Here is a 134906-nt window from a genome sequence, read left to right as displayed (position 1 = left end):
TGCTGGGCAGAGATGCTGTAGTTTCAGTTCCCAGGCTGGCTATGTGTGACAGTGTCCATGAAGGTGCTGGACTTTGGGTGACACTCAAGAGAAGCTGCTCAAAAATCAAACTGCAGGAATTGCTGAAGTCTCTCAGCCTCTCCCTCACCAAAATGCAAAGGAAAAACCTGGTACAAGTCAGGGGAAGAAGGTGAAGAAAAGCACTTCAAAGGTGCACAGGAGTTAAAATTTCATTTTCTTTATGCCTTCCTCCCCTCTATACAGTAGCAAAGAGGAGACAAAGGAAAAGGAGCAGCAGGGTTCAGTGGAAGGCAGAAGGTTCCCAATGGGCTCACCGATGGCTCAGTGCTGCTGGGTGGGGGACTTGGTGCTTCACTGCTGCTTGGTTTTAAGGGATAATCTCTGTATCAACTTGTAAAGGAGACCAAAGTGCTGGAAACAGAAGGGAAGAAAAGTAACCATGACAGTTCTAAACACACAGCTTAGCAGAAGACTTAAAACAACACCAGTAAATGCAATGCCTTGTTTGCATCAACCTCTCATCCTGAAGATGGAGTGGGACTTGATGGATGAGGAATTATGACAAGGAAGCCAAGTTATACAGAAAATGATGGCTTACAGAAGTGTTTGTGCAGGTCTGTACCACCTCATTGTGAAGATGTGTTAAAGATTTTTTAAATTTTTATTTTTAATGCAATTCTGTTCCCTCTGAAGGCGAGGAGAAAGCTTCAGATTTCAACACATGGAGTTCCTGGTCTCTATAGAAACACTGCTGCCAGCAGATCCAGGAAGGTAAAAATGAACCAGGCAAACAGAGATTCCCAGCAATTCACAATTCTTTAACTGGATCCACTCTTTTACCATTTCCCCAGTGACTTAGAAATTCACTTAATTCCTCTTTTGATTTTGGTGGGATTGATTGTATTTTGACTTGATATTTGACAGATGTAACAAGACCCAGGCTTCAAATAATTTCAAATTCAAATAACAGAACTAATAAAGATTGCTAATAGGGATCAAAGTATGTTTTCCCCTTTGTTTATATTCTTACACATTTTAAATGCTTGTGGTTTCCCTAAACAAATAATAGACACAAATAACACAAAGTGATCAAAATTGAGAGTGATGTAAAAATCTTCCCTTTCATGAACCCAGGCAGGAACAAAGCCTTGCTCACACTGTCCTGGTTAACACTGACACAAAAATTACATTTAATTTGGCTGGCCAAGGCATGGAGTATCCCATTCCCAGAGGTATGGACACAGGATGTATTTCTGGTTTCCTTGAAAAAAGAAAGCAGAACTCTGAAGATGCATTTCTAAGCTGCATCCCAAGTTCAGATATTTCCTAGTAGTACAAGCTACAAACCAAGGTAACTAAAATTTGTTGTAAAGTTTCAGTTTGGAGCCAAAATAGGTTAGCAAGTGAGTTATGCATGTCCTTGAGTACAAGAAACAGCTCTATAAACCAGGTTTGCATTAGAATGGCAAGAGACTGCCTACAGCACAGATAAGTGGCATTATTATTCCAGCTTTAGTGCTGGCACTGTGTGAATTTCTGTATCTAACTTGTTTTATAAGGAAAATAATCCATCTGTGTCTCTCACCTGCACTGCAACATAGGCAACACCAAGGTACGCTGCAATACAGACAGCCAGGAGCAGGTCAAAGATTGCTGGCTTGACCCTGGAAGAAGGGAAAGGGAACATGAAATTGCTGCAGCAGCTCTTGCCAGGGGGTGAGACAACAGCCCAGCATGCCCAGAGGAATTCCATACCTGTATGCATTCATCACCTGCTTCAGCTGGTCATAGAAAACAAACTCGGGGTCCCTGCGCAAAGGAGAAAATTGTTCAGGTTTTGCTGCACTTCTTGACCCTGCAGTCAGGACAGCCCAGAGCTGCTCCCAAGTTCACCCAACCAGGCAAGCATGAGCACCCCCCACACTGGTTTTGAGCTGGTTTTAGTCATCAGGACTTTGTTTTCCTACTCTCAGAAGCCCAAGGACACAATTCAGAACTCATGCTGGTGTTCAGCTGTCTCCAAAGAGGCTGAACATGAAAGATTCCTCCCTCTGTTCACTAAAACAGCTTCAGCCCGAGCAGGTTCAACAGGATGGAAGCTGTCTTTTTGTAATTAACCAAAAATTAGCCTTCTCCTGCTCTGAGAGTGAGAACAGTGGAACCAAAACAGTTTAAAACCAAGCTTTTCAGACAGAGGGAGCTGCTGTGCCTTGTTCCTGTGCTGTGAGGAATCACAAGCAGCTTTCTCTGGGAGAACACCAAGCATGAACCAAAACTGACAGGAGAGCAGGAAAGAACAAAGCTGCATGTCAAGAAACCAGAAAACTGCAGCTCAGAGACAAAATTCTGTCTGGGGGAAGCCAGTTTGCATGGCCTGGCTGGTTTTTTCATGTCTTTTCTCACCGTTTGTCTGCCTTCACATGATGCTGCTTGACATCCTTCAGGTAACGTCCCATGTAATATTCCAAGGTGTTGAGGAAGGTGCTGTCCTTATCAATCAGCTGGGCAGCCCTGGGCTGGCTGCTCAGCCAGTCCATCACTGACTCCAGTTGTTCCTGCTGGATTTCCTGCAAAAAAATACCACCAGAGAAAGGGAGTCAACCACACATCAGAGCTCTCTCCCACACTCTGGGTTCCACAGGTTACAAAAATAATGCACTGTGCTTACCATCTGATCTGTGAAGATCTGCATGTCTGCAGGTGCTCCCTGCAAGGGAAAATGGAAAAAAAAAATCAACCCAGGTTATTATTGAGCTTGGCTGGGGAGGACAAGTCTGGCCAGCACTGCCACAGTGGGCACCTCTTACCTTTTCTGTTAGATTGTAGATGACCCTTGTCAAAGCCTCAGCAATGATCTGAGTATTCCTGGTCAGTGCTTTAGTGTCTATTCGTGCCCTAAAGCAGAAGAGGGAATCATGAACTTGCCACAAACACCCACTTTTCACTGAGCCTGAACCCAGAGCCCAGCTCCAACATTTGCCAGCTATACCCTGACCACCAGAAGAGCACAAACAGTTGTGAGGCCGAGTTTCTGGGCTGGATTTGGAGGCCTCACCTCCTGTCCATGATGCTGTTGCGCAGGCTGTCCCTGTGGCTCTCCAGGTGGGAGATGGTGAAGGCGGGCAGGCGCCGGATGGCGAAGCGCTCGTGCTCCCACGCCAGCATGTCCTCTGCCAGGTTGATCTTCTTGTGCACCATGGAGAACTTCACCTCTGGGAACTGGTTGGCAACAACCTGAGGACAAGGGGAACACCATTCAGGGGTGCTGCCTGCTGCAGAGTCCCACCCTGCACTGCCCTGCCTGCCTACACCCACTTCTGTGTGCTCCAGCACGTAAGGTGCAGTTATTGATATTATTAAAGCTGGTTTTTTATTATTATTTTCAGGTCAAAAAGAGCTGTTTTAATGTCTGTACAGGGTAGCATTTGCAGATCTAGTTTGCTTCACTTGGGATGTGGCATGAGGATTTGTCTGCACTTCAAATCAAGTGATTCTAAATAATACATGAGTTATTTCAATAGCACACTCTTTCTTCATATCTTCACCTCTCATGGAGAGCTGCATAGTAAGTCCCAAATTCCCATGAACTTTTCCTTACCATCTCCAGTTCTCTCAGAAATGCATGCTGCAAGGTGCCCTCCTTGGGAGGCTTTGAGACATGAAGATGAAGGCTATTGCCTCTGCCCAGGGTGTCAAGGCAGAGAACAAATGCTACATTGTCCTGCAGCAGGCTGGAATCTGGAACAGAAAAACCCAAACCTTTATTGCTATGTCTTGTGCTGGGATTTCCACCCCTCCTAAAAAAGCAAGGATTCTCACAGGAGAGCTGATTAATTATAGATTTTTAACACAACCAGCCCCTTACTCACCAGTGTGGTCCAAATTATCCTCCAGCCACCTCTTAGTTCCTTGATAATTAAACTTGCCACCTCCAGATGCAAAGAACAGCAAGTTATACCTGCCCATCAAAGAAACCAGAAAAGGGTGAGCATGCTGCACTCCAAGAATTCCTGCACTCAGGAATTGGAATTGCACTCAGGAATTCCTGCACTTGGAGGTGTGGTGAAATCACAACCACCTGCACCTGACATCCTGCCCATCACTGTCACAGACATCTTTTATGAAAAATCCTTTCCTTAGGATTTTTCCTCCTGAGAAGCTGAGGAAAAAAATGTAAACAATGGTTATCTGCTGCTGTGGAATGCAACAGGTGCATCTGGGATTGGCCTCATGTGGTTGTTTCTAATTAATGGCCAATCACAGCCCAGCTGGCTTGGACAGAGAGCCAAGACACAAACCTTTGTTATTATTCTTTCCTATTCTATTCTTAGCCAGCCTTCTGATGAAACCTTTTCTTCTATTCTTTTAGTATAGTTTTAATGTAATATATATCATAAAATAATAAATCAAGCCTTCCGAAACATGGAGTCAGATCTTCATCTCTCCCCTCAACCTGAGACCCCTGTGAACACCATCACACATCACCACTTCCCACATACTCAGGAGAAATTAAAATTGAGGAGCTCCCAGTGCTTGAGGACGGAATCTGCTTCCCACAAAATCCCCTGCACGTGTCAGCTACACACATTTAACCCCAAACAGAGCAGTTCCTCACCCAGCATGGGTCCTCCTGTAGGTGTAGAGCCGAGAGAACAGCCTGGCCAGTTCCAGCAGCACTGAGATCCCACTGCCATTGGAGTCAGCCCCGTGGGACAGCCACTGCAGGATGAGGGGGGACAGACACAAGGTGACAAAGCTACACTGGCTCTCAGCTACCACAGCAGCTGCAGGACAGCACAGCACAGCACTGGGCTCCACTTGTAGCTGCCCCACAGCCCTAAGGCCAAGAAAAGACACAGAAGCTGCCCCACAGACTTAAGGCAGAGGGAAAAAGGACAGGAAGAGAGAGCTGCAGGAAAAAAAAATACTCACTGGAGCCACTCCAAAGGAATCATAGTGGGCAACTATCACAACAGTGGGCAGGTCTTCTCCACCTAGCCCTGTCAGCCTTCCCTGCAGAGGAAAGAAAAAGAGCAGTGTCACTCCCCATCAGCTCTTGTGTGCCTGTACAAGGACAGCCTGACTTCTGCATTCCTGCTGAGTCTGCTGTGGCCTCAGTTCAGATACCTGGCTGAGACTCCCCTGACCAAATGTCTGATAAAATCCCAATAAAAGAAGTCACCTCATCCATCCACAACTCACCTCCACACTGGGGATGAGCCAGTCATTGATAGCTTTGCTTTGAGCCCCACTGGTCACCATCTGGAAGCCATTGGCAGTTGCTGTGTGCAGCAGAACTGAAACAAAAACACCAAAAAAACCCCACAATGTACACCTGGGGAAGTTTCATCCCTTCCTTTCCCCTGCTAACTGAGCTTTGGAAAGACCAGCTTTAAACCATTTAAGCCCTCTCAGCTGTCACTGGTGTTTATGCAATGACACAGAATCTTGGTGCTTTTTCATTCTGTCCTAAAATCCCAGTATTTTGGTGGGTCAAAAACTTCTCCTCAGCAGTACTGAAATTAGTCATAAGCAGCAGGTCAATAACACAGTCACACTATTTACATGGAAGCATCAAACTGACTTGTGGTCAGAAAAAAAGCTTCAGTTTCTACCAACACACCATCATCACTTAACATTTTCAATGTTGATTTAACCTAGTTTTGATTTCTACCTTAGCAGTGTGAGACTGAGAACTTCCTGCAACTGTATGTCCAAATATAGTCAAGTAATGTTTTCTCATACTGTGCTTTTCTTCCACTGAATCTCTAAACACTTTGACAAAGACAGGATAATCACAAAGGTGGCAGAACACTGGTTCATGGTGCACAGCAGACTCCTCCCAGAGGTGGGAACAGCCCTGTCTTCCTCAGAACTTTTTCCTCCTTGCTAGAACTCACCTTCTGCAGCTGAGGCAGAACCCTGTGATGCAGAAGCAGCCCGTGTTTGCTCATAGATAGACAGCAGCTCCTCATCTTCCACTGCAAAGTAGACTGGCACAATGGTTTCCATAGCAAGCATTTCTGGCTCTATCTCCATGAATTGCTGAAGATTTAAGCAAGACACAAACTTAACATCTGCTAAACACGAGAGGAGTCACTATGATATTTTATGAAAAATCTTTTTGTTAAGATTTTTTCTCCTAAGAAGCTGAGAAGCCTCAGAAATGAAATGTAAACAATAATTATCTGCTGCTATGGAATGCACCAGGTGCATCTTTGATTGGCCTCATGTGGTTGTTTCTAATTAATGGCCAATCACAGTCCAGCTGTCTCGGACTCTCTGGTCAGTCACAAGATTTTATTATCATTCCTTTCTATTCCTTTCATGCCTTCTGATGAAATCCTTTCTTCTATTCTTTTAGTATAGTTTTAATATAATATATATCATAAAATAATAAATCAGCCTTCTGAAACATAAAGTCAAAATTCTCGTCTCTTCCCTTGTCCTGGGACCCCTGTGAACACCCCCACAGAGAGGTGTCAAGAAAAAATCAACAACCAAAGCAGAGAGAGTTGTTTTAAAATTAGAATACAATTTGTTGTGCGTTCCAACAAAATCTTCCAGCCTTGCAGCGACCAATTTCTCCGATACCCAATTACTCCAATTCCCTCCCATGGGAAGGGGAAGAAAACTTTTTTGCTTACCCTCACGACATCCTGGGGCACAGAGGAGATGGATCGTGGCAGGATGATGACCACAGCCCCTGCTGACTGGCGCAGAGCCTTCTGGTACTGCTCGTAGGAGAAGTCCACCAGCCTCATCATGACGCAGCGGCGGCTCAGCACGTCCGCTTCCACAGTGCGCGCCTCCGTGTTCAGCACGGCGCTCCTGGTGCCTGCCAGCAGGGAAAGCAGGAGGGCTGCTGAGGAACTGCACCTCATCCCCCTTGCTCCAGCCTGCCTCCTGCTCAGAAGGCTCCTGGGGACAGTCTGAGGGGCTGCAGAGAGGCCAGAAGCTGCACAAAGCTGACTTCGCTTCCTTGTCTTCGTCAGAGATGGAGCAGAGGTCTGTGGGTTTTCCTGGGCAGCCACAATCTGCCAGACCCCCAGCCTAAATCCTGCCAGATCCCTTGTTCCACACACCACAGCCTCACTTTCCACCTAAATCCTGCCAAACACCCCTTGTTCTACACCCTACAACTTCAACTTTCAGGCTAAATCCTGCCAGACCCTTTGTTCCACACCCCATAACTTCACCTCCAGTCTAAATCCTGCCAGATCTCCTTTGTTGCACACCACAGCCTCACCTTCCAGCCTAAATCCTGCCAAACACCCCTTGTTCTACACCCTACAACTTCACCTTTTAGGCTAAATCCTGCCAGACCCCTTGTTCCACACCCCACAACTTCACCTTCCAGTCTACACCCTGCCAGACCCCTTGTTCCACATCCCACAGCCTCACCTTCCAGTCTAAATCCTGCCAGATCTCCTTTGTTGCACACCACAGCCTCACCTTCCAACCTAAGTCCTGCCAAACACCCCTTGTTCCACACCCCACAACTTCACCTTCCAACCTAAATCCTGTCAGACCTCTTGTTCCACAACCTACACCTTCACCTTCCAGTCTACACCCTGCCAGACCCCCTGTTCCACACCCCACAGCTTCACATTCTAATTCTACATCCTGCCAGACCCCCTGTTCCACACCCCACAGCCTCACTTTCCAGCCTAAATCCTGCCAAACACCCCTTGTTCTACACCCTACAACTTCACCTTTTAGGCTGAATCCTGCCAGATCCCCCTTGTTCCACACCCCACAGCTTCACCTTCCAGTCTAAATCCTCAACACAACACTCAGGTGACCTGTCTGCTCACCTGCACCTGACAACCAACACACCTGCACACAGCCTGGCCTCTCCAGAGCCTCCCCCAGCTGGAGGATTGAGCTGCAGAAGCCCCTGATGAAAGGACACCAGACTGGCCCATGTCACCCCAGGGACACCAGACTGGCCCATGTCACCCCAGGGACACCACACTGACCCATGTCACCCCAAGGAAGGTTCTGGAGGATCAGGCTGCTCCTCAGGGCTCACCCTCTCCTGCTCTCAGTTCCAGCAGATCAAATCCCCCACTGGAAATGCAATCCCCTGGGAGCACACAGCAGGCTTGCCAGAAGCTCCTGCATTCCCCAAGGGAGGGCCAAAAGGACATCTTGTGCAAATAGAGAGGGTCAAAGCACCCTATAATTTATAATTCAATTTATTCTTCGATAACTTTGGCACCTCCGTTGGAGATCTCATCATTCTGGGTCCTCACACAGGGACAGACAAGGTGCTCCAGCCTCTGTCAAACAGGAGCATTGCTAAGAACTACATTTAAACCTGGCTTAGCTTAATTCTAACATTAGTTTGGTCACAGAAACATCTAAACAAGAAAAATCTGCATTTCCCCTGCACAGTATCAGTGAGGGCCACACACCCAGAAAGAGAGGCCAGGCACAATGTGAATTCTCCCCACAGACCTCTGACACTAAACAAACAAATATTAACAGCACCACCACTCCAACCAGAGAAAAACAATTCAAAGTGAGGATAATCCCTCCACCATTCCCAAAAGAATGATGTGTAAACACAGCAATGTGTGCACCTGAAGTTCTGCTCTCTCTGCCATCTAAGCAGAGCAGACACAACAGTATTTTCCTGACAGCTTCATTTTCTGTAGTTTCTCCACAAAGAGCTGGTTAATAATCACTCATTTACAAACTAAAGAATTCTCATTCTATCAGCATTAGAGGAAGTCCAAGCTTGTTCTTAAATTGCTCCATGAGCGGTGCTGACAAAAATCTCTTCCCTCTGCAAGAGGAGGTTGAGCAGCAACCTGTTACTTGGTATTTTTGGAAAAAAAAAACAAGAATCTGGAACAACAAATCAGCTCAGTTGGTCAGAGCATGGTGCTAATAACACCAAGGTTATGGGTTTGATCCCTTTTGAGAGTTGGACTCTGCACTTCTTGTGGGTCCCTTCCAACTCAGACTGCTCTGAAATGCAGCTTTTATCCTGAAGGACATCTCAGAACACACAGGAACAGGAACAGCAGCTACCCAAAGGGAGCAGGAAGGAACAAAGGAAACAGCCCACCAAGCTAAAAGGCTCCAGGAAAAGAAACAGCAGAAAAAGTAAACTGGAAGCATCTTAAAAAAATAACAGCTGGCTTTTCAAGAGGTCACAAAATTGTGAGCACTTGGGTAGAGGGGACATTCAGGCAAGCAAAGTGAAAGCCAGCTGAATCAGATCCCTGCTAAGCCTGTCAGCAAACAGCTCTCAGCACCTGAGCAAAAAGACAGAGCCCTAACCCCATGCAGGGCCTGCCCTGGAGCTCCTGAGGCTGTCAGCAAAGGAGCCCTCAAGGTGTGGACACCTTCTGAGAAACTGTCATGCAAGAACCCAGAAAGAATTTCATTTATTTAGAAGCCAGCAGAAGCATGAAGTGTTTAAGAAGTACACAGGCACAGCTGCAATTAATATCTTATGTATTTGAACTTATTAAGATCTGAAAGAATGAGAGGTGGTGTCTCATGGACAGCACAAATGAAAAGTGAGGCTGTTCATTGTTAAATCTACAGGAAGAGTCACTCACAGACAGAACACATGCCCTGGCCTGGAATAAAATCTCTACAGAAGACCCAGAAACAACCTTTGATTCTGGGTTTGTGGGCACACAGGGGAGGAGGCTGAGGGCTGCAGCACCTCAAGGACTCCAGCACAGGGCGTGTCTCTGACCCAGAGAAAGGTGTTGCACAAGCAGCAGGCTGCAAGCGAGAGAACAGAGGAAGTAAAGGTCAGTTGTAACACAGGGGGAGGACTGGCTCTGAAATGGAGCCACTGGAGCAACACAGAGCTGAGGATGAGGAGGATGAAGAGCAAAGAGGAATCAACCCGTCAATAAAGGAGTCAAAGGCAAAAGGACAAAGCTGAGCTCACACCCGAGTTTAGCACAATGCAGGACCCCAAAACACAGAGCCCTGAGCCCACAGACCGGGCTCCTCGGCCACCTCCGGGTAACCCCCATGGATCTCCAGCCCCTCTCCCGCTCGTGCCGGGCCCGGGCAGTGACACCCGGCCGGACCCGGGGCCCTCCTGCGGCCTCCCCCGCGCCTGGGCCCGGCCGCTGCCGCCTCTCAGAGCCCCCCGAGCCCTCCCCTAGGCCGGGCCGCCCTACCCTGGGTTCTCCCCGGGCTCGGGGCTCCCTTCCCACGGCCCCACCAGCCCTGAGGGAGCCGCTGCCGGCAGCACCGGGCCCGGCCGGGCCGTGCCGTTCCTCACCGTAGGGCTGCCCGCCCAGCTCATACTGCTGCATGCGGTAGACCGTGAACTCGTGCGCCGCCTCGGCGGCGGGCGGCGGCCCCAGCAGCAGGAGCACGGCGGGAACGAAGAGCAGGACACTGAGCGGGAGGCACGAGGCCTTAAGCACCGACTCCAGCACCTCGCCCGCCTCCTCCAGCATCGCCGCGGCCCCGGTCCGCACTGCGGCCTGCTCGGCACGCACGGCGCGCCCCGCGCCGCACTACGGGACCCGTAGTTCGCTCGCCGCCGCGAGGGGCGCTGGGAGTTGTAGTCGCAGCAGCGCCGTGCGGGCCGCGGTGCCGCCGCCACGCCTTGGCCTGCAGGGGGCGCCCTCATCCCGGCCGGGAGCTCCCGAGCGCTCCCCAGCGGATGGGATGGAATGGGATAATGGGATGGGATGGGATGGGATGGGATAATGGGATGGGATGGGATGGGATGGGATGGGATGGGATGGGATGGGATGGGATGGGATGGGATGGGATGGGATGGGATGGGATGGGATGAAATGGGATCCATGGGATGGGATGGGATAATGGGATGAAATGGGATCCATGGGATGGGAACCATGGGATGGGATGGGATCCATGGGATGGGAAAGGACAGGATGGGATGAACAGGATGGAGCAGGATGGGATGAATGGGACAGGACAGGACAGGATGGGATGAACAGGACCTGCTGCCCCCTGAGCAGGGCAATCCCCCCATCCTGAGAACAGGAGGGCAGCTCCAGCTGTCCCCAGACTACAAAAACATCCCCCAGGCAGTACCTGGCCTCCAGAGGAAAAAAAATCGAAGCAAATCACCCCAAGGCTTTCTGAACACCCTGATTTATTGCAAAACAAACGGGCTGCACGCTCAGCTCCTGCAGAGGGGCTGGGCCAGCACTGTGAGTCCCCAGTGCTTCTGTGTCCTTCTGGCACGGTGAGAGGAGGCATTTGGGTGCTGCTCTGGTTGTTCCCTGCATGGGAGAACAGAAGAGCAGGGATCTGAGGCACAAACTGGTTGTGTCTTCAGGCTCAGGATGGCACCAGGCTTCCCAGTCTCTCTGGGCACCTCCTTGTGCCCGTGCCAGTGCCAGCCCAGTCACTGCAGCTCGGTCACAGCATTTGTCCTGGCTCAGTGCCCAGCCTCTGCACCCTGGGGAGAGTCTGGGCTGTGGCTGCAGCCCTCTGCCATCTTCAGGCTGGGCATCAAGCTTGCATTCCTTCCCAGCAGCTGTGCCCATCACAGAAGGTCCAAAAGGATTCCAAAGCCTTGGAAGGGCCAGCTGGTTGGGGAAATCCACCCTATTTGCCACTGTGCCCTGGGGCAAAACACCCTCAGATGGGCAGCTACAGCACCTCTGCACATCCAAAGCACACACACAAAACCTGAGAACTGCAGCTGTCCCAGCAGAGCATCCATCCCAAAATGTCCCTGTGTCTTTCACTCAATTCTAGGAGCTTTCACTCAATTCTAGGAGCAGTTCCTGTCCCTGTGCTGCACCAGTCTGATGGGACTGCAAAGCCCAGTTCACAACTGCTCAGCCTTGCTACAGCCCTGCCAGGCCAGGAGCAGCCCCATGAGGTGCTGGGGGCTGTCTGGCACCTCTTTTCCCCTCACAGACTGGGCAGATTGCTCATCATGCTGGAGTTGCTGGACAGAGGCGCCCTGGGCCGAGCGCTGTGGGCCACGGCGCTGCGGAAGCTGTCCCGGCAGCGCAGGGAGCTCTCTGTGGAGGAGCCAGAGTTGATGTCCGAGATGACCACGCAGCTGCCAGGCCTGCAGAGCCCAGCCCTGACACAGCAGCAGCACAGCAGGCTGCCCACAGCCCGGCGAACCTCCACGCTCCGCAGCGAGTAAATGACGGGGTTGACCCCTGAGTTGAGCAGCGCCAGAGCCAGGGTCCAGTCCAGGCTGTGCAGGTGGTTGCAGGCCCCGGTGTCACAGAACACATCCAAGAGCAGCAGCACAAAGAGAGGACTCCAGCAGACGATGAAAGCCCCCAGGATCATCAGCACCGTCTTCAGCAAGCGCAGGGAGCGCCGGCGGCCATGCCGGGAGCAGCTTTGCTTGGAGCTGGCCTGCACCAGGAGGAAGATGGAGATGTAGAGCCCGATGATCCCCAGGAGGATAACACTGAACATCACCACGGAGAAGAGGATATAATTCTTGGAGTAGAGCGGCAGGAGCACGGAGCAGGCCTGGAAATCGCAGAGGCAGTTCCAGCCCAGCATGGGGAGCAGGCCGATGGCGAGGGCCAGCAGCCAGCAGGCCGCGATGAGGCCGCGCAGCCGCAGCGTCTTGCTGGCCTCGCTCTCGGCGATGGGCCTCACCATGGCGCCGTAACGCTCCACCGCCGTCACCAGCAGGCTGAAGGTGGAGGCGGCCAAGGCCACGAAGAGGATGCCCTCCCTGAGGAACCAGAGCTGAGGGGACAGCTGGAAGGTCTTGCTGCCCGACAGGCAGAGGTTGCAGAGATAGGCGATCCCTGCCAGGAGGTCGCTGAGGGTGATGCTGGCGATGCAGGAGTAGACCCAGCGGCGGCCCCGCAGGCAGCGCAGCACGGCCAGCAGCACCAGCAGGTTCTCCACGATGATGAGGCAGCTGATGATGGCGAAGGCCGTGCGGAGAGGCCCCATGCCCTCGTCGGCCGAGTGCCGCCTGCTGAGCTTGCCCGAGAAGTTGTAGTGCTGCAGGATGATGTTGATGTTCCCGGCGGCGACCAGCTGCAGGCAGGAGGCTTTGGGGGTGAGCAGGTGAGCAGAGTCCAGGGGAAGGAGGAGGGAGCGATTCACCAGCCAGCTCAGCACTGGAGCAGCCATCTTCTGAGCCTGGGTCTGCACTCAGGGGGTGCTCGATGGAGGAAGGGGCAGCTGGGGCTTGGAGCAGAGCAGATCCTCTGTTTGAGGGCTGGAGCCAGCCCTGCTCAGCAGAGGTGAGAGTCAGAGCCCCGTCTGCCAGCCCTGCAGCGCTGAAAGAGCAAGGGGAGAGGAGGGTGAGGTGTTTTGTAAGTCCACCCATGAGCATGGGCTTCCTGTTGTTTAATAAAGTTTCCTGTTGAGTGCCAGTATTGACATCTTTTCTAACAGCTGTCATCATTTCTTGATAAGGGTCTGGTTATTCTCAGCTTTGCTGTGGTTCTAAAGGTGTGACATGAGGGAAGAAACGTGCCAGGGTGGAGCAGGCTGTGTCAAACAGGGACAACACCTCGATGGGTGGGGTCTGGGGGCCTGAACTGATCCAAGTGCTGGTAAGAGCACCCAGACAGCTCAAGACACAAAGTGCTTTTCCTGCTGTGCTACTCAGCTCACCCCTGAGCCTGGCAGAGAGCCACTGCCTCTTCCTCAGCTGCCCTGTGCTCAGATCATCCCTCTTCCCTCTTGAGGAGGAAGATCCATGCTGTCACTCCATGGGCCCAGCTCCTGCCAGTCTCTCAGAACACACCCAGGCACATCCAGCCCTGTCTGTGCAGCAGCTCCTGGCACCTGTGGGGCTGCAGCAGAGCCTCAGCCCCTCCACTCCAAAGGGAACCAGCTGCTCCAAGCTGAGCACGTGCCCTGACACTGCAGCTACACCTTCAACTCACCAAGCACCTGCTAGAGATGGGTCAGGATCCTCCCACAGGCAGGGAAGGAGGCAAAAAGCTGCTGCTTCTCACCTTGGGGGAGGCACAAGGTGCTGAGACCGGAACCAAGGAACCAGAGCATGGCTGAAATGTTCATTTCCAGCATTGGCCTAATTCCTTATTGTTTGCAAAACTCAACAGGAGAGCCTTGGAACGTGCTATTCCCAACTGTGGCTGGGAATTTGCCTTTGCACTCACCTGTCATGGCTTGTGGGAGGCCCTTGCTGCCCCAGGGAGGTTCAGCAAATGCTCTCCAGCTCCTTGTGCAGGTAGTGGGGACAGCTTCTCGTGCAAAATAAATGAGGTTTCTACCTACTAAAGTGAAAAAAGGGGAAGTTACAACATCAACCACATTTCTTTGTGGGGTGGACCCCACCCAAATCAGCTGCAGAGTGGCAGAGATGAAAGGAAAGCAGAGCACCTTTTAACTCAGGGTCTCAGCAGAAGCTGAGCCCTGCTGTCCCTGGGCTCTCACTCCAGACTGCCAGGAAGCCATGGAGATGTTCCCAGGCTGAGAGAAAAGAGCAGGGAGCTGTCCAGGGAGCCCATCCATCCCTGGATGGACTGATCCCAGCCTGGATGGCAGCACAGAAAAGTGGAAAATGCAAAGGAGGCTCCTGCAGGAAGCCACGTGCAAGCAAGGGTGGTTCTCATCAAAAGCTGAGGGCTCCATCCTCCACTCTCACCCTTTCAGCTGAGGTTTTGGCCTTTTCTATCAGCAGAGTGGAAAGAAACTCACAGTGATAAGGTCAGCAGATGACCCTAAGATTAAAGGAGTGGAAATCAGCAGGAAGGCTGAGCCACGAGTGCAGGGCTGCACGTTCAGCACCAGGAGATCACCCCCAAATTCCCCCCAAATCTGGAATCCAAAGGGTCAGGGACATCACCCCTGTGAGCTTTGCTCTTGCCTCAGGGGGAGCCTCCAGCTCATGTGTCTGTTCAGGACAGAGCTGGTGGAATGTGGGAAAATGGAATGGATTTGTAGAGAGTTTTTAGGGTTTGATTTTGGGAAATGGATTTGTAGAGTTTTTAGGGCTTGATTTTGGAAAATGGATTTGTAGAGAGTTTTTAGGGCTTGATAGAAAGTTCTGGGACTCTGGGTCTGGGTCAGGAAAAGGGTATTGTCCAAGAGTGGAATGTCCCTGGAAGATCAGAGGATGGAGAAACTTTGCTTGTCAGGGGCTCTAAGCTTCTTCCCCAAGAGCTGGCAATGTGTGAGGAGTCTCAGGGATTCCTGAGAGATCTGTGGAGAGGATGGGACTGGGGCAGGCAAACCCTTCTGCTCGAGGCAAATGAGCTGCTGGGACAGCTCGACCCCCTCACCCTTGGTGTTCAGGTTCTCTGGACCAGCAAAACATGGAAAAGATAAAAAATGTCCCTTCCACAAACACATCCAAGGCAAGGAGTGCCCAGCTCATGACTGGGGGCTGATGGGGTCTGAGCCCCCACATGAAGAAGAATTCCTGCTCTGCCTCGTCCCCATTGCTCTCTGCAGCCACAGCCTGAGCTGGATCTTGGCCCTTCTCCTCTGCTGCCGTCCCAGTTCAGATGTTCTTTCTTTGAAGCCAAGTGGGGCAGGGAAGGGACACCCCCTCCTGCAACATTTCTCATCTTTTCCCTTCAGATCAGAGCCAGAATCTGCCTGAAACTGCCAGAAACTGCCTGAAACTGCCTGGTGGCTCTGAGTGCTGGGCTGGGAAGGGCCATGGGGAGCACAGGGGGCACCTGAAGCCCTGTGGACCTGCTCCAGTTCCATGCCTGAAGCAGTTACTGATGGATGCTGGGATGAGGCACCTCAGCAGCCCTGGCAACCTCCAGAGGTCACCAGGAAGGCCAAAACACCTTGGCCTCAGAGAGGGGAACTCGTCTGGAGTCAGAGAGGAGCAGGAGAGCAGCTCAGCTCCCTGTGCCCACGGCCTGTCCCTCCTGTCCTGGGGCTGCTGCCTCCAGGAGGGTTTCCAGCCACAGATTTGGGGTGGGAGCACAAGTGACTGCAGGGCAAAGACAGCAAATTACAAACACAAGATAAAACATCGATGATTCCTCTTGAGGTTTTCCTGCTGTGCTGCTGCACAGTCCTGATTAAAGCTCGTGCTTTCCGATATTAAGATTTAAAATACCAAACCATGGGTTCAGCTCTGTGGAGAGCTCAGTGTCAGGCAGCCCCCAGGCTGCAAGGCCCCAGCACAGCCCAAGGCATTCACTTGCAGGTGTTTTTCTGCTCCAGGAAGGGTGGAGCAGATTTGGTTTAAAAATGACTGATCGCTCCTGGCAGTTGGGTGGTTGCACTTCCCCGCTTTGGTCTCTTGTGCTGCAGAGCAGCATTTCCCACATCCCTGTCCCCAACTGGCAGGATGCTTCTGCCCCCAGAGGAGCCAAGAAGAGCCAGGAAGGCCCCTCTGACCTGGGCTGACCCAAACCCTGCAGATCTGACTTTTCACAGCGCTCCAAAACCATCCCAGGCACAGCTGTTGTGCCCTTTCATTTAAATTGGGTGGTGGTGATGGTGAATCTCTGCAGGAAAAGAGGCTCTGCAGTGCATCTCTCAAAGGAAAACAAGAATGTGAAAGAGCAACTTTCAGGATTGTCTGCTCTCGACCACATTCACGACTTTAAATGGCCAAGATTTTCTGATGATTTTTTCAAGTGGTTTTTTTAAAGAACCTTGCATTTCCTCAGGGCAAAAAACATTAAAGAGAAAGTGTGGGAGAAATATGAAATCACACCTCAAAACCACCTCTATCTTGCTTCCAGCACCCCCTGAGGCTGTGACTGTGCTGTGCCAGACTCTATCTGCCCTGGCATTTCCACCCTGGGCTATATCACCCATCAGTGCCAGTCAGGGGCATGTGGGCACTGAGCTGGCCAGGCCAGAGATGCCCTGATTAACCCAATCATCCCTTTGCACATGGTTTCCTGGCTGCTGGGCACAGCTGCCTGCAGGCTATAAAAGCAGCTCCTGGCCAAGGGCAAAGTCAGGATTGCACCCAAGTGGGTGAAGATGTGCCAGCTTTGGACAGTGCCAGCCCTGCTGCTGCTGCTCTGCTGCCCCTGGGCCAGTGCCAGTGAGTCAGGGCTGTGCTGGGGGGCTGGGGGCTGCTTTGGGGGGTCTCAGCAGCCCCTGGCTCATGCTGGGCTGGGTTTTTTTGCAGGTGCTCTGCGGGATGGGATTGTGGGGGGCCACGAGGCACGGCCCCACTCGCACCCCTACATGGCATTCCTGAAGATAGTAAAGCTGGGGTCCTGTGGGGGCTTCCTGGTGGCTCCTGACTGGGTGATGTCAGCTGCACACTGCCTGGGGTGAGTATTGATACAGGGGTTTTATCCCTTTTTTCCTCCCCTAGCCTGGGAGCTCTTTCCCTGGAGTGATTTTGGAGCAGGTCCCTTAATAAAGCCTCTGATTTGGCCTTATCATAAAGCAGAGCACTAGGGCTCAGGAGCTCAGTCCCTGGGTAGGGACCGGGTGCCCGAGGCTCGCTCATGCCAAGGCCTCAGGGCTGCCATCTAGCAAGCATGGTGATTATCAGCTCTATAGTGATTGCAAGCTCTCAGGATTTCAGCTCTGCTTGCTAGGTAGTGGTGCCCTGGGCTGGAGGCTGCAGCAGACGGAGAGAGAGGAGAAGGAGAAGGCGCAGGCTGTTCCACGGAGATGGCTTTATTTGGGGAGGTCCGTGAAGGGTCTCTGCTCTTCTTCTTTCTCCCCTAATGGGGTACAGTATGCTTCTTTTATAGGGTTGGAAAGGATCCAAGCTTGACCAATGGGTAAAGGGTTAACATGACATTGCCTTATAGGGTTACAGAGGTAGGTTAAGGGGAGGGAATTTTCTTTTGCTGTTTCAGCATTCCTATTGTTCATATCCTCCATGGTGCTTTTCCTAAATCTATGGGGTTTACTACAGTCCCTCCTGTGCTGGGCAGCTCTCTACACCTGCCTGTAAAATGAGTTCCATAAAATCAGGGAGGGAGGGGGTGACACCCAGCCTGATTTCCCCTTTCCCCCTCTTTCTGCCACGGCCAGGAACACCACAGTCATCCTGGGGGCTCACGACCTCGCGGAACCAGAAAAATCCCAGCAGGTCCGGGGAGTGCTCAAGTACTACAAGCACCCCGAATACAACCCCACCACCTATGAAAACGACATCATGCTGCTGCAGGCAAGGGCTTCTGAGGGGACAGAGGGGCTGGGGGGCCGCCAGAGGCTGGGTAGAGCTCGTCCTGGCTGCCAGCTCCTTCTCCAAAGCTGCTCCTGCCCCAGGTGCTGCAGGCTGGGAGGGATCTGGGAAGGAGCCATGGGCAGGGGTTGGAGCCTCGTGTGGCTCTCACAGCAGCTTGCAGAGCCTGCTGGACCCTCCCTGCCTCTGCAGAGCCAATGTCCTGCTCACAGCCCTCTCTGAACCCCCCGTTTTCCCCCAGCTGACATCAAAGGCCACTCTCAATGAGTACGTGCAGCCCATCCCTCTGCCCAGGACTGGCAGTGACCTCCCCACAGGCACCAAGTGCATGATTGCAGGCTGGGGCCTGATCGACGAGGACAGGGCCACCCACAAGCTCTTTGAGACCCAGGTGTCCATCTACAGCCGCAGGAAATGCAGCCTCTTCTACCCACACCTGGATTCTGGCATGGTCTGTGCAGGCAGCTTCCACCAGCTGAAGGATTCCAGCCAGGTATGGGCGGGCACAGGGGATGCTCTGGGAGCAGGAGCAGCTCCCAGGGCAGGTGACAAGGGTTTGAGGACAGTCCCCACCAGGATTTGGCTCTCTGGATGTCCTGGCACCAGCCACAGGGGTAGAGCTCAGCACAGCTCCTCCAAATCGGGCAGGAATGGAGCCCCAGGGCAGGGAGGGAGCAAATCTGTTACCACAGGCAAGGAAAAAAATCTGTTACCTCTAAAATCAACTTCATCTCTCCCCAGGGAGATTCTGGTGGGCCCCTGGTGTGCAATAAAGTGGCACAAGGAATTGTTTCCTTTGGCTACGACTCCCCACCCGGCGTCTACGCCCGCATCTCCAACTACCTGCCCTGGATCAGAAAAGTCATGAAGAAGTAATGGCAGTGGCAGTGGGAGCATTTCTCCAGCTCTGCTGTGGCCCTGGACACTGCAAAACTTCCTTCCTGCCCCTGCTGAAGGCTCAAATCCCTGCTGTCTCCTCAGGAACCCAAGTGACTTGGGCAGGGCACCTGAGTGCCCTTCACTGGGCTCTGGAGCTGCTGTCTGTCTGTCTGTCCCTGCCTGCCTGTCTGTCCCCCCTGGCAGGAGCAGAGATGGCCCCAGATGGCACAAAAAGAGGCTGTGCCACAAGAAACCCCACTTCCTTCAGAGATAACCCTGTTCCTGTTTGAACCCTGCTGCACTTCGAGTAAACTCAAAGCTGCCCCTCCCAGCGTGTGTTGAGTGTTTTTTGTGGCCTTGCCACAGAGAGAAATGTTTAAATCACATGTTTAATGTTTAAATGTTTAAATCACATGTTTAATGTTTAAATGTTTAAATGGCATTTAACAGGAGGGAGGCTCTGGCTGCTGCACCTGAGAGGCTGCAGGGAGAGCAGCAATCACAGCTCTGCATCCTCAGTCTGTGGCAGAATCAGAAATGGCAGGTGGGCCTGCCCTTCCTGGGGTCACAGGGGTGATGAGTATGGCAATGTGCCTCTCATTGATGCAGTGACAAAATTATCTTTTGTCTCCTCAAAAAGGAAAGAAGCCCAGAAGTTTCCCTCTTCCATTAGGTGAAAAAGCCATCCCATAGGCCTGGGGGACTTCACCTCAAACTTAAAGATAGCTAATTAGACAGAAACCAAAAAATCCCATCTAGGCAATTTACTAGAAAAAGAAGTGAACAAAGAAACTAATGGCTTTTGTGAAGTGTTTTACCAGGAACAAGAACCTCTTGCACCTAGCTCAGTTTTTCCCTGTTTTTTATTTTGCCTTTTATTAAACCTTTTTGTTTCCAACACTGCCACAGCAGCCATCCTGCTGATTTTATGCCCCTAAAAGTAGCAGAGCTATCTAAGTGAGTAACAGACCTCCAAGAAACTTATGAGACCTGACTCCAAGAAGCTGCAATCACTGATGAGGAGTAAAACTGCCCAGGTAGGAATGGGCAGAATGATGGGCACCCATCCCTTCACCAAACTCAGTTCCCCCCTCCTGGGAGCACTGGGCTGTGGGGCACCAGCAGTGCCCAGGGCTCTGAGGGTTCCATCTCTGCAGAGTGAAGCTGCTCCCTCTGAGGGGCTGCACCCCAGGGCACAGAGCAGCCTGGACACCAAGCTCACAGGGCACTCTTGGGTTTCTGTGGTTGAGATGACCCCTGAGGTATTAAAAAGTCTTTTTTCCCAGCCCTGCAACCAAAGAAGTCAGTTCTGCTTTTCAAGGTTGTTTTCTCTTATCTCTTCCATTCTTTCTCTGACCTGCTGAGATCTGTCCAGCAGGTTGGGCTGTGGCACAGTGCCTGCCCTTGGGGTGGTGTTAGCTTTGTATACTAAGAACTATGTGTATTTTTTTCCAATAATTTTCCATAATTTTCCAATACCTATCACCTCTGTTAGACAGTCTGTCTCTGCTCTAAACCAATCCAGAAGTGTCACCATCACAGCAGGAGATGGAGGACAAGAAGAAGGAGAAGAAGGACAGGACACACCCAGATTCCTCCATCTTGCCTCTTGAACCCTCACTCTAAATCCCTAAAATTCTACTTTTTCACCCTGTGACAAATTCACTATCATTCTACTCAAAATTCTACTTTTTCACCCTGTGACAAATTCACTTTCATTCTACTCAAAACTCTACTTTTTCACCCTGTGACAAATTCACTATCATTCTACTCAAAACTCTACTTTTTCACCCTGTGACAAATTCACTTTCATTCTACTCAAACCCTTGTGGCTTGTAACTCTCCACACCAAGTTGGTGATTTTTTTTCCATGGGCTAAAATGGAAGGCACGGGTGTTTTTGACTCTGTGCCATGGTCTCAAATCACCCAGGGCAGCCAGAGGAATGTCCTGGTTCTGGCAGGGCACAGCAGGCTGATCTCTCTGGGCTGAAGAGGAGCTGGATTTTCTGTGTTCTGAGCCCTTGGGTGCAGGCAGTGGCTGGTAAAACACCAGGTCAGGGCTTTAGGAGGCACACCCCAAATCCCAGCTCTCACACACCCCCTACTCCCAGGCTCTGCAGCCACAACCCATCCCCATTCCTGGGGGTAGAAGCACAGAAAGGTTTGAACTGAAAGGGTTTTGAAGGACCTGGGTTCACAGAAGTGCCTGACCCCAAAGCTGCTTCCTCCTCTCCTCCCTGCAGGGCCCAGGAGGGGCAGGGACCATTCCTGGCTGTGCTTTGGGCACATCCTTGTCCCCTACTCCAGTGGCACCCCAAACCTCTCCCCTCAGCTGGGGGATGCCCAAAGGTGAGTTCTCCCCTCAAAGGATGCTCAAGGGCTCTTTCCAGACAGCTCCTGCTTTGGAGTCTGAATTTCCTCCCATCTCCTTCCCTCCAGCTCCTTTCTGGTGGCTTCTCTTGAGCACAGAAAGAAAGAGCCAGAAGAGTTCAGGAAGAGAGAGCCAGGAGTTCCCAGGGGAAGGTGATGGGGACAGGGATTAAATAAAGTTGTTTTATCTAAAATTAATCACCAATCTTTATTCAATATATTACTAAAATTATAAAATGCAGTTCAACAACACACTGAATAATAGTTTATAATACATATTCACCATCACCACCATCACACTTCTCTTCCAAAATTTTTCACCAAAAAGAATGCTGATACTCTCATTGCAAACATTACCTTAACAATTCCTAAAAACAAACAACAATCTCATCAATTTTACCATTAAAATATTCAAACTTTACAACAATTTAACCATTAAAATATTCAAACTTTACAAGAACAATTTAACCTTAATAACAATAATACTAATTTGATTATTACTACATACCCATAAAAAAAAGTTCCACAATTAGAATTGTTCACCCAAAAATACTATAACTAATGCTCTCATTGCCAACATTACCTTAACAATTCCTCACCACAAACAACAACCTCATCAATTGTACCATCAAAATATTCAAACTTTACCACAGCAATTTAACCTTAATAACAATAATGCTTGTTCAATTGTACTACATACCCTAAAAAAAAGGTTCCACAATTAGAACGTTCCATGATTAGAAGATTCCATGTTATAGCATTTTCTTCACCAAAAAACAAATGCTATAACTAATACTCTCATTGCAAACATTACCTTAACAATGCCTAAAAACAAACAACAATCTCATCAATTTTACCATTAAAATATTCAAACTTTACAAGAACAATTTAACCTTAATAACAATAATATTCAATTATTATTACTACATACCCTAAAAAATTTCCACAATTAGAATTTTTCACCAAAAAAAAGAGCTATAACTAATATTCTTATTATCAACATTACCTTAACAATTCCTCACCACAAACAACAACCTCATCAATTTTACCATTAAAATATTCAAACTTTACACCAACAATTTAACCTTAATAACAATAATGCTTGTTCAATTGTACTAAAAAAAAAAAAAAAATCCACAATTAGCGTTCCACTAATTATCTCTGGTGAATGAGTGAGTGCAGATGTCCCTGGCAGGGGTGAGGATGTCTGTGATGTCAGCAGGAGACTTTGTGACTTGGTTTGCGGTGGGAAAAACCAGTGGGGAATTTTAAATGTACGAAAAACATTCTGCAGTCCAGGGGCAGGGGTGCCTGCCCTGCTCTCGGGGCCTTTCCCACTGCTCAGGAGGAGGTTTCCACAGCCCAGCCTGGATTTCTGCTCACAAATCCTCCAAATTCTTGCCTGGGATGAAGGGAAACTGAGTCAGCTCTGCCTCCAGCAGAAGGGTCCATGTTTGGGCTTCTGCTCAGAGCTGCTATCGGCTCAGAAATCTGCAAGTGAACAGGCTGCAGCTGCTTATCTGTGCTTCATGAATCTCTGTCACGTCAGGCTTTTCCTTGAAGCTCCAGCTGCTGCAGGCTTTGCACGAGAATGGCAGCTTGTAGCCTCAAATTGGGGTTTGCCCACTTGGCACGGGAGGCAGAGGGGAAAACTGATTTACTGGCAGTGAGGGCAGCGAGGAAACACCAGCCCTGTTTCATCACAGGTGAGCTGTGGATGCTCAAGGTTTGCCCTTGCTGGAAAATCCCAGAATGGGTTGGGCTGGAAGGGTCCTTAGGGATCATCTCATTCCACCCCTGGGCACTTTCACCATCCCAGGCTGCTCCAAGCCCTGTCCAGCCTGGCCTTGGACACTCCAGGGATCCAGGGGCAGCCCCAGCTGCTCTGGGCATTCTGAATTCCATCCCAACCCCTCCCAGGGAAGGATTTCTTCCCAGTATCACCAGGGCCATGTTACAAACACATTCATGGCAATTTTGCTCCATTAGCCAAGAGTGCAGCTCCTGAGGGACAGCAGGAGGGTCCTCACCTGCCACTGCACAGCCTTAGTGATGCCTCAGGTGTGAGCTTTTCTATTTTTCACATTCTGTGCTGCTTTAGTGTGTACTTTATTTACACTGGGTAAATAAAATACACATTAAAGTGCACTTTAGTTAGTGTGTGGGTCTGTGTTTCACATGAGGGGATGGTGAGCTCTGTGCACAGAGCAGGGAGAAAAAACAATTCCTGCTCCAGCTGGGGACCAAGGACAAATGATCCAAATCTCAGCCCCAAGAGCACAAACAACAGAGAAAAACAAGAAGGATGGGACTGCATGGGCCAAAGCTGGAATTGGACAATGAACTGCAATATGTAAATGGAGCAGAACTTATAAAAGTGAGAGACCCCATGACCTGATGTCCATTTTTGTGGCCATTTTGGGTTTTATCTTGGGTGCAGCCCTGGCTGGGCTGGGGCTGTAATTGGACAATTAACTGCAAGATGCAAATGGGGCAGAACTTGGGGACAACAGACCCCATGACCTCTTGTCCATTTTTGTGACCATTTTGGTTCATCTTGGGTGCAGCCCTGGCTGGGCTCTTGTGCTGCCCAAGGTGGATCCATTGAGGCCTCCTAATAAATAAATAAATACATTAATTAACTCTGTCTGGTCTCTGTTCTAGGTCAGCCTCCACAAGGCATCGCTAGAACTGATGGAACTGATGCATCAGGTGAAAGAATCTTGTTCATGTGGGGCTCCTGATAAAAATCAAGAGGCTTTCCTAGAAGAGAAGCTGCAAAGGAAGAACTCACTAGGAGTCAAAGAGGTGAGGGTGGGTGCATTGCCCACAGCTTCCAGAACAAACACAGAGTTCTAAAATTGGCTTTTGAAGGACGTCAGATCCCTCAGATCAGCCCCATGATGGAGGTGGGTTGGTGCCCAGAGCCAGACCTGACTGAATTCCCCTCTCACTGTGCTGAGACATGCAACTTGTGGAGAGATTCTTCAGATGAGTCTGACTTCCGTGGTTTCCTGGAGTCTGGTGTCGGGCTATAAAACCCTGCTGGGAGCAGGATGAGACCCCAGAAGCTGCCCCAGCTCGAAGGGACCCACAGAAGGCTGTGATGGAGCACCTGCAGAGCCTCCTGCTGCTCCTCGTGCTGGTGATGTGCCCCCCAGTCAGCAGCAGTAAGTAGAACGGGTTGGGGAAGGATAAATCTCACTCTATGCCCTCCAAAAACCTCATTCCCAGCCCCATCCATTGCAGGTGATCCCTGGAGGTGGAGGGAGAGAGGAGAAGCCAGGACACAGCCTGCTCCCTACGTGGCCTTTCTGCAGGGGAAGGACAACCACAGCTGTGGGGGCTTCCTGGTGGCTCCAGGCTGGGTGATGACAGCAGCTCAGTGCCTCCAGTGAGTCCCTGCTGTGTTCTGCAGAGAGGTGCCTGCCCCTCCAGGGCCTGGGGACAGCAGCTCCTCTGGGGAGGGCTCACAGATGGAGTCACCTCAGCCACCAGCTGGGTCTGAACTGGCTGGGGGACAGCTTGGGGACAGCCTGGGGACAGCCTGGGGACGGCTTGGGGACAGCCCTGGGGACAGGTTTGGGGACAGCCCTGGGACAGCCTGGGGACAGCTTGGGGACAGCCTGGGGACAGCCCTGGGGACAGCCCTGGGACAGCCTGGGGACAGCCTTGGGGACAGCTTGGGGACAGCCCTGGGGACAGCCCTGGGACAGCCTGGGGACAGCCTTGGGGACAGCCTGGGGACAGCTTGGGGACAGCCTGGGGACAGCTTGGGGACAGCTTGGGGACAGCTTGGGGACAGACTGGGGACAGCCCTGAGCCCCATCTCCCTCCCCATCCCTGGGGACAGCCCTGGGCACAGCTTGGGGGCAACCCTGAGCCTCATATCCATCCCCACCCTGAGCTTGGGGACAGCCCTGAGCCTCATCTCCCTCCCCAGCCCTGGGGACAGCTTGGGGACAGCCCTGGGGACAGGTTTGGGGACAGCTTGGGGACAGCCCTGGGAACGGCTTGGGGACGGACCTGGGGACAGCCTGGGGACAGCCCTGAGCTCCATCTCCCTCCCCATCCCTGGGGACAGCTTGAGCACAGCCCTGGGGACAGCCCTGAGCCCCATCTCCCTCCCCAGCCCTGGGGACAGTTTGGGGACAGCCCCAAGCCCCATTTCCCTCCCCACCCTGAGCTCAGGGACAGCCCTGAGCCCCATCTCCCTCCCCAGCCCACCCTCAGGTATTTACTCTGATTTTTTCCCCCTCCATGATTGGCTTTGTTTTCCCCAGGTGCCAGCAATGGGAGGTCAGGGTGGCTCCTCCTTCCCTTGCTGTCAGGCTTTGTCCTTTCTGCCACCAACGTGTTTGCTGGCAGAATTATTTCCTATGAAATATATTCCTATATTCCTATGAATATTCCAGCTGCTTGCCCAGCCCTTTTCCACCCCTCTAGCTGGGGTATGGATGGGCAGGGGGACTTTTCCAGGTGTGGCTCCCACACAGCTCAGGGCTGGTTTAGAAATAAATATCCTGATTTAGAAAGCCCCGGACTTGCAAGGGCTTGTGGAGCCCAGAACAAGGAGAGTATTGGAACAAATGTGCCCAGCTTGAGGTCTGGGCACTGAAATAAAGGAGATAAAGGAGAGATAAAAGAGATAAAGGACTCTGTCAGGTGGGAGCTTGCTCTGCCTCTTGGCTGGGCAGATTCACTGGCAGAGCTCCTTGGTTCCACCATTCTTCCTTTAAAATGCTGGATAATAGATTTTGTGCCTAGGGAATATCTATTTACACTGTATTGTGTAGTGGGGCTGTCCTGGCCATGCCCTGGGGGATGAAGCTCAGTGTCCCCAGGTGGGACAGGGACAGGCTGGTGACACCGCTGTGCTCGATGCCACCAGGCACAAACCTCTGAGTGTCATCCTGGGAGCCCAAAGCCTGCAGAGGAGAGAGGAAAGCTGGCAAACCTTCCAGGTGAAGGAGTACCACAGCTACCCAGGCTTCACCAGCCCCAAGGAGGGCAAGGACATCCTCCTGCTGAAGGTAACCTGGTGGAACACCCGGCTGGAAACCCCGAGCTGGGGCATGAGGGGATCCCAGGGCAAACATTCATCTCTGTGCTTTCTTCTCTCTTTCTCTCTCTTTATCTCTATTTTTTCTGTGCCCTTGCCCAGCTGAGTGGCAATGCCAGCAGCAATGGCCACGTCAGGCCCATTTCCTTGGAGAAATCCAAAATTCGGGGAGGCGCCGAGTGCAGCCTGGCTGGCTGGGGTGACAGGACGGCCACTGTCACCATCATCAGGCAGAGGGACTGCCTCAACCACTACCCAGGCCTTGCTGACAACTTGATCTGTGGCCAGAGCAGATCCTCCAAGGTACCTGGAAAGGTCAGTGTGCCCAGGGAGGGCGAGGTTTGGGCTGGGGCAAGGCACTGAGGACAGGATCCTTGTGGATCCTTCTCTTCTCCCACGGCACAGGAGTCCCAGCAATGCCTTGGCCAGAGGGGCTCACCCTGAATCTCACTGTTGGTCCGAGTGTGTTTTGTGTCTGGAGCCAGCAGAAGGGCAGAAATGAAGTTTTATTGTTCCCAAACAAAGCTGTCACCACCAGCCCCTTGTGGAGGCAGAGCTGTGGGGAGATGAGGAGGCTCAGAGGGGCCTTGTTGCTCTCTACACCTTCCTGAAGGGAGGTTGGACACAGGTGGGGTTGGTCTCTTCCACTGGGCAGCACTGACAGAAGCAGAGGACACAGTGGATGTTGGATATTAGGAAGGATATTGGATATTATTGGTGCTATAGTCTGGTTGAGGTGTTAGGGCATAGGCTGGACTTGATGATCTTACAGCTCTCTTCCAACCTCATTGTTCTGGGATTCTGGGATTCTGAACCCCAGAGAAAGGAAAAGCAATTCTTATCATTTGCTGTGCCCGTGTTGTGCCAAAGCAGAATGCTTGGGACACAAACCCTGTGAGGAATATTTGAAGGAGCTGGGGCTGTTTAGCCTGGAGAAAAGGAGGCTCAGGGGTGACCTTATTGCTCTCTACACCTTCCTGAAGGGAGGCTGGAGACAGGTGGGGTTGGTCTCTTCCACTGGGCAGCACTGACAGAAACAGAGGACACAGTGGATGTTGGATATTAAGGAAGAAAATTTTCACCAAAAGAATAATAAAGCACTGGAATGCTCTCTCCAGGGAGGTGGTGGAATCACCATCTCTGGATGTGTTTAAAAAAACACTGGACAAGGCACTGGGTGCTATAGTCTGGTTGAGGTGTTGGTTGATGGTCTTAGAGGTCTCTTCCAACCTCATTATTCTGGGATTTTGGGATTCTGGGATTCTCAGTAATTCTGGGATTCTGGGATTCTGATTCTCAGTGATTCTGGGATTCCCAGTGATTCTGTGATTCTGATTCTCAGTGATTCTGGAATTCTCAGTGATTCTGGGATTCTGTGATTCTCAGTAATTCTGGGGTTCTGGGATTCTGATTCTCTGTGATTCTGGGATTCTGTGATTCTGGGATTCCCAGCGATTCTGTGATTCTGGGATTCTCTGTGATTCTGGGATTCTCGGATTCTCAGTGATTCTGTGATTCTGGGATTCTCAGTGATTCTGGGATTCTGGGATTCCCAGGGATTCTGAGATTCTGGGATTCTGATTCCCAGGGATTCTGTGATTCTGTGATTCTGGGATTCTCAGTGATTCTGGGATTCTCAGTGATTCTGGGATTCTGATTCTCAGTGATTCTGGGATTCCCAGCGATTCTGTGATTCTGGGATTCTGTGATTCTGGGATTCTCAGTGATTCTGAGATTCTGTGATTCTGTTACCCCCACCCACTGCAAGTCCCCGCTCTTGCTGGGGAAATCCTGCCCTGAATTTGCAGCCTCCCTCCTTGCCTGCAGTTCCCACCACCCAGCACTGATCTCTCTCCTCCTCTTCACAGGCTGATGCTGGGGATCCTCTGGTCTGCAACAACAAAGCCTTTGGCATCTTCTCCTACAGGCACAACAACTGGCCTGGCTTCTACACACACATTGCTCCTTACCTGCCCTGGGCCCACAGCGTCATGAAACCCTTGTGACCCTGCTGCCCCTGCAGAGCTCACCCTCCAGAGCCCCATCCTCACCAGCTTTCCTTTCCTTTTGCCCTGCTCCTGGTGGATGTGGCAGGGGTTCCTCGTGGCCAGGCTGAGCTCTGCCCGTGCTGGGGCTGGCACAGAGGAGCTGCCCTGGCTGGGGTTGTGCCCTGGGCTCCTTCCCTGCTGTGCCCTTTGTGGCCCCAGCCCTGGAGAGGAGCAGCAGCTCAGGGGGTGCCTGGAGCCCTCAGGGGAAGGGAGGAGGAGATCAGAGGCATCAGAGAGCAGCTGTGATCTGTGGCAGGTCTGGCTTGCCCAGGCTCCAAGGACACTTCCAGTGCTCCACTACTGCTCTCCCTACCTCTGAATCCTGCTGCCTCCTTTCTCCCCTCCTCTGTAGCCCCAGTGTTGGAAGAACACATAAAAACAATAAATCCCAGCAGCATTTCAAAGCCTTTTTCCTGGTGCTATTTGGATTTCTCTGGGGCCCTGGCTCCAGTGCTGAGCAGCTCAGGAGAAAGCCACAGCTCCAAGAGCTGAATCCCAGACTGGGGCTTTCTACCCAAACCTCCATTTTCCTCCATTTTCTGCCCTCTAAGCCTCCAGAGGAGAGTTCCAGTCTGGATTCCAGGGCAGGGACTCTCCTCACTCCCTCCAGGGACCTCCAGGCTGGTCCTTGGGGGGATTTCCTCTCTCCCATCCTCTCCCCGCTCTCAGTTCTACCCCATCCCACCTCTGGCTGCCAAACCAGCATCTTCCTTCCCCCCAGGGCACCTCTGGCACTGCCAGTGCTCATTGTGGCACCCTGAGTCATCTTTTAGTGAAGCTGGCAGCAAAGAGAGGAACCTCACAGTCCCACCACGGCCTGACAGTCAGGAAATATTTTATTTCTGGTTGTGGTTTTAAGACAAAAATATAAACCCCTGCCTTTTCTACAATAGAGCTTAAAAATATTGCAACCTGAGGAAATTAATCTGGAGAATTTGGAAAGATACCAAGCAAGAGGAGCTCAAACACTTCCGTCAGATGTTTGGGATTTCATTTACAAAAACATTTCTGGGGAGTGTTTGCCTTTCCTTGTGCTCACCTCTGCCCAAAGGTGACTTGTCAGGGGCCATTCCAACATCTGTGGCAGCACTGGATACAAAACACAAGGACAAAGATGTGAAGACTCCAAATATTTTCCAAACCTTATAATTCAAAATGTCCAAAAGTCCCCAGTTCACTCACCTGACTAAGAAAAGCTGCAGCTGAGCAGAGTTATCAGTGGTTTCTGCTGTGGGTGGTGTTGCACAAGGAAAGCACCTCTAGCAAATTTCTGCTGAGTTTTCCATGCCCAGAGTGCCCTCTTTGGGTTGGCAGCAGGGTGTGTTCTTCAGGGTTCTGTCTCAAACAACTTCCAAAGTGATCCAATAAAATTCACTTCTTCCACTTTGGAAGTAAATTCATGGCTGAGCTGAGGAAAGGCTCCTCTCATCCCCAGGGTTCTTTACATCATTTAATCTGCTCTGAATCAAGGGTTGCAAAAGTGATATTGAGATTTCTTTTTTTTTTTTTCTGAGGCTGCCAAATCCTGCCCAGAAGAATTCTGTTCTATTCTATTCTATTCTATTCTATTCTATTCTATCCTCAGTGCTCCTCCTGTGTCACCTCTTGGGGAGCTGAAGACCAAATTCCTGAGTCACTGGGAGGGAGGATGGGAACCAGCAGAGCAGGAGAGACCTGTCCTTGGTGAGCTCCATCATTTCTTTCCATGGCCAGGAGCTACAGATCCTCACCTGAGATGAAGGGAGGAGCAGCTCCAGGACAAAGAACAGCCCTGGGCAGAGCTGAGGCCCCTGAGAAGATGCATCCCCACCCAGCTCAGCAGCTGGGGTTCCCCAGAAGCTCCACACAGCCCAAGTGTGGAGTCCTTGTCACACATTTCAGCCACAAAAACTCCTCAAAAGCCATGAGTTCTCCACCCACAGTGGTGGAGATGGTACAAAAATTAAATTAAGCTTGTGGAGGGTTAACTTCCTGGTCAGGCTGCATGGCAGGAGATAAAGCAGCTCCAGGACAATTATACCCAACTGGTATCACTGGGAGAGCACACAGGAAACAGCTTGGGCTGGGACAAGCCCTGGCTGAGCCCAGGGCTCAAGAAACTCTTGACAGAAATGTTGTTCCAACAGCAGCTGCCATTCCACAGGCCAGGCTGCTCCTGAGCTGCTCATCAGCTCCAGAGCCCTGTGTGGGATCAGGAAAACACAGGGGACAAACCTGGGGTACAGGAGGGAGGCTTGATATTGCTGCTTTATAAATTCCACACGGCATTTTACTCTTATGCTGGACAGATATTTCCCTCTCTTCCCCAGAGGGCAAAGGGAATGCTCAAAGGAAAGAGGAGGATGATGGTTGTCCAAGGACAAGGCAAATCCCAAGTTCTTTCTTCCCCTTTTTCTTGCACATGGGATTTTTTTTTTTAATATGAAAAAATACAAAAATTTATTTCCTTCGTGTTTTACCCATGAGCACAACCCCAAGCACCTCCTTTGGTAGGGCAGGGACATCCAGTGGCCAGGTTTGAAGTGATTTGCAGCAGTCCCTGGGCCAGCTCACCTTATCAGGACACTCCCTGGCCCTCAGCCCAGCCCTGGCAGCTTTCTTTACTGAGTCCCTCCCTCTGGAGCAGGCTGGAGGCCAAAGGAATTATCCAGGCACTGGAGGTGCCTCAGGACACAGCCTCCCATGTTCCCAGACCTCTCCCTGCAGGATGGGCACAGGAGGAGCTGAGAGCTCCAGCCCCAGCTGCAGAGCTGGAGGTGAGGAGGAGCTCTCTGTGCTGCTGGGGAAGCTTTTTCCAGCCTGGGCTGATGCCTCAGGTTTCAGTTTTTATAGTTTTCAGATTCTATTTCTATTCTATTCTATTCTATTCTATTCTATTCTATTCTATTCTATTCTATTCTATTCCTATTCTGCTCCCAGCCCTGTCCAACCTGGCCTTGGACACTCCAGGGATCCAGGGGCAGCCCCAGCTGCTCTGGGCATTCTGAATTCCATCCCAGCCCTCCCAGGGAAGGATTTCTTCCCAGTATCACCAGGGCCATGTTACAAACACATTCATGGCAATTTTGCTCCACTAGCCAAGAGTGCAGCTCCTGGGGGACAGCAGGAGGGTCCTCACCTGCCACTGCACAGCCTTAGTGATGCCTCAGGTTTGAGCTTTTCTATTTTTCAGGCTTTTGGTGCCTCAGGTTTGAGCTTTTCTATTTTTCAGGCTCTGTGCTGCTTTAGTGGGTGGGTCTGGGTTCACATGAGGGGATGGGGAGCTCTGTGCACAGAGCAGGGAGACAAAACAATTCCTGCTCCAGCTGGGGACCAAGGACAAATGATCCAAATCTCAGCCCCAAGAGCACAAACACCGTGGGCTGGAGAGAGAAAAACAAGGATGGGACTGCATAACCTAAAGCTGGAATTGGACAATTAACTCCAATATGCAAATGGAGCAGAATTTATAAAAGTGACAGACCCCATGACCTGTTGTCCATTTTGTAGCCATTTTGGGTTGTGCTGCCCAAGGTGGATCCATTGAGGCCTCTTAATAAATCCCAATTTTATTGTTTAGCTCTGTCTGGGGTCTGTTCAGGTCAGCTTTCACAAGGCACCAGGGCTGGAGTGGTCCTTGGGAAAGCAGCAAGTGTGAGCCTGCTGTTCATGGGCTGTTCATGGGCTGTTCCCTCAGCTGCCTCCTTCCCTGGGCTGCTCCAGAACAGCCCCACTCACACCTGGAGGCTGCAAAAGGCCTTTGCCACCCAGGATTTCCACCCAGCTGGAAATACTGGGTGTTAAAACTTCATTTTTTTCCCCCCCTCAACTTGTTGCTTTGCTTTATTTAAACAGAGCAGATTTGGCTCTTTGCAGAGAACAGCACAACACGTGACTGAGGACACGAGCGCTGACTCTGCTGCTGAGGGGACAGAGCCTCTGAGAAAAGCAACAAAAACTCACCCAAAGCTGGAAAAGTGACAATTTAAATCCTTGCCAGTGCTCTGGCCACCACACCACTGCTCCCTTCCTGGTGGGAGCCAACAAAATGTCTCAGGCTGCCCAGGAGCTGCAGTTTCACCTGGGCTAAGTGACCTTGGAGGGAGCAGAACATCCTCAGTTGCAGCTTCCTGAAAACACAGGAAACCTTTACAAAGAGGAAATTGGCCATCTCTACCCACTCCCAGCTGATTTAGTGCAACATTCCTGGAGAATGAGCCCAGAGAAAAGGAATTAAGCTCTATAAACTCCATCTCAGGAAATCTCTTTGTGGACGTTTTAGTTTTCACAGTCATGCAGCCCCGGACTCCTTCAGGGATGATTTTAAACCACATTTCATATTTCTGTTTCTAACAGACACCACTGAAAGCAGTTCTGGTCCCACCAACATTCCTGCTATTGGCAACAAGATCTCCTGCTTGGAATTGTGCCTGCAAGGGGCTGACAGCACAGCAAGAGGCAGCAGCAAACACCAACTTCCCTCAGTAATCCTACTCCAAAATCCTGGAAAACTTCAAATCCAGATGCCACCATTGCATCCCTGCACCTTAAACCCCCAGGCAGACACTGCTCACATTTCAGAGTCAATGGGACAGTGCATTATATAGAATTATGGCCTATTATAGCTTTTATTTACCAAAACATGCTTTGTTTCTATGCCTGAGAATCCTGATTTTCTGACAGGAGGCAGAGCTGCAGGTCCCACAGGGTACCAGGGAGGAAGAGGAGAGAAGAAACACACACACAACCACCACGGCTTTTAGGAACAAAATTTATTCCAATTTCAAACAGAGAGTTTATTTCAGGAGAAAGATATGAAAATCAATTTCCATCAGATATTTCTGTAATAAGCGTGTTGCCCAGCAGTCAGAGTGGGATCATTCCAAGAAACAATCACACTCCTGGACTGGAATGAGACAGTTTGGAGTCTGAATAGATCCTGACACTGGGCATCTTATTCAGAAACTCCTTTACCCTACCCTCTTCCCTCCCCGCCCCCCAACACGCACAACAATACATGCATTGCAAATGACAAGGTTTAAAAACAGCATTTTATATAGTATTCTTTTTAAATAGGATAATGTTTAAATTGTCTTAAATCAGGATCCTATAATATACAAGTATAACCAAATAATTTCCACCACATTGGCACTTGTAAAGAGTCTCTGGCACTACTAAAAGAAGGGGCATTGGCACAAACCATACTCTTAAAAAACTGGGTGCTGCATAACACACTTTATCTCTGCTGGACTCTAACGACCTGGGCTCTGTACAGGACAATACAATGGTCAGCACACTCCGGAAGTACTTTTTTTTTTTGTCTTTTTTTTTTTCCATTTGTTTGTTTTTTTAAGTATTTTTTTGTCTTCTTTTTTTTTTTTTTTTTTTTTTTTAAACCAATAAAACACATGAAGAAAAACCCATAGTTGAACGCAAGGCCAACATTGCTAGGAAGCAACAACGAGAGACCAAAGAATCCAACTGGAGGAGAAGGGGGAGGGAGGAAGGGCAGGAGCTGACACGCTGCAGCTGGAAGGGGCTTTTGCTCACCAGGTTGCCAATCCACATGGAATGGTGAAGGAAAAGGGATGGTCCTCTGCTCACTGACTTCAAGTTTCAAACTAGTTCCAAGTATGTTGGTTTCTTCACCAGAACAAAGATTAAAAGTGCACAAGGAGCAGAGGTTAGCAAGGAGAGCCAACTCCTCAGGCTCTGGATTCCCTACAACAACCCAATTTTAACCTTTCTTCTGAAAGTCACGCTCAGCCTGCACAGAATTCTGACAGGCCTCGCTTTCAGAAAGGTCGATACAGGCAAATTTGGTTTTTAAGGTTTGGCACTTTTGCATTTGCCAGCCAACAGAGACAGGAGCCAGTTCTGCAGGAACACTTCACTGGCCAAGCTGGAGGCACACGAGCAGCTGCTCACTAAGGAAAGCACACGTGCTAACACTGCAATCTTCTCACACGTGATACAGTCACAGACAGCTCCAGGTGACGTGGACAGGTCTGACCCATTCCTACCCCAGTCCAGGAGGAGGTTTTAGAACTCAGCAAGAGCCACTGAGCAAAGCTCAGCCCTTCCCTCCCCTCCCCTGAGCCACTTCTCAGGCCAACAGCCACCCCAAGCAGGTGCCCCACAAGGTACAGCACATTTCCTAAATCCCTGTGCCCACAGCTTCCCACGATGCAGAGTCACTCTGCAAAGAGACAGATGCCAAGATCCCTCCTCCTGTGCCAGGGCAGCAGCTCTTAAAGAAAGGGGAAGGTACAAAACAAGACAAAAAAAAAAAAGTTTCTGATTCAAGTGGAAGTACCACCATCATTCAGCTTGGAAAAGAGAAACTTCTGGGAAGTTATTTTCCAAGAACCTGTGTATGTCAGTGCCAGGCTCATTGCTGGCAACAGCTGTAGTGTGAACCATTTACAAAAGGATCACAGAAGCAGAAGAGGTTGGTGCTGCTGTCTGCTTCAGAGGAACAGCACTTAGAATACATGAAGATGATTATAAATTCCTCTTTATAAGACAATTTCTACAAACTGGATCATTTTGGCATAAAGATAAAAAAAAAAAAAAAAACCAACAAAACAACAAAAAAAAGCAGTAAAATTGATGCAAAGCTGTCTGACACATGGGAATCCCTCCTCATTCCTCCCAAGGGTTAAATGCAGTCCAGAGCATGGCTAGTCTAGAGAGATGCTATGTTTCCCTCAGCATCACCACTCAGACTGGCTCTTCAACTGTTGGTCCCATGGCTACTGTTCCAACTCGAGCTCTGGAATCACCTGGAGCAGAGCTTGCTTTGCTCTGTAGCGCTCTGAGCACACAGAGGCTTCTGGAAAATGAGGGAGCTATCAACAGAATTACTCAAAATTATGTCCCTCCACGGTTTAGTGTTCTAGATCAAAGCATCTTAAGCATCTCAGACAGTCAGATTTACTCTTACAACGTTGTGCAAAACACTGATGTAGTGCTCTGTCTACAAAAGAGACAAAATATCAACAGCCCCCTCCAACAGTGCAGCTCCTTCAGTCTTTTTTTAGTCTTTTTTCTACGGGCAGCCTTCGAGGGGGCAGTCTGGTTGATCTGGAGAATTTGGACCCGATTCTTGTTGTTGGAATTGAAACAGAAGCATCAGTGACTGACACACACCCAGTGGGTCTCACCTCCTGCTTCCCACACCCTCTCTCCCTGCCTTGCCAATGCACCTCTTCCTCCCAGGCTGGCAGCAGCCCTTCAGCACCTTGATTTGCCTCAGCTCAGCAAAATAAAGCTCTCCCCCATGTGCAAAGGCTTCATTCACCTCCTGCTCAGTGGAGATTCAGGTGGCATTGAGAATCCACGATTTCACCCACTCTGCCTCCCTGCTAGTGCTGCTGCCTCTCTCCTCTCCCTTCAGCACCTTGATTTGCTTCAGCTCCTGCAAAATAAAGCTTTAAAGCTCTCCTGTGTGCAAAGGCTTCTCCTCCTGCTCAGTGGAGATTCAGGGGGCATTGAGAATCCACGATTTCACCCACTCTGCCTTCCAGCTGGTGCTGCTGCCTCTCTCCTCCTCTCCTGCTGCACCAAGCGCAGCCAGGGCAGGGCTCTCTGGATTCTGCAGCAGCCACTGCTAACAATTAACCACTGCTAACAATTCATTAACCACTGCTAGCACCCTGCAGCAAGGATGTGTGCAAATCCTCCAAAGAGGATCCCAAACTCCTCCAAAGAGGGGGAATGCATCAACAGGAGGGACACAACTCCCTCCAAGAGCCATCCTCAAGCTCCAAAAGGAACAATCCTGGCAGAGCCTCTCGCCCTCCAGCTCTGGTCCTCTCAAACTCTGCAAGGCTGAGGAATTCTTACAAAGTCATTCACACACTGGCACAAAATGCAATTAAAACAAGGCTTGATTGCTATTAGGCAGCAAGAAAAGACCTAGAGGATGGCACAAGATTAAGGTTTTCAATCCAGGCAAAGTCTGATGTTGGAGTGCCACAATCACTCAGTGTGCTTTTGGTAACTGCTGCATAGAGAAGTTGCTCATTGATGGCAAAAACTCTTCCCAACAAAACAGTTCCTCTCTGCAGACTGAGCCCTGTGCACACATGGCCACGTGCTTGTGGTGTGGGTGGGATGTGTTTGTGTGTGTGTGCGGGGAAAAAAAATTTAAAAAAGCAATAAAAGTGAAATAAAAATGAAATTAAAAAAGAACAATTACAGTCAGGCACTTCCCCAGGCTCAGCAGCTATTGCTCCAAGAGCTTCCATCATTTGTAGTCCATGAACAAAATACAGCAACACATAGCAAACTATGTATAGAACATCAATAATTTAAAAAAAAAAAATCACAGTCTCCATACCTTTTATAATTGATAACAAAAAATTACTCAGAACATATAAAGAATGGAAAAGTGATGGCTTTTTTTTTTGTATGTTTGTTTGTTTTGCCTTTTTCTTTTTTTTTTTCTTTTTTTTTTTGCACAATAGTTGGAGAGCAATTGCTCCTCCCCAACATTTCATCACAGTGAACCATGGAGCGTGTCCTGGGGAAGGGAAGGGAAAGAAGGAGGGGAAGGAAGCAGGATTAACAAATTACACCAGAGGCACCCTCTAGCACAAGGCAAAGGGACCAGTAGCATTCTGCACTCCCACAGTCCAGTGAATTCACAATCTCAGCTGGGAAGTGTCGGGGATTTTTGTTTTTCTCTACGTATACCATGGGAATGAAAGGGGGGAAAAAATTAAAAAAAAAAAAAAAAAAAAAAAGTGGCTTAGCAACAAAGGAAAGATCAAGATGAGGCTGCCTTAGCTGCTTGGCAAAAATTAAGAAGTAAGCAAGGTGCTGAAGAAATGAGGCATATCCCCGTTAACTGTGACATAAAAGCAATTTGTTAAAAATATGAAATCAACTACTCTGTGGACAGAGACATGAGACTCCAGGATAACACCGAGCACTTGCCACTCCACAGATCAGACAATTTGCAATCATTACATCATCAAAAATTAAAACTTTTTTTTTTTATCCTGTCATATTTAAAATTTCTTTTTTTTTTTTTTGTTTGGTTTTGTTTTTTTTTTTTTTTTTTTTTGTCTTTTCTTCACAAAGAAGCCTCTCAAGGGGCAAGAGCAGAGCAGGTCAAACCAGGTTGTATTCCTTCAGGTTGAGCTGTAGGATGGTGTCCTTGACAGCTGCAAAGACGAACCGGATGTTTTCTGTGTCTGTGGCACATGTGAAATGGGAATAGATGATTTTATCACTGTCGGGATTTAAATCCACAAACATCTTGAGGATGAACTCACGGGCTGCCTGTGCATCCCTCTGTGGGCCTGCAGCAAACAGAGACACCAGTGAATGCTTCCACTCCCCCAGATCCAGCAGCACTTTTTTCCTATGGTTACACATCTTTAAAGATGAAATTAAGATTATTTATGGGATCAAAGCTCCAGGAGATGAAGTGTCTTATGGTTTTCAGGTGTTTAACCAACCCCCTGGGCACTTTGCAGTTTTGATGGGTCAGTTCAGATCCTGCTTTGGAATTTAGACCCAGGGTGGGAGCATCCACTGGGAAACAGTGATACCCCTAAATGCTCTCCCATGGAAATGGGGTGGACATTTCTTCCTAATATACATTTCTTCCTAATATTCAGTGAAACCAGGGAATGGTTTCACTCCCATGCATCCCCCAGATCCAGCAGCACTTTTTTCCTAAGGGTTACGGAGCTTTAAAGATGAATTTAAGATTATTTATGGGATCAAAGCTCCAGGAGATGAAGTGTCTTACGGTTTTCAGGTGTTTAACCAACCCCCTGGGCACTCTGCAGTTTTGATGGGTCAGTTCAGATCCTGCTTTGGAATTTAGAGCCAGGGTGGGAGCATGCACTGGGAAACAGTGGCAGATGCTGGACAGACACCCCTGAATGCTCTCCCATGGAAATGGGGTGAACATTTCTTCCTAATATACATTTTTTCCTAATATACAGTGTAATCAGTGAATGGTTTCACTCCTGTGCATCCCCAGATCCAGCAGCACTTTTTTCCTATGGTTACACATCTTTAAAGGTGAAATTAAGATTATTTATGGGATCAAAGCTCCAGGAGATGAAGTGTCTTGTGCTTTTCTGGGCACTCTGCAGTTTTGATGGGTCAGTTCAGATCCTGCTTTGGAAATCAGATCCAGGGTGGGAGCATCCACTGGGAAACAGTGATACCCCTAAATGCTCTCCCTAAATGGAAATTTTTTCAGGTGGATCTCACAGGCTTAAAGACACAAGAGTCAATTTTGGGAACAAGGGTTATTGCCAGTCAAAATACAGTCAGTCTGATCCAGCTGGTCACCTCACAGGAGCTGAAAATGGGGATTTGGGCCAGTTTTTAATTCACATTGCTGACAAGTCCCCAGAAAAGAGTCACCTACTGCAATTTCTCTCCCAGGACTGCTGTTGTTGCATGGCAAACACCATCTCTTGAGAGGAAATCTGATGGGCAACCTCCCATCAACCTCCCTGAAGGAGCTGCTTGCAGGAAAACATGGAAGTACAGGACAGCCCTGGAAGCTGGGATCTGCCTCCAGCTGGTAAAGCTCCATTTGAGGTTTGGAACCCAACAAACTCCATTCCCTGTCGGGGATGCAGCTCTTCAGCCACTCCCAGCCTGCTGGAAAAACTTGAGCTCCAAGCAGGAACTCCAGATGTGGGAGGAAACACCAAGAGCAATTTCATTGGTCCTCTAAAAGATAAAAGCTGTTTGCAAGATGGTAATTCTTCCTTTACCTCATCTTTTTTAAGCAAATAATTACAGAATTAATACATGAGAGTGTGGCAAGAAGAGTGTTGCCTGATTTATCCTTCACCACTTTGATTTTATTTTCAGCCCTGTACAGATGTGTTACCAGCCAGCTTTAAATGCACTCAGCTGAAGAGCTTGAAATAATATTTTGGCTAAGGAGTTTTGTTTCAGATGGGAAATTCTCTGTTTCACATGGATATTATTTCCCCACAACAGCAGATGGCAAGCTAATAAGAATTTCAAACTGCAGGAAGATTTTTTTTTTTTAGCACCATCATTTAAACAACTTGGATATTTGACCACTTGGTTTCTCAAAACAAAGACTCAAGTCACCTCTTAACTAGAGGGTTAGAAGAGCCAGAATATCAGTAAATTGTCATGGGTATGAAACTGGTTTTATTTATTTAACTGGTAGAAGTTTAGACTTCCATTGTGCATATTGGAGGGGATAATTCTTCATCTAGGAGAAGCTCATTATTTGATCAACCTATCAGTTCCACTTGTCTGTATATGATTAAGATATTTTTGTGATGTTTTCTTATTGCTGTAAGCATTTTTTCTCCAATTAATGCCTTCTCCACTTCTATAGCTGAGTGCTCTTTAAAAAATAAGTCAATTTTAATTAAATCACCTCCACCCCACCAAGTGTTCCCTCTTAAAATCCACTCACCATCAAACTCTGGGAAATAGTCAACAAGGTGGGAATACAGGATCTTGTCTTCCAACAAATCTTTCTTGTTGAGAAAGAGGATAACAGAAGAGTTTTGGAACCATGGATAAGTTATAATGGTTCGAAAGAGAGCTTTACTCTCTTCCATCCGGTTCTGAAAGCAGAAAAACAAAACCCTGGTTTTATACAGGAGCACTAAAATCCCTTTCTGCTGCCTGCACATGCACTCAGATCTGTAGGAATTCAGCATCCCAAACATTACACACAAAATAACTTTGGCCCCAGGTAGAGTCTGGTTCAAGCTGGATCAGTAAATGGAAAGGAAATGCAAAATCTGAGGGACTCAAGGTTCATTTATTTGCCAAGCCTTTCACATCAAAAGACTTAAAAGTCATTTTATGCTTTAAGAGTCATGTGAGAGGACTGTCCAATGGTAATTTGTGAGCATCTTTTGTCTACTAGGAAAAGAGCAACTATTTTTATCTAATAGCATGTTTTTGATCTATTAGCAAGTGCTAAAATTCAGATTTGCACCTTCAAAGAGTGCAGCCACCACCTCACAAGACAGCAAAGCCTGAAGTAACTCAGTGCAGGAGGGGAAGGGGTGATTTGGGAGCACAGTGCATGGCACAAGGGACTCTGCAACCGCAGATAATTCCATTTTTCACTTGAGAAGTCCAGATGATGTGAATGCCCTCTGCCTTTTCCATCCTCAGGGACAGCATGACCTGTGGAGGCTCATGTTCCCTTTGCAACAAGAACTGAAGGCCAAAACCAATAAGAGCAGCTAATCCAACTTGGCACCAAGCACCTGGGTACCAGCCTTCAAGGAAATACAAAGAAATTCCTCCCTCTTTTGCTTTCTTCCTCCCTCCTGCAGAGTTCCCACTCTTTGGCTCACCTCATTATCAGATTCCACCAGAACTTGGTCATATTCACTAAGTGCTACTAAAAACATGATGGAAGTCACATTTTCAAAGCAATGGATCCACTTCCTTCGTTCTGATCTCTGACCTCCAACATCCACCATTCTGAGGAAGAGAAATAAATAAGAATATCACAGAGGCAGCTGCAGTTCTCTGAATGCAAAGGAGCAGCAAACAATGAGAATTCATTTGGTTCTTTACCATTCCTATTAACCTGGCACAGGGATGTGACAGCATCTGCCTGTTAAAAAAACATCAAATTTACAAAATATGCTCCAGAAATACAGCAAACTGAAAGAATGGCCACAGGTGGGTGATGCCAAATTCACCCTTCACCATTTTTGTTGCATTCTGCTCTGGTTTGCTCAACAGCAGCCCTGAGTCTGAAAAGATAAGTCCTTCAAAACTGTGCTCTGTCACATGAGCAAACTATTTTTATTTTTAATTAAAGCACCTGCTTGCCTGAAAGCTTCTCCCCCACCCAAATCTTTCTTTAGTTGTTACACTTTTATTGGAATGTGCTGCTTGACTGTCAAGCACTTCAGCCTCTCAATTTCAAGTCCCACCTGCACACTAAAGTTCACCAAAGTTATTCTGGCACTCACCTGAAGTGCCACACGTGGTTCAATTTGAGAAAATTCTACACCTACTCCCAGTTTGGGGTTTTTTTTTTTGCTGTTTTTCTACTCAGCAAACCAGAACAGGGAGAGGAGAACTCTGCATTTCTGTAGCCAAATGGTTTAAAAGAGGGGATGCAGGTTCCTTTATTCCTCTCTGGCAATGCCACACTGTGGTGGGGAAGGGCAGAGAGCAACACAGGAATATTGCTGGGTTCAGCCTGGTCATGCCAGGCTCAGTTTCTGCTTTCAGCTTGCAAAGACTCTCTGTTGCAGCAGCAAGTTTTGGTGCCACCCTGAGAGCACAAGGTGGGCACAGAAAATCAGCTCTCAAGGCAGGTGCTGGATACAGGGAAGAATTTCTGCACAAATGTCAGCCCTTGGTGGCTTCAGCTCTCAACACATCCCTCAGCTGCCTCACAAATCACAATTTCAGCAGTGCAATCTTTCCCAGCAAGGACACCAAGATGGTTCCCTGGGTTTTGAAGTGTCACTGATTCAAAAGCAAGTTGAGTTGTGAATTTTGAGTTTTGAATTTTGAGTTTTCTGAGTTTCCAAAACATCAGGCCTCCCCAATTAGAGCAGAAACCATCACACATCCACTGAAACCATGTGGACACACTGAAGCAAGCCCAAGTTTATCCTTCCTGAAAGCATCTCCCTGCTGGCCCAGCTGAGCTGTAACATGAAGACACCTCCAGTACCTAAGGATAATATTCTCTAGTCAAAGGGGTACTCTATGATCCCAGTTGTAGGGACTCTAACCTGTAGCACATCTTGCTGAGTTGCCTCACAAATCACAATTTCAGCAGTGCAATCTTTCCCAAGAAGGACACCAAGATGGTTCCCTGGATTTTGAAGCAGGTTGAGTTTTGAAGCAGGTTGAGTTTTGAATTTTGAATTTCTGACAGCCAAAACATCAGCCAAAACATCAAAACATCCCAATTGGAGCAGCACCCATCACACATCCACTGCAGCAAGCCCCAATTTATCCTTCCTGAAAGCATCTCCCTGCTGGCCCAGCTGAGCTGTAACATGAAGACACCTCCAGTACCTGAAGATAATGTTCTCTAGGTCAAAGGGGTACTCTATGATGCCGGTTGTAGGGACTCTGACCCGTAGCACATCTCACTGAGTTGCCTCACAAATCACAATTTCAGCAGTGCAATCTTTCCCAAGAAGGACACCAAGATGGTTCCCTGGGTTTTGAAGCAGGTTGAGCTTTGAATTTTGAATTTTCTGCCAGCCAAAACACCAGAGCACCCCAATTGGAGCAGCACCCATCACACATCCACTGCAGCAAGCCCCAATTTATCCTTCCTGAAAGCATCTCCCTGCTGGCCCAGCTGAGCTGTAACATGAAGACACCTCCAGTACCTGAAGATAATGTTCTCTAGGTCAAAGGGGTACTCTATGATGCCGGTTGTAGGGACTCTAACCTGTAGCACATCTCACTGAGTTGCCTCACAAATCACAATTTCAGCAGTGCAATCTTTCCCAAGAAGGACACCAAGATGGTTCCCTGGGTTTTGAAGCAGATTGAGCTTTGAATTTTGAATTTTCTGCCAGCCAAAACATCAGAGCACCCATCATACATCCACTGCAGCAAGCCCCAATTTATCCTTCCTGAAACCATCTCCCTGCTGGCCCAGCTGAGCTGTAACATGAAGACACCTCCAGTACCTGAAGATAATGTTCTCTAGGTCAAAGGGGTACTCTATGATGCCGGTTGTAGGGACTCTAACCTGTAGCACATCTCACTGAGTTGCCTCACAAATCACAATTTCAGCAGTGCAACCTTTCCCAGCAAGGACACCAAGATGGTTCCCTGGGTTTTGAAGCAGGTTGAGCTTTGAATTTTGAATTTCTGACAGCCAAAACATCAAAACATCCCAATTGGAGCAGCACCCATCACACATCCACTGCAGCAAGCCCAAGTTTATCCTTCCTGAAAGCATCTCCCTGCTGGCCCAGCTGAGCTGTAACATGAAGACACCTCCAGTACCTGAAGATAATGTTCTCTAGGTCAAAGGGGTACTCTATGATGCCGGTTGTAGGGACTCTGACCCGTAGCACATCCTGCTGAGTTGGTAGATATCCTGGGGTGGCAATACGATCCACATCGCTGAGATAGCTGCAAGCAGGACAGGGGGAAAAAAAATAACAAAGGAAAAAGGAAAAAACTACCTTAGGTTGCAGCACATAGAGATACAGATGTGCAAAGTGCTGCTTGAAGTCTTTCTGTAGAGTAATGAGAAAGGCAGGAGTTGTCTGAATGATTTTAAATATGATGTGGAAACTAAGTAGAAAACATTTTTGGGGATATTTGAACAGTAATTCACCAGCCAGATACACTAAAAACAACTTTATCCACTCTGTATAGGAGTGGGGAAGACAATCTTTACTACAGAGGAAGTTTAGATGCTTTATGTTTCAGGATCAAGTCCCTTCTGAGGTTTTCTAAAAAACATCCTCTGTACATTGCCAAACTTAATGGATTTGTAATGAATAAAATCTGAGTTACACATGGTAAACTTGATGAGAAGGAGCAGCACTCCTGCTGCCCAAGAGCCAGGAGGATCAATACAGATGGAATAATGTGGAGATTCTGGCCCCAGGTACATCCTGAAGCAGATGTATGAACACCCTTACACCCACCAGACTCCCAGGAAAAGCAGCAAATAATAAGGAAACAAACTCTGGACTTTAATAAATAAAATGTGGACAGGTCTAATTTGTTAGAGCATCACTCCCACCACAAGCATGCCAGGGATTGTATACTTACTATTTAGCTGAGTCAGAAAGTTGATATTCTCTTCTCCTGTCATAGCATTCTTGTATTCCAGGGTCATTCCACAATGTTTTAATTGCACTTACATATGGTTGCTCAAATGTCATGACCTTTTCTACATCCACTTCTCTGATCAGCACTGCATTGGCCTGCAGATTGAAAAGAAGAAGAATAAAAGAGAGAAAATTTTTTTTAAAAACCCCAAAATTGGGGGATATAAAAACCTCCACCCTACAATGGCAAAGCAAAGGAAGGAGTACAGCAACTACCACAGTCTGAGGTGTCTGTGAGGGGATTATCCACACCTAGGGGCTTTTGCCAATGCCCCCAATAAATAAAAACCAAAATGAAGTTCTGCACAAGTTACAGCAAGCAAAAGCTGGCAGATTTTATTTATCAGAACCCCTCCACTTCAAGCACAGGGAAAGCTTTCTCACACTCTGCCTGTTCTCACCACAGACAGGAAAGGGGCATCATCTAATCCCTACAAACAATTATTCAAAATCAGCTCCAAGACACCCTGTGATAGGTCAGATAAAACACAACTTCAAAATATTAAGGATACTAAGCATTAAAAAAAGCAAAATATGCTAAAAAAAAAATCTATTTTCCTGGCATGCCCTCACTCTCACTGTCCTCCCCCTCAAAAAGAGAAAATAATTTAGATCAGATCTGTCTAAAATTAATTCCTGGTCCCAAAATCAGCATGTTTCTGTGGTTGAGACCAAAATTCTTCAAGAAAGGTTTGTATCCTTGGTCAGGAGCTATCAGAAAAACAGAAGGATTGCAGAAACAGGGGTAACTACCAGCACAGGTCTGTTCTTTGGGGTCCAGCATGTATTTTGCCAGATTCAAGTTCCAATAAGAACAGCAACACATGCAAAGAAAATGCCAATACATTTAACAACCCTGAACCCTTGAAATGAGTAAAATTAACACTCCTGCTATCCCTTCATACCCCAATCCCAACCACTCACTAGGCACACCAGTGCACCAACCATGCAAAGTTCTTCTGTCCCTTAACACAACCAAATAAAAGGAGTTGGGTATCAAGAAAATGCCATAAAAAGTTTATAGAAAAAAGGTTCAGGGAGGTTGAAGTTGCAACACAGAAAGACACAAAGAAACAAGAACTCAAAATCCTCCTCACTGACTAAAGATTTGTGCAAAACCTGACCAACTTACCTTGTTCTGTTCATATTTGTACAGAATCTTCAGGGTTTCCATGGCTCTTATCATAGACTGCATGGCAGTGAAGATGTTTTGGTACACCAGCTTGGTGAAGCCTTTTTTGTCCTCTTCAGAGTAGCCTGAGCCATGAATTATACGCATTTGCTTAATGAACGTGCTCTTCCCACTCTCCCCAGTGCCTACAGGATGCAAGAGAGTGAATTAGGAGCCACCAGCAGCAAAATCCACGAGAGATGAAAGCTCCTATCGCTACACCCAAGCACACACCACTCCCAAGCCTCTTTTTGTCACTTCTCAGACTGGTAAAAAGGCAGCCTGGAAGGAAGACACCTTGTCCTTTCCAGCAGCCTTCAGAAGTAGCTCTGGTACTTATTCCAAATCTCACGTTACAGCCACTCCCACACGTCCTGCGTCAAGAGGCCCTTGCCCGTCACACCTGACCTATTCCCAGATACTCCAGCAAGATGCTACAACAGCCAGGAAGGGCCTGGGCACACTCTCAAGGCAGAAAAGTGCTACAGACCCAGCAGTGAATGGCCAGGAGAAGCCCAGCAACACAGCAAATTTTGTTTTGTTCTAATTTGGCACAAAACGTTCTTCGCTTTATACGCGGGAAGGGAAGAACCAACCACAACAGGAAAAAAATAAATCAACTCGAAAAGAGAACTGAGCTCAAGGAGCTCTCTCTGCCACGAACAAGGCAGGCAGCACATGGGCCTTGTATCCCAAATTTTTGCTGCCTGTGGCAGGATGGCTGCGATCCTGCTCTGGATGGGAGAGAGTTAAAAATGGCGTCTGGCAGGGAGAGCAGAGTAGGCCACTGCTCCAGCTGTCGGTGCCGTGCCTGGGTCCCCACGGGCTGCAGCCTGCTCTGCAAGGCCACTGCTTCCTTCTCTTCCTCCTTTTTCAGGTTTTACTGCCGGGCTGGGAGCAGATGGGAGGGCAGGACACGGCGCAGGGCAGCGCTTCCTGCACCGTCACTCGGGCAGGTCCTTTGCACTCCTACATTTATGGCCCCACACAGGAGTGTCACTCGGCGTGTGAAGGCCACCAGATGATACCAAAGGACAGTGGCAGCTTTCTAACAGGGTGAGCAGGAGGGAGAAACGCCATCAGACGCTATCCAGGCAGTTAGGGGGAATTGCTAAATTCACAATTCAGCTGGGACGGCCCTGGTGACATCGCCCCGTGCACGGAGTCCTCGTGGAGGGGACACCCAGGCCAGGTCTCACTTGGGACCAGCTCAGCTCCACATTTCAGCAGCCTAAATGGACACCACTACATTTCTGTGCACTGCTTTTTGTTCCAGCTTCTAAAATTTGCTATCATTATGCAGGATATTGATAAAAAGCCCACACCTCTCTAACACAGTGGCCCAGCTCACCTGGCTACAGAGACCAAAAACTCAAAAACTCAAAATATATCATGTCAGTGATACAAATCCTTTTGACTTGGAGTTAAAATGCTGGCAGAGCCCTGGCTCTCCCCACAGGCACCACCAGATCCTCCTCACATCAGGGGAGAGATGGGTTCAGACAGGATCTCATTCATCCCAATACACAATTAATACTCCCATGTAGATACTCAGTTACTCATTTTATCTTGGTAGGTAAAAAGGCAAACAAATAAAAAATGCTCAGATAAAAAGCAACAAGCACCTAACTAGAAGCAGAATGTTTGAAATGAACAGCAAGAACTGACAGAAATCACGTCAGCACAGCCAGAAATTAACACTGTAGACATTATCAATATGCAGCAAACTATCTCCATCTTGAATACAAAGGTGAACCCTAAGTGGGGGAAAAACTGGAAACTCAGCTCTTTCGTGGTTTCTGTCAGTGTGGTGAGAAATACTTCCTTGTCTTTTACCACAGTGACCAAAACTGAGAGGGAAAAAAAAAAAAAGGTGGTGCTTCAAAGCATTTCAACAATGAAAATATAAAAGAAACCTCAACACCAGACCTTGGCTTGCCTCAGGACTTAAGGGTTCAAACACAGATTGTTCCTGTCACTCCATCACTGTCCTCTCTTGGTTTTGGGGGTTGGTTTTACTTATTGGTGGTGGGTTTTTGGTTTGGTTTTGGGTTTTTTTTTTTTTTAAGTTGCCTTTTGCTCTCCCTGAGGCACAGCACTACAGCAGCAGGTGACAAGCTCTGGTGGGCAAGATCTACAACTCTCAGAGCACAAAATCCCTTTTTAATATGACAGGAGATAATCTGAATTCACCACTACTTCTGCCAACATGTGAAAGCAGCAGAGTTTACAGTAACTTCCTCATGATCCCCCAGCAAATACTCTGCTCAGTCAACAGTATCCCATGCTGAATCACAAGTAATTTTTGTACAAAATATCCTCCCCTCCCAATAAAAAGACAAATTACTACTTTGTACCAGATGGCAATGTCCAACACCTTGAATTTCTTATTAACAGGTTCATCATTGATCAGCACTTTTATTCTTCACCTTAATTTTCTGTTTTAGGCTTCAACAAAGTAACTGTCACCAGATGTAGTGACAAGAAAAACGTAACAGTTTCTACAAGGTGGAAACTGCCTCCACACATTCAAAATTTTGGAGATTTTGGGAAAGCCCTCTCATTAAGCCAATCATTAATACATGTAAATATAAGAACTGCATAGAACAGGAGCAACACAGAAGAAATCCCTGCAAGGAGGGAGAGAGAACACAGGTTACCTGTGCCAGCTGAGAGTGGGCAACATGCTGTGACCAGTGAAAAGCATCCTGCAAACACTGTCTACACCCAAAGTGTTGCTTATCCAATAATAACCTCCTTCTGTATGTTTTGGGTTTTTTTTTTTAATTTGATGCTGAAATTGTATCTTTTAGAAAAGCAGAAAGAATTCTTGAGCAATTTGAATTCTTTCTGAAGTGAAATATTTAGATCCAGTGGGATCTTCTTAACCCAGATCTATCCTATAGCGACAACCTATTTTGACACAGCTGCTTCTGTGGGACTGCTTTTAGGGAAGCACGAGAGTGAGGAACAAGAAACCTCACAGAAACTGCCACAGCATCTCCAAAGAGCAGAAATGTGAAGCCCTCGATTTTACCTTTCACACAAAGAATAGCCACGCATTAACTGTGAAGGGTTCAGGGTGAAAAGGAAAGCCCTGGGGTTTATTTGACAGTTATCCCCAGGCACCAGCGTTGGTACTGGAGCCCTCCAAGGGGCTGGGCACACACACACTCCTGCAAAGTGGATTTTTTTTCACAAGGGTCAGCCTCCTTCTTCAGCCGGACCTTAATGCCTTGTCAACAGATCCATCGGATCTGCTTCACATTTCATCTCGAGATAATACAATATTCAAGACACAAAGCAGGATATATCTGACACACAAGCAACGCTAATCACGGCATGCATGAAAACTGAAACTTCAGTTTACATTTTGGGGCTACCTCGGCACGAACATCAAACTCACTGCTGCAGGAGGAGGCACACGCCTGCAAGACTCAGTTTGCAGCTGATTACCCATGCCTGGAAACTCATCTGAACACGGCACGGATGAAACTCCAGTTTCCACCCGCAGACCTAGATTCTCACGGCCGCACAGGTGATCTGCACCTCTGAACAGCACGGGCATCTCCCCATCGTGCATTCCCACTAACAGGGGAATGTCTGTTCCCTCCAGAACCTCCACACCGCCCTGCCCAGCCCTTGCCCCAGGGGAAACTCTGCCTTTAGGAGCTGCAGGCCCGTTTTTCCACACATCCTGAAAAGCACCAACTCCACCAGCGGATTCCCAGCGCACTGCTGAGAATCCTCTCCCCGAGACAAATTCGTGCGTGCCCGCCCTCAGCACCAGGAATTCCAGCCGCTTAGTTCCTGCTCGTGTCAAAACCCATTTTGACAGCGAACGCATCACAAAATCAAACAAAGGGCAGCCAATGAGGCGGCCGCCCCGCACGGCTCGGGAGCGGCCCCGAGCGCCGGGCTGAGGCGGGGATGGCTCCCGCCGCTTCCCCGCCACACCCGCTCCCCGCCCGGCCCGGCCCGGCCACCCGGACCTGCCGAGCCCCGGGCCGGGCCCCGCGGCAGCCGTTGAGGCGGGACCGGCGCCGCGCTCCGGACTCCCTCCCTCACTCACCCAGCAGCAGCAGCTTCAGCTCGCGGCGAGCGTCGCGCTTGTCCCTCCGCAGCTGCTTCTCGATCTCGGCGTTGATGCGCTTCGACTCCTTCACCTCGTCGCTCAGGCAACAGGCCATCATGGACTCCAGAGTCATGGTCGCGCCGCGGCCGGGACGCCCCCGCCCACCCCCCCACCCCCCCGGCACCGACCACCGTTCTCCGCACGGCCGGCAGCGCCCGGCCCGGCCCGGTCCCGCGTCCCGCGCCCCCTTCCCTCCCCACCCTCCCGCCCTGCGCGGCGCCGGCCCGGCCCGGCCTCGCCCCGGCCCCGAGTGCTGCGGCCGGGCCCAGCGCCAGCGCCGCCGCCGCCCCCGCGCCGCTCTCGCCCGGCTGCGCCGCCGCTCCCTCCGCACGGCTCCGCCGAGACACCGACGAGCCGGCGCAACCCAACCCGCTGCCGCCGAAAACAAGCGCTGACTGACAGCGGTCGGAACCAATGGGAGAGCGCGGCGCGCAGCGGGGCGGGCCCGGACGGGCGGGACACGGCGCCGCGACCAATGGGAGCGCAGGGTTTGGTTGGCCGGTCGCGGGGGGGGGGGCGCACGGACGCGCGTTCCTGGAGCGGGGCGGGGCCGCCGGGCATTGTGGGAAGGTGGCGGACCGGGCGCCCATGGCGGGGCGGGCCGGGATGGGAGCGGAGCCTCCCGTGACCGGGCGCGGCCGGGCCCAGCGCGGAGCCGCCGCCTCCCCTCGCCCGCTACGGGCCCGCGGTTGGGCCACGCCGGGCGGGTGGGGCCTTGGCCGCCGCTGGGATGGCGGCACAGGGCGGGCCCGGGCCCCGGACTTTGCGGCTCCGCTCGGAGCCGCCAGCGGTGCACGGAGCGGGCCGGGCCCGAGCTGTGAGGGACGGGCGCGGCTCAGCCCGCAGACCCCGGTAGCCCAGCCCTCAGGGCTGAGCTGCGAGAGGCTGAGGCCTCACGGGCCGGCCCTGAGCTCCAGGCTCCGGCCGTGTCCCGGCAGAGCCACACCGAGCCTGCCCGCCGAGCTCTCGGTGCCCTCTCCTGAGGTCTCCACACAGCGTCTCAGGGCTGCCTTCAGCACAGGTTTCCTCATTGCTTCCTACCAGGTGCCTGTTGACCTGTAGCAGCTCCTCCAGCCAGCAGCAGCCTGATGCATCCCCTCATCCACAGCCTTGTGTTGGTTCTTGTGCTGCCAGGGCAGCCTCACCTGTCAGAGCATCCCCTGTGCCAAACAGAGCAGCCTCACCTGTCAGAGCATCCCCTGTGCCAAACAGAGCAGCCTCACCTGTCAGAGCATCCCCTGTGCCCTCTGGGATCCTGCCCCAAGCAGAGCAGCTTCACCTGGACTCTCCACACACACGCACACATCCCCCTCTTGCATTCCTCTTACCCTGCCTTGCCTGGGGTCTGTATCGAAACAATCCTTTGAAGGTCCAAAAAAAGCACCACAGAGCTGTTCCATACCTGCCTTCCTTGTTACCAGCCTGGCTCATGCAGTGGTTTGCCAGTCCTTACCTCTTGGCAGTTTGGCTGAGACAGAAACACAAGATACTCACAAACAGCGGGTTCTATTTTCCACTTAAATTCTCTCTTATACCTGTGCTATTCCCATGAGTTATTTGCCTCAGTTAAAATAAGTTTCTAATTTTTTTTTCATAGTTTGGCCTTTAACAGCATCAATACTGACCTCCCTTTGTTCCATTCTCTTATTTCCCTCCCAGAAAACAGCCAGGAGAACTGTTCCTCCCTCATCACACACCTCTGGCAAAGGCCTCATGCTCATTTTGCTTTGGCAGCTGGAAATTATTCAGACAGAAGTGCTCAGCACACCCAGGATCCAAGCCACAGTGGCTGCTCCCTGTGACCTGCTGCCCTTTGGAACTCCTGGACAGCCCTAAAGGAGCCTGAAGTTCCTGCAGCACTGTCCTGACTGGGAAAGCCACTTGAGCTCTTTGCATGTCCTCAGGCTCTGAGGGTGACACAGGTGACACTCTGGGGCTGCTGAAGAGCCCCAAGGTGGGATTGCTGGGCTGCTCTGTGTTGGAAGCTTGTTTTGGCTGCCTTCTCTTAGGCAGGATGAAAATCTAAAGGCCAGCAGATCCTGAGGAAATTTCCACAGTTTGCCAAAAGAAAAGGAGAAATAAAATTTGCATCCAGCCTCTGGAGCACCTGCTTGGCTCCTGCTGATGGGAAGTTTGGGTCCACAGATGTTGAGTTTTGATGAGTCCTGATCAAAGTGTTGATTTAAGAATGACAGAACTGCCAGTCTGCAAGCAACAACCGCCCATCCACCCCCTCCCTTTCTGCCCTAATGGAAAAGTTTTGGTGCTCAGAGGGTTCCCAGGAGATCTGAGATTTCCCTCAGCTGTGTCACCAGCGTGCTGTGCAATTCCCTGGGCTCCAAGTCCCTGTTCCTGCAGAAAGCTGATCCTGAATGTGCCAGGCCACTTGCAGAGCAGCTGTTCCCATGGCCCACATTTGCAGAAGTTAATGCTGAGCCCAGAGATCTCCCCCATTTGTTTACAGAGAGGAAGAGCCCATGGAGATGCAGGCACATATCAGTACCACCATTTTCTCCATTCTGGCCCCATTTCTCAGCTCTTTGTGGGTTCCAGAGGGGAGCAGGCATTGCCAGCAGGTCAGGGGGGAGATCCTGCCATACAATGGCAATGGTGAATGTGCCAGGCTGTTCCCATGGCCCACATTTGCAGCAGTTAAAGCTGAGCCCAAAGATCTCCCCCATTTGTTTACAGAGAGGAAGAGCCCATGGAGATGGGATCCCAAGGCCATGGAGATGCAGACACATCCCAGTCCCATCCCTTTTCTCCATTCTTACCTGTTTTTGAGTTGGCATTGCCAGCAGGTCAGGGAGGTGACCCTGCCATACAATGGCAATGTCCCCTGGCCAGGTGATAATTGGCATAAACTCCATGATTCACAGAAGGCTGATCAATAATAATCCTATTTAAAAACCCATTATTCTTTTAGAGACAGTTATGATGCAGGTGTACTTGATTGGTCCTTTAATTAAAACACCATCACCATTAGTTAATTAGGAAACCACCCTTCAGTAAACAAATCTCCATAACCCATTCCACATGTTCACAATACCAGGTACAACAAGAATTGTTTCTCATTTTTTTTTCTCTGATCTTCTCACAGACTTTCTCAGAATAATACCTGGGAAATTTATCTATTTCTCTCTGTGGCCAAAGAGCTGCTGCCACACTGAGGGAGCTGTGCTCAGCCTGGAGAAGACCAAGAGAGGATTTTACCAATTTTACCAATATCCATAAATATCTGAAGGGAACTGCCAGGGGATGGAGCAGTTTCTGCTCAGCAATAGGAACAATGAGCAGAAACTGATGCACAGCAAGTTCCACCTTGAACATGAGGAAGAACTTTCCTGTGCTGCTGACACAGCACAGGTTGCCCAGAGTGCTTGCAGAGCCTCCTTCTCTTGTGATATTCAAAGCAGGAATGTGTCTGGGCTGATGGGGACCAGGGACCCAGCTGCAGAGCACGTGTCAAATGTTTCATCCTCCCCCAAAATTAATTTTACAAGTTCTGCAATTGCCTGTCACAGGAAGATGCCACGAGATTGGAGTTCTCTGAACAGAGGAGGAAAGGCACTGAGATCAAACAGCACTGACAAATGCAGCCCGTGACAGCAATTGCTGCATTAGTTTTTTTAAACCTTATGTTTCACATCTGGTTTGTCATGGTGTTGTAGGTGGGCTCAGTGCACAGTAAACTAGGATAACAAACCTACATTTTCTGTGATCCTTTCATCCCTTACCATCCCAAAACACATCATTTAATTGCACTCAACCTGCACAGAGATTTCATAAATAAAGTAACGGTGAATTAGCATAGCTGCTGCAGCATTCACACAAGTTCCTAAGACACAATCTCCTTGTGCAATCAATCCAGCCTCATGCTTCAGTGTTTGTCAAAAATTGAGGTCAGGAAGAAATGTTCTCCCTACCTGGAGGAGTGCACAGAACAGAGAGACTCTTGAGGGTGCAGCAATCTGTCCTCCCTGTGCAAACCTCAGAAAATGCTGCAAATGTGCATTTGGTGCAGCTCCAGTGCAGTAGATGAACACTGATCCTGCACAGGGGCAGGAGGAAAGCCTGGCTGACCCTTTTAACCCTAAAATTGGTATCTGGCTCCTCCCTTCGTCCAGCAAGGGAGGCAGAGGAGGGAGGGGAGGCTCCTGAAGCTGCCCTCAGCACAGCTGGGCTCAGGAAGCTGCTCCTGTGCCCATTCCAGCCCCGGGGTCCCTCCCTTCAGGCTCAGTTTGGGTTCCACATGCAGAGGGATTCACGCTGCTGCTTCTGCAAACTGGGAAGCTTCTCATGACCAAAGGGTCAGAGGATTCCCCTGCACCTCCTGACTGTCTCACAGCTGCAGATTTGCTTATCTCCCACCAAATGCCTCAGGGACACCACCCAGGGAGCAAGCAGGTTCAGGCACCCCTGCCATGTGCTTCCTAATCACGGCTCAGCTGCAAAATCCCTTTCCTGCTTCCTGCAAGGAGTGTGAACTGTTCCTTGCACTTTGGCTGGTAAAAAGGATGATAATTACCCTTAATCAGTCTGCAGCAAAAACACAGGCCACAGCAGAAGGGAGGGGTGGGGGGCAGCCACCATGAGGAATGGAGCCCAATTATTCCAAGTCACTGATAAAATGGGATCAAAGAGGGGAGGAATGTTTTACCAGCTGTAAAAAGCCTGCCTGGACCAAGGCTGCTCTTGGAGAAATGCCCTTGCTGCCTACAGGCCATTCCTGGCTGGGACCTTATGCACATCCAGGGACAATTTCTCATTTTTCTTCTTGGTGTAGGCGAGGAATTTGGGCTGCTGTTTATTTCTGCCTCTCAGAGCAAGCAGCAAGACAGTTTCAGCAGGAAATGAGCACGGAACCGTGGGCATACAGTGCAGAACAAATGTCCTGCCTGCTGCCCATGTGGGCACTGAGACTCTGCTGTGTCCCATCAGGGGCACCTGGGTGTGCCAGGGAATGGAGCAGCTGGGGCTGGGTGCTGATGGGGACAAGGGACAGTGCTGCTGGTGGCATCTGTGCCCTGCCAGTGCCACGTTTGTGCCTCCTCTGGCTCCCTGGGAACCCCACTGCTCATTCCAGCCTTTTTTTTCTGCAGCAGGGAGACCTGCACAGCTCCTAAGAGCAGCAGGAGGGTTGGGATGGTGAGGGAGAGAAGGAAAACAGCCCCTTATGTGCAAGAGGGACTTGAGAGGCAGGTTGTGTGTAAATCACTGCCAGGCCTGCCCAGCCCTTGCCTGGTGTCTGCCTGATTGTCTGATGCTATCTAGAGAAAGTTTAATATCAAAAGCCAATAATCCTGTGATAGGAGGGATGATAAGGGACAGTCTGGCCTGGATGTGGCAGGGGGCCAAGGTCCAGTGCCTGCCCTGCCCATCCCATTCCATACCTGGCAGGGCTGGGCAAAACAAAACAAAACAAATTCAAGAACCAGCCCTGCTGCTGGCAAAGAGGGGCTGGGGAGGCAGGAAGGGGAGAACTGTGAGCCCCAGAAGTGTGGCATGGGCTGGCTGTGGCTAATAACCTACAAAATGCCAGCACTGGCCCTTCTAAGATGCTTCACAGATGCCTGAATATAGGGGAGCAGTGGGGGATTGCAGCCCAGGGAGGGACTGGGAGTTTCTTGGCAGGTGGGGTATCCAGGGCAGCTGAAGTTGAATGAGTTTGGTGGGTCTCAGCCCTGTTTCTACTGGAAGGAGGCCACAGCATTCAAATCAAAGTGAGGAGCAAAGGAGCTGCTGGCTGAGCCACCCCACACCCAATGGGGTCCTGCGTGTGGTCAGCTTGAGGTGATGGCACTCAACAGACACCCTGAGGATGTGGAGAAAAGCAAAAAAACCTTCCTTGTCTCAGTGCCTGAATTGCTGCTGTGCCTTTTTTTATTTCTTCCTCTTTAATTCCAGGTAAAAGAGAGAGTATTCTCAGGGTAAAAGCAGGATCTCAGAGCCTACATTTTCATAATAATGACAGCATGGCTTTCACCTTGTGTCCAGAGCTTCAGAGCAGAAAATGTCTGTACAACCTCTCTCCTTGAACCAGTGCTGGAGTGGGATATAATACCTGAATAATTTACAAAGGCTCTTCATTACACAGATTTATTTTTGGCAGCTTTGTTAGACTGCTCCTTTTAGGAACTAATAGGAAGTTTCTCTGGTTTCATTAGGACATCCCTGTATGAATTGTTCCAGTGGGGCCAGGGACAGGGACAGCTTCTTGCTCCATTAGAAATGCAAAATGTTCCTGCCCTTTCTGTCCCCTGTGGCTTTCTGGAAACCCACCTGCACGCCCTGGTTGTAGCAAGAGTCCAGCTTGTCTTTATTCCTGGCAAAGATGTTGAAAGAGTGAGGGGTTTCCCCACATTGCCTTCAAACAGCTTTGCAGCAGACAAATGTTGGTTCACTTGGAGAGCTCCTGCACAGAACTCCCTTTCCTGTGCTGGAAAAACCTTCAGGTCTGAGGTGGGCTGTGGGAACCCCCCACTGTTCACCAGGCTGTGTTTGGGGCCACCTCCTCTGTGTTCAGACCATGTCCAGCCCCTGACTCAGCCTGGGCCAGGCTGAAATCCCCTCTTCTTCAGATGCAGGTGCATTGCCCAGCTGGAAACAAGCCCATTAAAAAGTCATTTACCAGGCACAAGCGAGTTTGTGTTCCCCTGGATTGGGATTTGCCAAGATTATACCATAAATTAGAGTGTTTCCTGGAAGAATGTAAGGAGAGAGGAGGGAAAAAAAAAAAAAAAAAAAAGATAAAATGGAACATTTTGTAGCCAACAGCAATGCCAATAAAGGAGCATTTCATTTCCCACTTGGAAAGGAGTGACTGCAAGCTGTTGCAAGGGTAGGGCAGGGTGCCTGTGCTGCTCCAGGACCAGGGGAAGGGGACAACAGGGACCTGGTCTGGCTGCATGCACACCCTGACTATAAATTGCATTTCTCTGCCCTTGAGCAGAGCCAAAGCTGGGGTGACTCAGTTTCTCTCCATGTAAAAAGGGGGACCAGGATGCCAACCCCACTGGGGGAAGACTGTCTGCCCTGTTTTCCAACCCTTATTCTGCAGGGACACAAAGCCTGCCTACACTATTAATAATCCTTGGCATGAAGCTGTCACAGTTTCCACTAATATGGAGATGTTGAAGTGAAAAAGCTACTGCACAATATGCAGGAGGTGTCACAATAACTCAGCTGCTATATTGTTCTTTTTAAAAATAAATACCACAACAGGCCAGCCCACATTGCTGGAGTCATGACGTGTAGGGCTTTATTTTTAATCAGAAAATGTACTGATTTTTAAAGATAGACATGGAACAACATCCAAAATTTATGAAAGCTCCCTGTGTGCTCACACGTACCAACCATGCTCCTGCCCAAATGGCTTCCAAGGACCTGATCTTACCCCAGCACGGGCACATTTGTGAGTGTGGCTTTACAAGAGGCCCCATGGCAATAAAATCCTTCCAGAAATAAAGTCTGTGGCTGAATTCCCCACCCCACTGCTCTCTGGGGGGATGCAATCGATCCCCCAGGACATGAACTGCAGGGTCCCCTCCTCAGGCAGCAGGTTTAGGACCAAAGTTTGCATCCAGAGCAGAACATCGCATTGTTTGGAGATCAGAGGTTTCTCTGGTGGCCACTTGTACGTGAATTGCCTTTTTCCTTTGCCTTCCCTCACGCTTAGCCAAGGGCAACGCTGAAATAAAGCAAAACGAAACTCTAGGTTAAAAAACGCCCGTTCTGCTTGGGGAAGGGCGAGAAAATGAGCTGAGAAGGGCGAGGAGCTCAGTGCCCGGCAAGGGCCGGTCCGGGGCTCCGGACCCGCCTCAGGCCAGGCGGACCCTGGGCTCGGAGGGGCTCGGGCAGGGACACCCGGCGGGCCCGGGGGCTCGGGCAGGGACACCCGGCGGGCCCGGGGGCTCGGAAGGGCCGGGGGCTCGGGCAGGGACACCCGGCGGGCCCGGGGGCACGGGCAGGGACACCCCGCGGGCCCGGGGGCTCGGAAGGGCCGGGGGCACGGGCAGGGACACCCGGCGGGCCCGGGGGCTCAGGCAGGGACACCCGGCGGGCCGCGGCACCAGAGGCTGAGGGGGGCAAAGCCCGGCGGGGCAAGGCCCGTGCCGACCACGGGGCTGCATCCCCCGTGCCCCGCCGCACGGAGGGCCCGGAGCGGGACGCGGGGCACGGAGCGCGGCCCGGCCCGGTGCCCGCGGCCGGCGGCGCCGCTTGGCGGGGGCGGGGACCGGCGGGGGCGGGCGCGGCCGTGGGCCCGCCCGGGCCGGGGAGGCGGCGGCGGCGGCAGGTGGTGCCGAGCAGCCGCAGGACGGAGCCGGAGCCGCAGCCGCCATTAGACAATAGGCGCCGGCGGCGGGAGCGGCGCGGGGCGAGCGGCGCGGCCGGGGCGGGGCGGCCGCGGGGCCGGGGCGGCCGGACCCGGCGCGGACAAAGGCGGCGGCGGCGCGGGGAGCCGCGGCGGGGGCGGCAGGCGGCACCGGGCCGCTCCGTGCGGGGACCGAGCCGCAACCTGACATGATGTTTCCACAAAGCCGGCACTCGGTACGGCGCGGCCCGGGGCCGGAGCGGCCGCGGGGCGGGGCCGCGCGCCGGCGGGGCCGCGGGGGCTGCCCGGGGGCTGCCCGGCCTCCCTCGGCCCCGCGGGCTCCGGGGGATCGAGCGCCTCCCGCCGCCGGTGCCGAGGGGCGGCGGCAGGCGGGGAAGGGGCCCCATGGGTGACCTTGGGCGCGTCCCGGGCACGGGCGCTGCCCCCCGGCGGGGGCTCGGCCCCCGGGGCGGCGAGAGCGGGGCGGGCTCGGGGCCCGGCGGCCGCCGGCTCCGGCCCCAGCGCTGTCTCCTGTTGTTCAAGGGCTCCTCTCACCTGCCTCAGCAGCTGAAGTTCACGACCTCCGACTCGTGCGACCGCATCAAGGACGAGTTCCAGCTGCTGCAGGCCCAGTACCACAGGTACGTGCTGCCCCCCCGGGCCCGTCCCGGTGCACGGGAATCGCTCCGGTTCTTCCGCTCGTTGCTTCGCTCCGGGGACCGGGTGAGAATTTGGGGAAGGGGAGCCGGTGGCGGAGCTTGGGACAGCTTTGGCGTTGGTGGTGTCCACATGGGAGCCCGGCGAGGAGAACGCCCATTCCCCTCTCCAGCCAAGGTCTTTCCTCCAAGTGCTGCTCAGCCAGGACTGCACAGACACTTGCCAGGCCTCCTGCCTCTTGCTGGGAGTTTTCCTCAGTTTTTCTCGCTGGCTGCCATTCCTGAACTGCAAATACTGCAGGGAGCACTTAAATCCAAAAGCATCTACTTTTCTGTGAATGTGTGTGGAAATAGTGCTGCTGACCCACAAGCTGGCTTGAGACAATCTATTGCTTTGCCTGTGTGTGTGTCTGACATAAACACGAAGCCCTTCGGTTTAAATTGTCTGGGTGATGCCCTCTTCCACGGCCTGGCACTGATTTTGGTGTGTGCATTGGTGCCGTGTGGCTGCAATGTCCCCCAGCCCCGGGCTCTGCCTGCGAGTTTCTGGTGGTGGTGTCATTTTGGCAGGAGCAGGCAGAAAAACTGCTGGGAAGTGGCCATTTCCTTGTGTCTCTGTGCCTTGGCAGTGCCAGCAGGGGAGTAGGGGTTCCTGCTGAAAGGGAAGCTTTCCCCCCATGCCGCTCCACCCCCTTGGACTTAATCTGCTCAAGAAGGAGCAGGTTTTGTGTAGGTGAAGCTGTTTCTTGTTTGAAACATAAAACCACAGCACATGCTGGCTGCAGTTGCTCGGCTGGTGAGTCGGAGTCTCATAAAACACTGGGAGCAGCGGCACTTTCTCTGAAGGGTGTGAAGAATCTAGGAGAGAGGAAAAAATCCTTGCTTCTGGAGGGATGTGCTGCACTTGGGCCTCCCTCCCCCCCCACACCCCCATCCATCCAGAAGTGGGTCTGGCTTTGGTTTTGATGTTGTATTGGAACATCTCTCGAGTGCTGCAGACAGGTTCTGTGCCAGAATCTGTCCCCAGCTGCCAGCGATCTGTTGAGGAAAGTCAAACCCCTCCCTGGGCAGCCAAGTCTGCTTCTCCCCAGCGTTCTGCTTCCTGTGGAATGGATTTGCCTGGAGGGAGGTCAGTGCTCTGCTGGTGGATAGCCTTGTGTCCTTTTCCTGAATGTGTGCTGGGGAGGGCTCCAGCTGAGAGAGTGGGAGCAAGGCTCTGTGTGGTCACCTCCGTGCCAGCACAGCCTGTCTGGGCTCTGCTCTGGCCACCCCTTGGAATCCAGATAATGATGTCCAAGAATCCAGCCTGGCCAGGATGAGGCCGTGCAGGAAGCAGCTGCTCTGCGGAGATCAACTCTCTCACCTCCTGTTTGTGGTTTTTTCTTACTGTTTTCTGGCTTTTCAGCTTGAAGTTGGAATGTGACAAACTAGCCAGCGAGAAATCGGAGATGCAGCGTCACTACGTCATGGTAAGGAGCAGCCCAGAGCAGAGTGTGTGGGTGGCAACACCAGCAGGTGCCTGTGCCTGGGCTCTGCCAGAGCTCCAGGACTCTCAGCAGGGCTGGAATTGGCTCTTTTCTGCAAATGGGGCTGCTTTGTGTTGGCTGCATGCAGGGGGTTGTTGAAATGCACGGTGAGAGGGAGTTTTTCGATGGAGAAAATGGGGATTGCTTGATGGGTGCTTGGCTCAAAGGAAGTGACAGCTTTTGCACACCTGAGGAGGTGATGCAAGGTGCTGGTGTGCAGGTGTCTGGGGACTCTGGGAAGGTCATGCCCAGTGAGAGACAAAGCAGTGCTCTGGGAAATCATGAAACTGGGAAATCCCACAAGCCAGGTGTGAGTTAGAAGCAGAAATCAACTTCTGTGCCAGGGCTAAACCCTGTGCACCTTGTGGTGACCCCACAGCCGTGCTGAGTGCTGGCACGCGTGTCCCAGGCATGGTAATGGTGCCACGTGTGGGCAGCAGGCTTGGCTGTGGCTTTCCAAGCAAACAGCCACGTTCTGGTGAGCAGGGTGAGGGTTTGCCTGCCAGGGAATGCCTCAGGAGCCCTTGTAGCACAGCCAGGCAGGGCTGTGGTCTCTTCCTTCCCTATCATGGAGTTAATGGGAGGCTGCAGTACTGTCCATGAAGATGAGCTGGTTCCTGCTTGCCAGATGCTGCACCTGCCCTGGAAAGAAGAGATAAGATGTAGAAATTAATAGAGCAGCTCTTCAGAGCTGAGTTAAGACTTAAAAAAATCAGAAACAAGGGAGCTAGCTGGCCCCTTCACTGCTCTTGTGGCCAGATTCTGAGGCTGTGGGGAGCAAGGTGTGCTTGGGGCTGGGGACAAGGAGAAGAGGTCACAGCTTTCCTGGTGTGTTCATGGGGAAGCCTGCCCCGTTCTCACTGGTAAACAATTGCTTCCTGTGCAGCCTGCACGGAAACCCTCATCTCCAGCAGTGGCCAAGATACATTTATTTTATTTTTTTTTTTTCCCTTAATGCTGGCAGTCCCCAGAATTGATTCAGGTTGCTGTCAGCAGCAGAGGGAAGGGCTGCTGCTCGTGGTGCAGTGCTGGAGGCTCTGCAGGCACAGCAGCTCCTGCCTCGCTGCCGCCGCTCCCCAGCACGGGGAGGGCTCCTGTGAATGTGCAAAGCTGCTACAGCTGCTCTGATTTTTTTTGAATAAGTCACAATTGGCAGCTTGGGGGGACGGGCTCCTGCTTCCTGCTCGGTCTTCAGAATGCAAAGAAGCCTCGAGAGCCCGCAGCAGGCTGAGATCATCCTGATACCGAGCCGGGCTCCATCGCCTTGTGGCGCCCGTACCAGGGTGCCAGTGATCTTCAGTTAAATGAGCACAGATGTGGATTGTTCTTTTCCCTTTGGAAGAATGAGGATTGCAGCCTGCAGGCTGCAGGAGGAGGTTTCTAAACTCTCAAAATATCAGCCTTCTAACAGCTTCTTCCAGGGGTCAGGAATTAGCTGCTTGTGCCAATAGATTGTCTGTAGCTGCCTGTTGCTGCTGTGCAGGGGTTTTCTGGGTGGATTGTTTTTGTGTGTGGAAGGGGGAGGTTTCCACATAACTCCTTCCTAAACAGCTGGAGCTGTGTGCAGCTGGATGTGTTACTCGCTAGATGAAGTCCAGTTGTGATCTCTCCCGTTTGCTGCTGAAGGAGTCATGTGGGCTTTAGGATCCTGGCCAGGCAGAGCTCACAGAGCCAGGCTGCCTCTCTCCTGGCTGTGCTTAGGGAAGGCTGGAGCCCTGAGCCTTTTTCCAGGTTTGACACAGCATCACTCACTCTCACCTCGGTGCAGACTGTGGAAAAGTGTCTGTGAGGGGAGTCCTGTGGGGCAAGGCTCCAGTCTGGAGCAGGGTGGGCAGGGAGCACCTGGAGGGGATCTCTGTGTCTGCCTCCTGCTGCCTTTGTTTCCTGGGGCTTGCCCCTGCTCCCCTTTGTAGAAAACCCTGCCAGGGATTCAGTGGTGGTTCCCAGCGCTTAAAATTTGTTTTATTCTCTTCTCTCCTGCTCTGCAGTACTATGAGATGTCCTACGGGCTGAATATTGAAATGCACAAACAGGTAGGGGGGAAAAGCATCTCCAAGTGCTGCAGTTCCTGGGGAAAGTGGGCTGTCTGCTCTGAGTTGCCCTCTGTCACTTCAGATGCCTTTCAGGAGCTAGAAATGCCATCAGCCTGTAAAATGTCAGAGCTGCCTTTGAAATGCAGGGCCCCCCACCTCTCAGGATCACAGTGGGCTCCCATCCTGGGCTCTGGGCACCCTGGGCTTCTCCCCAGGGCCTGAACAGGTATTTGAGCACCAGGAAGGGTCTGGAGCTGCAGCTTGGAGACTGTGGCAGCCTGGATAAGTTTGCTCATTACCTTCAGTGGTGGTTAAGTTGTTAATTATCCCCAGTGACTAATTACCTGTGGTGTTAACAACATGAGCCTCTTCTGAGCCTGTCTCTATCTGGCTTCAGCTCCAGTCACAAAGTCCTGGCTCAGTTTAAGCCTCTTAGCACAGTTCTGTTCCTCACAAAGGCACTTGGTGCTTCTGATCCCATTGCCCTTGTTGCTAAGCCCATGAGACTGGCTTCCCTGGGAAAACCTGGATCTTGGAGAAGAATCTGAGCCACAGATCCTCACTGCTGTCCCACTGCTGTCTCCCAGCCTGATCTGCTTCCCTGTGCTGCTCTTGGGGTCCCCTCAGCTGGTTTTGATCTGTACCTGTAGCCTTTGGCTCTGTGTTTTCAGTCCTTTAGAAAGTGGTTTGCAGAGGAAGAGAAGCTTCACTATTTAGAGAAAAAGCATTTTAACACCCCAGAAGGTGCCAGTGCTGCTGTGAGGGTCGTGGGGAGGCTGCTCAGCCCCTCTGGTCTCCCCCAGTAGCCCCAGTCCAGCAGCAGAACTGGGGAGAGGGAGCTTGGGAGGGCTGAACAGCCATGAATGTGTCTGTCTGTCTGTCCACATGGCAGATGTAATCCCTACCTGGGTCTGCAGGAGCTCTGCTCTCTGGTCGTTCCCAATTTATTAAATAAATGTTGGGGACCTGGAGAGGAAGAGGAATAGTGAAACTTGGCTCTTTGCAGTCAGGAGCATCCCAGGGAGGAGCCTGGGGGGCCAAGGGGATCCCATGGCACCAGGGTGCTGCCAGGAGGATGGGTTTTGTCACAGCCATTTGGGGACTCAGCCTGCCCACAGGAGGAGGAGGAGGAGGGCAGGTGGGGCAGCTGATGCTGTGCCTGCTCAGTCCTGATCTGCCTGACTTTTCCTCTCTGTTTCTCCCACCTTTTAGGCTGAAATTGTCAAGAGGCTAAATGGGATTTGTGCACAGGTTCTGCCCTACCTTTCACAAGAGGTGAGTCTCCAGTTTGGGGGTGTGTTGGCATGGAGGCTGCTGTCCCTCTGCAGCTGCCCACCCCTGGGCTGGCAAACCCTTGCTTGCTGTCAGCCCAGCCCTTCAGGGCAGTGCTGGCTCCTGGAGCACTGTGTGGTGCTCTGTTGGTCCCCCCTAAAACTTCTGTCTTGCTCCATATATATATTACTATATCCTAAAAATCTAAAGTTTTCTGCCCTGTGATATTACACACTTCTAATCAAACTACACACCCATCATCCCAGTGCTGTCAATCAGTTTTGGAAGGTTTCTCCACAGCCTCAGGTCAAATGCAGTGGGGTCAGAGTCTGCCAGCACAGGAAGTGTAAAATTCTCAGTATCCAGGACTTCAATTCCCTTTTGTGGGACAAAGCTGCTCCTGCTCTCTCCTGAGCCATCAGCCACGTCAGCAGTGGCAGCTTTGGGTGGTAACTGGGGGAGAAGGACACTTAAAAAAAAATACCTCCATATGGAGGATACCTCCTCTCATCCTCTTTGAGATCTGGTTCCTCTGCCTCATTAATTAATGCAGCTGATGGGCTCCTCCCACTCCCCTGGGAAATTAATTGTGGGAGGGGGTGCTTGGGAGTCTCTGGGGCAGGGGAGGATTAAGCACTTGCAGAGCTGTGTTTTCTGTCTCCTCATGGAGGCTGAGCCCTGAGCAGCTCTCCGGGCCCTTTGGGGGTTGGAGCTTCTTGCCTGGGCTCAGTGCTGGGCTTGGGGCACAGGTTCTGTTTTTCCCACCCACCTGTTCTTAGGACAGACAAAGTCACTTGCTGATCAGATCAGGGTTGCCTAATAACTAAGCCCCAGCTAAATCTTTTGCATCTTAATGCAATCCTTAACCCTGTCCTGCTGCCAAAATGAAAAGAAAAATCTCCTTGCTGAAGTCCTGGTGTTTCAGAGACCTCATGCTCTGCAAGGAGCAAGTACAATTCTCCTTTATTATTTTTTTTTAATTATATGATCCATCCATTTTTTCTGCCTGTGTTTGGGACACCCAGCTGCTGCTGAATTTGGTATCCAGGATGTGTCTCAAGGAGCTTCCCAAGAGCTGCTGATTTTTAGGGCTCGTTTTGTTTGTTAGAGGGTCTGTGTAGGTGAAGGGTGGCAGGATGAGACACTGCCCACCTTGGAGCCTTCTGGCCAAGGATCTCTGGGTGTGTGGGGAGCAGGACAAGGGTGGGGATGAGAGGGGACCTGTGGTGAGGAAGGGGATGAGACAAAAGTGCTCCCTTCCCTGCTCCTTGCTGCCCTGGGCCTGGGTGGGAGCCCTTGTCCGGGTGTGTGCAGGTGTAACCAGCCTGATTGTGTGGACTGGGTCCCTGTTCTGCTTCCCTGTGACACTCCAAGTGACCCCAGATCCCTCTGTTTTCTCCACACCAGCATCAGCAGCAAGTCTTGGGAGCCATTGAACGAGCTAAGCAGGTCACGGCGCCAGAACTGAACTCCATCATCCGTGTACGTGATGTTTGGGTTGGGCTGGGAGGGAATTCTGGCCTCTGGGATGTGCATTCTTGACCTGGGGACATCAGGGGACCCTGCTCTGGTGCTGTGGCTGCAAGTCTGGGCTGGCTGTGCTGCTTGCACCCAGGCTTGCTGTGGTGTTTGCAGGGATCCCTGCTCTGTCCCAGCAGAGGAGCTTTGGTGTCGAGCAGGAACCAGAGCAGGCACTCAGCATGAAAACACCATCTGCTCTTGGTCAAAGTTGTGATTGAGGGCTTTATCTGCAGCCTTGGGACGTGCCAGAGCCTGAGGCCAGATGTCCTGTGGGGTAGGGGCTGTGTGTCCTGCTGGGGACACAACATTGAGTCTTCCCTTGAGGCTGTCACAGCAGCAGGACTCGAGAACCTCAGGGTTGGGTGGGAAAAGAGCTTCAAGCTTATTTAAACCCCTGCTTTAACCTCCATTGCTGCCACGCTCCCACCGAGAGCGCTCAAAATGACAATCCCCCCGTTGTGTCTGTGTGTCTGTCCATCGTTCCCTACAGCAGCAGCTTCAAGCTCACCAGCTGTCCCAGCTCCAAGCCCTCGCTCTGCCCCTGACCCCGCTCCCCGTGGGGCTCCAGCCTCCCTCTCTCCCCGCTGTCAGCGCCGGCACCGGGCTCCTGTCGCTGTCTGCCCTGGGCTCTCAGGCTCACCTCTCCAAGGAGGACAAGAACGGCCACGATGGGGATGCCCACCAAGATGATGACGGCGAGAAATCGGATTAGAGCAACCAGGGGGGCCGGGGGAAAGGGGCTGGGCTGGGGGAGGGAGGGGAGGAGGGAGGGAGGAGGGAGGGAGGGGCGGGTTAGTGCAAAATGCAGTATCTCTCTCCAATTGCTGTGCAGCAGGGCCGTGGTGACCCGTGCTGGGTGGCAGCTTGCCAAGGCCTGTCCCCGAGGGCGGGTGGCAGGGCCTGGCGGTGTCCCCAGCGCCGTCCCCGGCTGCTGCACAGCCATGCAAGCGCCATAGCATTACCCGTGTGGCCAATCGTGCTGTCCCTGTGCCCAGCCTGCCTTCCCCATCCCTCCTCCCCCTCACGGAGCAGACTCTGCCTGCTCTGGGGCCACTTTGCCCCCTGGCTGTCCCAGCTCCTCGGTGGCCTCTCCCTCCACCTGCTGCTCCCCCCTCGGTATTTAAAGATTGCCCCTTGATCCTAACGGTTCTGCACAACTCCCTGCTAGGATCCCTGGCCCGGAACAATCTCCTCCTTCTTCCCCAGGTGCTCTTGGTCTTGTGTCCCCCACGCCCCTCCTGCACTAATACCAGGCCTAATAACAGCCTTGCTGTTCTGCATGTACCTGTTCTCAACCAGCTCTGGCTGCCAGGGGCTTCACCCTGGGCTGGAGGGGGTGTCCAGGTGGACAGGGCAGACCAAGAGCCTTCCCCAGCCTCCCCCTCCCTGTGCCCCTGCCCTGTGTAGAGGATACAGCAGCTTTCTCTGTTCTTATCTACGTGCGCTAGCGTGTCTTCTTAAAAAACAAAAATGGTTAAAAAAAAAAAATTAATAAATAATAATCTGGTGTTTGTATATAGTTCTTTAGAAAGATCTTGTTTTGCTTTTTGTGTTTAATCACTTGACCTATAATAAGAGGAACTGAAAATGCTGTATCAAGGACGTACAAGCTGTGCCTTTCAAATAAAGAAATAAGAAGGTTGGTTAAAACAGTGACTTGCTGCTGCTTTCTTGTTGCCTTTGGGATGACTTTAAAATACTTCCCTGTGCCTCCTGTCCCTTCAGGTGGGGGAATCAGCTGGGGAGAACTGAGTTTTCCTGGTGTGGGAAGTGTCTGGAGGTGCAGTCCTCCTTCCTGCAGGTGCTAGCAAATCCCAGATTATTCTTTCCTGTTGGATGTGCTGCTCTCCCTCCCTGGAGGTTCCTCTGGGAGCAGGGTTAACATTCACACCTCTGCCTCTGGCTTCTCTTGTAGGGGCTGGTGGAATGGGGCTGTCCCTGTGGCTGGTTAAAACCATGACTGGCTGCTGCTTTCTTGTTGCCTTTGGGATGACTTTAAATACTTCCCTGTGCCTCCTGTCCCTTCAGGTGGGGGAATGAGCTGAGAACTGAGTTTTCCTGGTGTGGGAGGTGTCTGGAGGTGCAGCAAATCCCGGATTATTCCTTTCCTGTTGGATGTGCTGCTCTCCCTCCCTGGAGGTTCCTCTGGGAGCAGGGTTAACATTCACACCCCTACCTCTGGCTTCTCCTCTAGGGGCTGCTGGAATGGGGCTGTCCCTGTGGCCTTTGTGGCTCTGGGACGCCCCTGCAGAGGTGAGGGCTGTGCCACAGCTGCAATCTGCCAGGAGGATGCTCGGGCAAAGCCAGAACAAACGAGCTCAAGGTGAAAAGTGGTGGGTGGTGAAAAGGGAGCAGGGATTCTCCAGAAGAAAAGCGAGGAGCGAGTGCCCCCGAGGTCTATCAGCTCTGTGCTGCTTTGGTAACACACGTGGAGGTCCCTGCGGGCTGCCACAGGTCTGCTCTGCGTGTGCATAATTCATTTTTCCTCTGGGCACAGAGGATAAGCTCCTTCTGTGGCTCTCAGGCCCCTCTGGAAAATCCGGCCCGCGGTGCCCCGGGGCTGGGATTGCTGTAATGGAATTGGCTCTCGATAATTAGAGCTGTCCTCTGGCTGCAGAGCCTGCTCCACCCTGATAACATCTTCCCCTCTGCTATCTCTTAGGCCACTTGGAGTGGGGAAATTTCCTTCCTCTGAGGAGGAATCCGTGCTGGGGGAGTCGTGGTGCACCCAGCACCGGAGGGGCTGGTGGGGTACAGAGCCTGTGGGCAGAGAGAGAAAAGTTGAGTTTTTTAGGAGCCTATAGTACAAGAGAGACTCCTCTCTTCTTGGTGAACTGAGAATTGATTATCTGAAGAGTAGTGGTGGACTGAAAGTTGGTTATCAGAGGGGTGGTAACTGGATTGAGAATCCAAGGTTTTGTCTTACTGTGATGTGTTAGAAATTTGGTGAGGGGAGGAGGAATGTTTTTAGATGGTTTTCATTGTGAGTTCTGTGTGTGTTTCTTTTTACATCTAGTTTTAAGTTAATAAAGTTGGTTTTTTAATATATATATAATACATATTATTATATTATATATTATATATTATTATGTTATATACTATTATATATATATATTATATATTATATATAATAAGATATAATAATATACTATTATATTGTATATTATATTATTTATATTATATATAATATAATATATATTATACCTATTAATATAGTATAATAATATATAATATAATATTTATAATAGTATATATAATACAATAGTTATTATAATAAAATAGTTATAATAATATAATTTATATTATATTATATCATATCATATCATATCATTACACTAAAACTATACTAAAGAATAGAAGAAAATATTTCATTAGAAGACTTAAAAAGAAAAGAATGATCATAAAATCTTGTGACTGCTCACAGCCTCGACAGGGGTGGCTGTCATTGGTCACCAAGTAAAAACAATTTCACAGGTAAACAATTCTCTAAATCACATTCCAAAGCAGCAAAACGTGGAGAAGCTGAAGCTGCCCAGCTTCTCAGGAGAAAAGATCCTAATGAAAGGATTTTTCATAGAATATGTCTGTGACATCCTCCCTTCCACCTGCCTGGCACTGGAGGCTCAAACCCAGCCTCCTTCCTGCATGCAGGGAGCAGCTGGCAGTTTTTCACTGGATTTCACCTCTTTGGGTCCCTCCTGCAGGACAGAACCCCCAGTGGGAGGTTCTGGCACATCCCCCTGTGGCTCCCACCCTCCTCGTTTTCAGCTCTGCCTGAAACAATGGCAGGGGAATGCTGGAGGAGCAGGGCTCCCTTCCCAGCTCCTGTTAATGCAGGAGCGCCGAGCTCTTCCTGGCTGCAGCAGCAGCAGCAGCAGATAAAAGCTAAAGGAGGCATCAATAATTAAAAACCACTCAGAGCTGGTAAGTGCAAACAGGAGCCAGCACAGGGATCGAAGGCAGAGAGCAGAGCTGGGCTGCTTGGAGGGCTCTCACTCCTCCTCTGCAGCCCCTGGAACCAGGGACACCTGGAGGGGACACCTGGAGGGGACACCTGTCCCCAAGGGGTCAGGCACATGTGGCTTTGGAGAGTGGACACTGGAATTTTGGGCATGAGGAGCTGCAGTTTGGTCCTGGAAGTGGAGCTCAGGGAACTGGGGAACTTGGATTTCCAGGGCACTTTGGCTTAGATCTGGCTGGTTTGGAACCCAGGGACACCTGGAGGGGACACCCAGGGACACCTGGAGGCTCCCACTCCTCTTCTGCAGCCCCTGGAACCAGGGACACCTGGAGGGGACACCTGGAGGGGACACCTGGAGGGGACACCTGTCCCCAAGGGGTCAGACATATGTGGCTTTGGAGAGTGGACACCAGCACTGGGGGTTTGGGCATGAGGAGCTGCAGTTTGGTCCTGGAAGGGGAGCTCAGGGAACTGGGGAACTTGGATTTCCAGCACAGCTTTGGCTCAGATCTCGCTGGTTTGGAACCCAGGGACACCTGGAGGCTCCCATTCCTCTTCTGCAGCCCCTGGAACCAGGGACACCTGGAGGGGAACATCTGTCCCAAGGGCTTAGGGACATGTGGCTTTGGAGAGTGGACACTGGAATTTTGGGGATGAGGAGCTGCAGTTTGGTCCTGGAAGGGGAGCTCAGGGAACTGGGGAATCTTAATTTCCAGCACAGCTTTGGCTCAGATCTCGCTGGTTTGCTGCCAGATCCTTTCCTCAGTTCCCCTTCCCATCTCATGCTCATTCCAGGACTGACTCCAGCCAGGATGAGGTCCCTGCTTGTGCCAGCTGCCCTGGGAGATTCACAAGGGCTGAGGTGCCAGGAACCACTCTCTGCTGAGTTCATTCAAGTGGGCAAGCTGAAAATGGGATGGTTTGGTGAGCCACAGCCAGCCTTGGTGTCTCTGCAGAACGAGGTGGGCTCTGCCCTCGAGCATCCAGGCTGGCATTCAGGGAGGGCTGGAAGACAAAATCCCTGGGGAAATTCCAGCAGCACCAGCAGCAGCCTCTCCTGTTGGGATCCAGTCTCAGGTGGAGCTCCTGGGTGTCCCTGTGTTGGTTTGATTTCTCTGCTGCTGTTCAGAGCATTTCCCTCTTGGTCCTAGCATGGATTTCAAACATCCTCATCCCCTGGGGCTCTTCCAGGCTCTGCCACCACCAGGCACGAGTGTGGCTGAGCATCCTGCAGTGGTGACAGCCAGCCCTGGGCTGTGGCCACTGCCCAGCATGGTCCCTGTGAAAAATGCATATTTTATGATTGGCTTTTTGCTAATATTAAAATGAATATTATATGTATTGTGTTAGAAAGTGATGCTGTATTAATTCTCTTAACTAGTGTGGTAAATGTAGTTTTGGGTTATAAAAAAATGTTAAAATAGAAACGATGCTATGTAGGATACTTTCTTTAAAGAAAGGACTTGCAGTGGAATAGCAGCCACAGGACACCTAAATCTTTCAGAGAAAGAGAATTTATTGCTCCATTATCAGAAGAAACGAACTTCTTCCCACCTGGAAGGCGCTGTCAGGATTTGGAGGAAGAAGTTGACACTGACCAGACAGAATCCTGTGTTTGAATGGAATTTATGCATCATGTATGAATATGCAACAGGCTGTTGCTTTTAAGGGTTAATCCTCTGTTAACTGTGTCCTTTTTCGGGCTTGTGCTGCCCAGAAAAAGGTACCAGGATGTCTGTAACTCTTTGTCTTTATTGTCTCATATTGTCCTAATTCAAATTGTCCAAATTATTATTACTCTAATCGTATTACTAATTATATAACCATTTTTTTTATTATTAAACTTTTAAAATTTTAAAAACAAGTGATTGGCGTTTTTCACATTCCCCACGCCTGGGACAGCAGCAGGACCATCTCCTCTTGCTGCTGGGCGTGCCAAGGGTTAAGTGCCGCTGTTTTCTCTCATCCAAACACAAATTAATCTCTGGGTTACAGGCGGTGCTGCTCCAGGGCTCATGTCAATCACTGCTGGAGGCTGATCAAGACACGTGTGACACCCGTCACTCCACCAGGTTTACCTGTGTCACTCTCCTGAGGCAGGAGCACAGAGATTGCCGAAGGAAAACTGGCAATTTTCAGAAAGGAGTTTTGAAAAATGCTGCAAAACATCTCCCTCCAGTCTATCCTTCCCTTGAAACACGATCTGAAATGTTTCCAGCCTTTGAAAATAAACTTTCCTTAAAAAAAAAACTCAATTCTCCCAATAAGGCAACAGAGAGAGAATGGAGGGGGGAAAAAAAGCTTTAAAACTTTACTTTTGGATTAAAATATGCAGATATATGATGTACAGACAGAAAACATCTACGTGACTGCACAGAAGGGAGAGTTTTGGGGGGTTTGAAGCTGGTGTCCATCACTGAGGCAGTGGACCAGTGAACACCTGTGGCCAGGGAAAGGTAAAGGGAAAACTGCTGGGGCTGGGCTGGTGGATGGGTGGATGGGTGGATGGATGGACGGACGGACGGGTGGATGGATGGATGGATGGATGGACGGACGGATGGACAGATGGATGGATGGCATGGGGGCAAAAAGAGGGACAGCCTCCAGTGCCCAGCACCTTGTCCCTGCCAGCATGCAGCACGTAAATAACACAATGAATAAAATATCAGGATGAAATGTGAGGCATTAAATATTTAACCTCGTGCCTGCCTGCGCAGCGCCCAGGTACAGCTGGGTCCTGCAATATTTAAAGGTTGCTCCTCACTCGCTTTTACCGACCCCGAGCGCGGTCACTTCACGGCAGCCGCGGCTGGAGGCGTCTCGGGGGACGGGGAAGGGGCTCTCGGTGGGTTCCCCGGGCGGAGCAGCCCCGCGGAGCCCGAGCCCGGCGGCTCCGTGTCCGCCCGGCCCGCCCGCCTCAGCCGCCCCACGTTACTTTGAGTGGCAGCTGGCGGCAGCCGCAAGGCCTCGTGGGCCGCGCAGTCTGCCTGCCCGTGCCGCCCGCGGCGGGAGCCCCGCCTGCTTCCGGTGCTGGGCCGGGCCCCGCGGCAGAGCCTGTTCGAGCCGCTCCCCGGGCCCGCGGCGGCGGCAGGTACCGCACGGACCGGCCCGGGGCGCCGCCGCCGTGAGAGCGTAGCCAAGGGCTGACTACAACTCCCAGCGTGCCCCGCGGCGCCTCTTTGGGGGCTCTGGCCGCCCCCTCATTTTTCATTGGTGGATCCGCTTTCTTGCATCACGAGCCCATGTGGGAACCGCGCAGGGCGATTGGCTGGCGCTCCCGCAGCGGCAGCCAATGGCCGGTACGAGCGCCGCCGCTGCGGGCTGCGGGGCCGGTTAAGGTGGAGCGGGCGGAGGGGACGGGATGGGGCAGCCTCATCGTGCCCGCCCCTCCCGGTGGGGCTGCCCCGGGCACACCGGGGGCTGGTCCTGAGGGACCCCGGCCCCACTGTACACCGCAGCCTGATGCCCTGGGGTCCCCGGCCCGGCGGGCACTGTCCGGCTGCACTCGTTTGTGATGTCCGCCCCCGGGCGCTGCCCCGCCGGTGGCCGATGCCGCCTCCGCCCGCAGCATCGGGGGCGGTGGCAGCGCCCGGCGTCACTCCCCGGGGACCGGGCTGTCTCGGGGACGGGGGAAGCTCCTCACCGCGCTGGGGGACACGAGCGTAGCGGGGCCGGGGGCAGCGCCCGGTGAGCCCCGGGCTAGGGCCGCCGTGCGGGCGGGCGCCTCCCGAGCGGCTCCGTTCGGGACAGCAGCGGCGGCTCCAGAGCCGGCTCCTTCCCTGGGCTCCCCTCGATCTCCGGCATCGCCGCGCTCGCTCGGCGCCTCGGCGGGTGCGGGAGCTCCGGTGTCCCGAGCCCCGCGGGAAACGGGAACGCGCCTCCTTAAGCGGGCGCGGGGCGCGCGGGGCCGAGCGGCCGCTCCCCCCCCGCGCCCCCGCACCGGGGCCGCCTCAGCCCCGCCCCGGCCCCGGGAACGAGACCCCGGGAGCGCCGCCCGAGCCGCTCGGCCAAACCCCGGCTCCCCGCCGAGCCCTGGCACCCGCGGGCCCCGGCGGGAGGAGCGGGCAGCAGCGCCCGGGGAGCGGCGGGGCCTGGCCGGGAGCCCTGAGGGGCGCTCAGGATGTTCCCTCAGGGACGGCACCCGGTAAGTGCCGCGGGGGCGGCGGGGCCGGGCCGGGCCGGGCCGCGGGGCCGAGCCGCAGCCTCCACAGCCGGGCTGTCTCTCCGCTGCAGCCCGGGCAGCCCTTCAAGTTCTCGGTGCTGGAAATCTGCGAGCGAATCAAGGAGGAGTTTCAGTTCCTGCAGGCGCAGTACCACAGGTGGGACCGGGGCCGGTGGGACCGGGGCCGGGCTGGGCTGAGCGCGGTGGGATAACGGGGCTGGAGCGTTCGAGCAGCGGGGGAAGTGGGGAAGGAGGAGGTGGAGAGCTCCTTCAGGAGCACCATCATCTATCTGGTCTTTCCAGGAGCAGCTTTGGGGCCAGGCACTCAGCAGAGCTGCTGCTCTGCTGGTGGGACCCAACCTTGAATCCTAAAAGGATCAGATTTAGGAGCAGGCTCCGGAGGGGTGGATGGTGGTGACAGAGCCTCGTCCGTGCAGAAGGAGGAAGGGGAGAAGGGTTTGGGCTGGGGGACAGCATGAAAGTGACAGCTGGGGAGCCAGGTCTTGAGCAGGGGTCCCAAGGGGAGGATCAGCCCAATTTCCTCTGTCTGAGCCGGGGGCTGGAGCAGGGAGGGCACAGAGCTCTGGGTGGGTGCTACAGGTGTGTGCACAGCACAGACGCGGGGTGCAGGTGCCCCGGGCAGGGCGTGTGTGGGTGTGTGTGACAGCCCTGCAGGTGCCCCGGGCAGGGTGTGTGTGTGTGTGTGACAGCCCTGCAGGTGCCCCGGGCAGGGTGGGTGACACCCCTGCAGCCCCAAGAGCACGCAGGAGATGTGCCGAGCTTGCCCCAGGGATGGGGCAGGAGCTGCAGGTCCGTGATTGGAAGCCCTGGGTCCCCTTTGCAGCCTGAAGCTGGAGTGTGAGAAGCTGGTGAGCGAGAAGACAGAGATGCAGAGACATTATGTCATGGTAAGCTGTCCCCCTGCTGCCGTGTCCCCTTGTCCCCCTGAAGGGCTGTCCCCTCTGGGCTGCTGCCCTCACACACATCTGGGTCCTCTCAGCCCTGCCCAGTGCTGACCTTGGGGCTGGGGAGATGGGGGGCAGGAAGGAGTTAATCACCATTTCTCTTGGTGTTCAGTACTGCTTGAGCCCGGGAATCCTGCCATAGGTTTTGTCTTTTTTTTTTTTTCTCTGGCCTTGTAAGAGAGCTCCAGGTCTTCCCTCTCTCTTTCTCCCAAGGGGTGGATATTTAAGAACTGATGCTCCAAGGCTCGTGGTTTGGGTGGAAGGGGAAGGAGCAGGGCAGGAGCCCTCCTCAGTTGCCAATGAAGGGTTAAAAGGCCTCAGGACAGACTGACCTGGGCAGCAGCCAGAGCCTGTAGGAGCTGCTGGGAGGAAGGGGATGGGGACAGCAGAGCTGTTCCTTCTGCAGCACCTGACCTTACTGGCCCCTCTGGGGAAGGGGGAACCCAAGTGACACCATCCAAAAGGCAAAAAGATGTGAATTTGGGCAAAGCCCATCCTGGGGGTGAACACAGCCCTGCCTGTGAGGCTGGGTGTTGATAATGCAAGGCATGTTCCTCTGACCCATCAGCTGGGAGCCCTCCCCACATCCTGGAGGCTCAAAGGGATTTCCAGAAGTGCTTTCCTGCCTTTGGAACAGGCTTTGCTGGAGGACAGCAGATCCTTTGGTGCCCAGGTGTGGGGACTGGGGTCAGAGTCACTGGTGGCTTCTGAAGGGGGAAACCTGGAACAGGTTCCAAGAGCCAGGACAGGATCTGGGGAGGCAGCAGGACTGGCTCCCCTTGGCTTGAACAAATTGCAGGTGTAAACAGCCTGTGTCTGCTCCCTGCCTTGTCCCAGGCTCCTGGCACAGTGTCCCAGCCATTCCTCATGGAGCAGCCAAACCCCGGGCTGGTCCTGGGCCAGCTGCTCTGGACAGCTCCTAACCAGGCTGTGCTGTGCTTTTTGCTTTTCCTCTCAGTACTACGAGATGTCCTACGGCCTGAACATTGAAATGCACAAGCAGGTAAATGCAGGGGGGCTGGGACAGCAGCAGGGGAGGGTGGGGAAGAGGAAGAGGTTGGAGACTTCGTTTGAAAATGATCTCCCTTGAGCCTTGCAGCTCTAATGGCTCTGAGTGACACAGGGACTGGCTTGCAGAGGGATGCAGCAGTTGTCAGGATGTGTTATTGAGTTCCCCATCCCAAAGAGAAGCGCTCAGAGCCCTGCTGTGAGCCCTGGTGCCTCCCTGCAGTGCTTCCCTGGGGCCCCACTTGAAGGAGGGATGTGGAGGAAACAGCAGGAGCTAGAGCCCAGAGGCAAATGGATTGTCTTTCTTTTCTCTTTTTTTTTTCTTTCTTAATCCCCTTTTCCTTTCCCAAAGCCAGAGGAGTGTTTTCACCCTTCCCTGGTTCCCCTTTTGTTCCAGCCTTAATTTGCTTTCCCTCTTCAGATTTATCAATCTAGTCATCATGGGCTCTCTGCCAGGGAAATTAGTTTGGACCAATGCCTGACAAAGTGGCAAGTCAACTGCCATATCCCTCCAGCTGGCTCAGCCCCTCCGAGTTTGCTCCTTTTGTTAGCAGGGAGCTGTGGTGGGGACCACATTCCTGCCACCCTTACACACCCCAAAATCCAGTGGGAATTGGGAACCAGGCGTGGCCCAAGCCAGGTGGGGCTGGGGGCTCTGCCCACGAGGTGGTGGCCAAGGGGTTGAGGAGCGGGAGCCCGGGCAGGAGGGGGTCCCAGTGACTGGGAGAGCAGCTGGGAGCTGCAGGTGAGCACAGGGTGCTGCTGGCTGTGGGGCACGGCAGGGAAATGTTCCCTTTGTTCTCCCTTGGCTCCCGGCCTGCTTTGACCTCTGCAGCACCGGTGGGGATTGTCAGAAACCTGAGCTGATAAAACCCTTCAGAGCAGCCAGCCCGGGCTGCATTTACAGCAGGGGGGTGTGCAGTTTTCCCCAGGAAATGTGGATTTTCTCTTGGAGAGGCTGGGCTGGAAGTCCCAGCCCCTTTCCTCGGAAGTGCTGCTTGCCTTGCTGTGGGTTTGTCTGCAACCACAGAGCCTCTCCTCAGAGGATGCACCGGGTTTTCTGCATTCCCCCGTGGGCAGGGGCAGCTCTGGGAGTGCTCTGAGCCTCTGAAGGAGCAGGGGGAGCTGTCGCAGGGCTTGATGGGGCTGGGAGTGGAGTCCTGCTCCGGGTCAGGGCAGGTACAACCAACAGAGCCTTGAGGGATTTGCTGGTGCCATTCCAAGAGGGCAGTTCTGCATCCTGCTTGCTCTGCCTGGCTTGGAGCTGCATGTTTGGGAAGGGAAGGCACAGGGAGGGCTGGCTGCCAGCGCCTGTGGCTCGGCTCCCCTCTGTCCCTGCCCACAAAGCCAGGATGGGTTTGGGTTGAGCAAAGCCAGCTGGGCTGCAGGGCCTGACAGCTTGGAGCTTGCCTTGGCCTGGGGCCACGCAGGGATTGAGGCGTGGGGTCCCTCCCCTGTGCCTGGCAGCCCTGGCAGAGCAGTTTGGGAAATCCCAGCAGGGATGCAGAGGCAGCAGGAGAATTTCCGTGGGTGGGGAGAGTTTCACTCCCTCTGCAGAGGTTGTGTTTGCAGGAGGGGGCTCAGAGCCCTCCAGCCATGGTGATACCTGCTGATTCCTGCTTCCTCCTTCAGGCAGAGATTGTCAAGAGGCTGAGTGCCATTTGTGCCCAGATCATTCCCTTCCTGACGCAGGAGGTAAGGAGGAGGCAGGGGGTGTGCAGCACATTGATTTGCCCCTTCCCAAGAAGCCAGAGCCGACTCCTTCCTGAACCACGGGAGGTTTTGGGGTAGAAAACTTCCTGCCTGGGCTGGAGGGGAGGGAGAAGGGGCTCTGCAGGGAAGGGTGGGGCGATGTGGAGCTCCCCAGGGGCAGGAGCAGGGTGTGACCACCCCTTGCCCTTCCTCCCCAGCACCAGCAGCAGGTCCTGCAGGCAGTGGAACGGGCCAAGCAGGTGACCATGGGAGAGCTCAACAGCATCGTCGGGGTGAGTTGCACTGCCTGGCTGGGGCCAGAGATTCCTCCCTGCCGGGGGCTTTGGGCCCTGCAGTGATAGGGGAGATTTTTACTCTTAATACACCCATGTTTTTACTATTTTGACACACACATTTTTTACTATTTAAGGGGTTTTACTATTTTGACACACCCATTATTTACTATTTAAGGCTTTTTACTATTTTGACACACCCATTTTTTTACTATTTAAGGCTTTTTACTATTTTGACACACCAATTTTTTTTACTATTTAAGGATTTTTATTATTTTGATACACCTACTTTTTACTATTTAAGGGCCTTTACTATTTTGATACACCTGTTTTCCATTTTTTACTGTTTAGGGGTTTTGACTATTTTGATGCACCCATTATTTACTATTTAAGGGGTTTTACTACTTTGACACACCCGTTTTTTACTATTTAAGGATTTTTACTACTTTGACACACCCATTTTTTTACTATTTAAGGATTTTTACTATTTTGATACACCTATTTTCCATTTTTCACTTTTTAAGGGTTTTGACTATTTTGGCACACCCATTTTTACTATTTAAGTTTTTTTACTATTTTGACACACTCGTTTTTTACTATTTAAGGTTTTTTACTATTTTGATACATCAATTTTTTACTATTTAAGGGTTTTTGCTATTTTAATGCACCCATTGTGATGAAGGGATTTGCCACGGTGTCCTGAAGGTGTTGGGTGCCCTGTGGGACACCCCCTGAGCAGGGCACAGCCGTGCCTTGGGGTCGTGTCTGCAGCAGGGAGGGACCCACGAGTGGAAGGGGCACGGGAGGAAAACAAAGTCCCGAGGGAGAATAAAAGAGGCTGTGCTGAGCCTGCTGAGCCCAGACAGCCCCGAGGGAAGGGGCAGGGGTGTGACCCGGCCTGTGCAGCCCCCAGAGCTCCGCTGTCCCCTCCCCATCCCCATCCCTGTCTCCTCCCATGAGCTTCGCATCGCAGCCCGCGGGGAAGGGAGGGGAGGGCCGGGCCGTGGCTGCCTCCTCCACATCCAGGACCATTTGCTCTTTCTCTTTCAGCAGCAGCAGCTTCAGCAGCTCTCCCAGCACGCATCCCCGCTGCCGCTGGCACCCCACCCCTCCAGCATGCAGCCCCCCGGCCTGAGCGGGGCCAGCTCGGGGCTCCTGGCCCTGTCAGGGGCACTGATGGCTCAGGTTCAGCTGGCCAAGGAGCACAGAGTGGCCCAGGATGGGGAGAACAGAGGTAAGGGGAAGAAGCACAGCTGGGTTAACCCTTTCAAGGCTGGGATGCTGCTCTGCCTCTTTGCTGAGGCTCCTGGCTGCTGCATCCCCGGGGATGGCAAATTCGTGGAATGGAATGCCTGCAGCCCCAGGAGGCTGGCTGTGTTTGTGACTGCTCTGCAGTGAAGCTGTGTGTGCAGCCCTGGGCAAGTGTTTGTGCACACACACAGCTCTCCCTGCTCCCCTGGGTGTTTCCAGTGCATGAGGCAACTGGGAGATCCCCACCACAAAAAAATCCTCTCTTTTTACATCAAGATCTGATACTTAAAGATGAGACTTTTAAGGAAAATACTGTTGCAAGCCTCTGGTAGAAACTGTGACAGCCACAAGCCTGGGGCAAGGAGTTCAGAAAGCAGAGCCTCATTGGGTGTGTTGTGCCGTGTAAATTACACTAATTCCTAGTCCAGATGGGTGCCTCCTCCTGTCAGGATCAGCGAGTGCCTTCCAAACATCATCAATATTTAATCATCGTTAAATCAGTGCTCTGAATGCTACTGGCAGACCCGGGCCAAATGAGTAACTGTGCCCAGCTCTGCTCATGGCCTGTTGCACAAAAGAGGAGCTGCTCTGAGCTCCAGTCACCTTTTCAGAGCACAGGCATGCAGTGGTTGTGCTGAGAGGAGGCTGGGACAAGGAGAGAGAGGCTGTGTGAGCTAGAAACAGGCAGCCAGGTTTAGCAGCAGTGATGTTTCCCTGCACACTCCCCTGGGGAAGGTGCTGACTGAAATGCACTTGGGTCAGGACCCCAGAGCAGCAGCAGAGCCAGGCACTGGGTGGGGTTTGCTGCAGGTTCTCATGGTCTGGCTTGGCCTGCAGGATTTCAAGGTGGTGAAAAGAGCAGCAGGAAGCTGTCGGTGGCAGCTCTGCCCCCCCCTGCACACAGCTGTCTGCAGCTCAAATCCTGCCCGTGTTTCTTTAAGGATGGCTTCCACAAAGGAGGAAAACAAAGTCCAGAGAGAGAGAGAGAGAGAGAGAGAATAAAAGCAGGCTGTGCTGTGCTGAGCCTGCTTAACCCTCAGAGCCCAGGCAGCCAGAACTTCTCTCAGCCTGGGTGTCTGGCTGTGGTGAGGGCCATTCCTTATTAAAAAAAAAAAAAAAAAAAGGAAAAGATTGAAATGCTCCATCTGTCTGGGGTTAATCCTCAGTGCTCTGCCATAGTTAGCCAGAGCTGGTGTGAGTCAAGCTGAGCCAGGGGTGCACAGGGCTGATGGCAGGCATCTGGTCCCATTCCAGACCACGGCCTTGGAGCAGTGCCCGCAGGAATCCCTCAGCTTCCCATCCCTGCCTGCCTCTTCTTGCCAGCAGGGACCTGGACTCGTTCTCTCTGAATGCTGGTGGATCTTTAGGAGCAAAAATCAGCCAGGGAAGGTTGCTGAAGCCCAGCCCACAGCCCTGTGCTTGGATTTGCAGTAAATGTGTTCCCTGTGCTTGGATTTGCAGTAAATGCCTGGCACCCCTTCCCTGGGCTCAGGGAAGTGGACCTGCTTTGCTGTGCATGTCCAAAAGCCTCAGAGAGTTTCCAAGCAGGGCTTTTAGGCATGGCTTCCTAAGGAAATGGGATGGGTGTGATTCAGGGGAGCTCAGCTGGCCAGCTCTCCCCTCCTGGGGCCTTTGGATCTGTTTTCATGTCTAGGGAAAGGATTTCAGAGCTGGGATAAGCTCTTGGAAGGAGGTGGGTGGGCAGAGGCTCTCCTGAGGAGCACCAAAGTGCTGACCTCTCTTTAGATAGCACAGAATCCACACTTCAGCTGGGCAAAGTGGGAAATCTGGTGTGATTTGTTTGTTTGTTTGTTTTCTAAACCTGTGTCCTGCTGTTTGCTGGTTTGCCCTGCTGTGCCCCTCTCTCCTTCCTGCCTGGGTATGAGGGGCACAGGCTTGGCATTAACAACCTCTCCCTGTCCTCCCCTCTGCTCTGCCATGGACCTGGGATGTTCTCCCTGCTGCTGCCTGGATCCAGAGCTCACCCCAAGCCGGGTAAGTTGTGACAGGCCAGTGGCCTCAGCTGGCCCTGATGCCATCTCCAGTGTGCTCCAAGCTGGCCACTGGCTCCTGGGAAGGAAGGGATGGGGCTGCTGGGTGAGCTTTGCTGGCCTGGGTGGGCTGTGTTTGCATCAGGGTTTTGTAACTGAAGCTTCTGGGCCACCTCAATTCAGTCTTTGCTGATGCAAGGAGCTAAAGATCAAGGGCTGCTCCCAAAATAACCAGCTCTGTCCTTTTCAAGGAGTTTCCAGTTTAGGAATCATTCTGAACAGGTCTCAGAGCTCTCAGCCCCTCTGCAGTCCTTGGCTGCCCCCTCCCTTTTAGGATCCCCCCAGTGCCAGAGCTGTGACTCCCTTCCCAAGCTCCACAGTAGCTCTGCAGAATCCAGGGTCCAGGCAGGGGAAGGAAGGGTTAATGATCTCTGCTGGGGAATTGCAGGCATTGATCTGTAGGAGAGGAGGTGTCTGTGATGCCATCACTGCCCAGGCACCCAGGAGCAGTCAGCTGCAGGGAGCCCTGGCATGGGGCATCTCTGTCACCTTCTGGCTGCGTTGTCACCAGCGTGGGGATGCCAGGGCACGTGTGACACCCCTGCAGCTGCCAGCAGCACCTGGGGGAGGGCTCTTCTTCCTGCCCAGCCCCATTCTGCTTCCAAAACCTCGTGGCAGGGTTGAGGTGAAGCAAACACAGCTCCAGTGGGGATTTTCTGCTCCACTCTGGCTCGTTGTGTCTGCAGGGGTGGATCTCCCTTGCTTGGTTCAGGATTTGGGGTTCTGGGCTCCTTCCCAGCTTCCAGGGAGATGCTTTGGCAGGATGGAGGTGGTCATGGAGCAGGGCCTGGCCCCACTGAGAGCTGAGGGGTGCCTGCCTGCCCTCAAAGTGGCTCTCACACCTTCCTCTCCCTCTGCCTCAGAGCGTTTCTTCTTCCCCTGCCGAGAGCCTGCAGGACGAGGAGCGCACGGGGCTGAAGAGGAAGAGGGAGGAGAAGGAGCTGCCTGGGCATTCTGTGAGTGCCCCAAGGGCTGGGGCTGGCAGGGCTGGGCTGGGGAGGGGGCTGGGCAGCCCTGTGCCCACCCTGCTGCACCGGGCTGCTGTGCTGGGAGCAAGAACAAAGCAAGTGAGGAGCCCCAGGGAGGCTCCTCAGCCCGAGGCTGGGTCACTGCCAGCAGGACGTGGCTGGTGTTGGTCCAGGGAGGGATGTACAGGAGAAAATGGGTCCAGGGAGGGATGCACAGGAGAAAATGGGTCACTCTGGGGCAGAACACAGAGCCTGCTCCAGCATCTCCCTGCCCTGACTGAGCCCTTCTGGGTTTCTCCCTCCTCACAGGACAGCGATGGGGACAAGAGTGACGACAACCTGGTGGTGGATGAGGTAAGCCCTTAGGGCCTGTCAAGGCATCCTGCTCCAGCTGCAGTGCTTAGGTTTAGGACTCTGGTTCCCCAGCTTTGGGGTTCTTTAGGCTGCAGCTCGTTGTGCTGGGCAGCAGTGGCCAGCCAGGACACGTGCCAGCCCTGCTCCAGTGCGTTGTGCCAGCCAAGACTGATTCCACTCCCACTGCTCTGGGAAAGCTGTGCCAGCCAGGGCTCAGCTTTGCCAGCCACAGGCTTGGCTCTGCTTCACAATCCCCTGTCAGCCCCTCTGCTGCAGCATCCCATATGGGGAGGCTGATAAGCTGAGATGAGAGCTCCGTGGAGCTGGGCTTGCTGCTGGCAGCTCCTGTGGGTGGAGGTGGCAGGAGCCTCATGGCCCTGCCAGCCCCATGCCTTGAGCCCCTTCCTGCCCTACCTGGCCCTGGAGCAGCCAACTTTAACTCACCTCACTGAATTCCAGTCTTCTGCAATGGAACTGCCACATGCTTCTTGACTGAGGCACACCTGACAGAACTTGATCCCAGCCACTGCTGTTCTTGGTGAAGATGTTTTGGGGATGTGCTATAAGCCCCTTAGAAGACAGAGGGGAGAGAAAGATATGAAGTCTTTTTGTGCCACTTCCTAAGAAAATACAAGCCCTGAAAGGAAGATCAGGAGGAATTTCTGCAGCAAATGAGGCTTATGAAAGCTGCTCATTGTGCTGATAAAAAGTCACAGACCTGGTTGAATGGGAGTGCAAGAGCTGAGGGGTGGCCTTGCCTCTGAAATGGCAGCCTTGTCTCAGCTCCTCATGTGTGCTGATCCCCATCCCTCCTTGTGAAGGCATCCCTGGCCACCAGCGTCCTCTGAACCTGCTGTCACCTCTCATTTTATCCAAAGAGAAAAACCGAGGCCGTTTCTCATCCAGGAGAGCAGAACGCAGCACGGATGCTCCTCCTTCAGACCGAGGGCACTGGTGGGCTGGTGGTGCTGGCTCCCCAGGGACCCTGCCGTCCTACACGGGGGGGTTCCTGCTTCCCACAGCGCTGTTCTCCCCCCAGGACCTGCCCTCGGAGCCCGGCAGCCCCGGCCGCCCCCCCAGCCGCCCGTCCCGCCGGGAGCTGCCCGGGAGCCCCGCGTCCGTCGGCTCCAGCGGGGAGCGCCGGGAGCAGAGCCCGGTGAGGAGCCCCGGGGCTGGGGGTGGGCTCTGGGGCCGGCAGCGTGGCCGGGAATTTCTCTCCGTGGTCAGTCTGAAATGCCGTATACAGCCGGATAGAAATGCCAGGGTTGTGCCCATTGGGGACAGATCCGTGCCCTCGGGGCAGGGTGAGTGCTGCTGGGCACAGCACGGCTCTGCAGTGTTCTCCACCCGTCTGCCTGCAGGATTCCCCAGAGCTGCTCACAGCAATTGATTTTTCCTTCTTTTTTTTTTTTTTTTTTCCCTTGCTTCTGTGTGTGGGTTTTTTTTTTTTTTTTTCCTTCTTCCTTGCCAAGCACCAGTCCAGCGCTCAGATTGAAACATCAGCATGTGGGAAGGGGGAGGGATGTTTCTACCACTCCTTGGCCTCCCAGCCACCGCAGGGACCGAGTGATATGTCCCCCCATCTGGGGTCAGGAGCCAGCTGGGGGCTGTGGGCAGCAGCGAGCAGCAGCTCCCCAGCACAATCGGATTAGAGCAGACAAAGCGCCCTGAGCAATCTGCCAGCACAGCACGTAGCTTTTCTCTGTTATTAATTTTTTTTTTTTTTTCCCCTCCTTTGCTGGTGTCGACAAAATCCCCAGACAGAAAAAAAAGCAGAAGAAATAGGAGAGGCAGGCAGGGAAAAAAAAAAAAAAAAAGCAAGGAATGAAATAGCTGTGGGGATTGGAGAGGCCAGTTCATGCCAGGCATCCTCTTGGTCTCAAACTGGGGATGGGGGTGCCCCTCCATGCAGGAGGAGTTTGGCTTGAGGGAGCAGTGCTTGAGGGTTGGGGCAGTTTGGGGTGACCCAAAGCCTGCATGGAGCATTTTCAGCTGTGGGGAGAGCAGGGACATGTGAGGGGCAAAGGAGAGGGGACCTGGATGGCCAATCCTTGTCCAGCTCCATCCAGGAGCTCCTTCCACCCTCCAAGGTGTGGAGGCTGCTGGCCCAGGCTCTGCTCCCACAGCTGAAGCTGCTCTTCTTTCCTCTGCTGCACAGACCCACTCAGTGGCCAGCACTGCCACCTCCAAGCCTTCCTCTTCCTCACCATCCCTTGACTCCCTCACGCCTGGCCCTGGACCCAGCTCGGCCGTCGCTCTCCGGCTGCCCCCGGCCAAGGGCCCCAGCACCGACAGTGTCAGTGAGTGACAGGGACAGCACAGGGGGGTCACTGAGTGTCCAGGGGGGTCACTGAGTGACAGGGACAGCATGGGGGGGGGGGTCACTGTCCAGGACAGCTTGGGGGAAGGGAGGGTATGTGTGTCACTGAGTGTCCAGGGGTGTCACTGAGTGTCCAGGACAGCACAGGGGGTGTCAGTCAGTGTCCAGGACAGCACAGGGGCTGCTCTGCTCTGCTCGGCTGGGATGGGATGGAGGGATTCAGGACCCTGTTTGCCACCAGCAGAGCTGGCAGGGCCATTTTACCCCACAAGATCAGAGCTCTGAACCATGGCCAAGAGGAGCCCCCCTGCCATTGCCACACACCTGCTGGGCTCAGACCTGCCAAGGGTGGTGGTTGGGCTAGAGCAGGGGTTTAATCTCTTTTTCTCTGCTGAATTGTCATTTTGGTGGGGCTGCACAAAGCTGACTGCTTCAGGGCTTGGCTGTGGGGGTCGGGGGGGGTGGCTGTGCAGTCACCAGGTGTCCCCCCCTCTCCCCCGGGTGACGCCAGGGCCAAGCCACGGCTCTCTCCTCGTGCAGCTCTCCGCAGCCCCCTGAGCTCCTCCAGCCCCTTCACGTCCTCCCTGGCCATGGTGGCCCACGCCACCCCCAGCCTCTGCATGGGCATCCACCTGTCAGTGCCCCAGGCCAGCAGCACTGGGCTGCTCTACGGCCGCTCCCCCGTGGTGAGTCACACAGGGAGGGGGACTGGGGGTGCTGGCTCTGCTGCCTGTCCCCTGGGCAGCATCTGGGACTTCAGCTGGGGTTGCAGCCATAGGAAGGGCTCCCTTGCACAGGTGGTGGGATGTGGGGCTGGTGGAATCTTCAGAGAAGCCTCTGCTGGTTCCACTGGTGTTTGTGGGAAGCTATTTTGGGTTTTCTCACTGCATGGGAGGACACAGCGAGCAGGGAGCTTGCATAGGGCCAGGCTGGTCCCAGGGTGTGCAGGGAAAGGCCAGAGCCCAGCTTTGGTGTCCTCTGCTCTGTTCCTCATGTGCCCTTTGCTTTGTGCAGGTGGCGTTTGAGTCTCACCCTCACCTGAGGGCCTCCACCCTCTCCTCTTCACTCCCCGCCATCCCTGGAGGGAAACCGTAAGTGGCTGCAGGGAGGGTGGGGGCAAGGGGCTGAGGTGGCTGCTGGGAGCCTCTCCCTCCCAAGGGCTCACCTGAGGGGGAGCTGCTCTCCAAACCTGAATCCAGTGCTGCCATTTCATTGGCAGCTGGAACTGGGTAATTAAACCCCTCATTAGCCAGGGCATAATGGGCACCTTCCACCTTTTGGCTTGGGCATATTCCATCTTGGCTTGGGCACCTTCCACTTTGGCTTCAGCATGGCTAACAGAGAGATCACCTCCTGCTCTTGGGCCTCACACAGGGGTGGTTTAAGCCTCTTTTCTGTTCCCTTCTCGTGCCTTCTCCATCCATGGCTACCAATCCAAACCGTGCTGGATGGGGCTGTGTTGGAGGAGGGGATGTGTTGGCGTTTTGTGGGGGTGAATTTGGGCTGTGTGGACAAGCTGAGGGCAGCAGGGAGCAGAGCCTGGGGGAAAGCTGGGCTGTGCCTGTTGTGTGCCCAGCTGGCATCACTGGGTGTGTTCTGCTCATGGCTCTGACTCCAAACTGTGCTGCCTCTGTTGGACCTGCAGCCCCTGTCCAGGCAGGATCCTGCTCTGCTTCTCATTGCTCTACTCCCTTCCATTGCCTTCTCCTTCCATGTCCTCTGCCTCCAAACTGTGCTGCCTGTTGGTGCCACGTGCCTTTGGTGCCTGTTGGACCCATGTGGCACCAGCCTCTGTCCCCACAGGATCCTGCTCTGCTTCTCATTGCTCTGCTCCCTTCCAGTGCCTTCTCCTTCCATGCCCTCTGCCTGCAGACCATGCTGCCTCTGTTAGACCTGCCTGGCCCCTGGCCACGCAGGATGCTGCTGTGTTTCTCACTGCTCTGCTCCCTTGCAGTGCCTACTCCTTCCACGTCAGCGCTGACGGGCAGATGCAGCCGGTGCCTTTCCCCCCCGACGCCCTGCTGGGCTCCGGCATCCCCCGGCACGCGCGGCAGCTGCACACCCTGAGCCACGGCGAGGTGGTCTGTGCTGTCACCATCAGCAACTCCACCAGACACGTCTACACCGGGGGCAAGGGCTGCGTCAAGGTCTGGGACGTGGGGCAGCCGGGCACCAAGACGGCTGTGGCTCAGCTGGACTGCCTGGTGAGGATGAGGAGGAGCAGGAGGAGCAGGAGCAGGAGTGCCTTTGGGCTGGGGCTGGCAAGGGGAATGTGGCCCTGCTGCAGTGGAGGGAACAGAGGGGCCTTTCCCAGCTGCAGTGGGAGAAGAAGTGTCTCCTGCAAGGCCCTGTGTGCTCATCATGTCCTCCTTGCCTTGCCCTGCTGCCTGTCACCCCCGCTCAGAACCGTGACAACTACATCCGCTCCTGCAAGCTGCTCCCCGACGGCCGCAGCCTGATCGTGGGGGGGGAGGCCAGCACCCTGTCCATCTGGGACCTGGCAGCCCCCACGCCCCGCATCAAGGCTGAGCTCACCTCCTCTGCCCCCGCCTGCTACGCCCTGGCCATCAGCCCTGACGCCAAAGTCTGCTTCTCCTGCTGCAGCGACGGCAACATCGTGGTGTGGGACCTGCAGAACCAGACCCTGGTCAGGTGAGTTTGGGGCAGGGGCTGCAGGCCAGGACTGCTGGGGACTCCTGGGGCCAGCATCCCCTCAGTCCCTGCAGCATGTCCCTGCCTGTCCCTGTGTGTGACCCTGGCCATGGGACAGTGCCTGTCCTTGCACTCCTCACTGCTGGCTGCTGCCCTGCCCATGCTCCGTGCTGCAGGTGCTGCCTGCCCTGCCAGCTGTGCCCTCTCCCTCTCCATCTCCCTCTTTCCCAGGCAGTTTCAAGGCCACACAGATGGTGCCAGCTGCATTGACATCTCTAACTATGGCACCAAGCTTTGGACAGGGGGTCTGGACAACACCGTGCGCTGCTGGGACCTGCGGGAGGGCCGGCAGCTGCAGCAGCACGACTTCAGCTCCCAGGTAGGGCTGGAGGCCTCTGGCAGCACCTGGGGCCAGCTGGCACCTGCTGCTGGCCCACCCCGTGAGCCTGTGTGTCCCCTCAGATCTTCTCCCTTGGCTACTGCCCCATGGGAGAGTGGCTGGCCGTGGGCATGGAGAGTAGCAACGTGGAGATCCTGCACGTCACCAAACCCGACAAGTACCAGCTGCACCTCCACGAGAGCTGTGTCCTCTCTCTCAAATTCGCCTCCTGTGGTAGGCAAGGGCCCTTTTTACTGCCTGGGCTGTGGATAGCCTCAGCTTTATCCCTGTGGTTTATCCCCTGAATGGTGTTCCAGCTGCTGACACCCACTTTGTCTCCTGTCCCAGGAAAGTGGTTTGTGAGCACGGGGAAGGACAACCTGCTCAACGCCTGGCGGGCGCCCTACGGAGCCAGCATCTTCCAGGTGGGCTGAGGAATCTGTGCAGGGGCATTGTGGTGGCTCCAGGCACCAGCCCTGCTCTCACCTCCTGCCCTCTCACTCACAGTCTAAGGAGTCCTCGTCAGTCCTGAGCTGTGACATCTCTGTCAACGACAAATTCATCGTTACGGGCTCTGGTGACAAGAAGGCCACAGTCTATGAGGTGGTTTACTGACTCCTGTCACCATCAGCAATGGTGACACACCTTGCCCAATGCCACCATGGCTCACAGAGGCCTCCAGTGCTGGACCTGCCCTCCTGCAGCTCTACTTTCCCTCCTCCTCCACTGCTTTCTGCACCAAACCAAGGCTCCAGCCCCATCCTCCTGCCCTGGTTCCTGCAGGAGGTGAGGGCTGGGTGGAACCTGGCATCTCCTGAGGCTGGGCAAAGGCTGGGCTGGACATCCTGGGTTCTGTCTGTCCCTCAGGCTGGCTGCACAGGGAGCAGGACAAAGCCTGAGAGCATGTGTCTCCTGAATTACTGCTACTGACTTAACAGCACCCATTTTCTGCTGCAGAAACAGCTGTAAATTATCAGTAAAGAAATGTATTTAACTATGTTTTCAATCCCTTACTAATAAAAAGGAACAAAAGAAGGGCTGGGCTGGCTCTGAGCAAGGACCTTTGCCAGCCAGTGCTGCCAGCTGTGCCAAGGGCTGGGCTCTGCAGGCTGTCCTGGGGGGATCCTTTTGGTGGCAGAGGTGTGGCTGCTGGCCTGCCAGGGCAGCCCCAGCTCCAGCAGCGCTCTGTGGTGCCTGTGGTGAGCTGTGGCTGGGGGCAGGAGCCCAGAGCAGCTGCCACACCACAGCCCTTGGCAGCCCCGGGCTCCTGGGAGCAGCCCTGCTTGCCCACGGCAGTGCTGGCAGGCAGCCAGACCGATAAGGCAGGCGCTGAGTGCTCGCATCTCATTTCCTTCACAAACCACTTCCTCCAGGGCTGGCCTCTCCTCTCCCCCACACCCACAGAGCCCGAGGCTGCTCCACTGGGGCATGGCAGAGCCAGCACCACGCTGTGCCCACACTGCTGCTCCCCAGCAGGGCCAGCGATGGGCTCTGCCCACTGAGGAGCACCCTCAGACCCTCCTCAGCACAGGAAAGGAGCAGCAAGTTGTGACCAAAAGGGACAAGGTTCCTGCTGTGCTGTCACCCCTTCCCACCCGGGTCCATCCCACCCACACAGAGCATTGAGGGTACTGCCCAGGACAAGGCACAGCTGCCTTTTTTTTTGGTTTGTTTTTATTATTAAATACACCCTGGGAGGCACAGAGGGAAGTGAGGCCAGAGCCCATCCACCCTGGCAGGCCCAGAGCCTTAAACAAATAAAAACCCCACAACAAAAAGCTTAAAAAACAAAAATTTAAAAAAAAAAAGCACCCAAACAAAACCCCTAACAATGCCAGACCTCCCCCCCCATCTCCAACTCCCACAGTCTAGATTTAGAAAGAAACCCACAAAGAACAAAACAAGGAGAAAGTCCCCAGGAAATGCACCCCGAGCAGCAGCCTGCACCATGCCTGGCCACGGTCCCAGGGCCACCTCCACCCCTCTCCTCTCTCCTCCAGCTGGGATGCCACAGCCACTGGCTGCACGTTCTTTGGGAAGTCAGCAGCAGGGCAGGTAGAGTCCACCTGTCCATCCCCCCATGGACAGCTGCCTGTCCTGCAGTTGGCACCTCTGGGGCTCAGTAAATGATCTCATAAACTGTGGCTTTCTTGTCCCCTGAGCCCGTCACGATGAACTGGTCGTCCGTGGAGATGTCACAGCTGAGGACTGAGGAGGTTTCCTTTGACTGCAGAGAACAGGGAGAAGCACAAGAAGCAGCCTCAGAGCAAGGTCCCAAGTCCCCCTTCCTTGGGGAGGCTGCAGGGATGAGTTTATGGGGCTGGCACATAATTAGAGCTGGGCTGTGCTGGGCAGCCTCAGGCCAGGAAGCCCCAGCCCTCACCTGGAAGATGCTGGCTCCGTAGGGCGTCCTCCAGGCGTTGAGCAGGTTGTCCTTCCCCGTGCTCACAAACCACTTCCCTGTGGAGGGACAAAACAGCCTCTTGTCACCTCACCAGAGGCAGCAGCAGATCCTGCCCAGGCTGTGAAACACACAGAGAGAGGCAGCCAAGAGAACACAAAGAGGAGTTTGGCTCCAGCAGCCAGCACTGCTCCAAGAGGGATGGACACCCCTTCTCTGACCATCACCACCAGGACAAGGCTGGCTACCAGAACAAATGCTTGTCCCCAGTGCAACGAGCTCTGTGACACACAGACAGAAGTACAGGTGGCATCCATGAGGCTGCAGAGCAAGGGGGAGCCAGGAGAGGTGTGCCTACCACAGGAGGCGAATTTGAGAGAGAGGACACAGCTCTCGTGGAGGTGCAGCTGGTACTTGTCAGGTTTGGTGACGTGCAGGATCTCCACGTTGCTGCTCTCCATGCCCACGGCCAGCCACTCTCCCATGGGGCAGTAGCCCAGGGAGAAGATCTGGGGGGACACACAGGCTCACAGGGTGGCCCAGCAGCAGGTGCCAGCTGGCCCCAGGTGCTGCCAGAGGCCTCCAGCCCTACCTGGGAGCTGAAGTCGTGCTGCTGCAGCTGCCGGCCCTCCCGCAGGTCCCAGCAGCGCACGGTGTTGTCCAGACCCCCTGTCCAAAGCTTGGTGCCATCGTTAGAGATGTCAATGCAGCTGGCACCATCTGTGTGGCCTTGAAACTGCCTGGGAAAGAGGGAGATGGAGAGGGAGAGGGCACAGCCAGCAGGGCAGGCAGCACCTGCAGCATGGAGCGTGGGCAGGGCAGCAGCCAGCAGTGAGGAGTGCAAGGACAGGCACTGTCCCATGGCCAGGGTCACACACAGGGACAGGCAGGGACATGCTGCAGGGACCGAGGGGATGCTGGCCCCAGGAGTCCCCAGCAGTCCTGGCCTGCAGCCCCTGCCCCAAACTCACCTGACCAGGGTCTGGTTCTGCAGGTCCCACACCACGATGTTGCCGTCGCTGCAGCAGGAGAAGCAGACTTTGGCGTCAGGGCTGATGGCCAGGGCGTAGCAGGCGGGGGCAGAGGAGGTGAGCTCAGCCTTGATGCGGGGCGTGGGGGCTGCCAGGTCCCAGATGGACAGGGTGCTGGCCTCCCCCCCCACGATCAGGCTGCGGCCGTCGGGGAGCAGCTTGCAGGAGCGGATGTAGTTGTCACGGTTCTGAGCAGGGGTGACAGGCAGCAGGGCAAGGCAAGGAGGACAGGATGAGCACACAGGGCCTTGCAGGAGACACTTCTCCTTCTCCCACTGCAGCTGGGAAAGGCCCCTCTGCTCCCTCCACTGCAGCAGGGCCACATTCCCCTTGCCAGCCCCAGCCCAAAGGCACTCCTGCTCCTCCTCCTCCTGCTCCTGCTCCTCCTCATCCTCACCAGGCAGTCCAGCTGAGCCACGGCCGTCTTGGTGCCCGGCTGCCCCACGTCCCAGACCTTGACGCAGCCCTTGCCCCCGGTGTAGACGTGTCTGGTGGAGTTGCTGATGGTGACAGCACAGACCACCTCGCCGTGGCTCAGGGTGTGCAGCTGCCGCGCGTGCCGGGGGATGCCGGAGCCCAGCAGGGCGTCGGGGGGGAAAGGCACCGGCTGCATCTGCCCGTCAGCGCTGACGTGGAAGGAGTAGGCACTGCAAGGGAGCAGAGCAGTGAGAAACACAGCAGCATCCTGCATGGCCAGGGGCCAGGCAGGTCTAACAGAGGCAGCATGGTCTGCAGGCAGAGGGCATGGAAGGAGAAGGCACTGGAAGGGAGCAGAGCAATGAGAAGCAGAGCAGGATCCCGTGTGGACAGGGGCTGGTGCCACCCAGGTCCAACAGGCACCAAAGGCACGTGGCACCAACAAGCAGCACGGTTTGGAGGCAGAGGACATGGAAGGAGAAGGGACTGGAGGGGAGCAGAGCAGTGAGAAGCAGAGCAGGATCCTGCCTGGACAGGGGCTGCAGGTCCAACAGAGGCAGCACAGTTTGGAGTCAGAGCCATGAGCAGAACACACCCAGTGATGCCAGCTGGGCACACAAGAGCCACAGCCCAGCTTTCCCCCAGGCTCTGCTCCCTGCTGCCCTCAGCTTGTCCACACAGCCCACATTCACCCCCACAAGCCACCACATCCCCTCCTCCCCCAGCACAGCCCCTCCAGCCCAGCCCCACTTACGGCTTGCCCGAGCTCCCCACTTGCATGCCGGCCACCAGCCCCGGGACGCGCATGTGGGGGTGCGGGTCGTAGCCCACCTGCAGGGGACAGTGGGGTGAGGGTGGCTCACACTCTGTGAGCCCACAGCCCCACGGGGACGATCTCACTCACCAGGGGCGAGCGCCCGTAGCCCCCGGCGGCCGCGGCCCCGTTGAGCTGCGGGGACATCAGGTGCAGGCTGGCGTAGGCGCTGCTCCCGGCCACGTCCCCGTTGACAGCAGGGTGGGCCAAGCCAAAGGCGGCTGAGTAGGGGCTCTGCACTCCCAGAGGATTCCTCAGGCCCAGGGCTGCTGGGGGAGAGGCAGAGTGAAGGGATGGGGCCCTGCAGACAGAGCTTGGAGACCCACCCGGGCCCCAGCGGGGCCAAGCTCACCCAGCGGGTCCATGGGGACCTTGGCAGCGGTGGGGCGAAACTGCTGGGCACTGCTGGAGCCTGGCAGGGTGTCACCCTGTGAGGTGGGCGTGCTGGACTTCAGGCTGGGTGTTCCTGCCTTCTCCACCTGCCAGGAACAGAATGGGGAGGTGGCAACTGCACCACGCCCCTGCCAGGGAGTCCCTGTTGGCTCCCCCTCAGTGACAGCCCAGCTCAGCCAGTGCTGAAGGGTCTGTGGGACCTCCCTGTCCCTCCAGCACTTTGCCCTATGGGTTTGGAGGCGGGGGGACCCATGGCCACTCTGTGAGCTGAGCCCAGCAAGGACACAAGCACAGCCCCAAGTGAGTCAGACATACCGTGGGTGCATCCTTGCTCCGAGACGGGGACGTGCTGCTGGAGGAGGCCATGGAGGTCGGGCTGAGGGGCACGGCCTCCTTCCTGCCCAGCGGGACCTTCTCCACCCCGTTCTCCCGGGACGAGTAGGAGTGGACGCTGTGCGGGGAAGAGGGGTCCTGGGGAGGGAGGGAAATCAGCAGGGAGCAGAGCAGGCTGGAGGGCAGGGATGGACCAGGTTATGGTGGCTCAAGCAAGGGCCGGGCTGCCAGCCTGGATCCTGGGGCTCACTGCTGCCACTGACACCTCGCTGAGATGCCCACCTCTGCCTGGAGCAGCCTGTTAGGCCCACCCTCGGCGATGGACAGCACACACTGACCCCAGACCCTTCCCAGTGTCCCAGCACACTGACCCCAGACCCTTCCCAGTGTCCCAGCACACTGACCTCATCCACCACCAAGTTGTCCTCACTCTTGTCTGCATCGCTGCCCTGAAATGCGGAGCGCGGTTGGAGCCAGAGGAGCTGCAGCCACCCTCGCTCCTGCCTGCCAGGCAGCTCCATTTTCCTCGCTCCACAGGGGAGGATGGGGTCACCCCAAGCCCCCCAGCCCTGGGCTCACATAGTCTGTAACAAAGTCCTTCTCCTCCACCTTCCTCTTCTTGCTGCTGCTCAGGTACTCGGCGATGGCTCGCGCGCGCTCCCCGTTCGACAGCGCCAGGGAGCTCTGGGTGAGGGACAGTGCCAGTGGCTGGGGGTGCTCTGCCCAGCTCCTGGCACAGGCAGGGCTGCCTCCAGGAGCATGGAGTGCCCCAGCCCAGCCCTGTGTCCTGAGCACAGCTGGTGCCACCATGGAATGGTGCAAGACAAGAAAAATGCACTCACGGGGCCGGGGTCTCGGTCTGTCGCTGTGGCAACGCAGAGGAGCAGCAGGAGGAGGAGGAGGAGAGGGAAAGGGGGACACTGTGTCACCACCAAGAGCCCCTCAGGAACATCACCCACTTCACCCATGGCTGCTGGGGTGTTCACAGCAGGGCCAGACCAGCATGACAGCAGCAGGGTTGTCCCAGACCCTTCTTCACCATCAGGGTGCTCCTAAACCCTCCCCAGCCAACCAGCCCACCTCACCCCCCTCCCAGAGGGTGCTGGTCACTGGAGGATGTTCCCACCCAAACCCCCTGCAGCTGCAAGCCCCCTGCTCCTCCAGCCCAGTGGCAGCCCTGAGGCATGGACAGGCAGCCCCCAGCCCAGGGAAGTGCCCAGGTAAGAAGGGCACAGGGAGCAGAGGGAGCCCCAAGCCCAGCACTCTCTGTTCCCATGTTCACTCAGATCCCCTCAGCCACCCCAAACTCTGCCTCCCTGCCATGGTATCCATGTCCTCAGTGACCACACCAGGTGCCAACATTCAAATCTCAGCATTAATTGGTTTGACCACCAAACTCCCAAAAAACTCACTTCCTTTTCAAGCCAGGACACTCCCCCACACTCACCCCTGGGCTCTGTGTCATGGACTCCTCTGTCATCCTTGGCGAGGAGCTGGGCCTGGGCCCCCAGTGCCCCCGAGAGTGCCAGCAGTCCTGAGGCACTGCTGATGCCAGCCAAGCCAGCAGGCTGCATTCCAGAGGGGTGGGGGGTCAGCGGGATGGGGGGAGCGTGGTGGGAGAGGTGCTGGGTCTGCAGCTGGTGCTGGAGAGGAGAGGGGAGGGCACAGTCAAAGGGCTGTGCCAGGACAGCTGCTGGGCAAGTGAGGGGCAAGTGGCAGCCCTGGGACAGTCAGTAATGGGGCCTGGGTGTGGAGGGGCAGGGCCTGCACTCAGGGTGTCCCCAGGAATGTCCTGGGGCCACCCCATCCCTCCCACCCTGCGCTGGATGTGGGACCTGCTGCACTCTCCAGGGAACAGCTGAGTGGGGATGGTGGTGCCCCCTTCCACCCAGGCTGTCAGGACACAGTGACACACACCAGCCACCACCCCCTTCCCCAGCTGCATCTCCTACACCCCAAATCCTGCTGGCAGCCCCCAAACCAGCCTGCTCTGCCTCTCTCCTCCCCTTCATTCAGCTGCACGAGGGGCAGGGCTGCAGCCAGGGGCAGGAGGGGGGCTCAGGCCAGGGATGGCAGGAGCCTGGGAGGTGCCAGCACGCCCGAGTGGCCCTGCAGAGGCGGGCAGAGGGTTGACGTACCCCGATGGCCGCGTTCAGGTCGGTCATAGTCACCTGCTTCGCTCGCTCCACAGCCTGGACCACCTGCTGCTGGTGCTGTGGGGACAAACACAGCGGCTGGGGCAGGCTGGGGCAGGCTGGTGTCTTCCCCTGGGCCCCACAGGAGCTCTGCACACCTGGCTGGGCCCGAGGGCTCACCCACCTCCTGAGACAGGAACGGGATGAGCTGGGCGCAGATCACGTTGAGCCGCTTGGCGATCTCCGTCTGGCAGGGGAGGAGAAACAGATCCCATCAGGGCCACCCTGAGGGACCCCAGTGCTGCCAGCAGAGCCCCCTCACCACGGGGGTGAGGACAATCTCAGGGTGCTGACACCCAGCCCGAGGGCTGCTCAGCAGAACCACCCTGGGGTGACAATTCCTGTTCACAGCAACACCTCCTTCAAACCCCAGCACGCTCCATCCCCACCCTGAGGGCCCTGGGATGGCTTCCAGCTCCTCCTTGGCAGGGACATGAAGCCCCCCAGGCTCATGGCACCGAGGCCAGCCCTGAGCAAGCCCCCAGCCCAGCAGCCCCAGCCCTGCAGGCTCCCCCTGCCCTCCAGGCAGCCTCCATGGCACCACACCCGCCCCTTGCCGCCCTCCTGGCCCGGAGGAAGCCCTGGAGAGGTGCTCTCCTTCCAGCTGCTGTTTTTCTGCAGCACTCGAGTGCCGCTGGCAATCAAGAGCTCAGAGCGTGGGGAGGGAGAGCAGCGTCTCGTGCTGTGCAGTGCCATGCTCCTGTGGCACCCCTGCCACCTTCCAGAGCCCCATGGCACCCTCTGCCAGCTCACAGAGCCCCATGGCATCCCCTACAACCTTCCAGAGCCCCATGGCACCCTCTGCCAGCTTCCAGAGCCCCATGGCACCCCCTGCCAGCTCACAGAGCCCCATGGCATCCCCTACAACCTTCCAGAGCCCCATGGCACCCTCTGCCAGCTTCCAGGGCCCCATGGCACCCCCTGCCAGCTCACAGAGCCCCATGGCATCCTCTGCCATCTTCCAGAGCCCCATGGCACCCCTCTGCCAGCTTCCAGGGCCCCATGGCATCCCCTGCCAGCTCACAGAGCCCCATGGCATCCTCTGCCATCTTCCAGAGCCCCCATGTTCCCATGGCACCCCCCCTGCCATCTTGAAGAGCCCTGTGCTCCTACAGCACCCCACTGCCACCTTCCAGAGCCCTATGGCACCCCCAATCCAGCTTCCAGGGCCCCCATGTACCTATGGCACTCCCTGCCACCTTCCAGGGCCCCATGGCACCCCCTGACAGCTCACAGAGCCCCCTTTTCCTATGGCAGCCCCTGCCAGGGACAGAACCGAGCCCTGGATTTCCCTGTGAGGACCTTGGGCACATCTCCCATACCCCAGGGACAGAACTGACCCTGGATTTCACTGTAAGCACATCTCCCACACCTTAGGGACAGACCTGACCCCTAGATTTCCCTGCCAGGACCTTGGGCACATCTCCCATGCCCCGGGGACAGAACTGACCCCTGGATTTCCCTGCCAGGACCTCGGGCACATCTCCCACACCCCAGGGACAGAACTGACCCCTGGATTTCCCTGTGAGGACCTTGGGCACATCTCCCATGCCCCAGGGACAGAACTGAGCCCTGGATTTCCCTGCCAGGACCTCGGGCACATCTCCCAGGCCCAGGTGAGTGCCAGGGTGAGGGGGCACGGCCAGGGTGGGCACACAGAGCCAGGGTCACTCCCATGCTGCCCTCCAGAGCAGCTGCTCTGCTCCTGCCAGCCCCAAAGCACAGAAACAAATCTGGCACCTGCCCTCGCTTCCCCTTCTGAGGAGGGGAGGAAAAAAAAGAGAAAGAAAAGAAAGGAAGAGGAGGAGGAGGAGGGGGGGAGCGAGGAGATTTGGCAGCCGGCAGTTCTGGGAAGGATTTAGCTGTCTCCCGGGGCCGGCAGTGATGGATTCTCTTCCCTAATGCACTGATGGGCAGCAGCTCCTTGGGGAGAGCTGCCTCCAATTCACTCGCACTCGTTAATGTGCAATTTACTGGCACTTTAACGCTCTCAGCATGAAAAACGATCGCGCTGTTTGCAGCCCCCCCCCACCCCCAGCCACCAGCACCGGCGTCGCCTCCCCTCCGGCTCTCGGTGAGCGAGCCCAAGGCCAGGCAGATTCGGGGAGGTGCTTTTGTAGAGAGCTACAGGCCCCTTTCCACGCCAAAAACAAAGCAACAATAAGAAAAAAATATAAATTAACGTCTCCTGCTCGTTCTTGTTTTGATCCTCTCCTGCCAAGGCTGTGGCTGCTTGCAGAGCTGCAGCAGCACAGCCAGACCCCAGCCCCATTTCCCCCAAAAAACCCAGAGATAACCCCAAACCGTGGAGCTTGGTGATGAGCACCTGGGGACACTGAGCATGGCAAGGACAGAGGCACAGCACAGCCAGACCCCAGCCCCATTTCCCCTCCAAAAAATCCAGAGAAAACCCCACACTTGGCCCTTGGTGATGAGTACCTGGGGACACTGAGCATAGCAAGGACAGAGACCACACCACAGCCAGCCCCCAGCCCCATTTCTCCCCCAAAAAAACCCCAGAACAAAACCCCACACCTCAGCCCCATTTCCCCCTCAAAAAAACCCAGAGAAAACCCCAAACCTTGGCCCTTGGTGATGAGCATCTGGGGACAGGGGGCACAGTAGGGACAGAGGTACAGCACAGCCAGCCCCCAGCCCCATTTCTCCCTAAACAAACCCAGAGCAAAACCCCACACCTCAGCCCCATTTCCCCCCAGACAAACCCAGAGCAAAACCCCACACCTCAGCCCCATTTCCCCCCAGACAAACCCAGAGCAAAACGCCACACTTGGCCCTTGCTGATGAACACCTGGGGAGCCCCTGGGGACACGGGGCACAGTAGGGACAGAGGCCACACCACAGCATGGCCTCAGCCCCATTTCCCCCCAAACAAACCCCAAACCTTGGTCCTTGAGCACCTGGGGACAGGGGGCACAGCAGGGACAGAGGCACAGCACATCATGGCCTCAGCCCATGTTGGGCAGGAGCTCTAGGGCAGGCAGCAGCACTCAGGACGTGCCTGTGCCCTCAGGACCTGCTGTGCCCTCAGGACCTGCTGTGCCCTCAGGACCTGCCTGTGCTGTGCCCTCAGGACCTGCCTGTGCTGTGCCCTCAGGACCTGCTGTGCTGTGCCCTCAGGACCTGCTGTGCTGTGCCCTCAGGACCTGCCTGTGCTGTGCCCTCAGGACCTGCTGTGCTGTGCCCTCAGGACCTGCCTGTGCTGTGCCCTCAGGACCTGCTGTGCTGTGCCCTCAGGACCTGCTGTGCTGTGCCCTCAGGACCTGCCTGTGCCCTCAGGACCTGCCTGTGCCCTCAGGACCTGCCTGTGCTGTGCCCTCAGGACCTGCCTGTGCCCTCAGGACCTGCTGTGCCCTCAGGACCTGCTGTGCTGTGCCCTCAGGACCTGCCTGTGCCCGTGAGCAGGGCAGGATTTGGGGGAAGGGGAGGAGGGACAGAGCCCCCAGGGCAGCGCTGAGCCCGTTCCCGTTCTGGTCTCACACAATGGCCGGGGCTGTCAGAGCAGACTCGGGGCCCTTGTTAAAAGTGCCGACAGCTCCCTGGCCGGCGGCCAGCGGCACCTGGGGCTGGCAGCAAACACGAGCCTGAGAGGGCTGGGAGGGAACAGCAGCCAGAGGAGAGCAGCTCGCAGCTCTGCAGGGCCGGACAGACCCCGGGCAGGCTGCCCCAAGCCCCAAAGAGCTCCCTGTCCACCCTGGTGGGGAGGATGGAAACACCACGGAGCCAGCACAGGGCTGAGAGGAGGGGGCAGAACCCAGACCCCCTTCTCAGCCTCCAGAGGAGACCAAAGGCCGAAGGGTCCCAGGGACAGAAATGACCCCAGAACTGTCCCAGAGACAGAAATGACCCCAGAACTGTCCCAGAGACAGAACTGACCTCAGAACTGTCCCAGAGACAGAACTGACCCCAGAATTGTCCCAGGGACAGAACTGACCCCAGAATTGTCCCAGGGACAGAACTGACCCCAGAACTGTCCCAGAGACAGAACCAACCCCAGAACTGTCCCAGGGACAGAACTGACCCCAGAACTGTCCCAGGGACAGAAATTAACCCAAAACTGCCCCAGAGACAGAACCAACCCCAGAACTGTCCCAGAGACAGAACCAACCCCAGAACTGCCCCAGGGACAAAACTGACCCCAGAACTGTCCCAGAGACCCCCAGAACTGTCCCAGAGACAGAACTGACCCCAGAACTGCCCCAGACACAGAACTGACCCCAGAACTGTCCCAGGGACAGAACTGACCCCAGAATTGTCCCAGAGACCCCCAGAACTGCCCCAGGCACAGAACTGACCCCAGAACTGCTCTCACAAGGGCAGCATCAGCAGGGATGCCGGGGCAAGGAGGGCATCCCAGAGGGGCAGAACACCCTCCCAGCGGGCACAGAGCGGGCAGGAGTGGCTGAGATCCTGCCCTGGCACGGGGACAGGGCCAGCACTGCCCTCCTGTGCAACAGTTGGCGTCGGCGGGCGCGGGGCGGGCAGGAAGGCGGCGGCGCCTCCTCGCCAGGCTCCTCCGCAGCCTCTTTAAAAATAGATGAGGAGAAACCTTCTGTCTCAGAGCAGCTGGTGTGACCCAGAGCTCGGCTCAGGGGAGGAAGGGAGGGAGGGAGGGAGCTGAGGAAGGGAGGGAGGGGAAGCAGCGAGGGAGGATGCGCAGAGCTGAGCCCCCGGAGAGCCCATCCTGCACCCACCCCACAGAACAAACCCTCCTTTCTCCTCAGGATGCTCCTCAGCCCTGGCCCACTTGGAAAGGTGTTGATCCAGAGCCTCTCAGCTTGCTGTGACCCTGCAGCCCTCCTTGCCCTGAGGAATAAACCAGTCTCCTTCACAACACTCACAACCGGTGTGAGCGGCCATGCAAGCACAAATCCTCCACCAGCCCTCTCTGCCTGACACAACAGCAGCACCACAGTCCAGGCAGGGCACCCTGAACCCAAAACCAGAGCCCAGACCTGTGTGGGGACCTAAGGAGGCATCACAGTCCAGGCAAGGCACCCTGAACCCAAAACCAGAGCCCAGACCTGTGTGGGGACCTAAGGAGGCAGCCAAGGCCACAGGACAGAGCAACACAAAGCACAGGGAGGAGGACACATCTCCCACAAACACTGAATTTCCTGGGCTGCAGCAGGGAGAAGCTTCCCATGCTGTCTGTGAAGAGCCCAGGTGGTAAAATGGGGCCAGGGAGATGGGACCAAGGAGGTGGAGAGAGCTCCAAACCCAGCCACACTCACCTGTTTGTGCATCTCGATGTTCAGGCCATAGGACATCTCGTAGTACTGTGAGGGAAAGAAATCTGCATCAGCTCAGCTCTGGAGACCAGGGGAGCTCCCAAGCAGAAAATCCTCTGTGGTGCTGGCACAGCAGCTCAGCCTGGCCACAAACAGCTGAGGTGTGGCCAGGCCATGGGGACAGCAGAGTCCCCAGCTCCTCTCCCAGGAGCAGAGGGGGCTTAGGCACAGTACAGGGGGCTCTGGCATGGCACAGGTGGCTCTGGCACAGCACAGGGGGCTCTGGCACACAGCTGAAGCCCACAGGATGGACACAGCCCTCCCAGGATTCCTCCAGGAATGGGATCAACCCACACAGGAGCAGATTTGCCACCACAAGCTGAGGCAGAACGTCCTGCTCCAACACCATGGATCTTTCTGGGGGGAAACCAGACAGGAACAGCCACAAAACCAGGTCTCAGGGCCTGGCCACAGAACCCAAAAGCAAAGGCAAGGCAAAGCATCCCTGCATGCACTTTGATGGTTCAGAGGAGATCCCACACCACCCTTCTCCTTTCAGGTGGAGCTCACTAACCATGACATAATGACGCTGGATTTCTGTTTTTTCTGTTGCCAGCTTTTCACATTCTAACTTCAAGCTGTGAAAATAAAGAGGAGAGAGAGGGAGAAGGAGCAAACCCCCCCTTGTTCCTCCCAAGTGACAGGATGGACAGAGCAGGAGCCCTCCCAGCGCTTCAGCCTCCTCTCAGCTCCAATCCCACCTCCCAGCACGAGCCAAGAAAACCACCTGAAAGAGGGCAGGAAGGGGCTGACGAAGAGGAGGTGGACACCAAAGGGATCTGGGCATCAGGGAGCAATTTGCACGGACTCTTCACCCCCTCCCCAGCATCTGCTTCCCAAATGGAGCGAGCTGCAAAGCTCAGCTGCGTTTAAACCTGCACAGTGTGGGGAAGGGGAGGCGATCCTGGGCAGCCTCAGGGATCACAGGGACTCCAGGGGATGGGGAGGTGATCCTGGGCAGCAGCCTCGGGGATCAGAGGGACTCCAGGTCCCAGTGATGGCTCTGGCTCAGCCCAGGAGCTCGCTGCTGGAAGCCAGCACCTCCTCCTGGGGCTTTTGGCAGGCAAAGGTTGAGTTTGCCTCTCTCATTTCAAGCTACCAAGGTGATGCTTGGCACAGCCATCCTCTGGAGGGACCAGTCCACCCTGGATGGTGCTGCCCAGTGCCAGGAGGAGCCAGCATCACTGAAGTGCCCAGTTCCCCCAGGTAAGCTCTGGCAGCTTCTCACCTGTGGTATTGGTTCTGCAGGAACTGGAATTCCTCCTTGATGCGATCCAAGGTCTCTGGGTAAGTCAGCTTGAGGGACTGGGGGGTGCTGGGGATGGCACTGGCAGCAACGGCAGCTCCTGAGGCAGCAGAGGGTGCCTGGAGATGGGCCTAGGCAGAGATGGCACCTCCAGGGTCACCTCCTGCTGCTGCCCAGCAAGGCTGGCACGTCCCCCAGGGCATCCCTGCACCCGGGGAAGAGGCTGTGGGCACATCTGGGAGGGCAGCACATGCAGGAGGTTGCACAAGGAGTTACTGGAGAGGAAACTGCTCCCGACCAGGCACCAAGGGCCTTGTCAGCACTGGCGTGACCACAGAGCCAGAAGGGATGAACGACCACGGGTGGCACTGGGCATGGCACAGACCTGGTGGCCACCACACACTGAGCTCCGAGCCTGCCCATCCCCGTCCCACCATCCCTCCCGGCCCCTGGATCCCGCTCCGGGCACCTCACAAAGCCCAGCCCGGCTTTGGGAAGAGCCCCGGCACCGCTCCGAGCATCACCCGCGGTACCGGCACCGCTCCGAGCATCACCCGCGGTACCGGCACTCGGCTGTGGGTCAGCACCGAGCATCACCGGGCTCGGGGGCGCAGGGCCGGGCTGGCACGGCTGAGAGGGGACGGGGGCTCACCGGGGGCCTGTTCTGCGGGAACATCCTCGGCACCGGACAGGCCCGGCACCCTCCGGCCGCGCGGGCCCCGCCGCAGGCGCGGGACAGGCCCGGGACACCGCTCCCAGCTCCGGATCAGGCCCTGGAGAAGAACCGGGGTTCACCGCCCGGCGCTGCCCGGGAGCCCCGCCCGCAGCGCCCCCCCTCCGGTTCCCGCGGGCCCCGGGGCTCCCCCCGGGCTCGGCGGAGCCGCCCAGCCCCGGCCCCCCGCGCCGCGCAGACAATGGCCCCGCGCCGCCCGCCGCAGGTACGGCCGCGGGGCGGCACCGGCCCGGCCGCCCAGCCAGCCCCGAGCGCGGCCGGACCCCGGCCGGCGGACACCGAGCCGAGGCGAGCCGAACCGGGACGGGACGGGACAGGACGGGACAGGACGGGACTCACCGCGCTGCGGGTCCCAGACCCGGCCCCGGCCCCAGGCGCGCGCCCCTGCGGCGGGGCGGGCCGGGCCGGGCCGAGTCCAGCCGAGTGCAGCCGAACCGAGCCGAGCCGGGCCGGGCCGAGCCGAGTCCAGCCGAGCGCAGCCGAGCCGGGCCGAGCCCCCGCCCCGCCCCGCCCCGCCCCGCCCCGCCCGCGCGGCCGCCGCTCTGCGGAGCGCGATCAATGAACGGGCGCGAGCGCCAGCTCCACGTGGGGCCTGGCCCGTGCGGGCAGGCGCCCCCGCCGCCAGCCAATGGGAGCGCGCCCAGCGCGGCCGCCCCCACGTGGGGCGCGCGGAGCTGCCTCCCCATTGGTCAGCCCCAGCCCGGCCGGCGCGCGGGTGTCAATCAAGGGAGGCCGAGAGGAGAACGAGGGGGCGGAGCCGCGGTTTAACCCTTGCGGGAGCGGAGGGGACCGAGAAGGGACCGGGCTCGGGCCGCTCCCGCCGCCCCACGCGGGATCCCCGGCACTGCACGGACCCTCCAGCCCCGCGGTGCGGAACCCCGCGTCCGGCACCGCAGCTTTGCCCGCAAAACGGAACCGGGAGGTTGCACCGGAGCCGCTGCCGTCCCGGGCAGCTTTTCGGTGGTAAACACAAGAAGCCGTCGTGTCTCGCTCCGTGTCCATCCTCTGCCTCTTTGTTGTTGTTTTCTAATGAAGAAAATAAACGAAGCCACACACCCACGCAGCCCTCCCCGGGCCGCAGGTCCCGCCTCACCGGGAATTCCCGGCACCGTGTGATGGCAGCATCCCTGTGCCAGACCGAGCTCCCGGGAAAGGCTCCTGGGCCAGGCCTGTTCCTCGGCCCCAGCAAAGGGTCCGACAGCCCCCAGCTCCCTGCCATCTCCCCGTGTCCTTTGGGACGGGCAGATACCTGGAATGGGAAAGGGACACTCGTGTCCCCGTGCCAGCAGCCCCACAACAGCGCTGTCACCTCCTCCCAGAGCTCCCCGTGGCGCACACAACCCGCTCTGGGTTTCCTCGTGGGTTTCCTGGTGCTTTGACTCCTTTCAGGGACATCGGTGCTTGCTCGGGACATTTGCTGCTGCTGCGGGTCAATCCGGGCTTACACCGAGCAGGAAATAAAACATTTGAGGAGCGGCAGCTGTGAGGAGCCTCTCCCCCTCTTTAACCTTAATCCAGGCGCAGGCCCGCAGCCCTTTCCTGCTCCCCACAGCCCCATCCCCGCCGTGCTGGTGGCTCAGCTCACGGCACAGAGAGCTGGGAGGAGCAGAGCCCCTCCTCAGCAACAGGAACTCGCCCGCAGCCCCTGCAAGAGAAGAACAATAACAATCACAACCTCGGCAAACCCTCTGGGATAGAGCAGGACCGTGCGAGGGCCTCCCTGCGCCTGCCCCGAGCACTCGGCAGTCCTGGGGGCCATGGGCTGTGCTGGCCCCTCGGGCTGGAGCGGGATTTTCCAGCTTCCTCCAGGTCCTGCTGCCTTTACTGAGTCAGGGACTGTCCTCAAGGAAGCCCAGCTCCTTTAGCCCCATTTTGCCCAGTCTGTTCCCGGGATTTCCTGAGAGCAGCTGTGATCTCAGCTGGGATGATCTCTCCTGTTACTCCAGCTCTGGATCTGATGCTGCCCCTGTTCTCACTGCCCCACACCTGCAACCAGTGGGGTTTGTGCCCTGGAGCTGCTGGGGAGAGCAGCAGCAGAAGAGCAGTCTCCCAAGCCTTATTATATTTTAAAATGTAATAACAGCACCATGTCTATTTTCGTAGACAGAAACAGATCATTTCTGGAAGAGGCCCATAAATCTCTAACAGAGGGGAAATAATTTGGCCAAGGTCATGTTAAGGCAAAATATTAAAATAGAAAAAATTTTAAAAAAAAAGCAGTTTAGAGCTGGACTGAGGCACCATCTCTGTTCTAAACCTCTCTCCAAGCCTGGGAATCCTGTCCCCCCTGCCCTTCTGCTTCCCAGCATTGCACCATGGGGCTGAGGGGGCTGAGACACGCACAAGGGCCTGGCTGAGTGGAGACACCAAGGCAGAAGAAGAGAGCAGGGACCCCAGCAAGGCCCCTGGCAGGATCCTGCCAAGATCTGCGCCAGGTTCAGCCTCCTGCAGCAACCCCTGACTGTGCAGTGCAGCCTCAGGCACTCAGGATCCGGGATTAGGGACAGGCTGGGCCGTCCCGATGTTGGCAGGGGTGGGGACACGCCATTCCAGCACTGATGAGGAAAATCCTGTCACTGCCACCTCTGCTGTCCTCAGCAGCAGCCCCTCCATCCCATTGCATCCATGAGCAGGACTGGCACGGGCACAGGGATGGGGACAGGCTCAGCTTTGGCACAGCCTGTCTCCCATCACAGTGAGTGCCCAGTTTTGGCACAGCCTGGCTCCCATCACGGTGTGTGCCCAGCTTTGGCATCACTTGGCTCCCATCACGGTGTGTGCCAGCTTTGGCACAATCTGGCTCCCATCATGGTGTGTGCCCAGCTTTGGCACGATCTGGCTCCTAGCACAGTGTGTGCCCAGCTTTGGCACGGCCTGGCTCCCATCATGGTGTGTGCCCAGCTTTGGCACGGGGTGTGTGCCCAGCTTTGGCACAGCCTGGCTCCCAGCACGGTGGGTGCCCAGCTTTGGCACCACTTGGCTCCCATCACGGTGTGTGCCAGCTTTGGCATGGGGTGTGTGCCCAGCTTTGGCACCACTTGGCTCCCATCACAGTGTGTGCCCAGCTTTGGCACGATCTGGCTTCCATCACGGTGGGTGCCAGCTTTGGCAGGGCCTGGCTCCCATCACGGTGTGTGCCAGCTTTGGCACCACTTGGCTCCCATCATGGTGTGCCCAGCTTTGGCACAGCCTGGCTCCCATCATGGTGTGCCCAGCTTTGGCACGATCTGGCTTCCATCACGGTGTGTGCCCAGCTTTGGCACGATCTGGCTCCCATCATGGTGTGCCCAGCTTTGGCAGGGCCTGGCTCCCAGCACAGTGTGTGCCAGCTCTGGCATGATCTGGTTCCCATCACGGTGGTGCCCAGCACGCAGCACTCCCGGTGGCACCGGGCTGATCCCCGCCGTCACCGGAGCCACCGGCAGCGTGGTTGGGTAGAAACGCCACGGCAAGAGCGCATCAGGAAAGGACCCAGAACATCGCCCTCAGCCCCCAGAGCTGCCCCAGGGCCGGTGGGACGAGCCAGGACCCCGCAGGGCCCGGGGCTCGGCTGCCAAGCGAGGCGTCCCTGGCAGCTCTGCGCAGCCCCTGGCAAAGGGAACAAAACAAAATCGTAGCCTCTGGCTGCTTCCCCGGGCTCGCCTGCCAGCTCCCCGCATGCCAGCGCGGCGGGGACAGCGCCAGCGGTGCCAACCCAACCCCTGCCCTGCCCAGGGGCACCCCCAGAGCCAAGCGCAGGTGACCCGGGACAGGCACGGGCCAGGACAAGTTCTTTCTTGCTCTGGTGAGAAAGAGGCGACATTTAACAGCCTCCCCCGAGAGTGCTTTCCTCTCTCCTTTCCTCCTCCTGCGCAGATTTAATTTCTTCTATAGCTCCCTTCTTCCCTCAGCGAGATCAAAGAAATCCGTGGAACCGGCGCATTTCAGCGGAAACGTCGATTAAAGGGAGTGGGGGAGGCAGCGCTGGGGGGATCAGAGGAGGAGGAGGAGGAGGAGAAGGAGAGGAAGAGAGGCTGGAGGAGCATCTGGCTCCACGCAGTGTCCCGGCAGGACGGGCCGGGCCGGGCAGCGCGGGCGGCACCGGAGCTTGGGCGGCGGCGCTGCCGGGACCGGGGGCTCCTCCCGCACCGGGGGCTCCTCCGATCGGGGCACCGGGGGCTCCTCCAGCCGGGGCACCGGGGAGCTGGAGCACCGGGGGCTCCTCCGGTAGAGGCACCGGGGGTTCCTTCGTTCGGGGGCACCGGCGGCTCCTCCGGCACCGGGGCTCCTCTGGCCAGGGGCACCGGGGGCTCCTCCGCCCGGGGCACCGGGGCTCCGCTCGGCAGCTCCGCCGGGCTCCTGCTGCCCCCTGCCGCCCCGGCGGGACGGGACAGTGCCCGTTCCCAGCCGGTGCCCGCTCGGAGAGCCCAGCCCGGGTTCCATCCCTGGTGTCCCCGCTGTGCCGAGCCCCCCAAACCCCCACGGGCCAGCGCTGCCACCTCCGAGCCTCCCGGAGGGGGAAAAGCCGGCTCGGTGTGGGCTGCCCCCGGGCAGGGGCTGCCAGATCCCACCCGAGGCTGCGATGGCATCGCTGTCCCCCAGCACATCCCCGAGCCGGGGCCACCTCAGGCGCATCTGGCCGCAGCATCGCCCGTGGCTGCCGGCCAGGGAAGGGGATGTTTAGGGGATGTTTAGGGGATGAGTAACATCCTTCCTGGCAGCGCCGCTGCCCGCTCCTGGAAGCTGCTGCAGGCACAGAGGAGCTCAGCCCCCTTCGCCCGCCTCTCTTGCCCCGCTCAGCCGCGGAAAGAAGCCAAAAAAAGCGAGGAGGAACTCGGGGATGGGGCCGGGGCAAGCCAAGCCCGTGGAGCCGGCACGAGTCCCGGGTGCCAGGGAGGGAGGGAGGGAGGGAGGGAGGATGCTGAGGATGCTGCGTGGCACGGTGGGAAGCAGCCAGGAGGCGCAGGTTGGGGGAGGCAGCTCCAGGCCCCCTCTAGAGCAGGGCTGCGAGCCAGATCCTGGCTGTGTGCTGCCAGAAGCAGCTTATTTTGGAAGGGAGGCGCGTTGGCAGAGTGCTGGGTGCGTGGAGCTGCTGACGCTGCCGGGGAACAGGACGGCTCTCATCGGGTCCCTGCCGTGGCTTCAGCCCGCGGCAAAATCTGCCCCAGCACAAGCGGGGATTCCTTCCCAGCTGCATCCCCAGCTCCTGAGTCACCCCCTGAGCAGGGTGGATGCTCCAGTCACGAGTCAGCACTGCCCAGGGCTCACCCTGAACACCAGAGGGGCTTCCTGGGACTCGCCAAACAGGATGGACAGAGTTCTCAGCAGCTCTGACCCATCCGGCGAGGTGCAAACTGGAGCCTTGAACCAAGAAAGAGGCACACAGGGCTCATCCCAGCCCTGGACCCTGCTTCCCTTGCCCTCAGCTCCTCAGGAGGCCAAGGCAGCCACTCCAGGAGCTCAGACCCTCCAGGCAGCAGGGTCCAGCTGGAAGTACAGCAGCACTGACTGGGTCTAGGATGGATCCCAGAGTTCACAAGGGACCTGCTCTGCCTTCCCCAGGAGCTCTGGGGCTGAGGAGCCAGCACAGGCTCCTTGCCAGCACCCCTGTCCCTGCAGAGATGGGCCAGGGAGCACACCCGGAGCAGACATCTTTTATGGAAAATCCTTTCCTTAGGCTTTTTCCTCCTGAGAAGCTGAGAGGCCTCAGGAACAAAATATAAACATTGATTATCTGCTGCTGTGGAATGCAACAGGTGGATCTGTGATTGGTCTCATGTGGTTGTTTCTAATTAATGGCCAATCACAGCCCAGCTGGCTCGGACAGAGAGTCCGAGCCACAAACCTTTGTTATCATTCTTTGCTATTCTATTCTTAGCCAACCTTCTGATGAAATCCTTTCTTCTATTCTTTCAGTATAGTTTTAATGTAATATATATCATAAAATAATAAATCAAGCCTTCTGAAACATGGAGTCAGATCCTCGTCTCTCCCCTCATCCTCAGAGCCCTGTGAGCACAGTCACACACACCTGGAGCAGGCTGCTGTGCCTGGACAGGGTTTGGAAGCTCCTGCAGCTTTACATGTGGCTTGGCATGCCACGAGTTTGGTCAGGTCTCAGCCCATCCCTCAGCAGGGCACAGCTGTGAGCTGGGGATGCGGAGCCAGCCCTGCCCTTGGGAGCCACACACTGCAGCATTGTGGCCTGGCTGGTTTTTCCAGAGATGCATCCAAGGGGCGCAATCAGATCTGCAGGGAAGGGAGCAGGCACGTTCCTGGCTGGGCAGAGGAGCTGTCGAGGCAGTGCCAGGAACTGGGGCAGTTGCTGGGCACCGCAGCAAAGCAAAGGGAAAATCAAGCAGGCAGCTCCCAAACCTGGGCTGTGCCTCACTGCCCAGCTCCAGGAGCTGCTGAGCCTCTGCAGGGCTTTGTTTGCAAACCCTGCGGCAGAGCTGCCCTGCCCTGGCACTTCCTCCAGCTTTGTTTTACACCAGCAGACGTTAAACAACCAGCCTGGAGGGCTGGGGCGGGGGAAGGACCCCGCTGGGGGCCCAGGGAAGCGATGGTGGGAAGAAAACTCTGGAGGAAAACAGAAAAGTAGCGTCAGGGAAAGGGAGTTCCCTCCACACAGGGAGGTTGTTTTTGATCAGGGCTTGTCTAGACTGGAGTCACCCACACTGCACAAGCACATCAACAGCACGCAGCCAGCCCGGGGCTCCCTGCTGCTCCCAGCAGGACGGGGCAGCTGCACCCAGCATGGGCAAGAGCCGGCCCTGGCACTGCCCATCCCACCCCAAAAGGGTTGGGGGCACCCCCAGGCTTCCAGGTGCTGCCTCACCTGTCCCTCATTCCTGCCCTGTGCCCCCAGACCCCCCTTCCTGGCCCTGTCACCTGTCCCCAGCCCCTGGGCAGCAGAGGGACACAGGGCAGCTGCTCCCAGCTCCCTGCCTGCCTTCCCCCAGCCAAGGGAGCTGCAGGCACACGGCGTCACTTTTTCCAAGAGCCTCTCCCTGCTTTCCCTTCCCTCCTCCCGCGCAGAGCACGGCCTCGGAGCTGGGGAGCGCAGGAGGCTCCTGGATCAGGGCAGCACCAGGATGGGCCTGGCTGGGATGGCTCCTGGAGCCCCACGCTGGCCACAGCTCTTCCTCAGCTCCAGCACAACCCTGTGAGTGGTGAATGTGGCACCTCACAGGCAAGGAGCACACCTGGCTTGAGGTCCAGCCCAACTGGGAGAGCGGCTTAGCGGCCCTGACAGCTCCCACATGTCGCAGACATCTTTTATGAAAAATCCTTTCCTTAAGATTTTTCCTCCTGAGAAGCTGAGAGGCCTCAGGAACAAAATGTAAACAATGGTTATCTGCTGCTGTGGAATGCAACAGGTGCATCTGGGATTGGGCTCATGTGGTTGTTTCTAATTAATGGCCAATCACAGCCCAGCTGGTTCAGACAGAGAGCAGAGCCACAAACCTTTGTTACCATTCCTTCCTATTCTACTCTTAGCCAGCCTTCTGATGAAACCTTTTCTTCTATTCTTTTAGTATAGTTTTAATGTAATATATATCATAAAATAATAAATCAAGCCTTCTGAAACATGGAGTCAGATCCTCATCTCTTCCCTCATCCAAGAACCCCTGCAAACACCATCACACCCACCTACAGCTGAGGGGCTTCAGACACCTTTCTCTAGGAAAAGGAAACCCCCAAACACTTCAGCCCCTCCACTCCAAGGCCAGGAGCACCCATGGAAAAAAAGAGAACAGGCCTGACACAGACATTCTTTAAGGATGATCTAATTTAAAAACAACATCATAATGAAAATGCATGTATTTTAAAAAGAGACCCACAGCACTCCAGCGCTGGAGGCAGCCACGTGTCAGTGATGGGACTGCTCTGTACCCATTGCCCCCACTTTCCCAGGACATTTGGACAGCTCCACATCCCCATTTATTTTCCTTTACCACAGAAAATGTCTCCCTAGCCCCGCCACACACCCTAAAGCATCAGCTGAAGCTGCAGGAGGGACAAAGGCTGGAGCAGCAGCTCCTTGCCCAAGCCAGGCATGAAGCAGGCAGGGGGCAAACAGCTCTGGCTCCCAGCACAGCAGAATTGGGCACAGCCAGAGAAGAGCCTGCCCAGGCACCCTCTGCTCACAGCAGCTGCTGGCGGGCAGGGCTGCTCTTAAAGGTAATCAATGGAGCAGAGAAGAGCTCTGGATTGCTTTAATCCTTTCCAAAACACTACAGCCAGCCCAGAAGCCGTCCTGCTCCCTCTGTGCCTGTGAGGATTTGTGCTGGTATGGCTGGATCATTCGACAGGGACAACACACACTCGGGCCAGGCAAGCTCAGCCTTCCCACCCCAGGAGTTTGCTCTTCGCTCAGCGTGGCCAGCCCAATAAATCCACCCCCACGTGCCACCCTCCCCTCCCTCCCCACGGAGGGCTGGGACAGCAGCCTTGGGGTGTGACTCAGGTGCACAGGGTGGGAGGACATCCCCTCCCCATGGGCAGGGTGCTGGCAGCACCACGGGCACGTGGGAGCAGGCAGGGCTGTCCCACTCGTGTCAGTGTCAGCCAGAGGCACCAGAGCCGTGGAGCCAATGGTGAAGGCAGAGGCAGCTGTCCCCAGAGGCAGGAGCACGGCCAGGGGCAGGGCTGGCTCACGGGGCGCCCCTGTAGCTGTAGTGATTGTGGTCAGGGTCAGTCAGGGTCAGGGGCAGGCTGGGTTTGCGCTCCGGGTCCTTCTCCTCGCACTGCCGGGCCGGACGCTGCTTGAAGAAGTCAGAGACGTAGTGAACCTGGGAAAGAGGGGTTGGGGACACCTGTGTCAGGCCAGGCAGGGGCTTGCTGTAGTTTTTATACTTTGTAATACTTCTTAATGATTATGTTTTTGTATCCCCATATCCATATTTTTCCCAAATGGTTTACCCCAGATTGTACCCCCTCCCTCTACCTGTGTAATCCCTCTCCTTTGCTGAGATCATCCCCAAATCCCCACCCTGGCTCTGTGTCAGTCCCCTCCATCTAGAACTTTCCCCCTCCATCTAGAACAATCCCATCCCCTCCATCTAGAACTTTCCTCCAGGACATCGAGTGATCAGCCAGAAGCCAGGGGTCAGCCCCCCAAGTGTTTCTCCATAGGCTGACCTAAATGTCCATTCCCCAGTATCCAAACCTTAATTTTTCTTATTGCTCAGTAAATGTCATCTACTTTATGTTCCCACCTCCCTTTCAATGTAACCTTGGCAGCTCTCCCGGGGCTCTCAGCAGGAGCCCCCTGAGCTGTGGGAGCTCCCAATTTGGATGAACCCCTGCTAAGAGTCAGCCCTTTTATCCTCTACCGATGTCTCTGGTGCCTCTCCTGCTGCAAAGGTGACCAGCCTGGCTGCCCTCAGTCCCCAAGAGAGGGTCCCCCTCCTGTCTGCTGGGGTTCCTGAGGGGCTCCCAGAGGGAGGGGACACTCACAATGAGGACGGCAATGAGAGCCCCCTGCAGCAGCCCCACCAGCACATCGCTCCAGTGGTGTTTGTAGTCGGACACCCGGGTGTAGCCCACGTAGATGGCGAAGGCGATGAGGAGGAACTGGATGGTGGGACGAAGCAGCCGGGCCCATTTCCCCACCAGGCGAGCCTGCACGTAGAGCTGGGGGGCAGAGAAGGGAGGAATCAGCCGGGGCAGGGTTGGGGTGTGCGGGTGTGGGAGCTGTGGGGGCTCTGGCACGGCACTCACCGCCAGGAACATCATGCAGTACATCCCAAAGGAGGAGTGTCCTGAGTAGAAGGACAGTCTGGGGGTAAAAAGGGGATGGGTCAGGACATGAGCGAGTGTAGCCAGGATATTTTCTGAAAAATCCTTTCCTTAGGATTTTTCCTCCCGAGAAGCCGAGAGGCCTCAGGAACAAAATGTAACCAATGGTTATCTGCTGCTGTGGAATGCAACAGGTGCATCTGGGATTGGGCTCATGTGGTTGTTTCTAATTAATGGCCAATCACAGTCCAGCTGTCCAGACTGTCTTGGTCAGTCACAAGCCTTTGTTATCATTCTTTTTCTATTCCTTGCTAGCCTTCTGATGAAATCCTTTCTTCCATTCTTTTAGTATAGGGACTATACTAGTAACTATTTTAATACAAATTTAATATAATATACTATATATTATATATAATATAGTATAGTTTTAGTATAGTTTTAATAGAATATATATAATAAAATAAATAAAAATCAAAATAATCAATAAAATAAATAAAATAAAAAGCAAGCCTTCTGAAACATGGAGTCAACATTCTCATCTCTTCCCTCATCCTAAGACCCCTGTGAACAGCACCACAAGTGAGCCCCCAGCCGGTCCCCACAAGACCCCTGCCCACTCCACAGGCTCTGCCCTGCTGCAGGAGAGCCTCAATACCCATCTGGGGCTGCCACTGTGAGCAGGTGGAAGAGACACATCCCGTGGCACATCCATGGCTCACCTGGACTCGGTGACATTCCTGCTCTCTCCCTGGCACACATTCTCCAGCTGCACATAGATGGAGCAGTTCACCTTGGACCAGTCAGGGTTGCACACAGCCAGGAAGTTTGGCCTCAGACGGCCGATCATGTACTTGGCCAGGTCGGTCAGGGACTGGCTGATGGCCCCCCCGAAGAGAAAGGTCCCAACCACCTTGTAGAGGGCAGCCAGGTAATTGTTGTATTCGGATTTGGAGTAGAGACGCTCAGTGTAGACCAGGTACGCCTCCCCTGATGAGATCTGCAGGGAGCAGGGGGGAGAGGTGAGGGCTGGGGGCTATGAGCTATCACAGGCATCTTTTATGAAAAATCCTTTCCTTAGGTTTTTTTCTCCTGAGAAGCTGAGAGGCTTCAAGAACAAAATGTAAACCATGGTTATCTGCTGCTGTGGAATGCAACAGGTGGATCTTTGATTAGCCCATGTCGGTTGTTTCTAATTAATGGCCAATCACAGCCCAGCTGGCTCGGACAGAGAGCCCAAGCCACAAGCCTTTGTTATCATTCTTTCTTTTTCTATTCTTAGCCAGCCTCCTGATGAAATCCTTTCTTCTATTCCTTTAGTATAATTTTAATATAATATATATAATAAAATAATAAATCAGCTTTCTGAAACATGGAGTCACATCCTCATCTCTTCCCTCATCCTCAGACCCCTGTGAACACCATCACAATGAGCAGCTCCCCAGGGTGCAGAGGTGAGGGCTGGGGGCTCTGAGCAGCTCCCCAGGGGTGCAGGATGCTCTGGCTCTGTGGCAGAGCATCCACCCTGGCATCCACCTGCACAGGAGCCCACAGACCCTCTCTCCACCCCTGTGGGATGGGGCTCTCCCCACTCCAGTACGAGTTCCTGCCCCCAGGCAGAGCAGGGCTCAAGCTGAGGGTGTTCCTGCCCTTCCAGAGCTCTGGAGGCAGCTGTGCTGGGCTCCAGCTTCCAGACCCAACACAGCCCTGTCCTGGAGGGAAGGGGTGGCAGTTCCTTACAATGATAACAGTGCAGCTGATGGTGACCCCGGCCATGAGGCTGTGGGTGATGGTGTCTGCCTTGTAGGGGTAGCGGATGGAGTCATCGTTGCAGTAGAAGCCTCGCTTGTAGGGGGAGTTCACCAGAGTCAGGATGATGAAGGGCAGAGACGCTGCAAGGCACAGAGAGGTGAGGACTGGGGACAGCAGCCAGCACACAGCACCAGCCACCTCTCACCCCTAAGTCTCTGCTCCTTGATGCCAGGGAGGGATCCCCCCACAAGGATGCAGTCCTGAGCCACCTGTACCCAGGGCAGCAGGACCTGAACCCACCAGTGCGCTGCCCTGAGAGCGATAGGGCCCTATCAGAGCTCACAGATGCCTGCAGCACCCAGATACCACAGGAGACAGCCACAAACGGGCACCCACAGAGCCCCCAGGGCTGCCCCGCTCCTCCCCAGGCACAGCAGGGGCAAGGCCTGATCCTGTGCCCTCTCCTCACACTGCCCAGCCTGGGGAGGCAGAGCTGATAAAATTAACGAGCACGGGCGTCTTGTAAACGTGTTTTACAGCAGGGAAGGGCCCCCAGATGGTCCCAGCAGAGCCCTCACAGCAGCTCCGGGAGAGCCAGTGCTGGGAGATGCTGAACATGACCCAGTCCCGGCACAGAGGGACTCCCCTGCACTCGGCTTGCTCCCCTCATCCTCCTGTCAGCCTCTCCTCTCGCCCAGCTCCTGCGGGCTCTGCAGAGGGGCTGCACTGCCCGCTCAGCCTGGGCAAGGAGGATTTTCCACCCAGCACGCTGGGGCAGCTGCGAGCTCACGCAGGACGGAACTACCCCCAGATCCCGAGGGGTTCTGGGGTCTGTGCCCCGCACATCACCCGTGCCAGCCCCCGCTGGAACGCACCCCCTGCCCCATCCCTGCTCAGGGACAGCCAAGGACGAGCCCCAGGACGCTCCCCAGGGAAGCGGCCCCCCCGCTCCAGAGGCCACCTTAGGCCGGGCTCCTCTCCCAGTTCCGCCTTTCCCGGTGGTTTCCGCCTCCCCTTGTTCCTCCGTCTCCCGGGAGCCCGCACCTTTGTCCCCGCCCGTCCCCGCCCCGGGGGTCCCGCGCTCACCGAGCGAACGGCAGCGAGCGCGGGGATGAAGCACCGGGGGCTGCCCCGCCACCCCCGCCGGGGGCAGGGAACCGGCCCCAGTCCCTCCTCCCTCCCCGCACACCTCAGACGTCCATTTTCAGCTCAAATTAGACACCAATTTTCTTTCTGGATAATTTCATCCTCCAAAAAAAGCTCCCCTAAAAATATAAAGCACCGACCGGCCCACAGGAGGGGAAACCGGGACCCGGCCTCTGCCCCCGCCCCGCAGCCGGGGAAGCTCCAGCCGCGATCCCGATCCGGGCCTTTATTTTTAGTCCGTCTTAATTCGATACTTCCTTGCGGCACTTTTAGAAACATTTCCCCGCACTGGGGGGAGCAGAGGGGGTCCTGGAAGGGGCGCCCCGAACCCACCGGCCCCGCTCCGTCCCGCGGAGCGCCGGGCAGGCGGCCAGGGCGGCGGCGGAGCCGTCCCGGTGCCGCCCGAGCCGAGGGACCCTCCCGCAGCGTCCCGGACAGCGACGGACCGGGCTCCCACCCCCCCCCGAGGGACCGTGCCCGGAAAAGGGAACGGCCCCGAGAACCGGGACCCCCGAGGGAGCCCGGTAGGGCTGGGGCGGGAGGCGCCCGCGCCGCCGGTGGCTCCCGGTGGAGGCCCGGAGCTCCGGACATCGCCGGGCAGGTGCCGGACACCGGGCAGAGCGCGGCGGGACGGCGGAGCCCCGGTACCTCCCGCGGACCCGGCCCCAGCCCAGCCCCACCGGAGCCGCTCCGGAGCCGCCCGCGGCGGGGGCGCCGGCACGGAGCCCTCACCGACCGCCAGGCACAGCACGTCGAGCGCCACGAAGACCTTCCTGCGCTCCATCCCGCAGCCGCTGCGGCCCCGCGGCCCGGCCCCGCGCCTCACATGGCCCGGAACGGCGCGGGCCCGGCCGGGAGGTAAAGTCCAGGCGGGGCGGGGCGGGGCGGAGCGGGGCCCGGTGCCCCCGCCCAGGGCCGGGGCGGGGCGGGAGCGGCGGGCCCGGGGCAGGTGTGGGGCTCGGTGGGGCAGGGACCCCTCTGGACCCAAACCCCGCTCGCTCCCCGCCGCTTTCTGGGGCTCCGTTCCGGTGTCCGCGGCTCCGGCCCTCCCGAGTCCCCCGGTGCCCACCCCGCCTGGCTCGGCTCCCTACCGAGGGGAAGGGGGAGAAGAAAGCGAGCGAGGCCACTGTGGGAGCCTCTCGAGTCCCACCCGCCTCGGGGCTATGTCCCGAGGAGAAAAAAAAAGGGGCAAAAAAGGAAAATTCTGCCCCTGAAATGTGCTGGTTGCGCTGGCGGGGGTTTGTGCAGACGGGGCAAACCGGCTTGGCTCGGTGGCGAGATGGGTTCTGAGGGGAAGCAGGGACGTCCAGGAGCCTGTGGATACAGCAGACACCGGGGTGAGCACACGGGGTGAGCTGATTTAGCCGCTGAGATATTTGGCTGTATTTCCTGAGCTTCCGACGTCCTGGGGGCTCCCGGTGCTTCCCGTTGGGTTTGGGGACATGCTGAAACCCAGAATGGGGACAGGAGCAATGGCTGGAGCACAGCAATTCCCCGGTGGGAGCAGGGACAGTCGCATCCCGGCTGTTTGCTCCAGGCCGGATGTCGGGAAGGAAACAAATAACACAGAAACCACCCATGGCTGATAACTGCGGGTGATTGAAGCGCAGCTGAGCGGCCTGTGCAGAATGTCAAGGCTGTTTGTGGGAAGCCGAGAGCTGGAAATACTCTCGAGTTCCAGGAGAGGGGACAGAACCACGGGGCAGCTTTCCCTGCCCTGATGTGCCCCGGTGCAGCCTCCTCCGGTGCCACGGGGGCCCTGGCACACCGCTCGGGCAGGATTTGCCCCACACACGCTGCCTGCAGACCCCGAGCAAACAACTGAGAGCCCCGAGGAAGGAGAGCTGGGGGGATGCCCAGGCTGTGTCGAGGAGCAGATGAGAAGATTAAGACGCTCCGGGCCGGGGCACCGTGGGGACAGAGATGTGACAGCGCGGGGCTCCGAGCACACGGCACGGACCAGGGGAAGCTCCGCGCGGCCCCGCACGGTTTTACCCCACGGGAGCCCGGGGCTGCGGGTGGTGCCGCCCGGCCCGGCCCGGCCCGGTCCCGGGGGTGGCGCGGGCGGAGCGGGGCCCGGGCGGGTCCCGGGGGGCGCGGGCGGGCCCGGGCGCGGCGCGGTGTCGCCCTCTGCCGTCCGAGCGCCGCCGCTGCAGCCGGGTCCGGGGGGCGGCGGAATCCAGCCCAGACCCTGCCCCGGAACACGGGGGGTTCCAGAATCCAGCCCAGACCCTGCCCCGGAGCCTGAGGAACTGCGGAATCCAGCCCAGACCCTGCCCCGGAGCACGGGGGACTCCAGAATCCAGCCCAGACCCTGCCCCGGAACACGGGGGGCTCCAGAATCCAGCCCAGACCCTGCCCCGGAGCACGGGGGGCGGCGGAATCCAGCCCGGACCCTGCCCCGGAGCACGGGGGACTCCAGAATCCAGCCCGGACTCTGCCCCGGAGCACGGGGGGCTCCAGAATCCAGCCCAGACCCTGCCCCGGAACACGGGGGGCTCCAGAATCCAGCCCGGACCCTGCCCCCGAGCCCGGGGAACTGCAGAATCCGGCCGGGACCCTGTCCCCGTGGTGTTTAGAGCCCGCAGGATCCGGTCCTGCCGCTCTCACCGCCTCGGAAGCAGCGCTCGGGTCACACAGGGCCGAAACCAGAGTTTGGTGCCGAAGGATGCAATGGAGGGAGCGCAGTCCCAGCCGAAGGCTCCAACCCGCGGTTCCCGCTGCTCGTCGGGGCCTCGAGGAAGGGAGGAACCCGCCCCCGTCCCTCCGGCCCTGGGCTGTGCCCATCTCGTACCCAGCTCTGCGAGGCAGAGCTGGAACCCTCAGGGCAGCCCCGGGACAGGCAGAGCCAGGCACAAGCAGGAGAAGAGAATTTAGGGAGGCTGTGATGGAACAGAGGGACTGTGGTGGGGAAACACACTGCAGTTACAGCAGTAACACTCCACGTGCCTCTAGGAGCTTTTTCTGGTTGAAGTTTGGAGGCACCCCTGCCTCTCAACACTCCAGACCTGGCACAGGCTGCCCGGGGTTTTAGAGGATTTGGGGGCACCTGTGAGAGGAACCAACAGCTCCCTCCAGCTGCAGCATGGGAAGGGAAAAACTCTGGGCCTCCTCCTAGGCTGGGATGGCATCCCTGGCACAGGGAATCCTGGCCTGCCTGGAGGAGAGCGCTTGTGGAGGGCAGGAGAGGATCAGACAGTAGAGGCAGGGACCTCTATTCTTATTTTGCCATCATTATACACTGTACTGTTGCTTCTTGGCCTCCAAAAAGAAGACAGACTTCTGGCTCACTTTCAAATTAGGGTTTTAATTAAATAAATAACGGCGAGGGGTCTTCAAGGCAGTGTCACTTCACAGTGTAGGGCTGGGGGGCAAGGGAGAAAAGAGTCCAGCATTGGGAGCGGCTCAAAGTGAATGTGCTTTGAAAGAAGGAAAAAAGAAAACCCCAACCAAAAAAAAAAAAAAAAAAACAACCAGAACCAAACCCCCTCCCTGTCCCAGCCTTTCTCACCCCTTTCCCTCAAAGTTATGTGGAAAAAGCGCTGCACTCATGTTGAAAGACCCCATGCAAATCTGTAAACAACACTGAAGGACATCGAGAGATTTCTGCCTCAGCCAGCTCCCCTCTCCTTTCACTAGGGCTTGAAATAAACCAAAAGAAAGAATGGTTTCAGGAAAAGTAAGAATGTTCTCAGCCTATGGAGGAGATGCCAAGGCCTGGCCCTCCCTGGGAGGGCTGCCTGTGCTCTCACCCTGCCTCCTCTTCTCCCTTCAGCCAAGGAGCTTCCTCTCAGCCCCAAAAAGGGGAATCACAGCCTGGGCAGTTCCACTATGGAGCAGGCACTCGTGTTTGCTCTCTGTTCCCAGGAGCAGCTGGAGGAGAGGCCTCTGCTCAGCACCTCTGGCTGACAAAGCCATGCCTGGGGCTCAGCACCTCCCAGCACAGAGCTGGGCACCAAAGCAAACCCCTGCCAAAGCACACAGACCAATCTGGGCCTTGGGAGATGAGACAAGGTCTAATCCTGACATCCCATGGGGCTGTTTGATGCTGCCTCCCTGCTCCTGCTGCAGGGCTGGGCACAACTTCCCAGAGCCAGGTAAAAGGAGGCTGCAGCCTCCTGGGTTTAGGTACCTGCCCAATCCACTGCAGCAGAGCCAAGTGCACAATCCCAGCCCCAAATCCTCCACCAAAACCCTCAACTCAAGCCCCTTCCCAGCTGCAGAGCACAGCTGGAGGTAACACAGCTCTGTCTGCACCAGAGCCTTGCCCAGCAGGTGAGCAGAGAGAATTCCCTGCATGGGAAAAGGGGAATGGGAACACACCGAGCCAGGGGCCAGCCCCACACCTGCAACACACCTGGCAAGTGAAGCAGCTTTGGACTCCAGCACAGCCAAGGACAGGCTCCTGTGGCTCTGCACAGCACCTGGCACCTTCCATGGCAGGAAGGACACACTTTGCTCTCAGCACAGCCTGTTTTGTGGCACAGGGATGCTGTGGGACTCCCCTGCCTGGGACTGTGCTAGCACCCAGATCCTGGGACCCACCCAGATCCTTAGCACCCACATGCTGGGAGCTAAGCAACTTCCTCCCTCTGCTGACACACTGTTGGAACAAACTGGGAAGTTACAGATGTTTTCACCTGCATTCTACCCTCTGGCACTTCAGCCCAGACAAGATCAGGTCACCCCCTGCCAGCAGCAGCACCACAGTTCTTGGCCAGCAGCACTCTGAGTTCAGAACCTCCTGTTACTCCCCACAGAAATTCTCCCTGGCCCAGCATTGCTCAGGAAGGTGAGAAGGACCTGAGTGCACACGATGCTGCTGCACTCACAGCATCCCCTTCCAAAACCTGACAGTTCTGCCCAAGGGCTGGGCCAGGCTGTCCCACCTGCAGCTGGTGGAGAGTCAGGAACCCATGGCTGCTGCCAGAGCTCCTGGCATGAGAGCCCAGCTGCTGTCATGGTCCTTAGGGGCCAGCTTGTCCCATTCCTCTCTCTAAAGCCTGGGATAGTGTCCCAGGCAGGACTCAAGGTGACACTGCCAGCCAGGCCACCTTTCCCTGAGCCTGCTGTGGTCCCAGGGGCTGTGCACAGGTGACAGGAGATGTCCTAGATTATTTTCCCCCCTCCAGCATATCCAAAGCACTTGTCAGCATCATGACCCCCTTACTCACTGCTCCCAGCAGTGTTTGCATCCCATGAGCAGCTGTGTGTCTGTCCTGAGCCATGGCTGCTGGGAGGAGGACAGGGTGAGGGGCTCCTACTGCAGCACGCTGCCCGTGGAGGGAGGATCAGCCTCCCTTGGCATCACCGTGCCCATCTCTGCAGGAAACTGCCCTGCAGCCCTCCCAGGCTCTCAGACCCCCAGCCTGCACCCTCACCATGATGGTGACACATCTCTCTTCTCAAAGCACCTCAGACTGTCCCCGCTGGGGCCAAGGGACACGGCCCCATCCCGAGGCAGGGGCTCTCTGAGCAGACTGGCATCACCCAGGGTGACACATGGTCAGCACAGGACGGGGGTGAGGGACCTCCCCACTCAGGAAAGCCAGCCACCACTTTGCACAACTGTGTCAGGATACACTGGAGCAGAAAGGTGTTTGGTTTCACTGTAGCCTTGGATCAAGGAGGATGGAAAGACGGATTCCGACCGACAGCTCCAAACTGTCCCTACAGGACAGTGGAAGTTCCAGAATTTCACTCAGTCAGGTCAAAGTCCTTGCTGGGTCTGTGACAAATTGGTGACTGGAGACTTTCACTGTGACAGAGGCTCTGAGCGAGCCACAGGTGCTGGGCAAGCCTGATGAGCAGTCAGGAAAGTATTTACATCTCCGATGCTGATGAGACCGAAATCCGTGACCGATAAGGACACTTGAGCAGGGGCCACCACTGCCTCAGGGTCTCTGTCCAAATCCACAGCACCAGCAATTAAAGGCAACCCCTCATTAATGTCTGCAGGGAGAGTGAAGTCCATGGTTATTGTCTCACCAGAGTTCTGCAACGTTTCCTGCTTCTCTGCCAGTCCTGGTGCCACGGGTGGCAAAGCAAAGAGCTCGGGCTCAGAGGGGGTGACAGAGTGACGTGGGCAGGGCACAGGGACAGCCCCCGAGGGCGTCTCCTCCGAGGGGTCAAAGGAGCAGTTTGCCTCCGAGGGGGTGCTGCATTCATAGCCCTGCCCTGACTCACTGATGCTGCCCAGGCTGCAGGCTGTGCTCTCCACACTCAGGGGCTCTGCTCAGGTGTGGGGACAGAGAGAGGGACAAGGAAAAGAAAGTCACAGTGAGTCCACAATGCCCAAACACCCAAGAGTATTTGTTAGATGGCACAAATGTTTCTTTGTTACAGCAACCAAGATTCCCCCATCAGCCCCTACCGAGGGAAGGCAAGATGCCCACAGCAGATGGGAGGCCATCAGTGTTTCTATGGAAATTAAAGGAAACCTCACAGACACACTGCAAGATAAGCCAAACCCTAAATCCTATCCCCTCGTGCCAACAACCCCTGGGAGCTGCCCACACAAAGCTTTCATCTGTAGTAGGACAGCGAGGGAATGAACCCATGTGGGGCTCCCTGCAGATCTTCTCACAGCTTTCACTGTGTGTGAGAGCAGCTTGCACCTGACTTCTGAGGCCTTAAGGCAGCCTCTGGAGGAGCTGCCCGTGTCAGGGCTTTGGAAGCAGTTCATCCAGGTGCCCAGGGCATGATCCTTTTGTTTTGGGAATGACCTAGGCCACCCCTCCAAGCCTACAACTGTTTTACAGTCACCCCTGGTCAATGCAGAGACAGACAAGACTCCTGCTGACACCAAAACCCCATGGCAAAGAGACAAAAAGGAATTACCTGTGCTCTCAATTGCTATCTGATCCTGCCCAAAGTGAGCATCCAGGCAGCCAGCTGCAGAGGGAATTGGTGGGGAGCTCCGAGAACGACTCGTGTTTTCCACTTCAACCCCATCCAGGTCATTGTCAGTGAAATCCCTGTGAGGAAACAGAGAGAGCCTTGCCACCACCTGCTGAGCAGAGAGATGCAGGCAGCAGAAAGGGTGACTGGGATTAAAACCCATCCACAAATAAAGCAGGATTGTAGAGACACCACTAGAATGAATGTTCATCCCTCCCTGCTCTCAGAGCCCTGAGGAGGTGATCTCAGTGTGGCCAAGACCAGCCCAGGATAAACCAAAATGGGCTCTCCAGCTTCCTAAAGAGCTCTGCCCCCAATTCTGTGAGCCTCAGCCTGTTGCAAAGGGAAATAAATACATGAACAAACACTCAGGAACACCCAGATTCATGGAACGACTGCGGTGGGTCCTCAGTGTGACAGCAAAGAGCAAGTGATGAGAATATATTTTCCCACCCTGGGAAGATTTAAGATTTCAGGTATTTTCCTGTCTTGCATCAGAATTAAAAAAAAAAAAAAAAATTCTAAGCCTTCATCTGATGTTTTTAATTGATTCAGCTTCAATATTTCATTTTGACCTATTAAGAGATTTCCGTTTCAACCTTTTTGAAAAGGTGTATTTTGAAAAGTACTTTCTGTAATTAGCATACATTTCAAAGGGAAGAATTTGCCTCAAAGGGAAATTAATTCAGGTTCCAAACCACCAAAAATAAGTGCATTTTTGAATTTAAATAGCTCCCTTCCCAAAACCTCATCAAACTGAGTTCTTTCACCAAGTCAGCTCTGAATCCCTGTCCCCAGCCTTTTGTGGATGCGTTTGTCTGAAACAAAACTACTTTTGACACACAGAAAAGGACAAGAAAGTCCAGAATTCTTTGATCTTCCCTCCCCACACCAAGTGAGTGTTTGTGCTCTGAGAACACCCCGTGCATCCCTCCATCCTCCCACCCCAGAAACCTTCTGGAGAAGAAAGCGCAGTCTGTTAAGCGGAGGTGCTTTGCAGCAGGAATCTTCACTGGGAGGTTAATATTACTAATTTTAGTGTGAGAATATTCCACGCACGTGGCTCCAGGGTGGAGGACGTACTTCTTCCTTCCTAGACGAGTCTGCTGAGTGAAGTAGTCATAACGTTCTGATTTTTTCCACATGTAATAATACTCCACGCACTCGCCCACCGACCGCGTGCGGACCTGAGGAGAAACAGCCCAGTCAGGACAGCCCAACCCCATCCCTTGCATCTCCTGGAGCAAGGAGCTATCTTCCCATTTAACCAGCACAGAAAATTAGAAGTGCATTACAGTGATTTACATTGCTATGGACACATTGCTGCAGAACAGAAGCACGTACTGAGGTTTCCGAGGTGGCCAGAGAAAGAAACTCCCCACAGCACACAGCTGCTGTCACAGACCCCTGTGGGCCACACACACTCGTGCAGGACTTTCCTGTGCTTCCAGCAGCAGCACACTTAGCAGAGAGAGCAAACCTGCATCCATTGTCACTGGCCAGCGTCAACATGCCTACAATTAACCAGTGGTAGAACTGGACTCTCTGGTTCTGCCAACTCCCAGCACAGCAGCATGTCCCGGGGCCCAGCTCTCCCTACAACAGCATCTGCCATTCTAGAGGACCCCAGGGGACTTTACGAAACATCCACATGCTCAACTCACTCATTCACAGAAGTACTGCAAGGGCTGAGAGTTTGGAAAGAACTTTTGAGACTCCAGAAAGGGCTAATCAGTAATTAACTGACATCACTCATGCAGGTCAGTGGTGTTTGTGACTTCTCCCACCTGGAAAATAAGGCAGAGCAGGGCAGTGAACAGCCCATCACCTGCTGGCATGAGTCAACACAAAGCCTGGGATTGGAACTCGGCCATCCTGAACTCCCTGTGTCAGCCCAGGCCCAAAACACACCTGTGGTGCCCAAGCACCTTCCTCCTTCCCCTGCTCCTCACCTGGGGGGAGCAGCCTTACCTTGTTGGCTTGGATAAGGTGAAAGTTTTTCCCATGGACCCTAAAGCCATGTTCAAAATTTCTACATTCTTCCTCGCTCCAGGCACAAAGCTCATCTGTAGCAGAAAGAGAGAGTTGGGGGAGATGTAAGGGAAGAGTTGGGGGAGATGGAAAGGAAGAGTTGGGGGAGATGGAAAGAATCTAGAAAGAGTTTTATGTGCCATAATGAACCCAAAAAAGGGGGGTCCTCACCTCTGATAACCTTCACGTTGAACCGTAACCTCCTCAGTGCCTCTTCTGCATTGAAGTTGCATTTCACCAGCTCATACAAAGCCTGGGGAACAGGAGGAAATCACTCCCAGCACCTACCTGAGCAACACACCACAAACCAGCCCACTCATGACTCACATTTGTCTCATAAAACTTGCATTTCCCAGGAGCCACCTTGCTGCTAACCCCAACTTGACCATCAGCAGAGATTACCCCACTTTTTAAGGCACTGGATTACAAATCCTGGCACTCAACAGATGCAATGCCACCAGAATCTAACCTGGCTAGCTTGAAGTAAACACAGCTGCTCTGAAATCTGCTGACTGTCTCAGTCTTCCCAATGGGAAGGTAACCAACCTCCCCCAGTGCACAGCTGGGCACACACCCTTATAGGAATGTGCCCCTTGTTGATGGAGTGACAAAACTATCCTTTGTCCCCTTAAAAAGGAAATAAGTTCAGAAGTTTCTCTCTTCAATTAGGTGAAAAGACATCTCATAGGACTTGGGGGACTTCAACTGGACTGAAGCCAAATGTCCCCACCTAAGCAACTTGCTAGAAAAAGAAGAGAACAAAGAAACCAATGGCTTTTGTGAGGAGTTTTACCAGGAGCAAGAATCTCTTGCCCTGACTCAGTTTTTCTCTGTAAATTTTGCCTTTTATTAAAACTTTTTTGCTTCCAACACTACCATAGAACCCATCCTATTGCTTTTATGCCTTCTAAGATAGCTGAGCTATCTTGGGTGTGAAATAAATCTCCAAAAGCTTATGAGACCTGTCTCGAGGAGACCCACGTTTCACACCCTCGCTTACCCATCAGGATCACAGGAGTTTGACCACATTCTGCCCTCTGTAGGGAACATGGCACTGTTGGGCCAGCACCAGCTGGGTCTGTGTGGGCTGCAGGAAGCCCTGAGCTCACCTGCTCGTTGTCCTTGACCACCTCTCCCTCTGGCAGGCTGCTGCCAGCCAGCTCGTCCCACTGCCGCTTCACAGCTCGGTACAGGAACTCTTCCACCTCCCTCTCAGGGAGGATGTTTGGGTCCCAAAGCAGCTGATCTTCATTCTCATAGGCTAACAGAAAAAGCACTGAAATAAGATAATCAAACAGAGAATTCTGCTGCTTTTTGAGAAGTGGTCTGCATGGACATGCATGGGGGAGACAGAGGAGGGAGGGAATCTTTGCTTGCTTGCTCCAATTTGGCACCAGAGATGACAAACATCTCTCAAGGCACTGCCTGTTCCCTCCTGATTTTGGAGGCAGATAAGCTCTTTATATCTCTTTTAGGGCCTTTGGCACGGGCTCAGCTTGCTTCCATTGTTTCAGAAAGGTTGGCTGACAAAAGTTTTTGTTATCATATTCTCAAAGATTGCTGTTTTGATTAATTAATCCTGGCAAATAAAGACTGTTTTAGCTTTCTTGTCCAGAAGCTCAACAAGCTGGCACTCATACTGTACTCATTATTGGACACAATCTGCAAATCAAGGCACCTCTGTCTACTCTGCAGACATCCCAAAATCAGGAACAGATCATCTCCAGGGAGCACTGGAGGTGCTCACTACTTAAGGAAGATGTCAGAATAAATCAGAGCATCCCCAGATGGGTGTTCCTTCTCTTTGGCAACAGCTGAGACCCCCTCCTGCAAACCTGTCACACCAACCCAGTTCTCAGTGAGCTCCACCAATTCTGTCCCTGTGTTCCCATCCCCATTAACTCAGGCTTGTTTCAGCCAGTAAATCTGAATGTCAGCACTGAAAGCTGCCCAGCCTGGAGATCCAGAGCAGGACTGGAGATCCAGAGCCCATCAGAACCCCCTGCCAGCAGCCCCACTCCCAGCCCAGGCACAAAGGAGAGGCTGCCTTACCTTTTTGCCTGTGCCTGTTTAAACGGAGGATGGGAACAGTGGCCTGGTACTGAGGTCCAACCATGATCTCCTGAAATCCCACAACAGAGAGGTGAGAAAATTGAAATGGGAAATGCTCCATGCAGGCTGTACTTCATGATTTAGGGGCTACACCACTACAAGGCTGATTTATTTCCTGGTAGCCCCCTCTGTCACTATTGTTTCTAGTGAACCCTGACTATTTTATAGGGTAACTAAGAAGATTTATTACCAACCAGATGATAGTGTGGGGACCTTCAGCATTTACATAGTTTTAATGTAAAGGATCTATGACAAGCAGCTGAGGTTGGAAATAAAGCAATGCAGAGGTTCTCCTGCAACCTTAACAGCCAGGATGAATTTGGAAGCCTGCTCCTCTCTTTAGAAAGATGTTTCCCCCTCAGTGAATCCTGCTGGGAATGCTGCACAGCATTTCACCTTTATAGGCCTACAGGCTGCAGATTTAATTTAGGCACAACAGACTTCCCTATCTGACACAGAAGATGATTTCAAGCTTGTATTAAAAACCCCTCTTGTAACCCACATCTGCCACTGCCCCCCACAAAATGCAAGGCATCAAGAAGCCAACTGGGGAAATAACACAGTGCTTGGGTGTCATGGATTTTTCCAATTCAAGAGCCCCCCTTCCCAAGGTCATTTACCTTCTTACACTCATTGGATGGGATGGAATCCACCTCTGAGTCCTCAGCCATGGAGGAAGCACATGGTGATGAACATGGCTCTTTGTCTTCATCAGCAAGGAAGTTGTTTGCTTTGTGGGAAAGGAAAAGATCTGTAGTTAGGAATTTTTTATTCTATTCCTTTACATTCCCTCTCCTTCCCTTCGTTTTCTGTCCTAAAGTCCCTTTCAGCATGGACTACAGTGACAACTTACCTGTATTTTAATTTTCTCACTTTAAGTAAAAGAATTTGGACACTTGCCACATGGATGGCCAACTTGGGGAAGCTCAGACTCCTTATTATTGCAAGACAGCAGAAGAAATAACATCACTTCATGCAGAGTCCCTGTCACGTGCTTTGGCTTCCCACATATTCCAACATTTAGAAACTGCCACAATCCATCACTCCATTACTACTACTGAATTTATTCACTTGTAGAGGTGTCAGATGAGGTACTGATCTTTCAGACTGCAATTACAGCAGGCAGCAAAACAATTCCCACTCTCTCTCTGAGTATTCTGAGAAAATTCTCCCCTCATCCCACTGCTCATCAACGCTCTGTCCTGTCCTACCCAAAGCCCGGTAACGCCTCTGCCATGCAGACAGTCCCTAGGAGGAAAAGTGGAAAATCTGATGTCAGGAGACTGACAAAATTAAGAGAAGCATTCTCACCCTCCCCTGCAAATCATATGTAAAAGTGAACAGCAGCTACTTAGGAACTAGTGACACATACAGCCAGGCTGGTTTGGGAATAAGTCCGAAGCATCGTGGGACGTGACGGATGGAGTCAGATCGTCAGCTGAAGATTGTGTCTCCTCCTCTTCTTCCCCTGAAAGCAAATCCTTCGCTATTTGTTCCTTTTAACAACAACAAGAAAGTGAAAAATATTTTTAAATTAAAAATATATATATACCAGGGGGAGTGAGGCCTAGAGTAAAAACATTTTTGGCCAGCAGTGGTCACATCCACAGAGCTTTTCACCCTCCCACAGCTTGTCCAAAGACAGATTTCTCTCTCACACTCCCACCACACCCAGACTATTTTCCCTAGAAGCACTTTAACAAGTGTCATGAGTGGCTTCCTATGGAAGTCAGACAGTATGAGCAAGCATCCTTTTCTGTAGAGCTGCACTCACAGCAAATATCTCAAAGATCCTGAAGGAGAAAGAAAGAAAAAAAAACCCAACTCCCCCCCCCCAAAATAAACCCCGCTTTCTACAGACTCGAGCTAGAACAAGAGGAGCAGTGGCTTCATACAAACTTTGAAGATACAAACTGGCTCTTGACACACCCCCATCAATGTAAAATACTTGTAACCAAAGCTCCATACAGAGTTTCTATATTTTGAAACAGATATCCTTTGTCCCTTCTTCTCTAAACACTCCACACTCCTGTTTCTGCACCTGGTGTTCCCCAGAACTAGGCAGGCCCCTTCCAACCCCTCTGAAATGGGGGGAACCTCAAGCCCATGTGCAGACAGCAGGCAGAGAGCTGCTCTCACCTTATCCAGAGTCATGTCAGGGAGGTTGGGAGTGATGTCATTGCTCTCACTGTCCTGCTCCGAGATGGGATCTGATGCCTCATAGCCATACAGTGCAAGCAGCTCCTCAAATGGCATTTCACTGCTCTGAGCAAGAGGAGAACAAAGCTGCATCAGGAAGAGAACAACCACAAGAGCACCACAGCAGCTGGAACACAGAGAGGGCAGCTCAGCTCCTCTGGGGGCTCTGAGCAGCCTCAGGGGACACTGTTGGGACCCACTGTAACCTGTGCCTCTCAAAGGTCTGGAAAAGCCAGGAACTTTCACCCCAAAGCATTTTAAAAATACCTTTATCTTTTATTCTAGATTTCAAACAGGTGAAAGATGCCAGACAGCACAAGTGTATTTAAACAGAGGGAGGGGAGCAGCAAATCCCTGTACCTGCCTTGTGCCTGGCCTGAAGGGACCCTCCCTGTCACCAAGAGCAGTTTGTGTTCCACTGAGACCACCCACAGCTGCAGTCAGGGCTTCACACAGCAAACAACCAAACCCTCCAGGTAATTTCCCTTCCCCTCCCCTGCTGCCTTTACCTGAGAGGCACTGAAACTCTTCTCCAGCTCTTCTAAAGATTTCTGCTTCTCCTGAGTATCATCTTCCTCCCTTTCTTCCCTCACACCATAGTTCTGGGAAAGGATCTCTGCCAGGTTCAGTCGATGATCAGCTGAGCCCATTGACACAACTGCAGGGATCAGAAGGAGTTGGACACTAGCACCACCATGGAGCACATCCTGAGATGCAACCACAAAGCCAGGGATGATCCCTTCTTGTGTGTGTGCAGACATGATAAGCCAGAGGAAGAGATTAGGCAGAACAGAGGGGAACAGAGATCACAACTGGCAGCAGTCACTTCATCAGCACAAAGGTTCTGTGCACAGTTGAGTCCCACAGCTGACTGGAAGCTGAATCTGAAGCTTTTCTGAGTATTTGTGTCTCACTCCTCACTGGATTCTCACAATATGTGTGCACACACTGCAGCCTTTCCTTCACCTGGGGGCATTTTTAGGGTAATCTCCCCTTACTCAAGGTAATCACCCCTTACTCAAGGTAATCTCCCCTTACTCAAGGTAATCTCCCCTTACTCAAGAATGGCCAAAGGGACACCTGCAGGAGCTTTGGCACCACCCCTTACTCAAGAATGGCCAAATATTTCTTTTTATCTCCTACTTTCATGGATTTCCCTCTCTCCCTGCAGCCCCATGAGATGCTTTTCTGGGATTGCTGCCAGTGCCATTGCACCTTGGCCAGGGCCTTACCTGCCATGACCACGCTTGCAATGAGGATAAATCCTATGAAATCTGGGAAGGGGTCTTGGGATACATCAATAAAAGTGAGGGGAAAATGGGGGGAAAGGGTAATCACTCTTTACTCAAGGTAATCTCCCCTTACTCAAGGTAATCTCCCCTTACTCAAGAATGGCCAAAGGGACACCTGTAGGAGCTTTGGCATCACTTCTTACTCAAGAATGGCCAAATATTCCTTTTTATCTCCTACTTTCATGGATTTCCCCTTATCCCTTCTCCCTCCCCACAGCCCCATGAGATGCTTTTCTGCTTGCAATGAGGATAAATCCTGTGAAATCTGGGAAGGGGTCTTGGGATACATCAATAAAAGTGAGGGAAAAATCAGGGAAAAGGGGCAATCACCCCTTACTCAAAGTAATCACCCCTTACTCGAGAAGAAGAGTGGCCAAATGAACACCTGTAGGAGCTTTGGCAGCTTTAAGCCTCTCCTCCTCAGTCCAACAGCATGGGAATCAACCAGCAGGCTGGGGAGGTGTTGCAAGGAGAAGGGAATTGATCACAGAAACTTTGTTTCCTCGGGAAAGCAGAGCAAGAGGCAGAGGGAGGGGAGGCTGGAGGTACCTGCAGCGCTCTGAAGGGAGGGCTCTCCAGGACATAGACCACGGGCTGGGTATGGAACCACCCTGGGGCTCTGCCGGCCAACAGAGGCCTTCAGGAAAAGAGAAGAAATGGTTGAGACAGCTCTCCTTAAAAAACACCACCTTTCCACCCACCTCACCCCACCAGCAAATGCAATTTAAGTTCAAAACAAAAGTTACCTCAGAGGGCAGGGTTAGGAACTGTGCTGTTCAAAAGGGCTCCTCACCTTCCCTCAGTCCATACATTTCCATTCCATCTATTCTACCTCCAGCACTCTGCTCACTGCTTATCCCCCCACCAGTTTGAGATCTCAGACCTTTGTAAACCACTTCAACTAAGGAGCTGGAGCCTCAGGTGTTATTTTAAACACACACACTGTGTCTGAGCACAGCAGTTTTAGGGTCTGACCCTTCAGGGAGCAGCCAGCCACAACATCCTGGCTCCTCCCTGATGCTTCACTGCACCCAGGAGCAAGGAAACAGCAGAGAAGGGGCCTGGAAGGACCAGGAGTGGCACAGGTGAGGTGGGAGAGGCAGAGCCTCAGAACAGGCACCTGCAGGGTGGCATTTGGTGCCAGGTCCCAAGTTCAGGCAGCAGCAGGGGCTGAGGAAAACAACCCAGACAGAACATCTGCTGCTCCTCACGCTGCTGTGCCTGCCACTTGCTTTTCATCCAGTTCAGCCCAGCAGGGAGCAAACAGGTAAACAACCAAAGCTTTTGGGTGACTGACAGCACCTGAGTGCAGAAGAAAATCCCAGAGTCAGTCTCCCAGTGGCATCTCTGTGGGATACTCAGCCACCAACAATCTCAGCACCATCACTCCTCACTTATTCAGCTGGAGCCAGGACATTTACAGCCTTCCACAGGAGCCTCTCACGATTTATTTAAGAAAACACAGTACAGCTTCACATTAAAATCTGTCCTCTAACAACAAAGCAAAGCATTCACCACAAAAAGCCACCACAGACTGTGAGTTCTGAGTTCCTTCAGCTACCAACATGCAGACTGGAAATTCCATGATAACCAAGAAGATGCCTCCAGTCCACCATCCCCCAGAATAAACCCCCAGAGACCACTCTGGCTCCAGACAGAGCCCTGCAACCATGCCCACAAAAAGAGAAGGGAGAAGTTATGGGATGATGAAAGGAGAAGGGGACAGACTCCATTTTGAGGATGGTCATACCAGGAAATGGCTCTGTAAGTCAGGAAAGTGTCAATGTGCCTTTGTTGGGCTTTGCTGGAATGTGACCAAGCACAAAACCCTCTTGGAGAAATCCTTCCAAGCAAACAAACATGGTTTCATGGAAGGGGTGGGGTGTGCCCTGACTCCTTCCAGGTCTTGGAGAACCTGCAGAACTCAGATTTGGTCAGGCAATGATCTGTAGATCAATGGTACCTCCTTGCCTGGGGATCAATAAAGCCTCTGAAAACAAAGATTGTTGGCATGGATGGGCTGGCTTGAAAAGGTCTCAAGAATACCTCAGGAACAATGAGATCTCCTGTTAATAATCAGGTGCTGAAAGGAAGAGGATTGGCCACTGCAACATCGTGACAATTCCACAACTAATCAAGAGTTTAGTGCTCCAAAGCAGTAACAGAGCACCAGAGCAATGGAATCACCATGGAATAACCAGCACTGCTCTGCTGGGGCTGAGAAAACAAGAAACAAGTGACAAACAAAGAAAATGGTCCATTCCATGTCCTATTTGAACAATCCCTCAGATTACTCACAAATCCACAGAAACAAGAGTCAAAGGAATAGAAGAGAAAGGCAGGCCTGGCTTAAAAACTCAGCTGATGACAGAATATTTCTGATCTCCCTGATTACCAGTGCCATGGGATGTGGAGTTACTTGGCCTAAAGGTGAGGTAGGTGCAGCCTGACACTTCAAATCCAACATCCAGCCAAAGCAAATGGCCCATTCCATGTCCTATTTGAACACATGTGGGATACAACAATCCCTCAGATTACTCACAAATCCAGAAGAAACAAGAGTCAAAGGAATAGAAGAGAAAGGCTTGAAAATGCAGCTGAGGACAGAATATTTTGGTTGCCCATTCTATGCCCAAATCTGAACACACATGGGACAGAACAATCCCTCAGATTACTCACAAATCCAGAAGAAACAAGAATCAAAGGAATAAAAGAGAAAGGCAGGCTTGGCTTAAAAATGCAACTGATATTTCTGATCTCCCTGATTACCAATGCCATGGGATGTGGAGTTATTTGGCCTAAAGGTGAGGTAGGTGCAGCCTGACACTTCAAATCCAACATCCAGCCAAAGCAAATGGCCCATTCCATGCTCAAATTTGAACACACATGGAACAGAACAATCCCTCAGGCTACTCACAAACCCAGAAGAAACAAGAGTCAAAGGAATAGAAGAGAAAGGCTTAAAAATGCAGCTGAGGACAGAATATTTCTGATTTCCCCGATCACCAATGCCATGGGAGTTACTTGGGCTGAAGGTGAGGTAGGTGCAGCCCAACTCTTCTGCCTCCTGTGTGATGTTTGAATTTGAAATGCAAGAGCCTGGCATGCACCAGAAACACAGAGAACAGTTCTGGGCCAGGGTGTCACTGCTCCTGCTGCTGGGGAGGGATTCCATGAGTTATTCTCCAGTTATTCTCCCAGTGCACTGTGATCCTGGAAATTGGCTCCTATGCCCATGGGGCATTGAATCTTGGGGGGGCAAAAAAGGAGATTAAATTCCTTTAATTTCACTTTCCCATCCCCAGCATTGTTTTCCTCCTGCCAGCTTCTGCTGCTCAGGCATAGGAGTAACTTTCCTCTCAGAAGTTACACTGAGGTTGTAACTACTCACTCTCATGTTTGTAGTTCTGGGTGACTCCTGCACTCCCTCCTGAGGTGTGGACTCAAGGCTTTGAGCACGTGGAACGAAGCTCAGCCATCATTTAGGACACACAGAGGCAGGGTCTGAGCTTTAGCCCTGACAAAGTTGTTACCCAGTGTGAGGCCAGTTGTATCTACCCTGAGAAAACCTTCCAGACTGAAATCACTCTTGCAAAAAAGTGAGGGAAAAAACCAAAATTCCCCTTTCCAGTGCCACCTTTTAATAACTAACATCGTTTCCTGAGCCAGTCTAACACATATTTCAGATTCAGTGAGAAACCTTCCTGCTTGCTCTGCCTCGTGCACACTCCTTGGCCATGGGGCCATTTTCCACAAACCCCAGCTGTAGCCAGGGAGGGAAACAGATTTGTCCTGCAAGTTCTGTCTCTGCAAAACCAAAGAATGAACAGATGACACAACACACAGCCCACCTTGTGCACTGCCCAGGAAGATCAGGGCCCCACCACACCTGTGCAGAGATGCTCCACACCCAAAGCTCACCCAAGAGACAATGCCAGCTCCTGGATGTCCCCTGAGCTCTCTGAGCTGGGCAGGCTGCTGAGGCACCACTCTGACCCAAAAACGTGCCCAAACAACTCTTTGGCACAAGGGAATGCAACAAGCTTGGTGCTCCACCAAAGGCCAAAGCATGGTGGCCAGGTCAAACAGACTTTCCTCGTGTAGAACACTGAAATATCCTGGAAGAGAAGCCCTGCCCTGGGACAAGATGCTGTCACAGCCAGTGGGGACCTGAGATCCTGCCACAGAGTACCTCAAAGTCTTCCCCTTGTACGTCTTGTTCCATCTTGTGGCCACCATGAGGGTCATGCCACAGAAATGAAGTGTGCATGTGTCACAGCAACCATCACAACAGGTCAAGGATGTTTGAGGGACATGGCAAGGCTCGATGGGCAATGGCAGCTCAAAGAGCAATGGAGCAATGGCAGAAACATTTCAGCACAAGACACCAAGGCAAACACGATGGAGCAAAAACATTTCAGCACAAGACACCAAGGCAAACGTGACATGGCAATAGGGGAGGGCAGTGGGGAGTCCCCACCTGGTCCCTCTTTACTTCTGGCCCCTAGGCAAGGTGGTGAGAACCATCCCGGCCACCCAAACCAACATTTCCCGACACCTTCCCCACCCTCTGCCATTCCCAGCATCCTGACCTCACTGCTCAGGCCGCCTCTCACCTCAGAGCCCCCTCCAACAGCTCCACACCCCTGGGCCCGGCTCCAGCCACCCCAAACCGCTGCCGGCTCCTGCCGGGCCACAGCCCCGGGGCTCCCGCTCCGCTCTGCCCCCGGGCCTTTCCCGCAGCCCCCGGCCCCTCACGCCTCTCTCCGCCGCCCTCAGGCCGCGGGGTCCCCGCGCCGGCGCCGCCCGCTCCCGCCCAGGAGCCTCTTCCCGTGCCGTCCCCGCCCGGCCCCGCCGCCCCCGCCCCTCGGCCCGCTGCCGCCCAGGCCCTCGGCGTCCCCCCGGCCCGAGGGCCCCCGCCCCGGTGGCCCGCGCCGGCCCATCACCCCGCTGGCTGCCTCCGGACGGCGGCCCCGGGCGGGCGCGGCTCGGCGGTCCCGGTGTTCCCGTGTTCCCGCCCGCCCGGCCGGGAGCGGCCCCGGGCCCGGCGCGACCCCGGCGGCGTCTCCGCGCTCACCTCCGCCATGGCCGAGCGCGAGCGGCAGGGGGCGCGGGCCCCGGATGCGGCGGCGGCCGCTGATTGGCTGCGGGGGCGGGGGCGGGGCCAGGCCCGGGGCGGTCTGAGGGGCTCCGGCTCGGGGGCCGCAGTTGGGGTTCGGCCGGGCTCGGTGCAGGTTCGGGGTCGGGGTCTGGTGTTGTCTCTTCTTGTTTTTCCTTGTCTGTCCCTGCGGAGCGGCCACGGAGGGAAGGGTGTGGAGGCTGCACGCTGCCGCTGCCCCCAGCAATGCTCCCTGAGTACCGGCCGGGCCGTTTGGTCGCTGCCGGGACCGCCGCTGTGAGGCCCCGCGGGGGCCGGTCCCCCTCTCCTGGGCCGGGTCCCTCGGGCCGCCAGCCGGGACAGGCGGTGGAAGGGCCCAGGGATACAGCGGGGACCGCACAGGCCAGAGGAAAACCGTGCTCACAATTCCCGGCCTGCCTCAGGTATCACAGAGCTTGAACGTCCAGGAAACACTTTGAGGGATACTCACTGGTCACTCTTGTGAAAAACGCCAATCAGTTGTTTTTAAAATTTTAAAAGTTTAATAGTAATAAAATGGTTATAAAAATAGTAATACAATCAGAGTAATAATAATTTGGACAATTTGAATTACGACAATATGAGACAATAGAGACAAAGAGTTACGGACAGTCCAGGTACCCTTTTCTGGGCAGCACAAGGCCAAAAAAGGACACAGTTAACAGAGGATTAACCCTTAAAAACAACAGCCTGTTGCATATTCATACATCTCATATATGATGCATAAATTCCATTCAAACACAGCATTCTGTCTGGCCAGTGTCAACTTCTTCCTCCTGATCCTGATGGTGTCTTCAAGGCTGAGCGAGG

The 134906-nt window shown here is 54.3% G+C and overlaps 10 protein-coding genes across 23 annotated transcripts in view; 4 read left to right on the top strand and 6 right to left on the bottom strand.

The window, feature by feature from the left end:
• Positions 1-10524, bottom strand: part of NCLN (nicalin) — a 14017-nt gene extending 3493 nt beyond the window's left edge. Inside the window, exons 1-15 of the mRNA XM_071451641.1 lie at positions 10286-10524; positions 6669-6859; positions 5922-6066; positions 5224-5318; positions 4954-5034; positions 4637-4740; positions 3891-3979; positions 3620-3759; positions 3077-3255; positions 2829-2916; positions 2690-2728; positions 2425-2588; positions 1777-1830; positions 1607-1685; positions 1-432 (exon numbers count right to left, since the gene is read on the bottom strand). The exon at positions 1-432 is cut by the window's left edge and continues 3493 nt beyond it. Coding sequence (XP_071307742.1) covers positions 373-432; positions 1607-1685; positions 1777-1830; positions 2425-2588; positions 2690-2728; positions 2829-2916; positions 3077-3255; positions 3620-3759; positions 3891-3979; positions 4637-4740; positions 4954-5034; positions 5224-5318; positions 5922-6066; positions 6669-6859; positions 10286-10466 — 1689 coding nt within the window. The 5' untranslated portion in view covers positions 10467-10524 and the 3' untranslated portion in view covers positions 1-372. The remainder of the gene's footprint in view (positions 433-1606; positions 1686-1776; positions 1831-2424; positions 2589-2689; positions 2729-2828; positions 2917-3076; positions 3256-3619; positions 3760-3890; positions 3980-4636; positions 4741-4953; positions 5035-5223; positions 5319-5921; positions 6067-6668; positions 6860-10285) is intronic.
• Positions 10525-11134: 610 nt separating this feature from the next.
• Positions 11135-13245, bottom strand: S1PR4 (sphingosine-1-phosphate receptor 4). The gene has a single exon (XM_071451647.1). The coding sequence runs from the start codon at positions 13108-13110 to the stop codon at positions 11905-11907; it is 1206 nt and encodes a 401-aa protein (XP_071307748.1). The 5' UTR covers positions 13111-13245; the 3' UTR covers positions 11135-11904.
• A 3663-nt stretch (positions 13246-16908) lies between these two features.
• Positions 16909-19292, top strand: LOC139602119 (mast cell protease 1A-like). The gene is made up of 5 exons (XM_071451659.1): positions 16909-16978; positions 17066-17213; positions 17932-18067; positions 18327-18578; positions 18827-19292. The coding sequence occupies exons 1-5, from the start codon at positions 16915-16917 to the stop codon at positions 18959-18961; spliced, it is 735 nt and encodes a 244-aa protein (XP_071307760.1). The 5' UTR covers positions 16909-16914; the 3' UTR covers positions 18962-19292.
• A 5149-nt stretch (positions 19293-24441) lies between these two features.
• On the top strand, positions 24442-28403 carry LOC139602085 (granzyme K-like). The gene is made up of 5 exons (XM_071451598.1): positions 24442-24505; positions 24585-24729; positions 26227-26368; positions 26500-26700; positions 28266-28403. Exons 1-5 carry the CDS (start codon positions 24442-24444, stop codon positions 28401-28403), a joined length of 690 nt encoding a protein of 229 aa, XP_071307699.1.
• A 4778-nt stretch (positions 28404-33181) lies between these two features.
• Positions 33182-49666, bottom strand: GNA11 (G protein subunit alpha 11). Its single transcript, XM_071451648.1, has 7 exons — positions 49495-49666; positions 45384-45568; positions 44193-44347; positions 43413-43541; positions 40766-40895; positions 39865-40018; positions 33182-37735 (listed from the first exon to the last, which is right to left on the bottom strand). Exons 1-7 carry the CDS (start codon positions 49628-49630, stop codon positions 37545-37547), a joined length of 1080 nt encoding a protein of 359 aa, XP_071307749.1. The 5' UTR covers positions 49631-49666; the 3' UTR covers positions 33182-37544.
• An 8163-nt stretch (positions 49667-57829) lies between these two features.
• Positions 57830-66028, top strand: TLE5 (TLE family member 5, transcriptional modulator). Of its 2 annotated transcripts, none has more exons than XM_071451662.1 (7): positions 57830-58107; positions 58415-58512; positions 59933-59996; positions 62042-62086; positions 63299-63361; positions 64766-64840; positions 65373-66028. In XM_071451662.1, exons 1-7 carry the CDS (start codon positions 58081-58083, stop codon positions 65589-65591), a joined length of 591 nt encoding a protein of 196 aa, XP_071307763.1. In that variant the 5' UTR covers positions 57830-58080; the 3' UTR covers positions 65592-66028. The 2 variants fall into 2 exon arrangements, with proteins under 2 accessions (XP_071307763.1, XP_071307762.1); XM_071451661.1 differs by having other exon boundaries at positions 57838-58107; positions 65370-66028.
• Positions 66029-72171: 6143 nt separating this feature from the next.
• On the top strand, positions 72172-87929 carry TLE2 (TLE family member 2, transcriptional corepressor). Of its 4 annotated transcripts, none has more exons than XR_011683104.1 (20): positions 72172-72984; positions 73074-73159; positions 73847-73910; positions 74926-74970; positions 76608-76670; positions 76886-76960; positions 78011-78194; positions 80190-80206; positions 81126-81218; positions 81540-81584; positions 82624-82740; positions 83743-83884; positions 84445-84590; positions 84919-84995; positions 85859-86108; positions 86309-86556; positions 86792-86935; positions 87019-87169; positions 87284-87360; positions 87443-87929. XR_011683104.1 is itself a non-coding variant. In XM_071451628.1 (20 exons), the coding sequence occupies exons 1-20, from the start codon at positions 72961-72963 to the stop codon at positions 87548-87550; spliced, it is 2157 nt and encodes a 718-aa protein (XP_071307729.1). In that variant the 5' UTR covers positions 72172-72960; the 3' UTR covers positions 87551-87929. The 4 variants fall into 4 exon arrangements, 3 of the variants coding, with proteins under 3 accessions (XP_071307729.1, XP_071307730.1, XP_071307728.1); XM_071451628.1 differs by having other exon boundaries at positions 78014-78194; positions 86788-86935; XM_071451627.1 differs by having other exon boundaries at positions 72173-72984; positions 86788-86935.
• A 477-nt stretch (positions 87930-88406) lies between these two features.
• LOC139602103 (transducin-like enhancer protein 1) lies at positions 88407-102286 on the bottom strand. Of its 3 annotated transcripts, none has more exons than XR_011683103.1 (21): positions 102147-102286; positions 101727-101847; positions 101057-101205; positions 100343-100406; positions 99772-99816; positions 94644-94706; positions 94463-94537; positions 93772-93967; positions 93167-93189; positions 92904-93008; positions 92729-92773; positions 92307-92462; positions 91951-92077; positions 91689-91867; positions 91539-91615; positions 90765-91014; positions 90308-90555; positions 89929-90072; positions 89695-89845; positions 89319-89395; positions 88407-89162 (listed from the first exon to the last, which is right to left on the bottom strand). XR_011683103.1 is itself a non-coding variant. In XM_071451625.1 (21 exons), exons 2-21 carry the CDS (start codon positions 101748-101750, stop codon positions 89055-89057), a joined length of 2310 nt encoding a protein of 769 aa, XP_071307726.1. In that variant the 5' UTR covers positions 101751-101847; positions 102147-102286; the 3' UTR covers positions 88409-89054. The 3 variants fall into 3 exon arrangements, 2 of the variants coding, with proteins under 2 accessions (XP_071307726.1, XP_071307727.1); XM_071451625.1 differs by having other exon boundaries at positions 88409-89162; positions 89929-90076; XM_071451626.1 differs by having other exon boundaries at positions 88410-89162; positions 89929-90076; positions 91689-91864.
• A 7274-nt stretch (positions 102287-109560) lies between these two features.
• Positions 109561-115326, bottom strand: PLPP2 (phospholipid phosphatase 2). Of its 2 annotated transcripts, none has more exons than XM_071451658.1 (6): positions 115162-115326; positions 113268-113419; positions 112250-112527; positions 111513-111570; positions 111249-111425; positions 109561-110581 (listed from the first exon to the last, which is right to left on the bottom strand). In XM_071451658.1, exons 2-6 carry the CDS (start codon positions 113301-113303, stop codon positions 110444-110446), a joined length of 687 nt encoding a protein of 228 aa, XP_071307759.1. In that variant the 5' UTR covers positions 113304-113419; positions 115162-115326; the 3' UTR covers positions 109561-110443. The 2 variants fall into 2 exon arrangements, with proteins under 2 accessions (XP_071307759.1, XP_071307757.1); XM_071451656.1 differs by having other exon boundaries at positions 115158-115318.
• Positions 115327-117712: 2386 nt separating this feature from the next.
• MIER2 (MIER family member 2) lies at positions 117713-134082 on the bottom strand. 7 transcript variants are annotated; one of them, XM_071451634.1, is made up of 13 exons: positions 134037-134082; positions 129509-129596; positions 128177-128325; positions 127608-127733; positions 126841-126964; positions 126089-126198; positions 125409-125478; positions 124466-124632; positions 123528-123609; positions 123297-123391; positions 122280-122512; positions 121266-121402; positions 117713-120656 (listed from the first exon to the last, which is right to left on the bottom strand). In XM_071451634.1, the coding sequence occupies exons 1-13, from the start codon at positions 134043-134045 to the stop codon at positions 120181-120183; spliced, it is 1866 nt and encodes a 621-aa protein (XP_071307735.1). In that variant the 5' UTR covers positions 134046-134082; the 3' UTR covers positions 117713-120180. The 7 variants fall into 7 exon arrangements, with proteins under 7 accessions (XP_071307735.1, XP_071307737.1, XP_071307739.1 ...); XM_071451636.1 differs by having other exon boundaries at positions 122385-122512; XM_071451638.1 differs by having other exon boundaries at positions 122409-122512.
• Positions 134083-134906: the final 824 nt, after the last annotated feature.

This window comes from Agelaius tricolor, unplaced genomic scaffold, assembly GCF_023055355.1.
Source record: "Agelaius tricolor isolate 1412-34295 unplaced genomic scaffold, bAgeTri1.0.p SCAF_33, whole genome shotgun sequence".
Lineage (NCBI taxonomy): Eukaryota > Metazoa > Chordata > Aves > Passeriformes > Icteridae > Agelaius > Agelaius tricolor.
The sequence above is the reverse complement of the archived record's forward strand: the minus strand, read 5'-3'. Positions and strand labels throughout refer to the sequence as shown.

Excerpts from the sequence above, each read along its gene's own strand:
- S1PR4 (XM_071451647.1), bottom strand. The coding sequence starts at position 13,110 with ATGGCTGCTCCAGTGCTGAGCTGGCTGGTGAATCGCTCCCTCCTCCTT.
- LOC139602119 (XM_071451659.1), top strand. The coding sequence starts at position 16,915 with ATGTGCCAGCTTTGGACAGTGCCAGCCCTGCTGCTGCTGCTCTGCTGC. Across the intron at positions 16,979-17,065 it reads CTGCCCCTGGGCCAGTGCCA|GTGCTCTGCGGGATGGGATT; the intron begins GTGAGTCAGGGC and ends GTTTTTTTGCAG. Across the intron at positions 17,214-17,931 it reads TCAGCTGCACACTGCCTGGG|GAACACCACAGTCATCCTGG; the intron begins GTGAGTATTGAT and ends TGCCACGGCCAG.
- LOC139602085 (XM_071451598.1), top strand. The coding sequence starts at position 24,442 with ATGGAGCACCTGCAGAGCCTCCTGCTGCTCCTCGTGCTGGTGATGTGC. Across the intron at positions 24,506-24,584 it reads GTGCCCCCCAGTCAGCAGCA|GTGATCCCTGGAGGTGGAGG; the intron begins GTAAGTAGAACG and ends CATCCATTGCAG. Across the intron at positions 26,369-26,499 it reads AGGACATCCTCCTGCTGAAG|CTGAGTGGCAATGCCAGCAG; the intron begins GTAACCTGGTGG and ends GCCCTTGCCCAG.
- GNA11 (XM_071451648.1), bottom strand. The coding sequence starts at position 49,630 with ATGACTCTGGAGTCCATGATGGCCTGTTGCCTGAGCGACGAGGTGAAG. Across the intron at positions 43,542-44,192 it reads CTTTCTGACTCAGCTAAATA|CTATCTCAGCGATGTGGATC; the intron begins GTAAGTATACAA and ends TCCTGCTTGCAG. Across the intron at positions 40,019-40,765 it reads TGGTGGAATCTGATAATGAG|AACCGGATGGAAGAGAGTAA; the intron begins GTGAGCCAAAGA and ends TTCTGCTTTCAG.
- TLE5 (XM_071451661.1), top strand. The coding sequence starts at position 58,081 with ATGATGTTTCCACAAAGCCGGCACTCG. Across the intron at positions 58,513-59,932 it reads CTGCAGGCCCAGTACCACAG|CTTGAAGTTGGAATGTGACA; the intron begins GTACGTGCTGCC and ends CTGGCTTTTCAG. Across the intron at positions 64,841-65,369 it reads AACTGAACTCCATCATCCGT|CAGCAGCTTCAAGCTCACCA; the intron begins GTACGTGATGTT and ends CGTTCCCTACAG.
- TLE2 (XM_071451627.1), top strand. The coding sequence starts at position 72,961 with ATGTTCCCTCAGGGACGGCACCCG. Across the intron at positions 82,741-83,742 it reads AGCGCCGGGAGCAGAGCCCG|ACCCACTCAGTGGCCAGCAC; the intron begins GTGAGGAGCCCC and ends TCTGCTGCACAG. Across the intron at positions 83,885-84,444 it reads CCCCAGCACCGACAGTGTCA|CTCTCCGCAGCCCCCTGAGC; the intron begins GTGAGTGACAGG and ends CTCCTCGTGCAG.
- LOC139602103 (XM_071451625.1), bottom strand. The coding sequence starts at position 101,750 with ATGTTCCCGCAGAACAGGCCCCCG. Across the intron at positions 94,538-94,643 it reads TCCCGTTCCTGTCTCAGGAG|CACCAGCAGCAGGTGGTCCA; the intron begins GTGGGTGAGCCC and ends TTGTCCCCACAG. Across the intron at positions 89,846-89,928 it reads AGCACGACTTCAGCTCCCAG|ATCTTCTCCCTGGGCTACTG; the intron begins GTAGGGCTGGAG and ends GTGTCCCCCCAG.
- PLPP2 (XM_071451656.1), bottom strand. The coding sequence starts at position 115,209 with ATGGAGCGCAGGAAGGTCTTCGTGGCGCTCGACGTGCTGTGCCTGGCG. Across the intron at positions 113,420-115,157 it reads CGTGCTGTGCCTGGCGGTCG|CGTCTCTGCCCTTCATCATC; the intron begins GTGAGGGCTCCG and ends TGTGCCTTGCAG. Across the intron at positions 111,571-112,249 it reads AGGAATGTCACCGAGTCCAG|ACTGTCCTTCTACTCAGGAC; the intron begins GTGAGCCATGGA and ends TTTTACCCCCAG.
- MIER2 (XM_071451634.1), bottom strand. Across the intron at positions 125,479-126,088 it reads CATCCAATGAGTGTAAGAAG|GAGATCATGGTTGGACCTCA; the intron begins GTAAATGACCTT and ends GTGGGATTTCAG. Across the intron at positions 120,657-121,265 it reads GATAGCAATTGAGAGCACAG|AGCCCCTGAGTGTGGAGAGC; the intron begins GTAATTCCTTTT and ends ACACCTGAGCAG.